General features: G+C 35.2%; 2 protein-coding genes across 3 annotated transcripts; one reads left to right on the top strand and one right to left on the bottom strand.

Annotated features, from left to right (window-relative positions):
- Positions 1-34105: 34105 nt before the first annotated feature.
- On the bottom strand, positions 34106-135450 carry Ptpa (Phosphotyrosyl phosphatase activator). 2 transcript variants are annotated; one of them, XM_089087004.1, is made up of 7 exons: positions 135330-135450; positions 105527-105730; positions 77014-77231; positions 73593-73717; positions 37560-37660; positions 35986-36093; positions 34106-34255 (listed from the first exon to the last, which is right to left on the bottom strand). In XM_089087004.1, exons 1-7 carry the CDS (start codon positions 135396-135398, stop codon positions 34160-34162), a joined length of 921 nt encoding a protein of 306 aa, XP_088943130.1. In that variant the 5' UTR covers positions 135399-135450; the 3' UTR covers positions 34106-34159. The 2 variants fall into 2 exon arrangements, with proteins under 2 accessions (XP_088943130.1, XP_088943131.1); XM_089087005.1 differs by having other exon boundaries at positions 135260-135384.
- Positions 52433-71970, top strand: LOC148954254 (uncharacterized). Its single transcript, XM_089087203.1, has 3 exons — positions 52433-52615; positions 53568-53738; positions 71842-71970. The coding sequence occupies exons 1-3, from the start codon at positions 52433-52435 to the stop codon at positions 71968-71970; spliced, it is 483 nt and encodes a 160-aa protein (XP_088943329.1).
- Positions 135451-144179: the final 8729 nt, after the last annotated feature.

Below are 144179 nucleotides of genomic sequence, written 5' to 3'. Positions count from 1 at the left end.
TAACATACCTGATTCTAAAATTAAACCTTCAAAGGGCTGCTCCAAACCGGTATCCTCAGGAGTTACACAAAATTCCTCAGAATTCGCAACCTGAACAGTATATAACTTGGTTTCCTTTCTCACTAAATTGGTGTGAAAGTGTTCAAGGGTTGACACCGAAATTCCAGCGAGAACCAAAACCATACACCGAGGATTATTAGGGCAGTTCCAACAGGACAAAATATTCCAAATCCTTGGATTGTCAGTTTGGTCTAAAGAAACACTATGGTGGGTGTGCAGAATGACCCTCCCACTACTCCTTAAAAAAATTTTACAATTTAAACTGGATATCACTTGAAAACAAATTATGGTAAAATAGTAGGGGGAAAGCCTGGATTCAAGCAACAATCCCCGTGGTCAAGATCTGCAAAACTAAGTCTAGAATAATTCGTTATCGCCACAGTAAATATGGTATGAAAGTGCAAACGGCGATTACAAAATTTAGTCCTGTTACCAATGGGAACATACGCTGGGTATTTGGCAATAAGCATATCCAAACAGTGACTGTCAGGAGGTCGAATTTCACAGGAAGAGGAATACCATAAAATAAGACATTCAACTTTCTCAGTGCTAATTGTGTCATGGATATGTAAAATAACAGACCCTTCTAAAGTTTTAAATAAAATACACTTGTATTCTGCCATATTCAGATATAACTAAAAGACATAAAACCATTTTAGAAATGGTTGGAACCCTGTTTGTTTAGCTGACCCTATTTACAAGAGGGATATTGCTTAAGGAAACAGAAATACATAGCCAAATAGCTTTCAAGGATATTGGTCAAATTTTCCCAGTTAACGGTATACATCAGGTAATATGGTATGTTAATCTGGAAAGCCTCAGATCTGATTTGGACGAGCAAAATTTGATCATTTCCAATATCGAAAATATTAAAATTATGGAACAAATAGTCAAAAAGGACTTAGAAAAGGGAAAAAAGAATTTCACGGAACTCAGAGAAATACATGAACTAAAGGAATACGTAATAGATAAGTGTAAACTATTACATTTTGAATTGAGTGAAGGAAATGGAATTCTCAAGATACTAGAATCATTAATGACGGATAATACAAAACGAAACAAATGAAGTCCATTACCACTCTTGGGGCAAACGATAGGAACAGTAACTGGACTAGCAACTGAAGAAGATGTAGGAAAAATTCTTAATGAAGTCGATTATTTGACGGCAAAAAAAGAAAAATTAATACATATTTCGGATCGATCTATGTCATTAATGAGTGACCTTGACAGAGAATTAAAAATGGAAAGAAACAAAAGTTTAGAAATTTTGGGAAAGACTTCCAAACGTATTATCGAGTATATATCCAGAGAGAATAATGAGATAAACTTTCAAAAATTACAGATAAACAAGGAAGTGACAAAAAGCTCAATTCAAATAAAAAAACTAGTAAAGAAAATAGAAACAGTAATCCTTTCTATTCTTCAAGCAGAAAATAAAAGTTTCCCATTTATTTTTAAGAATCCTGCAGACATGCTCAAAACAAATTTCGAAATTGAGAGTTCACTACCAATAGGCTATAGAATAACGGTTAATTATAGACGTTACGGGTTACTAGAACTCTGTAAATGGACTAGCTGCAATGTGGCGAACCAAGAATTGAAATTGTTAGTTATTTGTGAGTTCTCTATATCAAATAAACAAGATGAGTTGAGAATGTACGAAATGTTCAGCATCCCATTCCCAGTGTTAAACACTTCGTTTTTCTTTCAAATTGAAAATGAGTTTAAATTTTTTGGGTTGAGTAAAGATCAAACTAGATATTTGTTAGAAGATTACAATATAGAAAAGGAATGTGACTTAAAGGGTGTGCCACTATTATGCAACCACAAATTTCTTATTAGAAACACACAAATGAATTCCTGCCGTTTAGCAAACTACATGGAAAATAGCGCATTAATTAACAAAATGTGTGCAACCAAAATTATAAAGGAAAATAAAATCTTAATTCAAAGAATTGGAAGGGCACAATATATCATCACATCTCCTTTCAAAGAAGAGATAAGAATATATTTCGAATGCAAAACAGAGAAAAACAATAAATTCACGTATATAAAGGAAAGCTCAATAGTGGAATTGCCAGAAGAATGTTCTCTAACAGCAGAAATGTTAAAGATAAACGGGATGTATAGAGGACACATTACAAAGGAAATGACGCCTTCAACTATATCTACAATAAGCCTAAAAGGGAACCACTCCCTAGCTGGGATAAATAAGGACTGGGATAATGAATTCAAAGATTTAATCTCTATATATTTTCAGAACCACTCTAACACGAAGATTGGCCAAGATGAACTGAGGAAAATGCGTCTATACTTACGAGAAGACAGAGGAAAGAAAATAGCTAATCATTGGACATTTACTTTCAATATTTTTAATCTATTTATTTCTTTAGCACGTCTAGTTTCTATAGGAATAATATTAAAAAATTAAGACAACTATGGGTAGACTATAGGAAACAAAAGTTTCAAGGCTTTCACGTAACAGTGGAACAAGAGGAAATCGAATTAAATTGATTCCTAGCAAATTCATGGTTTACTTTAAGAAAACAATAACTGTACTAAGAATTTAAGTGTAGGAGGTTGTGAGAAAGCCTTATTATGACCTAACTAAATGACCTAACTATGCAAAATATTATGTAAAAATAGCAAATCCTTGTTATACAAAATATTATGTAAAAATAGCAAAGCCTTACAAAGCCTTGTTATCTTTGTGTAAGGAAAACAAATTTGAAGTTGCGAAATCTGACTTGAGCAAGAGTACCCTTGACTCAACAAGGTCCATAAAATGCAAATAAACCAGTCTGTTTCAAAATCAGATTTCAACGACTAAAATATCACGTGACAATATCACATGATAAAAATTACATCAAAACAGGGTTTTTTTTTAACATAATGAAAGCGGTAGCCGCCAATTTTGAACAATGGACTATTATTGGCCTAAGTACAAAAAAGGGGATTGTATAAAAAATTGGTCTGTAGCCAATGGGAGACAGAATAACAAAATAAGACAAAGCATAAAATAATGATTCTGAGACACAAAAGGGGTAGTATTTTTTGAAACTAAGAATGAGTGTTTTCATTATAATTAGGATAAAGCTACCACTGTCTGTCTAAATTTCCCTATGAGAATAAAAATTGAGATAAGTAATAAACTTCTGAGAGATTTCTGTAACCTGGACTAGATTAGGCCAAGTGCTAAATAAATTTAATACTTATATAGGAGACATAAACTGGTGCTGGAGTCAAAGCACGACATTTTATTATATTTGGTGATTTGGGTTTATAATTCAGTTAGAGTATATAAAGACTCAGGCACTCTAGACAAAGTACAGCATTCTTAAGGATTAAAATAGAAATAAAGTTAGTTTCGTACCAGAAACTTGTGAATAACCCAAAGTTTAAGTACAAGATAAACCCCTTGACCTTAAAGAATAAATTAGAGCTTTGTCTCCTCCTTCCAGCTTAGTGACCTTTGGAACCTATCTAGCGTTTATTAAAATCTTATATATAAGAAGATTGGAACTAGAGGACAATGCAATATTCCTCCCCTGGTGTATTCTCTGACGTTTATACGAAAGGGGGACTCTATTCCTCTTTTTAGCCACCATTACATTTCTCAACCCGAGATAGTATTACATGGAGGCGGCCCTGATGTTTTACAGTTAGGCTAGAAAAGAAAGGGGAATTAAATCGTCAGATTAAGAATTTCAACCTCTTCCGTCCAAATAGATTCAATTTTCTATAGCAAAGTTCGAGTTTATCAAAGTTCCAAAGAGCATTAATCTCTTTTTCAAGATATAAACATAAGAACTTGGTTTAGTTTATACAAAATAATTTGAGATGTAATACAAAGGTTATTCATAGTTTCCGAGAAACAGTAATTTGATGCAAAGAAATTTAATTACCTTGGTACCCAAGTCTTGTCTAGTTATTCAAGAGTAACTCTTTCAATTAGAAGTATTCAGTAGCGCTAAACTAAAATAATCCCCTTTTTTGGTGGATCACCTGTAGACCAGAAGGACAAACATCCCCATAACAAGATTAGCTAACCCTGAAGAGAGCTATTTGGAAGGGTTAATAGAATTATAACATTTTCCCTTTTTTATTATATTTTATAATAAATATCAGTTGTCACTTTATTCTGAGTAGCGATCTTACCAAACGCCTCAGTTATAACATGCCACCAAAGTTTAGCCCTGATAAGTAGGGGCAACCTTACAATGTCAAATTGGGATGTTCACCTGAAAAACAAGCTTTTCTGCTTGTCGCGTAGTGCCACCAGTAAATGATGGAGGCCCTATGTTTACTTTAATGCTTGCTCTGTCGAACGTAAAAATCTGATCTGTTCTCGTAAAATTCATGAAAGGCACAAGTCTTTTCAAATAGAGTACCTCATATTTGTCTTGCTCCTGTTAAACTATCTTCTCAATTGAGTAGGTTAGGATTTTCCCTATTTTTCCTTCTAAGACAAGAACATAGTCACCAGCTTTCGCTTTTTCATAGTCAATGTCTCCCACAATATCTTCATGCATGCTTTCATCATCTGAGTCACTTATATGGATTTCTTCTTCCTTTTCATCCTGACTACTCTCTACTCAGGGCCTTTATCCCTATTTTCTTGCTAATTTTTGCCTTGTTTATTTTCACTTTTTTCTTTCCCTTAGTCCATGCTTTTCATTCAGCGAAGTCTTTCATCAGTTGATTTTAAACAGGTATGTCAGTGGCTATAAGGCTCTTGGTCCTTTTGCGGCAGGTAATATTTCATCTGACACTGGCTTTAGGGTTAAGAAAAATCTTTTCAAGGGAGGTATTTGGGCATACGCCTGTATGCCTGTTTCTTCTCGTAATTCTAAAGATGCACTAGAAGATGTGCTTGGCTTAGAGAGATCATTTCTTTCATGAGGATTAATGCTCTTAGTGGCCTGTTCTGCACGATCAGAGACATAGGAACTCAAGAATTCGTCATCCGTAAAAATATCACGGTTGAAGGGATAGACTCCAAAAACACTGAGGCCAGACTGAATATTCTGCGGCGTGAAACGCTGTGAAAAAGCAGTGCCAAACAGTTCTGTAATATTACCTATCTCGATGAGCTGACCAGGATATTTAAGCATCCATGCATCGGCAGCTACTGATTCCGGGCTTATATTGCTCGAATGGTTGTCCATAAAAGACCTACAGTGTTTATGAGGGATATAAAGCGTTATTTATAAACCGTAAGTCCTTGTGAGCGATTTAAAGCGTTAATATGTCATACAAAGGTTTTTGAAGTGACCTAAACTAACCTGAAGTGCTATAAAAGACCTAAGCGCTTATAAAAGCGTTTATCCGAAGCGTTTATAAAAGATATAAAGGGTTTAAAAGTGATTTAAAGCGTAGTAAAAGACTTGAAGTGCTTACATAAAGCGCTATAAAAGACCTAAATTGCTTATCAGTAACTAATGCTTTTATAAGTGATATGAAAGGTTTATAAGAGTTTATAAAGGAGTTTATAAGTGATATAAAGGGTTTAGAAGTTACCTAAACCGTTATAAAAGACCTAAAGAGTTTATGAGGGATCTAAAGCATTATTTATAAGTCGTAAATCCTTATGAGTGATTTAAAGCGTTTAAATGTTATACAAGGGTTTTTGAAGTAACCTTAAGTAACCCGAAGTGTTATAAAAGACCTAAAGTGCTTATGACCGATCTAAAGAGTTTATAAAAGATGAAAAGGTTTAGAATTGACGTAAAGCGTTAATAAGGACCTAAAGAGCTTATGAGCAAACTAAAGCATATATAAGTGATATAAAGGGTTTAGAAGTGACCTAAAGTAACCTAGAGTGTTATTAAAGCCATAAAGTACTTATGACCGATCTTATGCGTTTATAAGAGAAATACAGGGCTTAGAATTGACATAAAACGTTATGAAGGAACTAAAGTGCTTATGAGCCATCTAAAGCGTTGATAAAAGATGCAAAGGGTTTAGCAGTGACCTAGAGCTGAAACAGACCCTAGGTGCTTATGAGTGATCAAAAGCGTTTATAAGTGATATGAAGTGTTTAAAAATGATATAAAGGGTTTTGAAGTGACCTAAAGCGTTATAAAAGACTTCAAGATTTTATGAGTGATTTAAATCGTTTATAAGTAATGTAAAAGACTTTTAAAGGAAATGTAAAGGATAAAGCATTATAAAAGATGTATTGTGTTTAAGAGCGATTTATAGTGTTCATAAGTGATATAAAGGGCTTAGAAGTCACCTGAAGCGTTATAAAACCTTGAAATTGCTTATGAGTAATCTAAAGCGTTTATAAGTGATATAAAGGGTTTGGAAGTGATCTAAAGCGTTATAGAAAACCTCTATTACTTAAGCGATCTAAAGCGTTTATAAGTGATATAAAGAGTTTAGAAGTGACCTAGTGATATGAGTGATCAGAGGCGTTTATAAGTGATATATCCTATAAGTAATATACCCTAAACGCTATAAGGCGTTTATAAGGTTTAGAAAAGACTTAAATTGTTATACAAGACCTAAAGTGCTTAAGAGAGATATAAAAGACCTAATGTGCTTATGAGAGATCTAAAGCACTTATAAGTGATATATAAAGGATTGCATGTGACCTAAACGCTATAAAAGACTGAATGTGCTAGTAAAAGATCAAAAGCGATTATAAGTCCCTTAAAGGGTTTTAAAATGACCTAAAGCGTTAAAAAGAGCTAAAGTGGTTATCAGCGATCTAAAGCAATTACAAGTGATTTAAAGGATTTCGAAGTGACCTTAAGCGTTATAAGATACTTATAAGGCTTATGAGAGATCTAAGGCGTTTATAAGTGATATAAAGGGTTTAGAAGTGATCTAAACCGTTATAAATGACCTGCAGTGTTTATGAGAGATATAAAGCGTTATTTTTAAACCGTCAAAAGTCCTTATGAGCGATATAAGCGTTTATAGGTTATACAAAGGTTTTGGAAGTGATCTAAAGTAACTTGAAGTGTTATAAAAGACTTAAAGTGCTTATGACCGATCTAAAGAGTTTATAAAAGATAAAAAGGTTTAGAATTGACTTATAGCTTTAATAAAGAACTAAAGAGCTTATGAGCAAACTAAAGCATGTATAAGTGACATAAAGGGTTTAGAAGTGATCTAAAGTAACCTAGAGTGTTATTAAAGCCATAAAAAGCTTATGACCGATCTTAAGCGTTTATATGAGAAACAAAGGGTTTAGAATTGACATATACAAAGGGTTTAGCAGTGACCTAAAGAGCTTAAACAGACCTTAAGTGCTTATGAATGATCTAAAGCGTTTATAAGTGAAATAAAGTGTTTATAAGTGATATAAAGGGTTTTGAAATGAGCTAAAGCGTTATAAAAGACCTAAAGAATTTATGAGCGATCTAAATCGTTTACAATTAATGTAAAAGACTTTTAAAGGAATGTAAAGGACTAAGCGCTATAAAAGATGTATTGTGTTTAAGAGTGATTTATAGTGTTCATAAGTGACAAAAAGGGCTTAGAAGTCACCTGAAGCGTTATAAAACCTTTAAATTGCTTATGAGCAATCTAAAGCGTTTATAAGTGATATAAAGGGCTTAGAAATGACCTGAAATGTTATAAAACGTCTAAATTACTTAAGGACCTAAAGTGCTTATGAGCCATCTAAAGCGTTGATAAAAGATACAAAGGGTTTAGCAGTGACCTAGAGCTGAAACAGACGTTAAAAGTGATATAAAGGGTTTAGAAGTGACCTAGAGTAACTTGAAGTGTTATAAAAGACCTAAATTGCTAACGTACGATATAAAGCGTTTATAAAAGATACAAAAGATTTAGAATTAAAGCGTCATAAGGGTTTAGGTTTGTAAGCGTCATTAAAGGGCTTACAAGCAATCCAAAGCGTTTATAAAAGATATAAAGGGTTTAAAAGTGATTTAAAGCGTAGTAAAAGGCTTGAAGTGTTTATGAGCCATCTAAAGCGTTTATAAGTGATATAAAGGGATTATGAGTTATATAAAGGGTTTTGAAGTGACCTAAGGTGTTATAAAAGACCTAAAGATTTTATAAGTGATTTAAACCGTTTATAAGTAATGAAAAGTAATTAGAATTGACCTATATCTTTATAAGAGACTTAAAATTCTTATGAGAATCCTAAAGCGTTTATAGGTTATACAACGGGAAAAGCAGTGACTTAAAGCATCTCTAAGCAATATCAAGGGTTTACAAGTGAGCTAATGTGCTATACAGACCTAAAGAACTTATGAGTCATCTAAAGGACTTATAAGTGTTTTAAAGGGTTTAGAAGTGACCTAAAGTGTTATAAAAGACCTAAAGTGCTTATAAGGTATCTAAAACGCTTATAAGGGATATAAAGGGTTTAGGAGTGACTTAAAGCGTTATAAAAGACCTAAGATGCTTATGAGTGTTCCAAAGCGTGTATAAGGGATATTAAGGGTTGGGAAATGACATAAAAATTTATAAAAGACATAAAACGTTTATGAGCGATCTAAATTGTTAATAAGTTATATTAACATAACAAAGTTATGTTAATATTGTTTATAAGTGATATAAAGGGATTAAAAGTGACCTAAACCCTATAAAAAACGTATAGTGTTTACGAGCGATCTAAAGCGTTATTTATAGACCGTAAATCCTCATGAGCGATTTAAAGTCTTTTATATGTGATACAAAGTGTTTTGAAGTGACCTAAAATAACCTAAAGTGTTATAAAAGACCTAATGCGCTTATGACTGATCTAAAGCGCTTATAAAAGATACAAAGGTTTAGAATTGACTTAGAGCGTTAATAAAGACCAAAGGTGCTTATGAGCAAACTAAAGCGTTTATAAGTGATATTAAGGGTTAAGAAGTGACAGAAAGCGTTAATAAGCGTTTATAAAATATACAAAAGGTTTAGCAGTGACCTGATTATCTATAACAGACTTAAAGCGCTTATGAGTGATCTAAAGGATTAATAAGTGATATAAAGTGATAACTTAAAAGGGGTACCATAAAATTTAACTTAAAAGGGGTGCCATTTTATGCAACCACAATTTTCTTATTAGAAAAACAGATGAATTCCTGCCGTTTAGCAAACTACATGGAAAATAGCGCATTAATTAACAAAGTGTGTGCAACCAAAATTATAAAGGAAAATAAAATCTTCATTCAAAAAATTGGAAAGGCACAATATATCATCACATCTCCTTTCAAAGAAGAAATAAGAATATATTTTGAATACAAAACAGAGAAAAACAGTAAATTCACGTATATAAAGGGAAGCTCAATAGTGGAATTGCTAGAAGAATGTTCTCTAACTACAGAAATGTTAAAGATAAACGGGATGTATAGAGGACACATTACAAAGGAAATGACGCCTTCAAACATATCTACAATAAGCCTAAAAGGGAACCTCTCCCTAGCTGGGATAAATAATGACTGGGATAATGAATTCAAAGATTTAATCTCTATATATTTTAGAACCACTCTAACACGAAGATTGGCCAAGATGAACTGAGGAAAATGCATGTTTACTTACGAGAAGACAGAGGGAAGAAAATAGCTAATCATTGGACATTTACTTAATGTGAAAAGATTCAGAAGAGCTTTTAAAATAATGATATTGCTGGTGCAGATTGGTTTACGTCCTTCCTGATAAGAAACCCAAGCATATTTACCCGTTCTCCTCAGGCTACGAGCTTTGCTTCGACAACAGCATTCAATCAATTCCTTCCAAATTTCAACCCATTTTATCAGGCTTGCTCGAGGAATGTTGAGTTTCCTTGATGTTTCCTTCTTGGAAATACCTCTTCGAATCATTAATAAAGCTTATTCAATTGTCTGCCCGTCTGTTACGCCCCTGGTTGACTTTCTTAGGTAAGTTCTTGCCATCCAAAACATAATTATCTATTATAATCTAGATTTAGAATAGATTTTGCTGCTATTGGGGCATCATGGACACCACTGTCCCAATTAGAAGTGACTTAAAAGTTTAATAAATGACCTGCAGCGTTTATGAGCGATCTAAAGCGTTATTTATAAACCGCAAGTCGTTATGAGCGATCTAAAATATTTACAAGTGATACAAAGGGTTTAGAAGTGACCTAAAGTAACCTCAAGTGTTTAAAACACCTAAAATGCTTATAACCGATCTAAAGCGTTTATAAAAGATACAAGGATTTAGAATTGACCTAAAGCGTTAATAAAGACTTAAAGGGCTTATGAGTAGTCTGAAGCGTTTAAAAGTGATATAAAGAAACTAGAAGTAAGCTAAAGTAACATAAAGTGTTATAAAAGACATAAAGTATGACCGATATTAAGCGTTTATAAAAGATACAAAGGGTTTAGAATTGACCTAAAGCGTTATTAAGGACCTAAAGTGCTTATGAGCCATCTAAAGTGTTTATGAAAGGGTTTAGAAGTGACCTAAAGAGCTATAACAGACTTACAACAGACCTAAAGTGCTTATGAGTAATCTAAAGCGTTTATATGTGACATAAATTGATTATAAGTGATATAAAGGGTTTTGAAGTGACATAAAGCGTTATAAAAGACCTAAAGAACTTATGAACGATCTAAATGAGCGATCGTCTGCCTGTCTCTTACGTCCCTGGTTGACTTTCTTAGGTAGGTTCTTGTCATCCATAACATAGTTATCTATTATAATCTAGATTTAGAGTAGATTTTGCTGCTATCGGGGCATTATGGACACCCCTGTCCATATTAGAAGTGACCTGCAGCTTGATAAATGACCTATAGCGTTTATGAGCGATCTAAAGCGTTATTTATAAACCGTAAGTCCTTATGAGCGATCTTAAACGTTTATAAGTGCCCTAAAGCGCTATAACAGACCTAAAGGGCTTATGAGTGATCTAAAGCATGTATATGTGATAAAAAGGGATTATAAGTGATATAGGGGGCTATAAAAGACCCAAAGAACTTATGAGCGATCTAAGTCGTTTATAAGTAATGTAAAGGACTTAGAAGTGACCTAAAGCGGTATAAAAGACCTTAAGTGCTTATGAGTGTTCTAAAGCATTTATTGGTGATACAAAAGTACTAGAAGTGACCTAAAGCGTTTGTAAGTGATATAAACGGCTTTGAAGTAACATAATGCGCTACAAAGACCTAAAAAGCTTATGAGCAATCTGAAGCATTTATAAGTGTTTTACAGGGTTTAGAAGTGACCTTAAGTGTCATAATAGACCTAAAGTGCTTATGAGTGATCTAAAGCGTTTATAAGGGATATAAAGGGTTTTGGAGTGATCTAAAGTGTTATAAAAGACCTAAGGTGGTTATAAGTGATCCAAAGCGTTTGTAAGTGATATTAAGGGTATAATAATGACTTAAAGCGTAATAAAAGACCTAAAAGTCTTATGAGTGATCTAAATTAATTATAAGTTATATAGTGTTTAGCAAAGGGCTAAAGCGTTGCAAAAAACCTGAAGTGCTTATGAGTTATCTAAAGCGTTTGTAAGTGATATAAAGGGTTTAGAAGTGATCTAAAGAGTAATAAAAGACCTATTGTGTTTATGAGCGTTCTTATTTATAGTGTTCATAAGTGATATAAAGGGCTTAGAAGTTACCTAAGGTGATCTAAAGTATTATAAAAGACCTGAGGTGCTTATGCGCGATCAAAAGCGTTTATAAAAGATACAAAGGGTTCTGAATAAAAGACTTGAAGTGCCCTCCATGGCGTGCCATCTAAAGCGTTTATAAGTTATACAGAGGGCTTGAAGTGACCTAAAGTGTTTAAAAGATCTAAAGTGTTTATAACCGATCTAAGGCGTTTATAAAAGATACAAAGGCTTAGAATTAACCTAAAGCGTTAACAAAGACCTAAATTGCTTATGAGGAGTCTAAAGCGCTTATAAGTGATATTCAGGAATTAGAAGTGCCCTAAAGTAACATAGAGTGTTATAAAAGATCTAAAGTGTTTATGACCGACCGAAAGCATTTATAAAAGATACGAAGGATTTCGAATTGACCTAAAGCGTTATAAAGGACCTAAGAAGCTTATGAGCCACCTAAAGCGTTTATAACTTTCAAGCCCTTTGTAATGCGAAGGACTTGTGAAGGAAATGTAAAGGACTAAGCGCTATAAAAGACTTTTTGTGTTTATGAGCAATTTATAGTGTTTGTAAGTAATATAAAGGGCTTAGAAGTTACCTAAAGCATAATAAAAGACATGAAGTGCTTATGAAGTGACCTAAGTAACCTAGAGTGTTATTAAAGCCATAAAGTACTTATGACCGATCTTAAGCGTTTATAAAAGAAACAAAGGGCTTAGAATTGACATAAAACGTTATTAAGGACCTAAAGTGCTTATGAGCCATCTAAAGCGTTGATAAAAGATACAAAGGATTTAGCAGTGACCTAGAGCTGAAACAGACCCTAGGTGCTTATGAGTGATCTAAAGCGTTTATAAGTGATATGAAGCGTTTATAAATGATGTTAAGTGTTATGAAGTGACCTAAAGCGTTATAAAAGACTTCAAGATTTTATGAGTGATCTAAATCGTTTACAAGTAATGTAAAACACTTTTAAAGGAAATGTAAAGGACTAAGCATTATAAAAGATGTATTGTGTTTAAGAGCGATTTAGTGTTCATAAGTGATATAAAGGGCTTAGAAGTCACCTGAAGCGTTATAAAACCTCGAAATTGCTTATGAGCAATCTTAAGCGTTTATAAGTGATATAAAGGGCTTAGAAGTGACCTAAAGCGTTATAAAAGACCTAAAGCGTTTATAAGTGATATCAAGGGTAAAGATTTTAGTTTATTTAGTAAAGACTTAGATTGTTATAAAAGACCAAAAGACCTATAAGTGATATTAAGGGTATAAAAGTGACCTACAGCGTAACAACAGATTTGAAGTACCATCTAAAGCGTTAATAAGTGATACATGGGGTTTAGAAGCGACCTAGATTGTTGAAAAGACCTAAAGTACTAATGAGCCATCTAAAGCGTTCACGAGTTATTCAAAGGGTCTAAAAGTGACATAATGAATTATCATTTATGAATTATCTAAATCGTTTTAGTGATATAAAGGATTTAGAAGTGACCTTAAGCGTTATAAGATACTTCAAAAGCTTATGAAAGATCTAATGCGTTTATAAGCGATATAAAGGGTTTAGAAGTGACCTAAACCTTGATAAAAGACCTACAGTGTTTATGAGCAATCTAAAGCGTTATTTATAAACCATAAATCCTTTTGAGCGATCTAAAGCGTTTATAAGTGATACAAAGGGTTTAGAAGTGACCTAAAGTAACCTACAGTGTTATAAAAGACCTAAAGTGCTTATGACCGATCTAAGGCGTTTATAAAAGATACAAGAGGCATAGAATTAACCTAAACCGTTATTAAAGACCTAAAGTGCCTGTGAGCAATCTAAAGCGTTATAAGTAATATAAAGAATTTAGAAGTGACCTAAAGTAACTTAAAGCGTTATAAAAATCCCAAGTGCTTATCACCTATGCAGGAATCGGACAGGTCGGTTCGTTTCAAATTATAGGCTCTGTCCTATTTTTATAGGATTTCCCAGGCCCAAATATAGGCCAAATATAGGATTCGGAAGTCCTCGGGATCAGATCTGTGGTAGATGGCGTGGGATGCCTGGTCACATAAATTCGTCATTTCCCGAGTTTTTGCATTCATTTATTTATTTTTTTTTATTTCAAATACAAACTGTACAAATAGTAAAAAACAGAAAAAAATCAGATACACATACTTTGCCAACGATTGACTGATACAGGTAAAATATTTGGAATCACTCTTGCTGCTTCTTGGGCATTAATTTCGATATGAGGTCAGTTTTTCTCTTTGCAAGAGACTGCTCCATTCTCGCAGATTCCACCATCTACTCTCTTTCACTTGTTCTGGACTTCACAGCTCCTTCGAGCAAAGAAACAGCTAAGGCAATGTCTATGGAACTCTTGGACTCGGCAGCCTTCTTCATTCTGCCGGTCGCTTCCTGAAGTAGAGTATCTGCTACTGTTCTCTTTTCTTGCTCTGATGCTCTAAGTTTTGTCCTTTTGCTTTCCAGGTCTTCTATTTCTATCTTTTTTTCGTGGACCTCCTTCAACTTCCTCTTGCTGTCCTCTTCGAAAGCTGCTTTCTCCTTCTCGGGTAGCTCTTCTTTTTTCTTTTCATCCAGATATTGTTGATACCGAGACCGTGCGGGACGTGCAAAATTCAACAGCTCTTTTGTAATAACAAACCGTTCTGGTTTTCCTCCATAAAGCCTCAACGTGTCATATACCATGATTCTCGCATCCAGAACGCGTTCAGACATCAAGGCCTGGTCTTCACCGAGAATCCTACCAGAACGCGAGAACCCACGCTCAACATCTGCGCTGCCATGCGACAACGTCAGCACCGCTTTGATAAGCTTGGTAAGTTCCGGGTACTTGCTGTCCCCGCGCTCATTCACCAGTCCAAATATGATCAATCCGAATAATGTCCTCGCAGGGTCTAGTTTCCGTTCGCAAAAGCAGCCACTCAGCCTGGGCGACGTCTGAGCTTACACCAATCGCAATCTCGCGTGCCACAGCCGCTATGTTTGCAATACTTCTTGAATCATTCATGTTGATCGGACTCAAACAGCGTAAAGCCTCTAGAAAACTATCCTTTTCCAGAGGACATTTGTTCAAAATATGGCGAATACCCGCAATAAAATGTTTTCGCACATTGACATAGAAAATGGCCTTGTCTTTCCGTGTTGCTTTCTCACCGAAAGCTCGTTCCACATTTTCTGAAACTATGGGCTGTTCTGCAAATTTTTCAGCAAGGTTCAACATTTCTGGTGAGAAATTTTCAGTCTCGGTTTCGAAATCTGGAGTACAGACCCGTCCGCAAAGCGTCACAACTAGTCTTTTGATCTCTGAGTGCAGAACATGAATAAGAGGCTCTTCTTTCTTGAACAGTTGGGTGAAACTCATGAACAGTTCTGCTGAAGCTAGAACAAACTCGAGTTGGGCCTTCATCGTCGCACTTTTGATATAAGCCACAAGCTTCAGAAATTTGGGAGTGGACAGAAGATTCTTCAGATTTTCTCTCTCGTCACGAAGTTCAGGAAGTACTCTAAGATTGCTGACCACTGCTGTATGATTCTAGCGAGGGCACGTCCGATCGTCAGCCAGCGGCTTGGGACATGCTTCATGAAAGCATTCTCTGGCACTCCCACTTTCTTTTGGCACTTTCAATAGTCTTCACAACGTGCAGGCCAGCCGTCAAAAAATGAATGAACAAGAACAACAAAGTCAGAACTTTCTTCTCCGAACACCTGAAGACCTTTCAAGAAAGCGTTATGAATTATATGGATGCTGCAAGTACCAATATTCAACATTCCCTTTCCCGTCACTTTCTTTATTTTGGCATTGAACTTGTTCCAAACACTTTTGTTGACGTTTGGTCCGTCACTTCCAAGCGTGATCAGTTTTTCAAGTGGCAGCTGATTCTGCTCAATGGCTGACATAATCTTCCTATATAGGTCATCACTTGTCGCGTGGCCCATAAAACTTGTGAATAAATGTCTCCTCTGGATTTCGTTTCTGTAAGAGGACCACTATCGAACACGTATCTGTAACTCTTTCATACCAGCGTTGTTGGTTGTCTCGTCATATACTAGTACAAAATATGACTGAATGTCCTTCAAAAGCATTTGCTTACAGTAAGGATGCAGCGCATCGGTGATCAGATACGTGAGTTTCTTCGCACATAGGGACATTCCGTCGGGGATCTTACCAGGGAACATTGCATGGAAGGTTGCGACAATATGGTCAGAAGAGTTAGCAGACATGTAACTCCGTACCGTCTGAAGTGCCCATATTAACTCAGATTTATAAGCGGCATCACACTCACAAAACATGTTTGTACCAACTAATGGTTTATCCTTGGTTGTTTCATTAACTCGAGATTTTCCGGTCAGGTGAAGCTGTAGTGGATGTAGTTGAGCACTAACTGCGGCATTTTATTCTGCAGATCGCACATATTGGTTTAGCTGAGCAACCCCAGCTGTGCAACCAAGATTTTTCAAGCAGAGTTCGCAAAAGAACGAGTACTGGTTGTTCCCAGTCTTACACTATTCGCCAATCTTTCTACCGCTGCAATCCGTCTTAGCAAGCCATGAACTATTGAACTTGGTAGGCCCAATACCTAATTACCAAGCATCACCTGCAAAATTGCATCCCTCGATTAAAAGGCCATAAAAAGAAAAATGTGGATACGTCCGAAACTGGGCCGTATTCAAATCAGCTTTTTATAGCGTTCAGCCAGGAAACGCATAAGTCACAAGAACTCACAGTCTCATTAAGCAGAGACTGCTAGCCTATACACTGATCTTCGCTCATTTCGGACAGGCCCAACATGACAAACAACAAAAAATAGGCTTCTAAGTCAACACAACAGCATAGCCCAGGCAGAAGCAGCTTACTAATCCCAACCCAAAGCATTAGTTTAAGTTCAAACAGCTCAACAGTTGTAATCAATTATCGATCTACACCGAAAGACAGCACAGTCTACAAGCAGAGTCAAAAGCAAAAAAAAGCAAATCTTGGCTTACTTAACGAGCAGTGAAAATTACAAATCATGAGCAATGTTCTTGGTGCTCTTCAGCCGAAAATATAGGAATTTATTGGAATTTATAGGCGAGTCCAAACCCTGCCTATGTAACGCGTTTATAAAAAGAAAACAAAGGGTTTAGAATTGACCGAAAGCGTTATTAAAGACCTAAAGTGCTAATAAGCCATCTAAAGCGTTTATAAGTGATACAAAGGGTTTAGAAGTGACCTAAAGCGCTATAAAAAGGACTAAAGTGTTTATGAGTGATCTAAAGCGTTTATAAGTGATATAAAGGGATTATTAGTGATATAAAGTGATAATAATAGCGATCTAAAGTGTTATAAAAGACCTAAAGTGTTTATGAGCGATCTAAAGCGTTTATAAAAGATACAAAGGGTTTAGAACTGACCTAATGCGTTATCAAAGACCTGAAGTGCTTATGAGCAATCTAAAGCGTTTGTTAGTGATATAAAGGGTTTAAAAGTGACCTAAAGCGGTATAAAAGACTTGATGTGCTTATGAGCCATCTAAAGCGTTTTATAAGTGATACAAAGGGTTTAGAAGTGACCTAAAGTGCTATAAAAGACTTAAATTGCTTATGAGTGATCTAATGCGTTTATAAGTGATATGAAGGGTTTAGAAGTGACCTAAACCCGTGATTTAGGTCAAGGGTTGATTTAATGCGCTATAAAGACCTAGAAAGCTTATGAGTGATATAAAACATTTATAAGTGTTTCAAAGGGTTTAGAAGTGACCTAAAGTGTTACAAAAGACCTAAAGTGCTTATGAGCGATCTAAAGCGTTTATAAGTGATATAAAGGGTTTAGTCAAGACTTAAATTGTTATCGAAGACCTAAAGCGCTTACGAGTTATCTAAACCGTTTATAAGTGAAGTAAAGGGTTTAGAAGTGACCTAAAGCTTTATATAAGTTCTAAAGTGCTTATGAGCGATCTAAAGCGTTCATAAGTGATATAAAAAGTTTAGAATTAACCTAAAGCGTTATAAAAGACCTAAAGTCCTAAAGTTATAAAAAGTGCACAGTGCAATAAACCAACTTAGTCAAATGAGATTTAATGGAGCGTAATATATATATAAAAAAATTAAAAAAATCACAGATTTTGCAAGTTGTAACTTTTTGGAGCTTCTTCAATTGAGAGTAGATCGCCGAATAAAATGTGTTGAACAACTGGAAACTTGGCTAAAACCTAAAAAAGAAGGAACATTTACATAAAAACTTCAACGTTTTATGCATATCGCTAATGGATACCAAAAATAGTGTTTTACAGATCTTAAACCACGCCCATCCCCCAAAAAATCTTGCATATCTGTGTATTTAAACGGCTAATTAACACCAAATCCTGTATTTGGAAGAAGAGTTCCTTATCCCTTAGTGTACCAAACTGAAAGGGGAGGTGTATCATAAGTAGGTTCCAAGACCACACAAACTGTACATGACTCACGAAAAACCGAAGAAGGAAAGCATTGACAAAACAAAACGACAATACTTTTCAACTAGTGAATAATAGAAAAAAAAACAGATTTTTCAGCGAAGACCTTCGCTAAGTCATCTCCAGTGCTCATTCACCTGCTCCCCGTAAACTTAATTCTAAAACGACACCACATTTAGCGAAGGTGGTCACTGGCTGGAAATATTGTTTGGTCTTTTGCTTTTTCGTTTTATTCTGTAGTTGTCATCCTCCCTGATCCATCACTGGGCATATTAAAACATGTAAGGGTCAAATTTCTCTCTGACCCAGCCTCATCATTCAAGAACCTGGGCTACGATACATTTCGGTTTGAAGGTTATACCTGGATTTTGCAGTTTTCTTCAATTTTCTGTATTAATGCTAAATTTTTCCTCAATCGATTCATTTTTTATGTTTTTTACACTGACCCAATAAAAAATAATTTAGATTATAAGTTTTTTTTTTTTTTTTCGAATCGCATAATATATATAAATCAAAAAAAGACTATTGTATTTTTAAAAATATAGAAAAAATATTTAAGCACAAATAAAATGATTATTAAAACAAATAAAACACAATGAAACTAAGTATAAACTGATCCGTATTTTGAGAGAGGTTAAGCATGTGTTTGATTTCATAAACTAATTATTAAGAGTAAACATTTGATAATTGCTAAATGTGACAGACTGCTGAAATTTTGGACTAATGCTAGATTTTAGTTCAACTATTTCAATGTTTATGCTGGTTATTTTGACTCAAGAGAAAGTAATATAACACTTCTAGATTTTCCGCCACAACCTCTTCTAAGCATTTATCTAAGGTCCCGGAAATTTGAAAAAATACGGCTATTGAAGCACAAATCATCTTATCGCAGAAACAGTAACATTCAATACTAAGTATATGCTCATTTCTCTTCCATGATTATGGACAGAAGAAAACCCTAGACTCGGAATGAGTAAATAACCAGGGAATCAAGGTCGTATCCACGATTTATGTTCTTTTTTGGGGGGGAGGGGGGGGTACGAAAAACACTATAAAAATACATTAAAAATTTGTTAATATGCATTTTTTCTACGTTTTTACGAGTCAGACAATTTTTTTTTGGGGGGGGGGGGGGAAATCCCCCTGGACACGGCATCGATGAGAACCTTTCCCAAATTACAAGTCTAATAGATAAATCTCAGTAGTGATTCTGAAATACTGTAATTTTTTCGATCAATTCTCCCCTGAAATTCTAAATTTACCTAAATTTCTGGGCGTTTTTTTCTCAAATTGTCTATCTTTTTTTATTATTGACCCCCCCCCCCCCCCAAAAAAAAAAATCTGCATGCGTGCCTGATGACCACCAAGAGCAGGCAAATCTCTTTTTTTAGTTTACGAAAGGATTTGAAAGAACAAGAAAAAAAGAGTCATAAGATACAATTTTCAAACACAAATAACCCTTTAGATATATCGACTCTTTACCTCGGCTTTGTACATCTTAATTAAACCTTGGTTAACCTTGGACCATGTAGGAACGCCACTGATATTCCACAGTTGGTTTGAATGCTCTGCAAAAACACCTTTCTTGACCTTGAAGTAAGAATTCATTTTTAGAATATACAATCACTGAGATCAAACTCTAATACAGCATGGAAAAATAACAGTATTGACACGCTGAACTGTGAAAACAAATAAGCAAAACTAATCAGTTTAATTTGACACCGCATTTCGTTCGTATACTTTCAAACATTAACAATCTGTTGATTCACAAACACAACTACGCCTTCAAAGGAATGCTACACCATCTTAAGCATCTTAAGTTTGGTGGTACATATCTTTGACATTTCTTGCTAATTTTTCACCCGCGTTTTATTTTATAAATTTGACATCCATTGCTACCAAAAACTGCATCTGGAGGTCTTTTTCACATAAAACCAATTTTCCGAATTTCCTATTCAAGATGTATATTAAGATATTACATATTAACAATCAGATTTGCTTTTCGCTGTCTTTGGTATTATGAAAGTGTTGTTATCTACTAATATACTAGCGGAAAAGCGGACAAAGGAATCTTCCAGGAGGTTGTTAATTTCCTGGTAATGGATTTCAACCGTAATTACCCAACTTGCCAAAGCGAAAAAGAAAAAGCATGCATGTATCCATGAATCCCAAGGACTTGGAGGCAGAAGAAGCAAAATATCTATTCACTCAAAACATTTTTTAAAGTTAGTTCATTTCAGTTGACGCACTTTTTTTTACAGAGGCGAAAGTGACTATATATGTTATTTTCTTGTGTTTGTCAGGCTTTAATACATCAATTAAGCTTTAAAATATATAAACATTATATATATTTGGATACAAGACATTTTGCAGAGCCTTGTCATTCATGACAAGGAATGGCAAGTAAAGAGTAACTTCTATTAAGGGCTTGCGCTACCGTAAAGGATAACCCTATCTCGTCCATTATAACGTTTTTTACTGTGCGTGCCCAAATATGTAGAATTGACTGGGCAGTCTTTCTATAGTTCCTAAAGATTGAATAGGAGATCTGAATAAATGACAGAAAATTAAAAGCTAATACTTTCCCGGAAATCTTAGAAAAAACATTTAATTTCACCCTTTTTAGGCCAGAAATAGATATGCTCAATTTTCTAAAAATTTTCTAGCAAACTTGCTAGGAAAACACAAAACATTAGCTCAAAGGAACGCTAAAATTGACGAGCTCACAGGTAAAAGAGACACAGAATTTCAGTCTTTTCAATCAAATTTCATACTCAGATTTTCAATATCTCTCGATGATGACTAGTCCCCTGGAAGAATTCACTAAGAAGTCCTTTGTCTTTGTGACGGTCAGCCGACAAGACAGGGCGGCTGAGGCTCGCAGAATGATTTTAAGGTTCCGAGTCACCTAAATAGAAGGTGAAAATCAAAGAACATTTCACTATAGGTTGAAAGAAGCAATACGAATAAATACGTTAATGAATTACAAATATCTCCTACTACCTCATAATACTACAACCATTAAACTACCCCAAACACCTTTAATGCATAAATACCTCAAGTATGTACTTAACGCAGCCGAGAAACATATAATCCTTAGCGCACTCTAAGACTACATCTTCATTGACAAAAGACTTGGGCCTAATTCGTTCGTTATCTGAAATAAAAGAATAATCATACAGAATACTCACAGAATAATGCACAATTATTTAGTTGGAGAATAAGTTTAATATCACTGTATGTGCAAAGTGTATATTCAAAAGTGGAGATAAAACTGATGAAAATATAAGTATGTAGTTCCAACTGGGAAATTCTTTTACACAGTGTATAGTTCATAAAGGCACGCGCCCAAGATTTTTATTTTTATTTTTTGAGGCAACAATAAAAAAAGCAAATTGTATTTGAAAATTTGAATAAGAAATTCCCAGAAATTCGTAAAATTTTAGAATTAAGGGGAGGGGGAGGGCTGCGTGCGTCCGTGACTACATATACATAAAACATATTCAAATTAAAAATTTTATACATTTGAATTGAAATAGGGAACACTACTTCCATATAAAAACATTCATTCTTAAATTAAAATGCTCAAATCCTAAAAAAAAGGAAAAATTCCCCATATCCCATTTCCAACAAAAGGAAGAGAATAACTCTGGATTTTGTCCATCTACTTGTAAAGATCAATAGGCTACAGAGGAAGTTTAAACAAAAATGCCGTTTTTTTCTTCTTTTTCTTAAGAAATTTCCTTTTCTTCAGAATTTAATAATAACCCCAAAATATTCAAAAAAAAATTGATCGGTAGATATATAAAAAGATAATTGGACAACACCAGACAATTAAGTAGAACGCCATCCTTACTTAGGATTGTGGGGCAATGATCTGTCTTTTGGAAGGTTGAAAGAATAGATTAATAATAAGTTTTGCAGAATAGGAAGGTAAGTCTTTTAAGTAAGATTAGGATACTAAAAACTACGGCGATGATAGGATCAAGATATACTAGATATTTCTCCGATCCTTACTGTATCAAACAGTAAGCTGTTTAATTATAAGTTATATAAAGTGTTTAGCAAAGGGCTAAAGCGTTGCAAAAAACCTGAAGTGCTTATGAGTTATCTAAAGCGTTTGTAAGTGATATAAAGGGTTTAGAAGTGATCTAAAGAGTAATAAAAGACCTATTGTGTTTATGAGCGTTCTTATTTATAGTGTTCATAAGTGATATAAAGGGCTTAGAAGTTACCTATGGTGATCTAAAGTATTATAAAGGACCTGAGGTGCTTATGCGCGATCAAAAGCGTTTATAAAAGATACAAAGGGTTCTGAATAAAAGACTTGAAGTGCCCTCCATGGCGTGCCATCTAAAGCGTTTATAAGTTATACAGAGGGCTTGAAGTGACCTAAAGTGTTTAAAAGATCTAAAGTGTTTATAACCGATCTAAGGCGTTTATAAAAGATACAAAGGCTTAGAATTAACCTAAAGCGTTAACAAAGACCTAAATTGCTTATGAGGAGTCTAAAGCGCTTATAAGTGATATTCAGGAATTAGAAGTGCCCTAAAGTAACATAGTGTTATAAAAGATCTAAAGTGTTTATGACCGACCGAAAGCGTTTATAAAAGATACGAAGGATTTCGAATTGACCTAAAGCGTTATAAAGGACCTAAGAAGCTTATGAGCCACCTAAAGCGTTTATAACTTTCAAGCCCTTTGTAATGCGAAGGACTTGTAGAGGAAATGTAAAGGACTAAGCGCTATAAAAGACTTTTTGTGTTTATGAGCAATTTATAGTGTTTGTAAGTAATATAAAGGGCTTAGAAGTTACCTAAAGCACAATAAAAGACATGAAGTGCTTATGAGCCATCTAAAGCGTTTATGAGTTATTCAAAGGTTTAGAAGTGACCTAAAGTGCTGTAAAAGAGAAGTGCTTATGACCTACCTAAAGCGTTTATAAAAGATACAAAGGGTCTAGAATTGACTTAAAGCGTTATTAAAGACCTAAAGTGCTTACAAGCTAAGTGGTACGAAGGGTTTAGAATTAACCTAAAGCTCTATAAAAGACCTAAAGTGCTTATGAGTGATCTAAAGCGTTCATAAGTGACATAAAGGGATTATAAGTGATATAAAGGGTTTTGAAGTTACCTAAAGCGTTAGAAAACACCTAAAAATTTTTGAGTGCTCTAAATCGTCTATGAGCAATGTAAAGGACTGTAAAGGAAAGCATTTATAAGGGATATAAAGGTTTTTGAAGTGACCTAAAGTAATCCGAATGTTATAAGAGACCTAAAGTGCTCTTGACCAACCTAAAGAGTTTATAAAAGATAAAAAGGTTTAGAATTGACTTAGAGCCTTAATAATGACCTAAAGAGCTTATGAGCAAACTAAAGGATTTATAAGTGACATAAAAGGCTTAGAAGTGACCTAAAGTGTTATAAAAGAACTAAAATACTTATGACTGATCTAAAGCATCTATAAAGGACGTTATGGGTTTTGAAGTGACCTAAAGCGTTATAAAAGACTTAAGATGCTTATGAGTGATCTAAAGCGTTTATAAGTGATATTAAATGTTTGGAAATGAAATTAAAAGTTATAAAAGACCTAAAACGTTTATGAGTGATCTAAATTGTTTATAAGTTATATGAAGTGTGTAGAAAAGACCTAAAACGTTGTGAAAAAAAAAACAGAAGTGCTTATAAGTGATCCAAGCCCGTTTATAAGTGATATTAAAGGCTTATAAGTGACCTAAAGCATTATAAAAGGCCTAAAGCGTTGTCAAAAACACGGGTTTACAAGTGATCTAAAGTGTCATAAAAGACCTTAAGTGCTTATTAGAGATCTAAGGTGTTTATAAGGTATATAAAGGGCGTTGGAGTGACCTAAAGCGTCACTCCAAAACTTACCTAAACTCAACCTAAAGTGCTCTAAAAGAGAAAAAGTGATCTAAAGCGTTTATAAGTTCTAAAATGGGTTTAGAATTGACCTAACGTAACCTAAAGTGTTATAAAACACCTAAAGTGCTTATGACCGATCTAAAGCGTTCATAAGAGATCCAAAAGGTTTAGAGTTGACCTAAAGCGATATCAAAGTGCTTATGACCCATCAAAAGCGTTAATAAGTGATATAAAGGGTATAGAAGTGACCTAAAGTAACTTAAAGTGTTATAAAAGACCTAAAGTGCTAATGACCTATCTAAAGTGTTTATAAAAGATACAAAGGGTTTAGAATTGATCTAAAGCGTTATTAAAGGTCTAAAGTGTTTATAAGCCATCTAAAGTGTTTGTAAGAGCTATAACGAACCTAAAGTGCTTATGAGTGATCTAAGGCTTTTATAAGTGATATAAAGGGATTATAATTGATGGAAAGGGTTTTGAAAAAATTTAAAGAGTTATAAAAGACCTAAAGTAAGTATAAGTGATCTATTGCGTCTATAGCGTCTAGTGATCTATAGTGATATAACGATCTAAGTGACATAAAGATCTTATTACCGATCTAAAGCGTTCATAACCGATATAAAGGGTTTAAAAGTGACCTAAACCATTATAAAAGACCCACGGTATTTATGAGCGATCTAAAGCGTTATTTATAAACCCTAAGTCCTTATGAGTGATTTAAAGCGTTTCTATATGATAGAAAGTGTTTAGAGGTGACCTAAAGTAACCTAAAGTGTTATAAAAGACCTAAAGTGCTTATGACCGATCTAAAGCGCTTATAAAAGATATAAAGGCTTAGAATTGACTTAAAGCGTTAATAAAGACAAAAAGTGCTTATGAAAAAACTAGAGGGTTTATAAGTGATATGAAGGGTTTAGAATGACCTAAAGTAACCTAGAGTGTTATAAAAGACATAAAGTGCTTAGCGTTATAAAGCGTTACAGGACTAAGCGTTATAAAAGATGTATTGTGTTTAAGAGCGATTTACAGTGACCTAAATCGTTATAAAAGACCTATAGAGTTTATAAGGGAGTTTATAAGTGATATAAAGGGTTTAGAAGTGACCTATACCGTTATAAAAGACCTAAAGAGTTTATAAGGGATCTAAAACATTATTTATAAGTCGTAAATACTTATGAGTGATTTAAAGCGTTTATATGTTATACAAAGGTTTTTGAAGTGACCTTAAGTAATCCGAAGTGTTATAAAAGACCTAAAGTGCTTATGACCGATCTAAAGAGTTTATAAAAGATGAAAAGGTTTAGAATTGACGTAAAGCGTTAATAAGGACCTAAAGAGCTTATGAGCAAACTAAAGCATATATAAGTGATATAAAGGGTTTAGAAGTGACCTAAAGTAACCTAGAGTGTTATTAAAGCCATAAAGTACTTATGACCGATCTTAAGCGTTTATAAAAGAAACAAAGGGCTTAGAATTGACATAAAACGTTATTAAGGACCTAAAGTGCTTATGAGCCATCTAAAGCGTTGATAAAAGATACAAAGGATTTAGCAGTGACCTAGAGCTGAAACAGACCCTAGGTGCTTATGAGTGATCTGCTTATGAGTGATCTCATAAGTGATCTTATGAGTGAGTAAAGCGTTTATAAGTGATATGAAGTGTTTATAAATGATATAAAGGGTTTTGAAGTGACCTAAAGCGTTATAAAAGACTTCAAGATTTTATGAGTGATCTAAATCGTTTACAAGTAATGTAAAACACTTTTAAAGGAAATGTAAAGGACTAAGCATTATAAAAGATGTATTGTGTTTAAGAGCGATTTAGTGTTCATAAGTGATATAAAGGGCTTAGAAGTCACCTGAAGCGTTATAAAACCTCGAAATTGCTTATGAGCAATCTAAAGCGTTTATAAGTGATATAAAGGGTTTAGAAGTGACCTAAAGTGTTATAGAAAACCTATATTACTTATGAGCAATCTAAAGCGTTTATAAGTGATATAAAGGGTTTAGAATGACCTAAAGTGTTATAAAAGATCTAAAGCGTTTATAAGTGATATCAAGGGTAAAGATTTTAGTTTATTTAGTAAAGACTTAGATTGTTATAAAAGACCAAAAGACCTATAAGTGATATTAAGGGTATAAAAGTGACCTAAAGCGTAACAACAGATTTGAAGTACCATCTAAAGCGTTAATAAGTGATACATGGGGTTTAGAAGCGACATAGATTGTTGAAAAGACCTAAAGTACTAATGAGCCATCTAAAGCGTTCACGAGTTATTCAAAGGGTCTAGAAGTGACATAAAATGCTATAAAAACCGCTTATAAGAGATATGAGTAATCCGAGGCGTTTATAAGTGATATATCCTATAAGGGATATACCTATAAATGCTATAAAAACCTCTTATAAGTGATATGAGTGATCTGAGGCGTTTATAAGTGATATACCCTAAACCCTATAAGGCGTTTATAGGGTTTAGAAAAGACTTAAATTGTTATACAAGACCTAAATTGCATAGGAGAGATATAAAAGACTTAATGTGCTTATGAGAGATCTAAGGCACTTATAAGTGATATATAAAGGATTACATGTAACCTAAACGCTATAAAAGACTGAATGTGCTAGTAAAAGATCAAAAGCGATTATAAGTCTCATAAAGGGTTTTAAAATGACCTAAAGCGTTAAAAAGACCTAAAGTGGTTATCAGCGATCTAAAGCAATTATAAGTGATTTAAAGGATTTAGAAGTGACCTTAAGCGTTAGAAGATACTTATAAGGCTTATGACAGATCTAAGGCGTTTATAAGTGAAATAAAGGGTTTAGTAGTGATCTAAACCGGTGTAAAAGACCGGCAGTGTTTATGAGAGATATAAAGCGTTATTTATAAACCGTCAAAAGTCCTTATGAGCGATATAAAGCGTTTATAGGTTATACAAAGGTTTTTGAAGTGACCTAAAGTAACTTGAAGTGTTATAAAATACCTACAGTGCTTATGACCGATCTAAAGAGTTTATAAGAGATAAAAAGGTTTAGAATGGAATTATAGCTTTAATAAAGAACTAAAGAGCTTATGATCAGACTAAAGCATATAGAAGTGATATAAAGGGTTTAGAAGTGATCTAAAGTAACCTAGAGTGTTATTAAAGCCATAAAGTGCTTATGACCGATCTTAAGCGTTTATAAAAGAAACAAAGGGTTTAGAATTGACATAAAACGTTATTAAGGACCTAAAGTGCTTATGAGCAATCTAAAGCGTTTATAAAATATAAAAGGGTTTAGCAGTGACCTAAAGAGCTTAAACAAACCTTAAGTGCTTATGAATGATCTAAAGCGTTTATAGAAATAAAGTGTTTATAAGTGATATAAAGGGTTTAAAGTGAGCTAAAACGTTATAAATGACCTAAAGAACTTATGAGCGATCTAAATCGTTTACAAGTAACGTAAAAGACTTTTAAAGGAAATGTAAAGGACTAAGCGCTATAAAATATGTATTGTGTTTAAGAGCGATTTATAGTGTTCATCAGTGATAAAAAGGGCTTAAAAGTCACCTGAAGCGTTATAAAACGTCTAAATTGCTTATGAGCAATCTAAAGCGTTTATAAGTGATTTAAAGGGCTTAGAAGTGACCTGAAACGTTATAAAACACCTAAATTACTTACGAGCGATCTAAACCGTTTATAAGTGATATAAAGGGTTTAGAAGTGACCTAAAGTAACATGAAGTGTTATATAAGAATTAAATTGCTCATGCCTGAGCTCAAGCGTTTATAAAAGATAGAAAAGGTTTAGAATTGACCTAAAGCATTATTAAAGTGCTTATGAGCAATTTAAAGCGTTTATAAAAAATATAAAGGGTTTAAAAGTGATTTAAAACGTAGTAAACGACTACGTTTTAAAGACGTTTAAAAGACTTAAAAGTTTAAAAAGTTAAACAATGGGCTTAGAAGTGACCTAAAGTGTTAAAAAAGACCTAAAGTGCTTACGACCGATCTAAAGCATTTATAAAAGAAACAAAAGGTTTAGAATTGACCTAGAGCGTTATTAAATGCCTAATGTGCCTATAAACCATCCAAATTGTTTATAAGTGATACACAGGGTTTAGAAGTGACCTCAAGCGCTTTAACAGACCTAGAGTGCTTATGAGTGATCCAAAGCGTTTATAAGTGATATAACCTGAAGTGTTATAAAAGATCTAAATTGCTTATGATCGATCTAAAGCGTTTATAAAAGACTTAAAGGGTTTAAAAGTGATTTAAAGTGTAGCAAAAGACATGAAGTGCTTATGAGCCATCTAAAGCATTTATGAGTTATTCAAAGGGGTTTAGAAGTGACCTAAAAAGCTATAAAAGACCTCCTAAAGAACCTGTGAGTGATCTAAATCATTTATAAGCAATGTAAAAGAATTTTAAAGGAAATGTAAAGGACTAAGCGTTATAAAGACGCATTGTGTTTAAGAGCGATTTATAGTGTTCATAAGTGATATAAAGGGCTTAAAAGTGACCTGAAGCGTTATAAAACAACTAAATTACTTGTGAGCGATCTAAAGCGTTTATAAGTGATATAAAGGGTTTAGAAGTGACCTAGAATAACTTGAAGTGTTATAAAAGACCTAAATTGCTGACGTACGATATAAAGCGTTTATACAAGATACAAAAGATTTAGAATTGACCTAAAGCATCATTATAGTGCTTACGAGCAATCCAAGGCGTTTATAAAAGATATAAAGGGTTTAAAAGTGATTTAAAGCGTAGTAAAAGGCTTGAAGTGTTTATGAGCCATCTAAAGCGTTTATAAGTGATATAAAGGGATTATGAGTTATATAAAGGGTTTTGAAGTGACCTAAGGCTTTATAAAAGACCTAAAGATTTTATAAGTGATTTAAACCGTTTATAAGTAATGAAAAGTAATTAGAAGTGACCTAAAGCTTTATAAAAGACTTAAAGTTCTTATGAGTATTCTAAAGCGTTTATAGGTTATACAAAGGGAAAAGAAGTGACTTAAAGCGTTTGTAAGCAATATCAAGGGTTTACAAGACCTAAGGAACTTATGAGCCATCTAAAGGATTTATAAGAGTTTTAAAGGGTTTAGAAGTGACCTAGAGTGTTATAAAAGACCTAAAGTGCTTATGAGTTATCTGAAACGTTTAAAAGTGATATAAAGGGTTTTGGATTGTCTTAAAGCGTTATAAAAGACCTAAGATGCTTATGAGTGTTCCAAAGCGTTTATAAGTGATATTAAGGGTTGGGAAATGACCTAAAAATTTATAAAAGACCTAAAACGTTTATGAGGGATCTAAATTGTTAATAAATTATGTGAAGTGTTTATAAAACACCTAAAGCGTTGTAAAAAAAAAACAAAAAAAAACCAGAAGTGCTTGTTTGTAAGTTATTTAAAGGATTTAGAAGTGACCTAAAGTGTTATAAGAGACCTAAAGTTTTTATGATAGGTCTAAAGCGTTTATAACTGATAATAAGGGTTTAGAAGTGACTTAAACCATTTTAAAAGACCTAAAATGTTTATGAACAATCTAAATTGTTTATAAGTTATATAAAGGGTTTAGAAAAGACCTAAAACGTTGTAAAAAACCTGAAGTTTTTATGAATTATCTAAAGCGTTTTAGTGATATAAAGGATTTAGAAGTGACCTTAAGCGTTATAAGATACTTCAAAAGCTTATGAAAGATCTAAGGCGTTTATAAGCGATATAAAGGGTTTAGAAGTGACCTAAACCTTGATAAAAGACCTACAGTGTTTATGAGCAATCTAAAGCGTTATTTATAAACCATAAATCCTTTTGAGCGATCTAAAGCGTTTATAAGTGAAACAAAGGGTTTAAAAGTGACCTAAAGTAACCTACAGTGTTATAAAAGACCTAAAGTGCTTATGACCGATCTAAGGCGTTTATAAAAGATACAAGAGGCATAGAATTAACCTAAACCGTTATTAAAGACCTAAAGTGCCTGTGAGCAATCTAAAGCGTTATAAGTGATATAAAGAATTTAGAAGTGACCTAAAGTAACTTAAAGCGTTATAAAAATCCCAAGTGCTTATCACCTATGCAGGAATCGGACAGGTCGGTTCGTTTCAAATTATAGGCTCTGTCCTATTTTTATAGGATTTCCCAGGCCCAAATATAGGCCAAATATAGGATTCGGAAGTCCTCGGGATCAGATCTGTGGTAGATGGCGTGGGATGCCTGGTCACATAAATTCGTCATTTCCCGAGTTTTTGCATTCATTTATTTATTTTTTTATTTCAAATACAAAGTGTACAAATAGTAAAAAACAGAAAAAAATCAGATACACATACTTTGCCAACGATTGACTGATACAGGTAAAATATTTGGAATCACTCTTGCTGCTTCTTGGGCATTAATTTCGATATGAGGTCAGTTTTTCTCTTTGCAAGAGACTGCTCCATTCTCGCAGATCCCACCATCTGCTCTCTTTCACTTGTTCTGGACTTCACAGCTCCTTCGAGCAAGGAAACAGTTAGGGAAATGTTTATGGAACTCTTGGACTCGGTAGCCTTCTTCATTCTGTCGGTCGCTTCCTGAAGTAGAGTATCTGCTACTGTTCTCTTTTCTTGCTCTGATGCTCTAAGTTTTGTCCTTTTGCTTTCCAGGTCTTCTATTTCTTTCTTTTTGTCGTGGACCTCCTTCAAGTTTCGCTTGCTGTCCTCTTCGAAAGCTGCTTTCTCCTTCTCGGGTAGCTCTTCTTTTTTCTTTTCATCCAGATATTGTTGATACCGAGACCGTACAGAACGTCCAAAATTCTACAGCTCTTGTAATAACAAACCGTTCTGGTTTTCCTCCATAAAGCCTCAACGTGTCATATACCATGAGTCTCGCATCCAGAGCGCGTTCAGATATCAAGGCCGGGTCTTCACCGAGAATCCTACCAGAACGCGAGAACCCACGCTCAACATCTGCGCTGCCATGCGCCAACGTCAGCACCGCTTTGATAAGCTTGGCAAGTTCCGGGTACTTGCTGTCCCCACGCTCATTCACCAGTCCAAATATGATCAATCCGAATAATGTCCTCGCAGGGTCTAGTTTCCGTTCGCAAAAGCAGCCACTCAGCCTGGGCGACGTCTGAGCTTACACCAATCGCAATCTCGCGTGCCACAGCCGCTATGTCTGCAATGCTTCTTGAATCCTTCATGTTGATCGGACTCAAACAGCGTAAAGCCTCTAGAAAACAATCCTTTTCCAGAGGACATTTGTTCAAAATATGGCGAATACCCGCAATAAAATGTTTTCGCACATTGACATAGAAAATGGCCTTGTCTTTCAGTGTTGCTTTCTCACCGAAAGCTCGTTCCACATTTTCTGAAACTATGGGCTTTTCTGCAAATTTTTCAGCAAGGTTCAACATTTCTGGTGAGAAATTTTCAGTCTCGGTTTCGAAATCTGGAGTACAGACCCGTCCGCAAAGCGTCACAACTAGTCTTTTGATCTCTGAGTGCAGAACATGAATAAGAGGCTCTTCTTTCTTGAACAGTTGGGTGAAACTCATGAACAGTTCTGCTGAAGCTAGAACAAACTCGAGTTGGGCCTTCATCGTCGCACTTTTGATATAAGCCACAAGCTTCAGAAATTTGGGAGTGGACAGAAGATTCTTCAGATTTTCTCTCTCGTCACGAAGTTCAGGAAGTACTCTAAGATTGCTGACCACTGCTGTATGATTCTAGCGAGGGCACGTCCGATCGTCAGCCAGCGGCTTGGGACATGCTTCATGAAAGCATTCTCTGGCACTCCCACTTTCTTTTGGCACTTTCAATAGTCTTCACAACGTGCAGGCCAGCCGTCAAAAAATGAATGAACAAGAACAACAAAGTCAGAACTTTCTTCTCCGAACACCTGAAGACCTGTCAAGAAAGCATTATGAATTATATGGATCCTGCAAGTACCAATGTTCAACATTCCCTTTCCCGTCACTTTCTTTTTTCGGCATTGAACTTGTTCCAAGCTCTTTTGTTGACGTTTGGTCCGTCACTTCCAAGCGTGATCAGTTTTTCAAGTGGCAGCTGATTCTGCTCAATGGCTGACATAATCTTCCTATATAGGTCATCACTTGTCGCGTGGCCCATAAAACTTGTGAATAAATGTCTGCTCTGGATTTCGTTTCCGTAAGAGGACCACTATCGAACACGTATCTGTAACTCTTTCATACCAGCGTTGTTGGTTGTCTCGTCATATACTAGTACAAAATATAACTAAATGTCCTTCACAAGCATTTGCTTACAGTAAGGATGCAGCGCATCGGTGATCAGATACGTGAGTTTCTTCGCACATAGGGACATTCCGTCGGGGATCTTACCGGGGAACATCGTATGGAAGGTTGCGACAATATGGTCTGAAGAGTTAGCAGACATGGAACTCTGTACTATCTGAAGTGCCCATATTAACTCAGATTTATAAGCGGCATCACGCTCACAAAACATGTTTGTACCAACTAATGGTTTATCCTTGGTTGTTTCATCAACTCGAGATTGTCTGGTCAGGTGAAGCTGTAGTGGATGTAGTTGAGCAGTAACTGCGGCTTTTTATTCTGCAGATCGCACATATTGGTTTAGCTGAGCAACCCCAGCTGTGCAACCAAGATTTGTCAAGCAGAGTTTGCAAAAGAACGAGTACTGGTCGTTCCCAGTCTTACACTATTCGCCAATCTTTCTACCACTGCAATCCGTCTTAGCAAGCCATGAACTATTGAACTTGGTAGGCCCCATACTTAACTACCAAGCATCACCTGCAAAATTGCATCCCTCGATTAAAAGGCCATAAAAAGAAAAATGTGGATACGTCCGAAACTGGGCCGTATTCAAATCAGCTTTTTATAGCGTTCAGCCAGGAAACGCATAAGTCACAAGAACTCACAGTCTCATTAAGCAGAGACTGCTAGCCTATACACTGATCTTCGCTCATTTCGGACAGGCCCAACATGACAAACAACAAAAAATAGGCTTCTAAGTCAACACAACAGCATAGCCCAGGCAGAAGCAGCTTACTAATCCCAACCCAAAGCATTAGTTTAAGTTCAAACATCTCAACAGTTGTAATCAATTATCGATCTACACCGAAAGACAGCACAGTCTACAAGCAGAGTCAAAAGCAAAAAAAAGCAAATCTTGGCTTACTTAACGAGCAGTGAAAATTACAAATCATGAGCAATGTTCTTGGTGCTCTTCAGCCGAAAATATAGGAATTTATTGGAATTTATAGGCGAGTCCAAACCCTGCCTATGTAACGCGTTTATAAAAAGAAAACAAAGGGTTTAGAATTGACCGAAAGCGTTATTAAAGACCTAAAGTGCTAATAAGCCATCTAAAGCGTTTATAAGTGATACAAAGGGTTTAGAAGTGACCTAAAGCGCTAAAACAGGACTAAAGTGTTTATGAGTGATCTAAAGCGTTTATAAGTGATATAAAGGGATTATAAGTTATATAAAGTGATAATAATAGCGATCTAAAGTGTTATAAAAGACCTAAAGTGTTTATGAGCGATCTAAAGCGTTTATAAAAGATACAAAGGGTTTAGAACTGACCTAATGCGTTATCAAAGACCTAAACTGCTTATGAGCAATCTATAGCGTTTATAAGTGATATAAAGGGTTTAAAAGTGACCTAAAGCGGTATAAAAGACTTGATGTGCTTATGAGCCATCTAAAACGTTTATGAGTGACACAAAGGGTTTAGAAGTGATCTAAAGTGCTATAACAGACCTAAAGTTCTTATGAGTTATCTAATGCGTTTATAAGTGATATGAAGGGTTTAGAAGTGACCTAAACCCGTGATTTAGGTCAAGGGTTGATTTAATGCGCTATAAAGACCTAGAAAGCTTATGAGTGATATAAAACATTTATAAGTGTTTCAAAGGGTTTAGGAGTGACCTAAAGTGTTACAAAAGACCTAAAGTGCTTATGAGCGATCTAAAGCGTTTATAAGTGATATAAAGGGTTTAGTCAAGACTTAAATTGTTATCGAAGACCTAAAGCGCTTACGAGTTATCTAAACCGTTTATAAGTGAAGTAAAGGGTTTAGAAGTGACCTAAAGCTTTATATAAGTTCTAAAGTGCTTATGAACGATCTAAAGCGTTTATAAATGATACAAACGGTTTAGAAGTGACGTAAAGCGTTATAAAAGTCCTAAAGTCCTAAAGTTAGAAAAAGTGCACAGTGCAATAAACCAACTTAGTCAAATGAGATTTAATGGAGCGTAATATATATATAAAAAAATTAAAAAAATCACAGATTTTGCAAGTTGTAACTTTTTGGAGCTTCTTCAATTGAGAGTAGATCGCCGAATAAAATGTGTTGAACAACTGGAAACTTGGCTAAAACCTAAAAAAGAAGGAACATTTACATAAAAGCTTCAACGTTTTATGCATATCGCTAATGGATACCAAAAATAGTGTTTTACAGATCTTAAACCACGCCCATCCCCCAAAAAATCTTGCATATCTGTGTATTTAAACGGCTAATTAACACCAAATCCTGTATTTGGAAGAAGAGTTCCTTATCCCTTAGTGTACCAAACTGAAAGGGGAGGTGTATCATAAGTAGGTTCCAAGACCACACAAACTTTACATGACTCACGAAAAACCGAAGAAGGAAAGCATTGACAAAAAAAAACGACAATACTTTTCAACTAGTGAATAATAGAAAAAAAACAGATTTTTCAGCGAAGACCTTCGCTAAGTCATCTCCAGTGCTCATTCACCTGCTCCCCGTAAACTTAATTCTAAAACGACACCACATTTAGCGAAGGTGGTCACTGGCTGGAAATATTGTTTGGTCTTTTGCTTTTTCGTTTTATTCTGTAGTTGTCATCCTCCCTGATCCATCACTGGGCATATTAAAACATGTAAGGGTCAAATTTCTCTCTGACCCAGCCTCATCATTCAAGAACCTGGGCTACGATACATTTCGGTTTGAAGGTTATACCTGGATTTTGCAGTTTTCTTCAATTTTCTGTATTAATGCTAAATTTTTCCTCAATCGATTCATTTTTTATTTTTTTTACACTGACCCAATAAAAAATAATACCATGATTATAAGTTTTTTTTTTTTTTTTCGAATCGCATAATATATATAAATCAATAAAAGACTATTGAATTTTTAAAAATATAGAAAAAATATTTAAGCACAAATAAAATGATTATTAAAACAAATAAAACACAATGAAACTAAGTATAAACTGATCCGTATTTTGAGAGAGGTTAAGCATGTGTTTGATTTCATAAACTAATTATTAAGAGTAAACATTTGATAATTGCTAAATGTGACAGACTGCTGAAATTTTGGACTAATGCTAGATTTTAGTTCAACTATTTCAATGTTTATGCTGGTTATTTTGACTCAAGAGAAAGTAATATAACACTTCTAGATTTTCCGCCACAACCTCTTCTAAGCATTTATCTAAGGTCCCGGAAATTTGAAAAAATACAGCTATTGAAGCACAAATCATCTTATCGCAGAAACAGTAACATTCAATACTAAGTATATGCTCATTTCTCTTCCATGATTATGGACAGAAGAAAACCCTAGACTCGGAATGAGTAAATAACCAGGGAATCAAGGTCGTATCCACGATTTATGTTCTTTTTTTGGGGGGAGGGGGGGGGGTACGAAAAACACTATAAAAATACATTAAAAATTTGTTAATACGCATTTTTTCTACGTTTTTACGAGTCAGACAATTTTTTTTTTTGGGGGGGGGGGGAAATCCCCCTGGACACGGCATCGATGAGAACCTTTCCCGAATTTCAAGTCTAATAGATAAATCTCAGTAGTGATTCTGAAATACTGTAATTTTTTCGATCAATTCTCCCCTGAAATTCTAAATTTACCTAAATTTCTGGGCGTTTTTTTCTCAAATTGTCTATCTTTTTTTTTTTATTGGCCCCCCCCCCCCCCCCAAAAAAAAAAATCTGCATGCGTGCCTGATGACCACCAAGAGCAGGCAAATCTCTTTTTTTAGTTTACGAAAGGATTTGAAAGAACAAGAAAAAAAGAGTCATAAGATACAATTTTCAAACACAAATAACCCTTTAGATATATCGACTCTTTACCTCGGCTTTGTACATCTTAATTAAACCTTGGTTAACCTTGGACCATGTAGGAACGCCACTGATATTCCACAGTTGGTTTGAATGCTCTGCAAAAACACCTTTCTTGACCTTGAAGTAAGAATTCATTTTTAGAATATACAATCACTGAGATCAAACTCTAATACAGCATGGAAAAATAACAGTATTGACACGCTGAACTGTGAAAACAAATAAGCAAAACTAATCAGTTTAATTTGACACCGCATTTCGTTCGTATACTTTCAAACATTAACAATCTGTTGATTCACAAACACAACTACGCCTTCAAAGGAATGCTACACCATCTTAAGCATCTTAAGTTTGGTGGTACATATTTTTGACATTTCTTGCTAATTTTTCACCCGCGTTTTATTTTATAAATTTGACATCCATTGCTACCAAAAACTGCATCTGGAGGTCTTTTTCACATAAAACCAATTTTCCGAATTTCCTATTCAAGATGTATATTAAGATATTACATATTAACAATCAGATTTGCTTTTCGCTGTCTTTGGTATTATGAAAGTGTTGTTATCTACTAATATACTAGCGGAAAAGCGGACAAAGGAATCTTCCAGGAGGTTGTTAATTTCCTGGTAATGGATTTCAACCGTAATTACCCAACTTGCCAAAGCGAAAAAGAAAAAGCATGCATGTATCCATGAATCCCAAGGACTTGGAGGCAGAAGAAGCAAAATATCTATTCACTCAAAACATTTTTTAAAGTTAGTTCATTTCAGTTGACGCACTTTTTTTTACAGAGGCGAAAGTGACTATATATGTTATTTTCTTGTGTTTGTCAGGCTTTAATACCTCAATTAAGCTTTAAAATATATAAACATTATATATATTTGGATACAAGACATTTTGCAGAGCCTTGTCATTCATGACAAGGAATGGCAAGTAAAGAGTAACTTCTATTAAGGGCTTGCGCTACCGTAAAGGATAACCCTATCTCGTCCATTATAACGTTTTTTACTGTGCGTGCCCAAATATGTAGAATTGACTGGGCAGTCTTTCTATAGTTCCTAAAGATTGAATAGGAGATCTGAATAAATGACAGAAAATTAAAAGCTAATACTTTCCCGGAAATCTTAGAAAAAACATTTAATTTCACCCTTTTTGGGCCAGAAATAGATATGCTCAATTTTCTAAAAATTTTCTAGCAAACTTGCTAGGAAAACACAAAACATTAGCTCAAAGGAACGCTAAAATTGACGAGCTCACAGGTAAAAGAGACACAGAATTTCAGTCTTTTCAATCAAATTTCATACTCAGATTTTCAATATCTCTCGATGATGACTAGTCCCCTGGAAGAATTCACTAAGAAGTCCTTTGTCTTTGTGACGGTCAGCCGACAAGACAGGGCGGCTGAGGCTCGCAGAATGATTTTAAGGTTCCGAGTCACCTAAATAGAAGGTGAAAATCAAAGAACATTTCACTATAGGTTGAAAGAAGCAATACGAATAAATATGTTAATGAATTACAAATATCTCCTACTACCTCATAATACTACAACCATTAAACTACCCCAAACACCTTTAATGCATAAATACCTCAAGTATGTACTTAACGCAGCCGAGAAACATATAATCCTTAGCGCACTCTAAGACTACATCTTCATTGACAAAAGACTTGGGCCTAATTCGTTCGTTATCTGAAATAAAAGAATAATCATACAGAATACTCACAGAATAATGCACAATTATTTAGTTGGAGAATAAGTTTAATATCACTGTATGTGCAAAGTGTATATTCAAAAGTGGAGATAAAACTGATGAAAATATAAGTATGTAGTTCCAACTGGGAAATTCTTTTACACAGTGTATAGTTCATAAAGGCACGCGCCCAAGATTTTTATTTTTTGAGGCAAAAATAAAAAAAGCAAATTGTATTTGAAAATTTGAATAAGAAATTCCCAGAAATTCGGAAAATTTTAGAATTAAGGGGAGGGGGAGGGCTGCGTGCGTCCGTGACTACATATACATAAAACATATTCAAATTAAAAATTTTATACATTTGAATTGAAATAGGGAACACTACTTCCATATAAAAACATTCATTCTTAAATTAAAATGCTCAAATCCTAAAAAAAAGGAAAAATTCCCCATATCCCATTTCCAACAAAAGGAAGAGAATAACTCTGGATTTTGTCCATCTACTTGTAAAGATCAATAGGCTACAGAGGAAGTTTAAACAAAAATGCCGTTTTTTTCTTCTTTTTCTTAAGAAATTTCCTTTTCTTCAGAATTTAATAATAACCCCAAAATATTCAAAAAAAAATTGATCGGTAGATCTATAAAACGATAATTGGACAACACCAGACAATTAAGTAGAACGCCATCCTTACTTAGGATTGTGGGGCAATGATCTGTCTTTTGGAAGGTTGAAAGAATAGATTAATAATAAGTTTTGCAGAATAGGAAGGTAAGTCTTTTAAGTAAGATTAGGATACTAAAAACTACGGCGATGATAGGATCAAGATATACTAGATATTTCTCCGATCCTTACTGTATCAAACAGTAAGCTGTGTAAAAAAAAATGATTGGATTCTCTTTGCACATCTATAGTGATAAAAAGACTTTGATGCCTAAGACACACTTCACATATGAGCAATAACACATAGCCAAATATTGTGCTTTTTGGCCACCCAATTAGAAGCAGGCCGTCCCCAAATAATTTGGGAAGAGTTTTAAGAGTGGATTTAAAGGAAATTGCAATTTCACTGGAAAAAGCGAAGAGTGAAGCTTTGAACAGATTGATATGGAGGAGTATATGTGGCTGCGTTTGCCTTAGGTTGCTTGGTGCTACAATTAGTTGTTAGTATTAGCAGCAGTCGACGTGCCCTTTGTATGGAAACTGTTGCTTCGTTTTATTTTTAATAAGAATTTCCTTGATGATGGTCATGTAGGCTATGCTTTGAGCTAAGTTCATATCAGAGGCAATATGCTGCTTTATTGATACAGTCTTTGCTCAAGTAATGTTAACAGTTTTCATCCTTGTTGTACCAATATTTTTAGATTGTCTCTTCTTTACAATCCTACATTTCATGGTCTATGGGATCTTGGAGTCATGTCAAACAATCCACTACGTTTTAAAAATAAGTTCATGGGTGCCCATCAGCTGAATTCCAGGGGGGCAAACCTCGTCTAATTGGCACTTTTAATGCTATATAATGGAAATCTCAGAGCAAAAATATAAAAATAAGGCAGCATCATTCAGCCAGGGGCCCCCCAGCCCCTCCCTCTTATGGGCGCACATGAACAAGTTACCTTGCTATCCTAGCGAACCTCAGAAAAGATTGAATATTCATTTTCATCTGCTTAATCATCCCCGTATGGTTTCCTGGGATTCTGTGTATTGACTCTAGGCCAATTCCCCCCGTAAAATTCCTTCCCCCAGACAGTTCCCCAGACACTCAGCCCCCCCCCCCCGCAGACAATTCTCCCACGGACAATCCCACCAGAGACAATAAATACCATGAAATTCCCCAACCCGTAAAAATGAGTAGCCAAAGAGAAAGTTTGACAAATATAAAGAAGGAAGAAAAGAAAATATTTAAGAATATTCAACCTATATTCCAAAATGAAGGTAAAATATATGGTGCATAATATCCTAAACTATTTATTTTTATTTTGTTAACTCCTTTTTATTTCTTTTAATTCCATTTTAATTTTTTTTTTGGGGGGGGGGGGTTGATTTATCGCAGCAGGGTAAGATAAAGGTTATAGAAAGTAATTTGGAAATATGAAACTAGTGGCAAGGTTGGCTAGTAGAAAGGTTGATACCATTTTATCCCTTGCAATCAAGAACTGGTCCACTAGACGAACATCAGAAAGTTTTCACGTTTGAAGTGAAGTATCATTAAGGGATCTTTTTTTAGAAATAACATATATATATATATATATATATATATATATATATATATATATATATATATATATATATATATATATATATATATATATATATATATATATATATATATACATATATATATATATATATATATATATATATATATATATATATATATATATATATATATATATATATATATATATATATATATATATATATATATATATATATATATATATATATATATATATATATATATATATATATATATATATATATATATATATATATATATATATATATATATATATAAAAAAAATATATATATATATATATAAATATATATATATATATATATATATATATATATATATATAATATATATATATATATATATATATATATATATATATATATATATATATATATATATATATATATATATATATATAATAATATTTACTAATATATATAAACACATGTTAAATTATACAAGATGGCGAATCACTCCGTACAGCTAAAGCAAAAGGCATTGAACACGAAATTATTACACACAACCAAGAAACCCAGAAGATATGTTTTGCGTTCTTTAATCTAGAATACAGAACTACATTAGAAAAATTTCTAGAACCATTCTATTTTTTTTTTACGCTTGAATTGCGCAAAAAAAAACAGCTTAAAAATATTCTCGTTCAAAAACTATGGTAATCGAAAAAGTACGATGACTATTGCTACTACTTCAAACAACTCACTGGAGCACCGAGCCGCCTGAGGCCAACACAGCTACATACGCCACTACTCTGCTCAAGTCTGTTCAAAGCTTCACTCTTTACCCACGGGATAAAACCATATTTTTTGTTCAGCTTGTTCTTTGACATATAGTCAGCCAAATGAGTACCTTAAGGCTAAAACTATCTGTACACAATGCCTCTGGAAAACATCTGAAACATCTTCCATAGCCTTCCGAAGCGCCCACGTTAAAGAACCAAACATGACCGCTGTTATTGCCATAGCTAGTATTGTTCTTCCTCTTCTTCTATTTCACAGCAGGCGGGCTTTTCAGTATATACTATTTAACCCTTTTCCTTTTGCTTCACTCTGTGGGCTACAGAGCTACTGGCTTGACTGCCTATTATTTATTAGATATTCTCGGATATCTTTGAGTAAATCTTTCGACTCAAGGAGTTCGAATATAAGGTGATAGATGTTAATTTCTATGCTCTGTGTGCAGGTATAGATAACTAGGTTCCTGGCTGATACGGAGTTTTTGTGGTGCTTGAAGCATTTTAAAGGTTTAAAATAGAAGCTGTGTTGTGCAGACATCAGCACATTACATTCCAATAGGCAGTGGTCAGTTGCTTTGTTATTTATTATACAATGACTGCAGAGGGGGGACAGGGGAACTGAACCACTTGAATTAGGAAACTGGTACAAGAATGCAAGAAAGTTTAGTCCATTTGTTCCAGAACGAATTCTATGATAAATTTTCGAAAAATACTTATTGGGAAAGGGTGAAAGGATTATTCTTATTAAACGTAATATCTGATATTCTCCATTGGTAAATATCCTAATGGGGATTGGTCTCCCACTTGGCTGGACAATGTTTATAGCATCTTTTGCTATTTCATCAACCTGATGATTGCCAATTATACCAGAGTGGCTAGGGATATACTGAAGATAAGTTCTTATGCCACTTGAAGCAAGATTATCTATAATACTAAGACAATGATAAGTGTCAATGTCCAACTTATACTGAGGAGCTGAGCCCAGCAACTCAAGGCTTGATAAAGAGTCGGAATAAACTATAATATTATTTGAATTAGCAATCAAAGGTTGGTTTTCCATAAGGTGTTCTAATGCCATGCTTATGGCATTTACCGCAGCAGACATTATAGATACATTATAATGCAATCTCTCACCCATTGCAATTTTCAGGTGAGGAAGGAAAGCACCACTTGCTACCTTCTCATTCATTTTGGACACATCAACAAATATTTGAAGGTGGTTTTTATAAGTAATTGTATTAAGTTCAGGAAATTTTTTCTGGACAAAAGCAATGGGGGTTAAATCTTTATTCCACCTTGAGAAATCAGTATTTATTATGGGAATTGACCAATTCCATGGAGGGGATTGGGGGAAAGTACGTGCAATAGATTTTGCGGGTACAGGGAACTTCTTCTGAATATTGGCATACTCATCTGCAAAGCCTCTATACATGGCTGGATTTCTTAGGGTGTGTGAGCTATTTGATTCAATTTTTGTAAGATGTTTCGTCAAGAGAAAGCTACGTCTCTCCCTTATTGATGTTAATCCACTCTCCACAAGCAGAAACTTGGTGCTTGTGGGTTTCCTAAGACCAAATATGAGACGTATTATATCATTTTGTATTGTCTCAATTTTTTGCATCTGGGTCTTTGCAAATGCACCATAGACGATGAGCCCATAGTCAATATGGGGTCTGATGTGTGATTTATAAAACTGGAGTAAGGTTTTCTCCTTACATCCCCAGGGTGTGGAAAGAAGTCTTTTTAGTATACTTGTTTTTCTATAGCATTTTTTTTATTGTGTTTGAAATGTGGAGGTAGAAATTGAGTTTTTGGTCGAGCATGAGACCTAGGTAATTAATATGATTATCTTCTGGAATAGTTGTTCCATTTAGAGTTAGTCTTGCATTAACATGATTTCGCTTGCGGTGAAATTGGATTATTTTTGACTTAGTAGGTGCAATGGGTCAATCTAAATGTTGAGAGATTTTTTCAAATTGGAAAAGTGACTTTTGGAGCTTTGACTGTGCTATCTCAAAGGTGTTGCCAGATGACCATAGCACCAGATCGTCAGCATATTGTAGATTCGTGTGGGGGAGGTTCATGTCCCAGAGATATAGGGCAAAGAGGAGGCAGTTGAGGACTCCTCCCTGAGGAAGGCCTTTGGTTATTGTCTTTTGGGGGGAAGAGGCTGAACCTAAACAAACAATAAAACTTCGCAATTCTATGAAAGATTTTATAAAAGATACTAGCTTGGGGGGTAGTCGAAGGTTTGCAAGTTTGTTTAAAAGGATTTGGTGGTTCACATTGTTATATGCCTCTTCAAAATCTAGGAAAGCTGTAACTAGGACATTTTTTTTTTAGAATGATTCATTTATTGCCTTTGTTAACAATTTGAAAGCATCTGTTGAGGATTGGTGTTTCCTGAAACCAGTTTGAGTGTGAGGGATCATATTATTATTTTCTACAAACCAGAGGAGTCGGTAATATATCATTTTCTCCATCATTTTCCCTATCACAGGAGTAATCATTATAGGCCTATAAGACTCAGGGTTGTTTTTGGGTTTATTTTTCTTTAGGATTGGTAGGAGGGACGAACATTTCAATATATTGGGGAACATAGAAGAAGCCCAAGCATGATTATAACAATTTAAAAGTTCCTGTTTGTATGAAGGGGTGAGATTCTTTATCCATGTAGGGTGTATATTGTCATAGCTGCCGCTAGTCTTGGTCCTAATATGATGTATTGCATTATTCATTTCCTGGATTGAAAATGGATTGGTTATATACTCGGATCCTGGGCGTGGTTGGTATATTGGGTTCATAGGAATTGGGTACATTTTGCTACAATTATTTGATGTTACCTTATTAACAAAAAGAGTAGCAAATAGCTTAGCTTTTTCATTATCATTGTCATAGTGGGTATTATTATGTGTCAGCTCATACAGGAGTGGGTTGGGGGAAGTCTTTTTCCCACAGATGCTGTTTATGACTTTATGTATAATTGGCTCATGTGTTTCTCTGGAGAGATTATTTGCAAAATTATTCCAGTAGTTATATTTAGCATTTGTTATAGTCATTTTTAGACTAGATTCTGCATGTAATTTTTTTAAATATGTAGTAGGTGATGGTTTTTTTTTATAAATGTTCTCCTAGCTGCCTTTTTTGTTCTCCATTTATTTTGGCACTCATTTGTCCACCACGCTTTGGGAATGTCATTAGGGAAGGTTTTCTTGGGTGTTGTCCTGGGGATAGAATAATTAGCTGTATTTATTAGTAAAGATGCCAAAACTTCAGCATGTGTGTCAACTGTTGTGTTTGAAATGCATGAATTTTGGGTGAAACTTGTAATTTCATCATTTAGCTTATTTTGGAACTTACGCCAATTTGCTTTAGTGTTGATATATTTGGAGGTATGTGATAGGGTTTCAGCAGGTTCGTTTAGGAAGCAAACTATGGCAAAGTGGTAAGTACATAGACTATCAATTTTATTTATATAAATTTTATTCAAAATATTTAATGACACAATTTGTAGGTCAATTGTAGAGAAGCTGCCACTTTTGGGGTTGAAATATGTATTCAGGTTTGGAGAGGTAGCAACAGCTAATTCAATATTATTTGAAGTCATACGCTTAATGAACTTACCAGCTTTATTTGCTGGTTTATTCCCCCACAAAGGGCTGTGGGCATTGAAGTCTCCACAAATAATGATATTTTTTAACATATTAGAATTATATAGCTGAAGAAATCCATGGCATCTGTAGTTTGGCCATTAGGGTTATAAAAGCTTATTGTGTAAGTTTTTGTATTATTCAGCCAAACACTGATACCAATTGCATCAACATCATTTACAAAATCTGGAAAGTTGATGCCACAGAATTTTATATTATTTTTAACTATTAAAGCTACTCCACCTCCTTTTCTCTCTGATGATCTATCCTATCTCAGGATAGTATATCCCAGAGACTTAATTTGTTGATTTTGGGTTAAATGAGTTTCCTGGAGGCAAGCAATATTGATGGATTTATTATCCATAAAAGATATTAGTTCATTTAGCGTATTTTCTGTGAGTGATCTTACGTTCCACTGGAGTATTGATATGTGTTGTGTTGTTGATTTATTTTTCATATGAATGTGTATCAATGTTCAGCTTTGTTAATAGTAAAGCAAGATCTTTTTTTTCTTGAATGAGCATATCATCAGGGATGTAGATTTTTGCCAATTCTGCAATGATTTTTGATTTCTGTATTTGATGTATATTCATGGCCTGAACTGCATTACAGTTTAGAATGAATAAGCATATATTTGGGGATTGCATATTTAGTTCTGCATCCTGTTTGTCAGTTAAGAGATTAATTCCTGGTAGTGTTTCTGGTTTGTTTCTTCTTGGGAGGGGGGGGGCAGGCTGACCTCATATCACTGGACAAGGACGCTTGTTGACTTGGTGATTCTTTCTGATAGGGATGTGAGCTAGGGGGCTTAGCGGGTGGTGTTTTATAAGGGGTACTTGATGCCTTGGGCGCGTTTGACTTGGGGGTTTTGGTTGGTTTCATTAGGGGCTTTATTTGGTATGTTTGGGCAGCATTTGCTTCCATAGCTGCAAAGGGGTATGGAAGGGCCTTCTCTGTTGCTTTTTGTAGTGTTAGTGCTCTTTTCTTATATGCAGGGCATAGTGATTTATTGGTAGATTCATGTGGGCCTTTACAATTGATACATATGGGCTGAGGGTTGTTGCAACTTGTTAACTCTTTAAGGTAGAATGCTTTACAATTACTACAGGTTAGGAGAATTTCATTGCATTTATTTGTTGTGTGTCCCAATTTGGTACACTTCCGGCACTGGATGGGCTTTGACTTGTATTCCTTGTGTGGTTTGATTTGCCCAAATAGGAATAACTTTTCTGGGATATTAATTTTTTTCTTCAGTGTAAATAAGAAGGATCTACTTGTTTTTAGGCCATTAGAGTTAGGTTTACCAAGTTGGGTAACATCTTCAAATGGGATTGTGCTGCCTTTCTTTTGACTCCTGCTGAGAGCCCTTCTTTTCACTCCTGAATGAGTATTTCTGGGGGAACATTATAAACTACTATTTTTGTTGGGGATTGTTTTGGGTTCCATTTAAATGCATTAATTAGGATATTCAGAAGGGATTTTAGATTAATTATTGTGTCTGCTGATTTCTGATCTTGGACAGCTATTAGCAGAGATCCATCACGGTGAATATGAGAGAACATTGAAGAGAGAACATTGAGAGAGAGAGAACACTAAGAGAGAACATTGATTTTAGCAGTTTGAAAATTGCAACTCTTATTGCAGTAATATTTTTTATTTCAATGGGGGTATTAGGACAAATTTTAAGGTAAATTCCTAGGTTTTGGGAGGGAGGATCTTGGGCGGGGAGAGGGGAACTGCCTTTGATTTGGGAGATTTTTTTCCTTTTTTTAGAGCTTCTAGAAAGGACCTCTTGAAACCCATTATCATCATTTATAGTGACATTAGCCCCTACACTGATCATTGTCCTATTCTCAGAATTGGAGCTATCATGTGAACTTTGTGATAATGAGCTTGACCAGCCAAGAATCAATTTCACTGGTATTTGGGGTGGGATCTGGGGGGACTTTTTTTTGAGGAGTTCTATGCATTGCCTAATGGAATAAGCTTTAAACTAAAACAAGAAAGGATATTACTATGATAACAGACTGTCTGCACTCTACTGTGGGGAAAACTTCACCATCCACAAAAGAAACACAACAGTATGGCCGTGAGGAGGATTTTGAGCACGATTGGTTCGGTACAACTACTGATAAATCGAGATAATAATCCACAAGAAATTTATTTGTAAATTTCTTAAAATGTTGCTGTTGTTGATTCTATATTGCTGCTGTTGCTCTTGTTGATTCTGCTGTTGTATTCTAGTCTTGCTTCACAGACTATCTTCCTATTCTTCCAGCTTTTTTTCACAGTGAAAAAGGTCCTGGGCCTTGGCTATTCTACTTTACATCTCAACTGCATCCATTATTTTTACTAATAATTCTACCCAGGTAAGTGAGGCTAGTGAGGCTAGGTAAGTAAGTATCCACTTGATCGACGTTCTCGTTAGCCTACCTAAAATCATCTCTTCAAATTTATTTTTAGTCTAAGCGATCTAGTCTTCGTAACAAATATTTTCATAGCTATTTTTGCACTTTGCTCTCAAAACCTCCAAAAGTTCATTCATTTTGCTAACATTTTTATTTAGAACACTGAAATCATCTGCATGTTAAAAGTGTACAAAGGCAAAGGCTCTTATTGTAAAAATACAATGAAGTAACAATTCTGTAATTGTAATCTTTGGTTCAAAATTTTGTTAATGCGGTGCTAGTTTCAAAAGAGAGGATAAGCTACACTCAGAGCCGTTCCAAGGGTTGGTGGTGCCAGGGGTAAAATTAAAGTCCGCCACGCTAACCTAACCTAAATCAACTTAATTTGAAAGCAGTTAACTTAACATAATCTAGCTTGAAAATTCAGTTATGCTTCCATCTACAACTAAAATTTAAAAGATGGTAGCACTTGAGGTAGTGAAAACATGTCGCCATCTAGATTTTTAAAAGTAAAACTCATTGATTGTATCATGTTTTCATAATGTTCGATAAGAAATGAGTGACATTTTTTAAGATCGATTATCTGATTCCTCAGGATGTATTATTGTTTTGTAGGAATTATTTTGTTCTACAAGAACTATTTTTTTTATATAATAATAATTTGTGATTGCTTAGGATGCATTTTTGTTCTGCAAGAATTATTTTTTTGTTTTATAAGAAGTATATTATAAGAAGAATTTGTGATCTTCTAGGATGTATTTTTGTTTTGTAACAAGTATTTTGTATTTCCTAAGAAAAGTTTGTGATTGCTAGGATGTATTTTCGTTTTGCAAGAATGATTTTTCGTTTCGTAAGAAGTATTTTGTATTTTCTAATAAGAATTTGTGATTTCTTAGGATGTATTTTTGTTTTGTAAGAATTATTCTTTGCTTTGTAAGAAGTATTTTTTTTTTTAAGAAGAATTCTGGTTTTTAGGATGTATTTTTATTTTGTAAGAATTATTTTTTGTTTCACATGAAGTATTTTGTATGATATAAGAAGAATTTGTGATTTCTCATGATGTATTTTTGTTTTGTAAGAATATATTTCTTTGCTTTGTAAGAAGTATTTTTGCTTTGTAACAAGTATTTTGTATTTTGTAAGACAAATCTCTGATTTTTTAGGATGTATTTTATATTTTGTAAGAACCATTTGTCATTGTTTAGGATATATTTTCGTCTTATAAGAATTATTATTGCTTCGTAAGAAGTATTTTGTAGGATGTAAGGAGAATTTGTTATTTCTTAGGATGTACTTTTGTTTTGTATGAATTATTTTTTTTGCTTTTTAAGAAGTATTTTGTATGATGTAAGAAGAATTTGTGATTTCTTGGGCTGTATTTTCGGTTTGTAAGAATTATTTTTGCTTCGTAATAAGATTTGGTGATTTCATTGGGATGTATTTTCGTTTTTAAGAATTATTTTTTGTTTTGTAAGAAGTATTTGTATTTTCTAAGAAGAATTTGTGATAAATTTGGATTTTTGTTTTGTAAGAAGTATGTTTTGTTTTGTAACAAGTATTTTGTGTTTTGTAACAACATTTTCTGATTCTTTAGGATGTATTTTTGTTTTGTAAAAATTATTTTTTTAATTGTAAGAAGTATTTCCTATTTTGTAAGAAGAATTTGTGATATTTTGGGATATACTTTTGTTTTGTAAGAATTTTCTGTTTCGTAAGAAGTATTTTGTAGGCGAAAGAAGAATTTGTGATTTCTTAGGTTATATTTTTGTTTTCTATGAATTATGGATGTATTCTTGTTTTGTAAGAATTATTGGTTTTGTTTTGTAAGAAGTAATTTGTAAGAAGAATTTGTGATCTTTTGGGATGTATTTTTGCTTTGTAAGAAATATGGTTTGTTTGTAATAAGTATTTTATGTTTTGTCAGAACAATTTATGATTTTTTAGGATTTATTTTGTATTTTGTAATAACTGCTTGTGATTGTTTAGGATGTATTTCGTTTTGTGAGAATTATTTTTGCTTTGTAAGAAAAATTTGGGATTTCTTGGGAAGTATTTTCGTTTTGTAAGAATTATTATGCTTCGTAAAGATATTTTGTGATTTCTTAGGATGTATTTTTGTTTTGTAAGAATTTTTTCTCTGTAAGAAGTATTTTGTATGATGTAAGAAAAATTTGTGACTTATTAGGATGTATTTTCTGTTTTGTAAAAATTTTTTGTTTCGTAAGAAGTATTTTGTATAACGTAAGACGAATTTTGTATTTGGTAAGAACAATAATTTTAAACATTTTGTACTTTATATGAATTATTTCTCTTTTGTAAGCGGTGTCGTTGTCCGTCGCTGTGCCACTCTGCTTTTGAGGTTGAACTCATGCCTTGGCTCTATTGAACTCCAGGATAATAATGAAGAATATATTAAAAAAGGGAAAATAATCTCTTAAAATTCTCAAACCTCGGGCCATAGGCCCTAGAAAATAGTCAATGTATGAAACAGATGTTAAAATATGGTAAATAGTCGCTTCAAATCCTCAAGTGCTAGCATATCCTTATTCGAAATTGCCCGCCTTGGTGTTTGTGAAAACTATATTGACGTGCCACTCTGGTCTCGAGGTTGAATGTTTTCATGCCTTGGATCTATTAAATCCTAGGAAAAAAAAGGCAAAATACTAAAATAATATTAAAATAGGGAAAATGATCTGTTAAAACCCTCAATCTTCGGCCAACAGGCCATAATAAATATTAAAAATATGAAATAAATGTTAAAATATGGTAAATAATCGCTTAAAACCCTCAAAAGCTAGTATGTCCTTAGTCAAAATGGCCCTCAGACATGTGTGAAAACAATATCGCAGTGCCACTCTGGTCTCCAGGTTGAATGATTTCATGCCTTGGAACTAGAGATTGAATGTTTTCATGCATTGGATCTATTAAACACTGGGAAAACAATGAAAAACATGAAAAAAATATTAAAATATAGATAAAAAATTCTCAAACCTCGGCCCAAAAGACCTAGAAAATATTAAAAATATGAAACAAATGTCTAAATATGGTAAATAATTTCTTAAATCCCCAAATGCCAGTAGGTCCTTCGTCAAAATTGTCCCCTGTGTATTTGTGAAAACGATATTGTTGTGCCATTCCGCTCTTGAGGTTGAATGTTTTCATGCCTTGGATCTATTAAACCCCATGAAACTAATGAGAAATATTAACTATATCAAAATATAGAAAATAATCTCTTAAAGCTCTCAACCCTCGGCCCATATGCCGAAGAAAATATTCAATATATGAAACAAATGTTAAAATATCGAAAATAATTGCTTAAAATCTTCAAATGCTAATATGTCCTTTGTCGAAATGGCCCTCAGATGTGTGTGAAAACGGTATCGCAGTGCCACTCTGCCCTCGAGGATTAATTTATTATGCCTTGGATCTATTAAACCACAGGAAAATAATGAAAAAAAAATATTAAAATACGGAAAATAATATCTTAAAATTCTCAAACCTCAGTAGAAAGGCCTCAGGAGGTACAAACAGGGCTCCTTATATGGGCATAGAATACTGACAGGGCTCCAAATAAGGGCATAGCCTTCCTAGGGAGAAAGATTGCGTAATCGGTCAATGACCTCTTTTTCCAAGGTCGATTTATTTGATGTTTCTATGTGTAATAACTCCGGAACGAAGGTTGCACATACGCATTGAATTCTAAAGGGAGCAATGTTTTTGATCTAGGACTCGAGGGGGAAGTGAATTTCCGGGAACTTGATTGCATAATCGATCGCGAGTGTCATGGCGTCCCGAAATAGTATTTGTTATTGTTGCTCTAGGCAATGCTATGAGTTTCCCGGAGACAGTTAGATCACGTGTTTCCCTTTCAGCCAATCAGCGAGTCGGATACATCCTCCTTCTCAGCCAATCAGAGGGCTGGTTACATATGATTTCCCCGTTACATAACAATTCACCCTTGAGATTTCTTATATAACGGGCATGCAATGTGATTAAATTATCAGAAAGTATTGTGACACAATGGATAGAACACACGAAATTATTGATGAACTTGAAGCCTTGGCAACTTCAATTTACCATGTAAGTTCTGTTTTCATTATTTTTATTTTCAAAATAAAATTGTTTTCCGTGGTCACCCTCTACTATATTCGAGTAAACCCCCCCCCCATACAATACAAACATCAGTTTACAATCAATGGAAAACATAAAATATTTTCTTTTACCCTCAAACCCCCCCCCACCATTGTTTTACAATCAAATTCTCCCAAAAAGAAATAATTATCCTTCCTTCTATATTTCCAGCTAAAGCGATCACTGACTTCTGTCAATTTTTAATAAAAATACCGCTCTGGTTTTGACATAATGCTCCAGCGCGAGGCCTAAAATTAGCTGTCACCCTTTTTAAAGCACTTCCTGTAAAAGGTTTCTCAGATCAAAATGAGATGTTTTTCTCCTGTCAAAATTAAAACAGTTTCATGCAGACAATTAAGCTATGCCTATGCAACCTGTATAGAAGTAGAGAAACAAGTTATTTTCGAATTAGGGTCTAACAATATCCCCTCCCTCCCCCATTGTCTTACAACCCCAAATTCTCGCAAAAAGAAATACCATTTTGATAAATTCCTTCCCTCTATATTTCCAGCTAAATCCCCCCCCCCCACCACGCTAATAAAAAAAACACTTTGCAATGAAAAAGAAAATATATTCTTTTAACAACGAAATCGAAACACCGCAAAAAGAAATACATTTTCTCAAATTTATTCTTTCTCTGTGACACCCGTCGCTATTAAGCCGCTAACTTGACAATACATTTCCGCAAGCATTTAATTACTTTGTCACCCTTTTTCCGGTTTTGTTTACAAACGCGGTCAAGTCAATGGAACTATTCTTCTGTCAAATTAAACAGTTTTAAGCAAAAAGAGATTGCAATTTATTAAGCGCAGGCATATACAATCTCTTTTTGGAGAACCGGTGAAATCTCGTTATTTTCAAATTAAGATCTAACAATATATTTAGGACATTGGCGAAAGGGGGAGGGGGCCATGCCTCAATTCTATCGCCATCATTTTAAAATGAAAACAAACTATTTCTTCGCATGAAAAGTAAGAGGGGTGATTCGTTGTGTAGATATGTATACCCTTTGACAAGAAAACTAATGTGTAAATATATACGTTGCGTCTATAGGCATGTTTTTAATTTTTTTTCAGGCTTTCTTTCGATAAAGTTTCTTTTATATTCCCGGGAGGGGAGCGTGAATCCAGGATTTTTTGCTGGGGGGGGGGGTTAGCACTTTTAATAGTGACAAAATAGAAAAGATAATTGTTTCTTACCTTAATTGCTTCTTCATCATTTAGTGATTTTAGCTATAACATTGAATAAAGGGATAGTAAGATATGGCTTTCGCTTGAATAAAACACATGAGAGGGTAGACTTAGGGTGGGTTAATTTTCCTAAATTTAGGGGGAGAGAATATGGGTTTTTTGCTTTACTAAAATGCGATACTTTTCTAAACAAAATTGTAGTTAATAACTTTCTTTCTGTAAAAAAGGGGCAAATTATTTAGATACTAATTTTTTCTCTTCTTTTTAAGGCAAATTATGAAGAATGCGTGCCCCCTCCTTCCAAGAAAGCCAGAGAGGGCGAGGCACCCCCATCAGTGCCAGCCCCAATGCAGCCTGGCAGAAAGTTAAAGAGAGAGTGGGCGGCTAACTACAATGCCGAAGCTATGCACGATCGTGAAATAGCCGGCCCAGTCGCGCAAGAACATAGCGCCGCCGCCCCGTCCACCTTCAATCATACGTTGCCTGGGCCTTCAAGAGCTGCCCCACTTATGCAAGGTCAGGAAGTGGCCCTCCAGCATGCACTACCTGGTCCTTCGGATGCCCAAGTGCAGCCGGGATATGCAAATGTAAGCATTTTTTCATACCTTTCTATTTCTTCTAATGTTTTTTTAGTCTTTTCTTTTTCACTATTTTTCAACACTGTAAAAGTTTGTCTCAGAGATATTAAAAAAAATGTTATTTTCTCTATAATCCCACACCCACTGTTTTAAATTTCTCTGCTCCCCCCCCCCCCTCCCTCGGAGATATCTAAATATAATGTAATTTTTTGCATGTCAAAGAAACCGCTCTTTTCTAATCTTTGCTATCGCTTCGATATCTCATAAGTGAATATTTTTAGGTACCTTTGAAACTCCGTGAATGCTATTCTTCACATAGTTTTAAGAGAGATTATTCCTTTATCTATTGTACATATTGACGTTCTAATTTGCACTGAAAATAGCTTACAAACCCTTGCCAATATTTTAGTGATGGGGAAACATTGTTGGCAATATACTGAGTTAACGGTTTACAGCATTTAATTGTACTGTTTCCTTGTCTGAAGTTCAGGCTTGGAAATCGGAACACTAGCGCGGTGGCCTACAATAATTGTGAGCTAATGAGGAGTTCACCAAACATGTAGAATGGAATTAGAGAGAAACTTGGACTTATGTAGTCTAACAATATGGTTTTTGGCGAACATTGTGTAAACGGCTGGGAGCCGCGGAGCCCGGAATGCGCCGATGGGTCCGGGGTGTGCTGTGGGGCAAGGTTAGGGACGTGCCGGGGGATGCGACATGGGTCAGGGAATGGTCAAAGGTATGTACCACGAGTCCGGGGAGCGCTGAGGGGAAGCGCGGAAAAAAAAAAATTTTTTTTAACACTGAAAATAAACGAATAAATTGTTGCCTTCTATGTCATATCTTAGATTATCTTCAGTTTAATTAACCAAATTTTATTAAGCAATAATAATCCAAATTTTAAAAGCAGTAGGGGATGATTTGAACACTTTGAAAATAAGCTATTTTTTTTCATTTATAGATTGGGCGAGCATTGGTCCCATATTCGCCGTCCAGTGAAGAAGGGGAAGAAGAGGAGGCACACGTGGAGTCCCCCAACAATTCACTATGGGATGATTTACATCAAATTCCAGATAATATTGACGAGTTTATAGGTGATTTTTTAAATGTTGATTATAGCGCAGTTGAGCTGGTAGACTTGAGTCCAAACACATTGAAATTTTTATATGATTTTACCCGGGAATTAACAGGTACCCCTCCAACCTCCGAGCCCCTCACGACTCCACTTCGAACAACTGAAGTGGAGCATGCGCCAGTTTTTTTTGAACAAGTGGGGGGAGGGGGTAATATCCAAGAGGGGGAGGGGGATACAACTCTCCCAGACTTTCAGCTGTCCAACAGAATTTTAAATAATATAGTTGTTTTCACTGCAACGTTTGGGGATCCCTTTAATACACTTATGGGGGAAAATTTGTTTATGACCCTGTAGAGATTGTACACAACTATGTAGACAAAATTCGTGCACTTCTGGAGAACCAGATTCAGTTGTGGGGAGGTAGGGATTCAATTAAGGTTTCCATTGTTTTAAAGGTTTTTTATTTGAATGAGTGAAAAAGTGAAGTTTACTATCATTTTATACATTCCGAGATGCGTTTGGTTTATTCAAATTTAGAAAATTTTGAGGGAGTTTTCATAGATTGGATGGATCAGATTATAACGCATCTCGAGAACTTTAATGAAAATGGTAGTGGATCTATAGTTCTTTTTGTTGAAAATTTAAGCGTTAATATTTGTAAAATTAAGAAAGATTTTATTTTAAGAGGGGGGCATTGGGGCACGGGTACAGTTTTAAATTATAATCCAGATCTAGAAGGTTGGCATCGTGTCCAGCAGATTTGTTTTGAAACAGATCATATGTGTTTCAGATATGCTTTCCTCATATCAGAATTTGAGCCTCTAGCGCGGGACGCTACCAAGATGAATTTGGACAATTGGGCTATACATGGGAAGGAAGGGTCCGATTTCCCAGTTGTAGATTTTTCATGTTTAGAGGGGAAATACCCAGTAACGCTTCGAGCCATTGATATTTTTGAAAGGGCTAATGCTCATTTAAATATTGGCGTTACTGTGGTACAGTATGAAACAGAATTTGAAGATGGGGTTCGCTCTAAAAAGAAGGGGGTGGTATTCCCTGTAAGGGGCCCCTCAGTTGATTTGGTTAAACACTGGGTTTGGTTGATTTACACGCCACCTAGTGAACCGAACACAATCGGTCATTTTAACCCTATCACTGACATTAGTAGAGTTCTGGGGGAGGGTAAGAATAAGGGGTACGTTTCTACTGTCCAACATGCCTCTCTAGATTTTGGACTGAACTAAAGTTACAAGATCATATGAGGCATTGTAGCCGTCACGGCTACCAGACAGTGGAAACGGTTTCAGGGGATAGGGCCATTCTACGTTTTAAAAATTTCCAAAACACCCTTCTCCAGTGCAACAAAATATCTTTGGATTGTGAAGCTAAGCTGGTGGAGGTGAATGACCCCCAATATCCAAACCGAGTCAAAGAACATCTGGCTATTGCAGTGTCCTACGCCCACGTGCAAAGAGATAGTTCTAACACCATGCGGTTGTTAGAAATAGTTGAAACATTGGATGAGCGGGAGTGCATGGTCAAGGCACTGACTAAACTGATTGGTACGGCTAATGGTGCTATTTCTCGTTTGAGAAATACGCATTATGCAATGGTGCTGTCTGCAGAGGATCGTCTCGCGATTAAAAATCAAAAAATATGTGGGGGTGGTAAGGGGGAGTTTGTAGAGGAGAATACGGGGACTAAAGGGAAAAGAGGGGGGAGGGGGAAAGTTAGAGATCATAATCACTTGTGGCAGGAAATATCCTCGGGGGGGAGTAATTTTAGAGGGGTGGCGCAGCAATCGTGTAATTTAAATGTTATCCAGCAGTTTTTTATCCCTTTTTTTATTCATAACTCCAATTATGACTTAAAATTTATTTTACCTGCACTGGCACGTATGCATGGGGAGGGAGGGAGAGTAAATTGTCTAATGGTAAATAGTTTTTTTACCTACAACATAATTCCCAAATCAGCCCAGAAGTTATTGCTTCTCGAACTGAAATGGCAGGCACTGAATAATGGGCGTATGTGCTGGAATAAAATCAGGTTTTTATATTCTTTTCGTTTTTTCACCAAGACATTGAGTCAATTGATTAAAGTGCAAAAAAAGCGACAAGTTTGACAGCTTTCCCTTGCTTAAACAGCACTTTCCAGACAGTGAAATGTATGACCTGTTGACCTGCAAAGGTATATACGCATACGACTATTACTGTTCTGGCGCACGCTTAAGTGAGGAGAAACTACCTCCAATTGAAGCCTTTTACAATTCACTGACCAACAGTGAATGCACAGCCACGGTGTATGAGTTTGCCAAGAAGGTGTGGTCCAAGGGGGATTGTAAAAATGGGTGGGATTATTGTAGACTGTACTTGGCCAGTGACGTTCTTACTCTGTTGGATATAGTCTGTAAGAATACAGACCAGATCTATTCAGAGTTCGGGTTAGATATAGGCTAATATTTTTCTACACCCCATTTAGTGTTGTATTTAATTTAAAAAATTAGCAGGGAGTAAATAGGCCTAATCACCGACGTTGATCAGCACATTTTTGTAGCGCGTTCATGGAGGGTTGGGTATGTTTTTCATGGGGACCGCGTCTTATCAACCGATCCGAGCGGACAAAGCACCGGTGCAAAGTCAAATGCAGTGTTCTTGGACATGAACTCATTGTACCCCTCGGCAATGTCCCACTACTCCTTGCCGTGTGTGAACTATCAATGGCTTGAGAATCCTTGTGAGTTCCCCGACATTACCACCGTCGAGGACAATGGGCCACAAGGATGGTTCTTTGAAGTTGATGGTCACATTCCGCTAGCGCTTCACGACTCAGTCAAAGATTTTGTTTTTACCTGTATCAAACGGTCGATGAGCAGGGGCTCGCTAAGCCCCTACAATCGATCATTGATTGAAGATATGGGGATGCATTGGACTCTCTCTAAAGAGAAACTGATTGCTGATCTGGGCCCTAAAGAGAATATCGTTGTTCACCATGTGCTTTTGCACTGGATGGTGAGCAACGGCTTCAAGATCACCGAAATATACAGGGTCCTGCAGTTCAATCAGCGACCTTACTTAAAAATGTTTATCGATACTTTTGTCGACAAATGTTCTAAGGCAAACTCCAAGGTGGAGAAGGAAATGTACAAGCTCATTCTAAATTCAGCGTTTGGCAAAATGTGTGAAAGCGTACGTAACAGATCTCACTGCGACGTCGTGACTGACCCTCTAGAGTGTGCACGAATTATTGCCGACCCCAATTTTACATCGTTCACGAGCATAGAGACTGGCATGGTTCTTCTACACAGGCGAAAGCGAAATGTGGTACTGAACAAGAATATAGCAGGCGGCAGTTCAGTACTAGAAATTTCAAAAAAGCTCATGTTGTCGTTCTTTTACAATGTGTGCAAGGTGCAATGGCCACGGGAGGGGGAGGTTCAAGTTTACTATGGTGATACAGATTCTCTGCTGTTAAAGGTAAATGGGACTGAAGATTTATTGGGTGATTTGCAAAATGGGGTGCATATCAGCTCACGGATGGATTTCACCAACTGGAATCCATCACTCTACCCCGAGCTGTTGAAACATAAAGCCCCCAACCAATTATTAAAATTAAAATCTGAGACGGGGAGTAATTTCATATCCAGGGGGATGTTCCTAGGTCCCAAAGTTTTTTGTGTTGACACTCATAGTGGAGTCGAAAAGAAGGCGTGTAAAGGGGTGCCTATACATTTTGCAAAGAGCAATTTTAACATGAGCGTGTACAGAGACTGTGTAGAAAGTAGCCTAGTGCCAAGAACACAAGTGCTTGCAATTCGCTCTCTACAGTATAGAAATTATACTGTGGGAGTGGAAAAGAATGCAATGTCGTGTATATCCGACAAGGTCTATGTGCTCGAGAATGGTGTGACTGTTCTACCTCAAGGTCACTACCGTATTTCAGACCGAGTTGAATGCATTGACTATCGTAATCAACTTGGTCTGGATAAATTAACCTAATCTGACTAACCACCACTCAACCTGTTCATAAATTAACCTAACCACCACTAACTCAACCTCCACTAACCCATAGCAGTGACGACAACTATTTTTTTTCCACCGCCGCTCCCGGGGGGTGGGGGGGTCCCGGCCCGTGGTCATCCCGGGAATTGGGGGGTCCCCGCCCGCGGCCGGCCGGCCTTCGGCCCCGCGGCCCCCGGGGGGTGGGGGGATCCCACACCTTTAAATTCATAACGTTCAACTGTGCTACTAGTTCTCATGTGTGTATTTTGTTGTACAAAAAGTGTAGTATAGAAAAGTGTTTGTTGTTTTTTTTTTGTATAGAAAAGTGTTTAAGTTGCTGGACAAAAAGTGTTGTTGTTGTACATAAAGTGTTGTACAAAAAAGTGCTGCTGATGGACAATAAGTGCTTATTTATAAAGTGTTATCATTGTTCATGTTGAACAAATAGAGTTTTCATTTTGACCATGAAATTTTCTCACGTTGAACAAGTGTTATTATTTTTATCGTTGTTCATGTTGAACAAATGTTTTCATGCAGTGTCGAAATAAATGCTGCCATGAAATATTGTTTTTGTTGTTCTTGAATAGACGTGGAAATTACAGCTTAGTCATTGAATACATCTGATTTACAGTTAGTTATAGTCCGGCTGTTGTCAGCAACATTCATAAATTTAAAATGACCTTCAGATCATGTCTGTTTGGTCCCTCAATGTCAGGGAAAACAATGCTTTTACCTAAAATAATTCAAAATTGCGATAAAATGTTTTTGGAAAAACCGAAAAAAATCTACTATTGCTATAGTATTTGGCAGGAGTCCTATGATCAAATAGAAGCTATTGACACAACCATACCAAGACAATTCATACGAGGACTTGATGTTTTCAATAGTATTGAATCAAACTCGTGGTTGATTATAGATGATTTGGCTGAATCCATTGAACAGTTCTCACAGGAAATGCTACAACTGCTCACCGTTCGCTCCCATCATGAACGCATTTCCGTTACTCTGGTTCTACACAATCTGTTTCATCAGAGCAAATGTATGCGAACCCTTGCATTGAATTGCAACGTCTATATTATCTATCGAGTCGTTCGGGATTCGATCTCGCGCAGAGATATCCAAAATCCGATAAAACCCCGCACTCCCAAAATTATGTTTTACGCGGAAACTAAGGTGCCTATCAAGCCCAAAGGTTACATTTTTTTTGATCTTAATAAGAGCACGCCCGAGGATCTACGTGTAGTCACCGACATTTTCAACAATGAAATTACAGTATATCTTCCGGTGAACAGTAGAAAAGACTATTAGTTGCCATTATGACACTGAATAAACTACACGAAAAACGGCATCTGTTTTTCGTTTTAAGCACTTCAAAACCAGTGCTTAGGAAGGGTATACTCAAACATGGGGTTGACAATGATTTTATTAATCTAATATCTGAACTTTGTTTAAATTTAACTGAGGGCAATGTTCAACTGCCAGAAGTTTTTAGACAACAGACAAAGAAACATCTTTCAACTGTACGCGCCTTGGCTTTTAAAAAAAAGGTAAAAAAATTTAAAAGAAAACGACTCCTTCAAGCAGGCGGTAGCTTCTTCACACTTTTACTGCCGATAATTGCAGGACTTGTAAACAGTTTTCTCTAGTGAGAATGGCAAAACCCTATAAATTGACACCATTTGAACTTGTCCTCTCACCCATCGAACATTTTGAAGACAATCTAAGCAAATTCATTAACGATGAGAATATTGCCGATGACAAAAAACTGCTTTTACTTCAAGATGCATTGCGACGTGTGGACAAACATAAACCATATCGTGAGAGACCCACCGCCACTGATCCCTCTAAACATGAAACAACTCAAGATTCTGCAGTGCAATCAAAGGAGAAGGATTTTAATTCGATTGTATTTAAAATTTGAGATCTAGTGCAGTTGAACTATCGATAACAGAGGAAAAGAGTATTATCCTATCAAATGTTTAAAACCGGTGATTAAGTTCAAGTCAATAGTTCATGAAATTAAACTAGAGTTCAAGGGAAAAGTTAGAATCTAGTTTATTTAATGTGTGATATGGTAACGAATCGTAAGTGACTTAGATCCTTTGACGATAATCTATACACCTGTCTGTGTGTATCAAATTTTCCCAAAAGTCTTATTGGCAATAAGCAAATTCTAAAGAAACTAAGAGAAAATAGTCCTCCAACAACACCATTTAAAAAAGAAGAAGATTCAATATTTGAAGATACTAGCAGCGTCACTGATTTTACAACACCTGTGGCTGCTAGTCAAAAGCGAGGACGAATTGATTCGCCCACCAGTGTGCAAAAGGGGAGTGGACATTACACTACGTGTTGGCGCTCAAAATGGATGAAGTTTTGAAAGGTGTCTATGAAAATATTGGCGAAGTGGGAAGTTTAAGTTCCCCCAAAACGCTTTCCAAAGCTGTCTCCGGCACCACCACATTGAAAAATGCAAAAGAGTATCTAGAAAATGAACCGAGTTACACACTACATCGGAATCACAGGCTTCGCAGTAAACAATATCGACAAACTAAAGCCTTTTTCCCTCTGCATATAATGCAAATGGATCTTTTAACTTTAGACGCAGTTCAACGGCGTCACAATGCCCCCTACAAATATATTCTAGTGGCAATCAGTATCTTTAGTCGCTATGCCTATTCCATTCCACTGCGGCCAAAGAGAGGTATCGAAGTTGCTCGGGGATTTGAAAGTATTCTAGAACAGGAGTCGTATAGAAAAATTTAATCGGATCGCGGTATTGAATTTGTTAATCCACATGTGCAAAAGGTTCTTTTGAAATATAATACAACACTTTATCATAGTTACAGTCCGATAAAGGCTGCATTGGCTGAACGATTAATAAGAACGATTCGTCTATTAATTTCAAGATATTGAACATTGAAAAATACATCGGCTTTTATTCATGATTTAGATAAAATCATGCAGATATATAACCATCGACCCCATCGATCTCTGTCCAACTGTACACCAACGGATGTTCATTATAGTGAAAATACATTTGATGCTTTTCTAAAGCAATAGTCCAAGGGTGAAAAAGAGAAAAAGAAAAAGAAATTCAATGTTGGTGATACTGTTCGAATTAATAGAACCACCAATATTTTTGAAAAGGGGAATTTTTTATGGAGCACCGAACTTTTTAAAGTGTCCAAAATCCTGTACACCATACCCATAACTTATCGACTGCGAGACACCAAAGATGATGATATTCTCGGTTGTTTTTATGAATATGAACTGAAAAAAGATAGAAACACTACTGAAATTTATCAAATTGAAAAGATATTAAAGAGTCGTACACTCCAGGGTAAGAAACAGTTGATTGTTCGCTGGCTAGGATACAACTCAGATTTTTATTCTTGGGTCAGTTCTGAAGATATTAACAATGACCAATTATTTCTATTTGACTTTCATGTCCAATGTTTCTGATCCTCTCTACACCGACTTGAATAGAACAAGTGATTTTTGGACGAAACTCTCCCCCACCATCAAATTCGACGGAAAGTATGAAGTGGCTCTTGTAGACTGTATTCTCAAAAATACCTATGACATCCTGAGAAAGTATCGTAAATATGAAATAAAAATTAGACCCTATTATTGGCCGCAACCACCAGGTGATCAAGAACAAATTCAAAAAATCAATTGGTTGGATTATCCATATATTGAATTACCCTATGAGGAACTCACCTGTATGAATGATTTATGTCGTACTATCAATAAAAGAATTTCCGCTCGTAAAAAAGGTGCTTTTCATTTCAACTATTCAAAGGAGGAGGGCAAGATCTAAATTAGTTCACCTATTGCCAGTGAAAAGGTTATTCTCAATGATAATCTAAAGTATTTTATTGTCTTTAAGCTCAATATAATCAATGGTAAAAGTGCGGAAAACTCTAATTTCATTTTCGCCGACTATCCACCTGCCTTCTCCACGTACACCTGTATATTTCTCTATGCTTCATTTGTGGAAACATCTCGAGTTGGTAATTCAAATGTTCCCCTCCTACGAGTTATTTAACGAAAAACCAATCAAGAAAATATTCATCACTAAAATATAAACCATCTTCAGTATATTCCCTTAAACACTTAAAATTTTGAAATCTGTCAGTTAACAATAAGAAACGAATTGTGTGTTCCAATATCAATTTAAAAACGTTTGGCTGTGATTAAATGCCATTTTCGTCCCATCGTTCAAAAACAAGATGTCTGATAGAAAAGTGGTTATCATTTGTCCCGATAGTGAATGCTATGTTAATACTCTTGGTAAGAAAGCACAGGGTGACAAATATGTTTGTTGTAACGGCCGCTCGTCAAGGTTCGTCGCTAATCTTGGTCGCTGGTTATCGAAGCTGTTTTGCTCGCTGCATCCACTGGCCAGAAAACAACACGTCCCACCTGTAACAAACTTTACGGACTGGCCGTTATACTATTAGGTCTCTGGCATGGATTTTTAAAAGATTGCTTCAGAAAATCATAAGTCCAATGCGTGAACCCTTTGCGAGATACTAAAACAAAAGGGTAATGAATTAAAAAGGTTAAGAAACACCGCATCACTCATCAGTCTCTACTCAGGACGGAAACATAAGACATCCCTTTTGTCAAAGAAAAGAAGGGAAAAGCCGACACGTAGTGTAACCAAAAGCCCCAGGAAGAAAATTGTCAGATCGAAACTAGATTTCTTCTCCTAAAATGTCCTACCTACCACATAAGGGTTCTCAACCTTCAATCACCACCTCATTGAATCTATTCAATGCCGAAAATGTCGATGTGAGTGTCAAGCATGGATACTATGAACAATTTTATCCACAACAACCCCTCTCCGACAATATCCACTTTCAAATTTATTCCAATGAAGACTAATTCATAGATTTATCGTCCACATTTATAGATTTGCAAATGAAAGTCCGGAAATCCGATAATACAATACCAATTCGGGGCGATGGGTTATCCTATGAAAATTGTATATTACATAATCTATTTCGTGAAATCAGTGTCTACATCAATGGCACGCTGGTGAGCACAAACAACAATTTTACAATATTACTAATACTGATAATACAGATGCACTTAAAAATGTTACAACTAGTGAATTACATCTAGTCTGAAAAATAGATCATGAAATATTTAATATACCCCAATGGAAACTGCCCAATGTTAAATCGGATATAAAATTAACGCGTCCAAACTACAATATCATATTAAGGAAGTAAATTGCAGGCAATCATACTACGAGTCTCTCACTCAACACGGAACTACTTGATGTACATAAACAACAGGTCAAGAGCTCTGTTGCATTGGCCGTGGAAGAACTGAGAACGAATGGTAACACTATTAAACTACTTGTTCCTCATACAATCACCAATCACCGTCATATTGCAATGGGCTCACGCACCTTCACCGATTCATCCTTTATCAATGGCGAAATCCCCTCGAAATTGGCTTCGGCCTTTGTAAAAAGCGCCAGTGCAATAGGATCATGGACTGAATGCCCACATAAATTCGAGATGTTTGTACTTTCATCTCTTGTGCGCAAAGTAAACGGCATCCCACTCTACAATCTATCTTTTGATAGATCCTATAGAACGTTGTACGAGTTGACCATGCAAACCCTAGATCATGATTCACAACTATTTGAAAATGGTATAACCGAAGATATGTTTGCTAAAACACATGGTATCATTGTACTGGATTTGTCGGGTACACAGGATATGAGTATAGTACGTACGGGGAGTGTGCGTTTAGAGTGTACATTTACCGACCCATTGGCTGAGAGTATTGCCCTAATCTCACTAAACCAATATGAGACCTATTGGGAAATCACTCCCGAAGGCAGTGTTCTACTAGACTTGGCGCCATGAACACCAGTCAAATAATCAATGTATTTAATATGGACCCCTATATGTCCTAGTACAAATCCTATTGTCTGCCCTCGGACTATCTTGGAAAAATTCAAAAGTGTCAACAATACCTTGATTATTGTTAATAGCAGTCCGTCGACTGTGCTGACGGGTCATTGGCTGTGCATCTTTCAAACAATGAAGACGATTGAATTTTTTGATCCTCTTGGTCTACCCTATACATTCTACACGCCTCAAATCAGCAACTATATTGAGAGCAGTGGGAAAACTATTATTCAAAATCGGAAGAGGGTGCAGGATCTAACGACTAAAAGCTGTGGCTTCCATCCACTACTATATTTTGTGTTCCGATGTTGCGGTTATACCTACAATCAGTTTCTACACATTTATGGTGACAATATACGTCTGAACGACTTTCTAGTGGAAAACATCCTCTCAGACTTATATAGTATTGGTTTCAGTGACCTAAGAATAAGGAACTTTGAAAATATTTGTGAATTTGTTTATTATTAAAATGTATATATACAACAATATCTTTAAATCTTCACTTTTAGATTTCTTTATCTTCGGTGTATAGGCAACTGTCGTGAACCACTAATGCTGGTAAATCATTTGGATTCACTGTATATTGATCTTGATTGACTGCAAAGTCAGGGTCACATTTTCTACAGTACAATGTAACTTCACTCTTGTCATATTTCTTTGTATAGTCAATTATACTATTTGCATTCATATTATAAAATTCAAGAGTTTTAATCTGTCTATTTGAAGCAATATCACGTACAGTGTTTTCAAGTGGTGAATCACATTCCGTCACAGCCAAATAAAAATCACTTGGTTTATAGTCATAGTAGGTGGTGTCATCACAACGATGTCGTAGAAACCAGATTGTCTTGTTACCCCAACAGTTGAATCGTAGACCAGATTCCTCTTCCCAGAATAATTTAAATCCGCGACGATACCAATCGCGTAGAAATAAACTGAAATCACGTTTGGGATTCTTTCCAATCATAGCGGGGTAAGTATTCTCCCACAGATCACATTTATCATAGTGACAATTGGAGCACAGGTGCCCTCTAGGATGAGAGTCACACACCTCTTCAAGACATGAATTACATCCTTTAATTTGTACTGCATAGCCTCTATGTAATTTACAAGTATTACATAATTTACAATTTTCAATATAGTAATAAATAATTGTAAGATTCTCAAATTTATTCAAACTGCCAAGTGTTTACATTAACAATGTAAATATATATAACATTTTTAGTTTTCATTTTTAAACTCACTCACAGCTAAAACGAAACTGATCGTCTTCGTTCGATAAATTCAATGAGAGGGACATGGGGGAGCGAGGAGTAACACTCTAGCGTTACCTCTTTCGAATGATGGGCGAGCCATCTACATTGAATCCATTGGCAATGTTTTCAAAAGTATATCCACAATATTATTCTGCCTTGTTCCAATTAATATATCAATAAATTGAGTATAAGCATTTGAATCACATTTTAAAAGTTTCATACAATAGTCCAATGGAGGAGAATCACTCCTCATTATATTGTCAAGTGTTCCCTGACAGGAGAATATCCTGCGTTTAAGAGATAACTCGAGAAAATCATCATCCAAAATCAAATGTTTTTCCACAAACACTAGATTTGATCTAATTCTCCCTTTCTCAAATTTATTCATTTTTCAGTCCTTTCAGTCTGACTGCTGACTCTAGACTGAGCATGATTCACTAGCTCTACCAGAAAAGAAAGGGGACATTTTTGATTTCGAAACAATTTTATTGAATAATTACAATAGCATTAATAATACAGGGCATGTACAATTAGCGATACAGTTTATTGCCTTCGATGTGTTTCACTAATGCACTTAAAGCACATTGAAGTCTATTCACATGGGCTATATTAACTTTTGCGGCTAAACATAATTGATCCTCCATTTTAAATTTGCTCAAGGATATCACATATCTTGCATATACTGCATCCCATTCCAGACAAAGACGTGATCCTTTCGTGGTTTCCACCGCAATGTTTGGTGCTCTTGTACTATTATCATCAACTTTACTATCAACTTCTAATAGGGTAAACAGTCCACTCATCGCCATCACAAATATATATCCAAATGAGTAAAGTCAAAACTGTTCTTCTTCTCACTCCTTTGAATTCTATTCACAGACTAATAAAACTTTAGCAAAAATCCTTTCCTTATATTCCCTCCGCCGCTAATATGCAAACAAGCCCTCTGATTGGCTGAGAAGGAAACACGTGATCTAACTGTTTCCGGGAAACTCATAGCATTGCCTAGAGCAACAACAACAAATACTATTTCTGGACACCATGACATTCGCGATCGATTACGCAATCAAGTTCTCGGAAATTCACTTCCCCCTCGAGTCCTAGATCAATAACATTGTTCCCGTTAGAATTCAATGCGCATGTGCAACCTTCGCCCCGGAGTTTTTACACATAGAAACATCAATTAAATCGACCTTGGAAAAAGAGGTCATTGACCGATTACGCAATCTTTCTCCCTAGGGAGGCTATGCCCTTATTTGGAGCCCTGTCAGTATTCTATGCCCATATAAGGAGCCCTGTTTGTACCTCCTGAGGCCTTTCTACTAACCTCGGCCCATAATACCTGGAAAATATTATAAATATGAAACAAATTTTAAAATATGGTAAATAATTGCTTAAAATCCTCAAGTACTAGCATACCTTAGTCAAAATTACCCCCTAGATGTTTGTGAAAACGATATTGGTGTTTCGCTCTGATCTTGAGATTGAATGTTTTCATGCTATGGATCTATTAAACCCCACGAAAAATCTTAAAAATATGAAAAAAATATTAAAATATAGAAAATAATATCTTAAAACTCTCAAACCTCGGCCCACCGAGCCCTAGACAATATTAAATATATGACACAAATTTTAAAATATGGTAAATAATTGCTTAAAATCCTCAAGTGCTAGCATATCCTTATTAAAAATTGCCCCCTAGTTGTTTGTGAAAACGATATTGATGTTCCATTCTGCTCTCGAGGTTGAATTTTTTCATGTCCTTGATCAATATCGATTAAGATAAAAATAATAAAATAATGATGAATAATGGGGAAAACAATGAAAAATGGAAAAAATATTAAAATATGGAAAATAATACCTTAAAACCCTCCGACCATGACCAAATGCCCATGAAAATTTTAAATACATGAAACAAATGTTAAAATATAAAAAAAAAATCGCCTAAAACCCTCAAATGCTAGTATGTCCTTAGTGGAAATGGCCCTCAGATGTGTGTGAAAACGGTATTGCAGTGCCACTCTGGTCTCAAGGTTGAATTTTTTCATGTCCTGGATATATTAAATCCCGTGAAAATAGTGAAAAACATGAAAAAATGTTAAAATATGGGAAATAACATCTTAAAATTCTCAAACCTCGGCCCAAAAGCCCATAAAAATATTAAAAATATGAAACAAATGTTAAAATATCGAGGATAATCGGTTAAAACTCTAAAACATTGGCCCATAAATACAAGAAAATATTAAATAAATGAAACAAATGTTACGTTTGCGGTATTTCTAATTGCTTTTTCAGTGATTTCATAGTTTTATAATTTTTTTCATCAATAAATTCTGTATTTACAAAAATCATTGTCTTTTTAGATGTCATGTTCCAGGGGGGGGGGGGATCTTCAATGTGTAATCGCACAATAATTACACGTAATTACACAATTAAGCGTCTTGCAGACCCCTCTCGTTCTTATTGCTTAAAAAACATGCTAAAAGCAATACGCGGTATACTTTGGTTGAACTGATTAAAGTATTACTTGACAAGGAATCCATAGAAAATTTCTACAGAAAAATTTTACCCTCTACACGTCAATTATTGCAAATGTAGGAAACACATAACTGTCAGTTTAGCATGCATGAAAAATGGGACTCTCCTTGCGTGCAAATGCTATTTCTTGGAAAGTACTCGTCAAGAGAGAATATCAGAAATACCCTACTAGTCCAGTCATCAAGGGTGTCGTTCCATTGGAGGGAAATGGTCCATTCGAATCCTAATGTAGAATATAATCATTAGAATATAATGGACCTCTGAGAAATACGTATTGAAAGAAGATGAAATCTCGAAAAGTATTATGTAACATCCCGCGGGTTTGTCCTCCTCAGTGAAAAGTGGGAGGGGGGGGGGAGTCCCCCACGTACTCTGAAGAGACAGTTCACGTGAGAATGCGTCATCCGTAAACACCCCTCATTGCATAAGAATTAAAGAAAAAAAAGCCTTGACAGAAAAAAAAACGTCTTGAAAGAAAAAAAAACTCCTTGAGCGTCTCGATGAAAAATATCTGAAAGAAAAATTTCTTAAGAAACGTCTTGAAACGTCTTACAAAACGTCTTGAAACCTCAAAGAAAAATGTCATAAGAAACGTCTTGAAACGCCATGAAATGTCTTAAAAAAAATTTGAAACGTCTTAAAGAAAAATTTCTTAAGAAACGCCTTGAAATGTCTTAAAGAAAAATGTCCTAAGAAACGTCTTGAAATCTCTTAATAAAATTTCTCTGTCTGGTGCTGTATTACGTAACACTCACGTGTGCGCTGTCATTACGTAACATTTGCGCTGTCGTCAAGTTAGTCCTAATAAATCTACGAACGATAGCATTACCCTCAACTCCAAATATTTTGGTTAAATTCCTCTATTGCATAACGCCTACTCAGACACACATTACTCTCAACCTCAACTACATAGCAACCGAATGTAAACCTTGTCTTAACGCCTGACCATTTAAAACAGGGGTCCCTTTAAAGTGCAAGGGTAAGATAAGATAGGATTTATTGCTGAAAAACGGCTATCACAAGCCCAAAAGGGCCGAATTCGCACTTTAGCGTCAAATAAAGCAAAAAAAAAGAACAACAAAAACAAACAACCCAAAACAACAGGAAATTATAAAAGGGTCAATGTCAAATACGTAAAAATGTTAAAAAAAAAACTCATAAAATTAGAAGGCCAATGTCAAGTCAGAAAAAATGCCAAAAAAAACGAAAACTCGTAAAATTAACAAGGGGATAAAGTAAAATTAAGTTAGTTGGTGACTAACAAACATAAATATAAAACCTCAAACTTTGCAAAATGGGCATTAAAATTAATAACTATGAGGTAAAGAGTGAGTGAGGGGGGGGGGGGCAGCGGAGATTCACTGATTGAAAATGTCAAATATATAAGGGATAAAATATGTTATACATATTTCAGTGAAAACTATTATTCGGGAAGGGGGATTTTTTTTTACACATAACGCGGGAGACGGGGTCGAAGGGGTGAATATTGACCAGGGAAAAGGTAAGTTGTTTGAGGGTTATGAAGGGCATTGTTAGCAAAACGCAAGGTAGTTTTTGCTCTCCTTTCATTAAGGGTGACAAGATTAGCTCTCCTAAGAAGGGAAATGTAAGGTACTTTACCCTCATTGAAGATAATTCTTAGGCAACTTTTTTGGACTGCCTCTATTCTGTCCGACAATTCAATGGAAATGCCAGGATGCCAAACAGGACAGGCGTACTCAAGGGTTGGGCGTACAAATGACAGGAAAATCCTCAAACAGTGCGATTTAGGGCGTTTAAATTTCTGAAGGAGTTTAAGGAGGGAAAATACGGCATTTGCACGTTTTAAGATGTCATTAATATGACAATCCCATTTTAAATCGCTTGAGATGATAACGCTCAGTATTTTCATGCTGGTGACGAACATTTAAGGGGGGATTAGAAAGGATAAATCAGAGGGAGTTACAAGGAAATTAATAGTAAAACCAGTTGACTTTAAAGGGTTGACATTCATATCATCAGCAAGAGCTTCGGCTGATATCGATTCTAAGATGCCCAATGGGCTGGTTTTTAAATTTCTGAAACATGTCTGTATGACAGTTAGATCATCAACGAATTTCCATCTATCCGGAAAATAAACACCAAGGTTGTTTATCATTGTAAGAAATAAAATTGAACCTAAGACGGTTCCTTGGGGCACACCATTACAAATTGGAAGGGGATCAGAATATACATTCAGGTATTTCACGACTTGCGTTCTGTTAGAGAGGAAAGACGCAATTATTCTAATTAAGTAAAGGTCAACTTGAAAGTCATTAGATAGCTTTTCTAATAGTATATTGTGGTTGATTAAATCAAAAGCTTTTTGCAAGTCAACAGCGATAACATTGAGCCAGGTATTGGGTTTTTCGAGTGTGTTACATACTGTGTCCATAAGGTGAACAAGATAGTGGGTAGTAGATGTAGAGCGTAGGTTTCCGAATTGTCTTTGGTCAACATTTGGGATTATCTTAACTTTCAACCACTCAGCTAAAAAGCTTTCATATAAATTCGAAAAAACTGGAGTAAGAGTAATGGGACGGATACCATCAAAATCTTGATTGTTACCTTTCTTTTTTACGGGAGCAATAAAACCTAATTTCCAACAATTCGGGAATTTTCCAGTAGAGGTAATTTCATTAAAAAGTAAGGACAAGACTCTGAGAGATTGTCGGCAAAGGCTTTAATTAGTACAATAGGGATGTCTAGTGGACATGTACTACACTTTTTAATGTTCTTAATTTTTGCCTCCACATCCGAGGGCAAAATAACAGGAAAATTGAGAGAGCACAAATCATAAGGAGTGACAAAAGAAAGGGGAGGGAGGGAAGACACATGGGTGTGTCTTCCCAAATGTAAATATTGATGTAACACCTACTGGCCGGCTGTATAGGGATGAATTTAAAACTACGGGTAGGGATGACTTTGAGACAAGGCATGTCTTAAGAAAAGGGCATCACTTTAAAATCCTGGGAGGTCATGACTTTAAAGTGCCTACCCCCATACTACTAACACCTTGTGACAGCGTAGTGGATAAGGCCGTGGCTCTTGATTAAGAGTTTTATCGTTCAATCCTGGCTGTCGCAAGCATGGAAGTTTATGGAAAATATATATATTTTTTTTTCGTTTCTTCTGTTCAAATCCATTGTTATCTCTTTTTCTGTCTTTTACTCTTTTAATTTTGCAAAATTTTCTTTCTTTTTACGGACTCTAGACATATTCTATCATGTAAACAAATAAAATACAAGTTTTTGTCCGCCACAATTTTAACTTGTCAATTTTGCTTTCTGCGTATTTGGCCACACATGTAAGACGCAAATGTGTCAAAAACGCTGAAGAGCCTTGTTTCACAGAAATGACAAGATTTTCAAATGTGTTTTTAAGCTGGCGTTTATTCTTTATATGTGTTAAAAGGTAGAAGAGTCATATGGTTATGTGATTATAACTTTTTTAAATATTTTTTCACTTTCTGTTTTGTTTAATTTTGCAGAAAGAGGAAATGATATATTATTTACTTTCTGTAAGTTTTATATTTAGACCATAGTAGAAGGAACAGATAAAAGGTATTCTTTAGAGTGAACATATTAAAATAAAATTGTATCACTGAAATCGCCAAAGTCAATTGTGCTTTGCCATGTTTTTTAATGTCATTTCCTAAAACTAACGAAAATTGTATTATCCTTTGGGGGGTCTGACGGGCTAGCTTATCCGACGGGAAATAAATATTAAAACCAAAGAGTATTGAGTATATCATGATCCAACTTTACACCAAATATCCCAAGTTTCTTGCAAAAAATAAATAAATAAGCCTTAATTCCTAGTGCCTCATTTGTGTTTGCGCAGACAAGTTTCCAAAAATTGACCACGCCTGTTACTAATCATCTTTTCACTTTAGAAACCTAATCTGATCTATCTTGTAATGGGCTGATGAAGGGAAAAGGCGAGAAACCACGCGCCTCTTTCTATTCGTGCATGGAGTCTTACTCTTTTTTATAAGGAGCAATTATTAATAAATGAGGAAATTATGGTCAGATTGTTTCTACTCGTCATGCCTCACATAAAAAGGTCAAATTATGATCTGGTCCCCAAAAGTTTAGCTATTCCATTAGATCTTTCATTATAAGAGTTTACTGTGAAGGAACTAATCTAGTTTCTTTAAAGTTCAAAAACCTTTCTGAGAATGTCCTAATGACAAGAATTTAAAGATTTTCCCCTTACCACAAAGGTCAAAGGGGGTCCCCATTTCAAAAGACACAACTATGAACACTATCTCCAGCTTCCCACACCAGAATTAATTTAAATGAGTTTATTGGGTTACTGATTACAAATTCAAGCATAATATTGAAACATAGAGATCCAAAAAAAAAAAGTAAAGTATAAGTTTAACGAATGGTGATTATTTCACATCTTTCAGAAAATTATAACTGAACTACAAGTAATTTTCGTGTTTTATGACAATTGCCCCTTGGACTGCGTGGGTAATGTCCAGACATATACTGCAGTTAATACTCCAGATAATACCTATTCATTAACAATTCTTTAGAATAACACTAACCTTATGGAAAATATATATTACACACAAGTAAAAGCCTTTGGTATTGTCTTGGCCGGAACAAGTAGAGAACGAACTTTGTTGTCATCGCTGTTACCCAAGACACCCTTTAAAGTATATATTGTTCCAATATAGCACAAAACCCACCATCAAAAACTTAAACGCAACATAATTTCAACAAATGAGGACAATCATGCAACAATGACCATCATTAGCAAACGAGAAAAGAACTAAATCAAAACCATAAAAATTTATCACAATTAAGGGATAGAATAGAAGAGAATCAAATCAAACAAGTCTTTCATTGGCAACATGACTGCCAAGATATCCTATGGTGGCGCTATGGATTGATCTCTACTTGGTAACACGGTGTCCAAGGATACATCTCAGCTGCCGTGAGGTTGGTAGACACGCTTGCTACCTGTCCCAGTAAAAAATACACGGAAACAGAAACCTCAAAAGCTTTCGTTGCTCTATGCGCCATTAAGTACGCTGGAAGATCCTTGTCATTTATTTTTTTTTTTTTATGCTGAAAAACGATAGTTTTGTCACCTTTGGATATCAGCCCCCTGTATTTAGGGTTGATACTTTGACTCAAAAATTTCATAGTTTTATAACACTAAATTACCTGATTTGATTTCTGGGCAGCTCATAACGTTCTTTGTTTGTTATATGCTTGAATATTTTCATGCATATAATAACCTGTTATGGCAGCCTATGCATCAAATTCTCCATTTAAAAAAGGAGAGTCTAGTCTTGCAACACCCACCTAAGTTGTCTTCAGGAGGGGCGGGGAAGGGCTCAAAGGGGCACGTGTCCTTTCCCCTAGGCACGTGTCCTCTCCCATAGCCCCCCCCCTAAAATAAAAAGTTCCACTAATTACATGAGCAGAGGGGCAAAATATACTGATGGGGATGCTCAAATTTCATTTGTGCCCCCCCCCCCCCAAATATGAATTCTTGACCCACCATGCCTTGACCCATAAGTTCTACAAAGAGGGTTGCCGACCCGTAACGGCTGTTTATTCCAAAACTATGTATCTGCACTTTTTCCAAAATTTTAGAAGAGAGCGGACAATTTTGCGTGAAGGCCGGACTTCCCGTTCATCAAAAAAGTAAAATAAAGAAGCTTTTCATTTGCGTAGACCTATAATAAGTTTGATGTGAGTAGATCCACTTGTTTCCGATAGTTTGACCACATTCTCACGAAAATAGACTTCTCTGTATTTCCTAAAACAGTGTTTCTGAGTCAGAAACACTGTTTTGATTTAAATATGTTGGGAGAAACAACAGATACACTGAAAAGTTGCATTCCCAATCCATGTAATCACAAGAGATAGAGTAGCTCCGTATATACCAGTCGATTCAAAGCGAAAAGTAATCTAAGAATTCATCCCTAGCTCGAAATGGGAAAAATGCGCAGATGCACTTTTTTTGGAGTTCGACAGGTGATTTTCAGAAGACCCAAGCCCGCCACAGCAGAATAATACGTTGACTTTAGGTGCGAAATTATTTTACTTTTTTTGGGTGGGAGGGAAAGGGCAGGATAGTGTTGCATTAAAACAGTGAATCTCGCTTCTGTAGATAGACAAAATATTTTAATCTAAGACATACCCATCAACTGGGAACTTCCAAAAATAAATGGAACAAACTGAAAATCATCCAGACTCCAAACACCATGACTGCCAGCCGGTTCCATTCTGTAAGTTATTTGGAGACGACGGACTAAATCCATGTAACTGAAAATAAAATATGGAAGTTCAGAGAGAGAGGGAGAGGTGAGATTGATAAAGGAAGAGAAAGAGAGCGGGGAATAGAGAGAGGGAGAGGGAGAGAGAGAGAGAGGGGGGGGGGGTGTTTCTAACGACTATTTTTCTTTGTGAAATCATCAAACTCTTCTTCGGTAAATGTTTATTCTTTGTCGTTGTGTAACTCCAGTCTTTAGGACAGACATATTTTGTGAGGGGGGCTTGCCTCCAAGAATATACGTTTCAGATCTAACTTTTCTGGGACAAAAAAGGTGGGTTTGATCAATCTTGTAAGGCCCCCTAACGCCGCTCTAAGCGTGCAGGTATGATGGTTCATAATCTAGGCGTTTAACTTTCAATATTTTTCAAAAATTAGTGCCAAAGCACTTGATTGGCGTCTAACCACATTATAACTAAGATTAGAATATTGGAAGTCATATTGATGACAAAGGTCGAGTATGGCTCTGAATTGATTTTTTTTTTTTTTTATATATATTCTTAGGTATTCTTTTGACTGACCGTACACCAAACCATAGACTATACGGATAATAAGGTTTGATATCAATTTTCTTGGGCTACAACAAAAGAAAGCTTAAGATGATTTGGCTATGTTTTTGCATGAAGGATGATACATAACCGAAAATCATCCTTTTCGGCCATCTACTTGGCCAAACGACAAGCAGATTGTCCCCCAATGGGTTGGGGAGAGGTCATAAGAAATTGGAACTTCACGAGTGGAAGTAGAGAATAGAATTTTAAATAGATTGGGATGTAGGAGTTGCCTAGGCAACTGCGTTGGCCTCAAGCGGCTTCGTGCTGCAATGAGTTGTTAATAGTAGTAACCAACATTCATAATGACATTCACTAAAAAAAGATCATTACCACATAACAAATGACAGGAAAAACTTTTTTATCATCAAACACGAAATGTTTTTTTAGAAGACAGAATTTTACGGTTCTGGGCTGACCCCCCCCCCCCTCTCCCGTGAAAGTACCCCTGGTAATTTCAGTCTAACGGACAATTCCGCCAAAAACCCTCGCCCCCCCCCCCCCGCAGACAATTACCCCTCCCCCTCGGGAAATTCTTCCCATATTTGAAATTGAGTAGCCGAATGGAAAATATGACAAACAAAAAGAAAGAAAGATGAGATCTTGGAATTATCTATCTATATTTTAAATATAAGTAGAATATATGATGTGGAATATCCTATGGGATTTCTTTTTATACTTTTATTTCTTTCAATTCTCTTTTTTGTGTCTTTGGGGTTGGGGGTTGAATTATCATAGCAGAGTAATATTAAGGTTAAGGAAAATGATTTAGATGTATGAAATTACTGACAATTGTGGAAAGGGTGCCCTACGATAGAAGTGCACAGAGATACCGACTGGGACTGAGAATTATGAGTAATTACTTCCGTGGACTTGTTCTGGCCCCGGTATATGTAGTATGTGATGCCAGTTCACCCTTTGCGATCAAGAACGCGCCCACTAGGCGTACATCAGAAGGTTTTACCGTCTAATGTACCTTTAGGCCGCGAAGGGGCTATTCCTCCTCGTTCTTTACGCTAAAGTTTTTTTTATTACTTTAAAAAGTAGATTTGTGGTAGAGTCAAACTTTAGCTTTAAGAGCGAGGTGTTGAGGAGGGGAAATCCCCTTTCATATACGGAATAACTTCTGTTCGTTTTAAGTTTTAATGTCGCTCCTTAGTTTCAGTTACAAAAAACGTTTTTTTTTCTGATCGTTTTTTAAATAATGCCAGTGAACCTGGCTCACCTCTACAGAAAAATTCCTTATCCTAACGGATATATCACCTAGACGATTCAATCATGGGGAAAATTTACCACGGACAATTACCCTTAACATCTCCAGGCGTAAAACTGAGTAGGCAAAGAGAAAGTAAGACATAAGAAGAATTTTGTATAGGAATTCTGGTAAATTCCCGCAGTGTATAGTTTCTCCTGAAAAATTCAACCCCTAAAAAATACTATATGTAAACAATAGACAAATTCTATAATAAGACCTCTCCCCAGGGGCTGTGGGGGGTCATGTTATCTCCAAAGGTGTAGTTATTCGGCCTTTCAACTATGTTGAACAAAATGGCTATCTCAAAATTTTGATCAAACGATTTTGAGAAACAAATGGGCATGGGAGGGGGCCTAGTTGCCCTCCAATCTTTTTGTCACTCAAAAAGGGCACTAGAACTTTTAGTTTCTGTTTGAATGAGCCCTCTCCAGACATTTTAGGACGGTTGATACGATCACTCCTGGAGAAAAAAAAAAAAAAAAATACATCCGTGATCTTTTTTCAGGGGAAAAAAATACAAAAACCCACATTTTTGCAGACAGGAGCTTGAAGCCTCACAATAGGGTTCTCTAATACGCTGAATCTGATGGTGTGATTTTCACTAAGATTCTTTGACTTTTAGGGGTGTTTTCTCCCTTTTTTCGAAAATCAAACAAATATTTTCATGTTCTTATACTTTGATGGGTAAGACTTCATGAAACTTATATATTTGGAATCAGCATAACAAGTCAATTGTTTTGATAAATCTATTGGTATGAAAATACCTTTTTTTAGAGTTTCGGTTACAATTGAGCCAGGTCGCTCTTTAGCCTACTTACAGTTCGTTATCACGAACTGTTTGATTTAATATAAATAACATGGAGTCGAATTCCAAGATAGAACCAAGCAAATTTAGAAGGCACAGAACTCTCTATTTCAAACAAGTAAGCAAACTGTTGCATTTAACCTTTTTCTCACCCTGCTATGGTAACTCAGCCCCAACCCCCTTAATAACACGAAAAATAGAACTAAAAGAAACATAAATATAAAAAAATTACCTACTATGGTATTCTACACCAAAAATTGTACCAATGAATGAGTGTGTTTTATTGCCCACTTTAAAGACAAAAAAACAATATTTAAATTTTCTACCAATATTTTGGAAAAGAGGTAGAATATTCCAAAGTCTCTTCTTTTCTTCATTCTTTTTATTTGTCTTACTTTTTTGGATGCTCCATTCTACATGTGGGAGGGGGAGAGGAGAATTTCCTAGAGGGTAATTAGTCTGCAGGGGAACTTCCCAGGGAAAATTGGCCGTGGGAAAGAATTTTCCGCGGGGTGGAGAGAGTCCGGGGGAATCAGACGGACATCAATAGGCCAAGTACATATAAAATGTAAATTTTCCAGTAGATGATTAGTGCTTTAAATACAAAATGAATTTTCTTTTCATGGATTTGTTCACATTGGGCTCCAAACCGCTCCTGCAGCATAAAATGGAACTTACCTATTAAACACTTTCAGTACAACAGCAGTTAGGTCTTCAGCTAAAAATGCTTCAATTTTGAAAAGACAACATAAAAACATTAAAAATGCCATCTCATGACCACTTCCATAATCAATCCTAGTTGAGTTACCAAAAGATTCATTAATATAGGCTCGTATTTCGGGAATGTAGGGATGAAATTTTTCAGGTAATGCTTCCTTTAACAAGGATTGTGCTTCCTAAATGCAAAAGAAAAATAAATTACATTATGATTTATAACTGTAAAAACTCTATTATAAATGCTTATGACATTTGGTTACATAATAAAAAAAGAAAAACACATAAATGGAACACATGCCTGAAAAGCAATATGCAATGTATATCCCAGGATATCCAAGAGCCTAAACAACACAAGTATATAAGTCCAAATGGGATAAGAATGGCATAAATTTATTCATTGATAATCCAATGAATCATCTTATGTAGCACTGCTATGCACGTAACTCAACCCCTATTTAACTTATCCTGCGTGCAAATCCACCTTCGTGCAGTTCGACCCCCGTTTAACTCAACCCCCACTCAAATCAGCCCCATTCGGTAAGGAACAGCAATCATGATATTTGGAAAGAGCTTAAAATAAGAAATCTAATGGTACACTTTCTATTTTATTAGGATATTTTCATTAGATGTGGTCAATGACTAACAATTTATCCCCCTTCAACCAAACGTAACTTAACCTAACCTGCTGCAAGGTTTGAATTGAATTGGGGTTGAGTTAAATGAGGATTGAAATTACACGGGTGTTGAGTTAAATGAGGGTTAGTTTTGATTGTCATGATGGTTGAGTTGAATGGGTTTAATTGAAAAAATATAATTAAATGTGTTAATACTAAAAACCGAGATAGAAATTATGGATCTTTGGCTTCAAATCTTTAGATTCTTTTAGAAGTCATTTAAATTAGATTAGAATAAGGCTAAGTGGAGGAATAACTTTTGGCAAATTCCAAGAATAATCACACTAACAGACATTAAGGAGTAGGAACTCCACCCTCCTTCTCTAAAAGAGGTACAGCTGGCGTCATATGAGAAATTATAGCCCAAAAACACGATTTTCGACCCGTCTGTCCTTTTCCATTGAAAAAGTATGCTGATGACCCCAAGACATTACGCTTTCCAAGCCCTTATTGTGCAGTTTCAGAAAATCCTAGACAAGCTCCGCAAAAGATGTAATTTATCTAAGGAACCATACTTATTGGAAGACATTCATCAAAAATATTTAATTTTATACAAAGGTTTATCTTTTATATGTCATAATTATTTACAGTATAGTTATTAACTTATTTATTTACAATAATCTAAGTTGCAGGAGATCGTACAGACAAAACGGACAGAAAGTAGAGACTTTAGGGACTTTTGGGGTTGAAAACATGGACCATTCAGAGGCCAATTTTTTATGTCAATAGTTAAAATTACCACCAATAAGCACCAGCTTAACTTCGGTTACGTTTACTGTAGCTTATCCTACACTGTCCGTCATCCAAACAAATGAGGAACATTTTTGTCTCTAAAGTTTAAAGAATACAGAAAAGCGTCTCTTGTGATAAATATAACGCTGACAATCAGGCATATTGTCGTAGGAGCAGCAGTGCTAGGCAACAGCCAACAGTTTCAGCCAGACAAAACCACTACCATGTCTACACAAAACAACTGTAATAAAAAACATTTTGTGGGATACCAGACATCTTTCACTTATTTAGCTTACTTCGTATAGATCTTTAGATGAATTTAGGTATTATATAGATCTGGCAAAGGTTTAGCTGGATTGAAACTGATGACTAACTTAAACAACTTTGTGCATTGACTTCAACATAGCTAATTAAAATAAAATACGATTAAAGGGAGAATATCACACAAAAAAGCACAGCAATATTTAAGTTATTTTTTCAGGAGCATTTTGAACAAGTTCAAGAACCGCTCCGGCTTTCTTTCTTAAACAGTCAAGTCAACCATCCAAAAAGCTGCCTTAAAATATTTGTCCTTTTCATGTTGAAGTTTTAGAGCATCAAACATGGCCTTTGCTACCTATTTCCCAACTAAATCCTTTGACCTTAGAGCGTTATCTTGTCTCTTGATTGCTTTTTCTTAAAGAATGTCTGAAACAATCTCCTGTACAGAGAGCTGTTCTTTCTATCTACGAGCCTCTTTTCAATGCACGACACTCTTCCTCCCACCACTTCCTCTCTTCTTCTTTCATCTCTTCAGTTTTCTTGGCAGCTAAGCTTTTAAGATATTTCCTATATTCCAATCAGGCAGACCTTGAATAGGAAATAATTTGAGAAGAGGTGGAAAGCATTCAACTTGCCCACTGTACAGCTTCAGCGTGTCTTTGACGGTTAGGTTGGCATCAAGAGGTCTTTCAGCATCAATGTCTGATGTTGGCTAAGCGCATTTTTATGCTGGGAAAACTGCAGTTGTACATTTGCAGTTCCATGTGTAATGATGAGAGTAACGTGTGTAACGTTGGTCAAATGAGGGTAGCTCCCATCCCCGTTATATGTAAGGAGATGGGTCCAATAGTTGTCAACTCGTTAATTGCATAGTTCCTTAGGCTCATCTTCCAACTAGATAAAACACCACTTATCTTGTAACCTGTCACCGTGAGAACTAAGTCGCACAGCTAGCACCATTTCAACAGTCAGAGGATCTTTTCTCAAAATAAGAAATGAGGAATTGCATGTGAAACAGCACATCTCCCTTCCATGTAGATGAAAGTCTTACTGTCAGACGTTTAGCACCAGCGATAAAATGTTCACAGATGCCCTAACAGGAACTTAACCTTCGCCATTTAGTTCCCATCTTCCAGAGCTGCTCGTATCTTTTCGCTGCATTTTACACTTTCAAGAGCCAAAAATATATCTTTATCATGATGATCTATTACTGCTGGGTTAACAACCTCCCTCTAAAAATGCTCAACTTCAAGCAGAAGAAATAACAAAGGTAACAAGGTGTCAAAGCTTGAAAGCTAAAGTATACACTAGAGGCTAATCTTTCGAGAAAAAGGCTCTGAAAGCCTAATGTGGTTCAGCGCTAAAGACGACAAAGTTCAGTTTGGCGATGAGAGTTATTTGCAAAGAATGTATTTTTCCTAAAGACAAAATCAATAAAATAGGTTCGCATGACTTTCCACTATCCAATCACTCTTTCTGCTGCTTCTATGGGGGTCAAGAGATGCATCAAGTGATCTTTTATTCACTGGGTTGAGCCGCACATCAAGAACTTGGGCTGCAGTACGGACTTCAGTTCTGAACTGGCTCAAAACTTCATATCTAGAGGGCTATCCATAAAGAACAAAATGCAGTCCAATGAACATGTCTGCAATATCGTCATTGAGAACCTGTAGATTTTCATCAATCATTGAAAGACAAAGGCTTCGAAAGGAAATTACTGAAAGCGGTGATAAAAGAAAATGGGATATCTAAAGGGCAGGCGCCCAGGATTCACAAATAGTAAATCCCAGCCGTGTTTCAGGGAATACCCTTACAAAAGATATATTATTAGGCCTATAGCAAGTTGATAGCACTCAAAATTCTCTCTTCGATGCAACAACTAGGTTTTCAATATAATAATTGCCTGATCTATAACATATTAATTCACATACCAATGTTTGCACCCAAATAGGCCTTTCTCAAATCTGAATAATCCAGATTTTTTTTTTCTAGCCTACCCTAATTACCCACCCTACAATGCAAGATAAAAACGTTTCATAGGCTGCCAGGAGTTAAAATAAAAACCTCGTGACCAGAAAACATGTATCAATTAATTATAAATAGCCGAATCAAAAGAAACTACCATCTAAGCAACTGCAAACCGAAAAGGTAAAGTGTTGGCTAGCTGACACAGTGATAATAAGGTCTTAAGAAACATTTTCAGAAAATAGGGACTAGTGTGACTCTATAAGGTCCATCAGAAAGTTTAGAAACCAATCTGCAAGACCTGAAACTGTTTAAATAGGCAACTTTGTACAAATTAATGCTATAAAAAAATTGGTCCTTAATCTGTAAAAAATTATTTGAGCCAATGATAGCAAGGGCACCGGCAGAAAATTTTTCAGGGGGGGGGGCAAACGCCAAAATATCAGTGGTGGTTGGGCGACAGGGGGTATATTTCAGGATTTTCTTTTTTCGTAGGAATGAGTTTATTTTTAAATATTGTTAAGAAAAAGCTCTCAAATAAAAAGAGCAATTAAATTGCATGCAAAATGAAACACAATATAGGAAATTTTAAACCGCAAGGATTCCTGGCAAAAGGATACATTTGTTTAATGAATAATATATTTAATTATTATGCATTTAATTTTAAAAAAAATCAAACTCAAATCAAAATTACAGAAAGATTGCTTCCATAGATTGTAACAGATGTAGACTTGTCTTTATGCAATTTCCTACGCCTTAGAATAGTTTACAGAAGTAGTAGAGATTAGACCTCGGCGCCAAGCCGGCACATCGACCGAACGCCGCCAACAAGAGGCTGAATTTTCCCTGAATTTTCGGGGATTTCCCCGAAAATCTATGTGTCACTCCGAAAAAAATTTGGTTCCCCGAATCCCCGAAAATGAACCAGTCACGGTACCACCCCCTAGTGATTTATCACTAGTGACTATCCCTGCCAAATATTACTTTGTATACCATAATTCTTCACTACTCTCTTGTTCGTTAATTTTCGTCTCTTGTTTACGTTGCATATAAACCACAGATACAATGGCAATATATACGGTTCTTCATACGTTGACAAAAATATCGTCTTTATGAAATTAAGTAAAAAAAAGTTTTTTTTTAACTGAAAGCAAGGAGCGACATTAATACTGAAAGCGAACAGCAATTATTCCGTATATGAAAGGGGCTGTCCCCTCCTCAACGCCTCGATTTTTACGCTAAAGTTTTTTATTGTTTTAAAAAGTAGAGTGGTGAAAAAGAGTCAAACTTTAGCGCAAAGAGTGAGGTGTTGAGGAGGGGATAGCAATTTTCATATACGGAATAATTGCTGCTAGTTTTAAGTTTCAATGTCACTCCTTACTTTCAGTTTAAAAAAAATTTTTTTAATTTAATTTTTGAGCAATTGTCAGCTAATGCGGGTTCAAATTTGGCTCGCTGTACATGAAAAATTAGAACACGGTGTGTGTATTAGTCTTGTCGAATTTATTCCGGGCATGAAGAGTTGTCCTTTTCTTAATACCATCTTCTTTACATTTAAACTGTTAGCTCTTTAAAAAGCTTCATATCCTAATTAAACGGCTCCTGTGTTTCAATTTTAGTAAACAGTCAAATTTTAGTGTGAAGAAGAAGGTATTGAGGAGGGGGCAACCCTTCATATTTTAAATACTTTATGCTCGTGTTTAAGATAATGCCGGTAAATAAGAGTATCCACTTACAAAATATACCCCGCCGTTGCACGGAAGACTCCTTCGCGGAATTCGACGCCACGTACAGTACACCCCCCCCCTCCGTCAAATTCCCTCCAAACAGTTCCTTCCTCGCTGAGAATCCCGCCCTCTCTGTAAAATGGCTTGTGGATGATTCACTCTGAAAAATTCTCCTTAGTATTTTTTCATTGGAAAAAACTTTAATCTATAGTCGGTTTCATAAATGTCGGTTTCATAGTCGGTTTCATAATCTATAGTCGGTTTAATCTATAGTCGGTTTCATAATCACTCCATAAATGCACCCTTCCGTCGAAATTATTACTCAGAAAACAAAACGTGCGGATAAAAGCCCTCGGATAATTCCCCCGGAACATCTCCACAAATTAAATTTGGCAAAGAGAATGTAAGACAATTAAAACGAATTTCGTATAGTAATTCTGTCAAAACTCCCTCAGTGTAACATTTCCCCTAGAATATTCACTCATCAGAAATTTCCCTCCCAAAGGAAGATTCTCCCCTTAGAAATTCACCACAAGCACACCCCCCCAAAAACAAAAAAATGGCTGTATACTAGTAGAAAGGCCCCAATTGATCCCGTACCCACACCAAATATGGGCATAGAGTCCCTAGGGAGAACACGTGGTTAATGGGGTCAATGACCTCTTTTTCCAAGGTCGATTTATTTGGTGTTTTGGCCAAGTGCACGCTCGAGGCGAATGTCAAGGTGACCAGAAATAGGAAACAGCATTTGTGGTTGTTGTTGTTTTGGGCAAGTGCACGCTCGAGGCAAATGTTATGAGTTTCCAGGAATAGAAAACAGTTAGATCCCATGTTTCTTTCTCATCCAATCAGAGGGCTTGCTTACATATGAGTAGCGGAGTTAATATAAGGAAAGCATTTTTGCAATAGTTTTATTAGTTTGTGAATAAAATTCAAAGGAGTGAGAAGAAGAACAGTTTTGACTTTACTCATTTGGATATATATATTTGCGTGTTGATGACGAGTGGACTGTTTACCCTATTAGAAGTTGATAGTGGAGTTGATGGTAATAATACAAGAGCACCAAACATTGCGGTGGAATTCACGAGAGGATCGCGGCTTTGTCTGGAATGGGATGAAGTATATGCAAGATATGTGATATCCTTGAGCAAATTTAAAATGGAGGATCAATTATGTTTCGCTGCAAAAGTTGATATAGCTACTTTCTTAATGTCCCTCCTAAACCCATTTTCCAACTTGAAGTACTTATCTTTTTCACCCACAACTATACTTTACAGCTTTTTGGAAACCTCAACACCAATAAATATTTGTCAAAGACCATTTCAGAACAATTTACTTTCTTAATTTCTCTCCTGAACCCATTTTGCAACTTGAAGTACTTATCTTTTTCACCCACAACTATACTATACAGATTTTTGGGTACCTCAACACCAAGAAATACTTTTCAATGACCATTTCAGAGCAATTTACTATCTTAATGTCCCTTCTAAACCCTTTTTTCAACTTGAAGTACTTATTTACTTCACCCACAACTATCCTTTACAGCTTTTTGGATACGTCTACACCAAAAAATCCTGTTCAAAGTCATTTTCAGAGACACTTCCAATCTTAATGTCCTTCCTAACCCCATTTTCCAGCTTGAAGTACTTATCTTTTCCACCCACAACTATACTTTAAAGCTCTTTAGATTCCTCAACACCAATAAATACTTTCCAATTAAATGTTCAGAGCAAGTTACTTTCTTTATGTCCCTCCTAAACTCATTTTCCGACTTGAAGTACATATCTTCTTAACCCACAGCTAACATTTACAGCTTTTTGGATACCTCAAAACCAAGACAAACTTTTCATAGACCTTTTTAGAGCAAGTTACTTTCTTAATGTCCCTCTTAAACCCATTTTCCAACTTGAAGTACTTACCTTTTTCACCCACAACCATAGTTTACAGCTTTTTGGATACCTCAACACTAAGAAATACTTTTCAAAGCATATTTCACAGCAAGTTACTTTCTTAATGTCCCTCCTAAACCCATTTTCAAACTTGAATTACTTATCTTTTTCTCCCACAACCATACATTACAGCTTTTTGGATACCTCAACACCAAGAAATACTTTTCAAAGACCATTTCAGAGCAAGTTATTTTCTTAATGTTCCTCCTAAACCCATTTTCCAACTTTAAGTACTTAACTTTTTCACCCACAACTATACTTTACAGCTTCTTGGATACCTCAACACCAAGAAATACATTTCAAAGACCATTTCAGAGCAAGTTACTTTCTTAATTTCCCTCCTCAACCCATTTTCCAGCTTGAAGTACTTCTTTCTTTCACCCACAACTAAACTTTGCATCTTTTAGGATCTCTCAACACCAAGAAATAGTTTTCAAAGACAAGTTCAGAGCAAATTACCATCTAACTGTCACTCCTAAACCAATTTTACATCTTGAAATACTGATCTTTTGCACCGACAACTATCCTTTACAGCTTTTTGGATACCTCAACACCAAGAAATACTTTTCACAGACCATTTCAGAGCGCGTTCCTTTCTTAATGTCTCTTCCAAACCCATTTTCCAACATGAAGTACTTTTCTATTTCACACACAACTATACTTAACAGCATTTGGTATACTTCAACACCAAGAAATACTTTTCAAATACAATTTCAGATCAAGATAATTTCTTAATGTATCTTCTAAGCCCATTTTCCACCTTGCGCTACGTTACATTTTAACCAACTCCGTGACTTTCAAATTTTTTGGATACCTCATCACCAAGTAATCCTGTTCAAAAACCAGTTCAGAGCACGTTACTTTTCTTAATGTCCCTCCTAAACCCATTTTCCAACTTGAAGTACTTATCTTTTTCACTCACAACTATAATTTACAGATTTCTGGATAGCTCAAAAACTAGAAATACTTTTCAAATACAATTCAGAGAAGGTTGCTTTATTAATATCCCTCCTAAACCCATTTTCTAGCTTGAAGTCCAAATATTTTTCACCTACGACTATACTTTACAGCATTTTGGATACATCATCATCAAGAAATAATTTTAAAAGACAATTTAAGAGCAACTTATTATCTTTATGTCCCTCCTAAACCCATTTTCTAACTTGAAGTACTTAAAATTTTCACCATAATATTAAAATTTAATCTTTTTGTATGAATCTAAACCGTGATATAATATACAAAGACCATTAAATTGCAATAAACTTACAAAAAGAACACCCTACGACCATGGTCAAATAAGATTGACTTTTCAATTTAACCCAAAACTCTAACTTCAAGCTTTTTGGAAAAAACATATCAAAGAACTACAATTAAAATAAAAATTTGGTAAACTTTACTTCCAAAATGTCCAACACTAGCTCAATTTCCAAATAGAAGTACTTATCTTTTTCACCCACAACAATACTTTACAGCTTTTTGGATACCTCAACACCAAGAAATACTTTTCAAAGACCATTTCAGAGCAAGTTACTTTCTTAATGTCCCTCCTAAACCCATTTTCCAACTTGAAGTACTTTAATTTTTCACCCACAACTTTACTTTACAGCTTTTTGGATACCTCAACACCAAGAAATACTTTTCAAAGACCATTTCAGAGCAAGTTACTTTCTTAATTTCCCTGCTAAACCCATTTTCCAACTTGAAGTACTTATGTTTTTCACCCACAACTATACTTTACATCTTTTTGGATACCTCAACTCCAAGGTATACTTTTCAAAGACCATTTCAGAGCAAGTTACTTTCTTAATTTCCCTCCTAAAACCATTTTACAACTTGAAGTACTTATCTTTTTCACTCAAAAATATACTTTACGGCTTTTTTTATAACTAACTAACAATAAATAACTTTCATTGAACATGTTAGAGAATGGTACATTAATTAGGACATTCCCTAACCCATTTTCCAACTTGAAGTACTTATGTTTTTCAACCAAAACGATACTTTACACCTTTTTTGATACCTAAACACCCATAAATACTTTTCAATCACCCATTCAGATTAATTTATTTTCTCAATATCCCTCCTAAACCCATTTTCAAGCTTGGGGTACTTACCTTTTTCAACCAAAACTAAAGTGTACATCATTTGTGATACATAGATACAAATAAATACTTTGAAAACACGATTATAGAACGAAATACTTTCTTAATGAGCCCCTTAAAATCATTTTCCAACTTTAAAGAATTATGATTTACCCACAACTTAACGCTAAACCTTATATTATCCTTCAACGCAAAGAACTACTTTTCAGAGAAAATTTCAGAGCACCTTCCTTTCTTTATTCCCCTCCTCAACCATTTTTCCAACTTGAAGTACTTATCTTTTTCACCCACAACTATACTTTACAGCTTTTCGGATATCTCAACACCAAGAAATACTTTTCAAAGACCATTTCAGAGCAAGTTACTTTCTTAATGTCCCTCCTAAACACATTTTTCAACTTGAAGTACTTATCTTTTTCACCAACAACTATACTTTACAGGTTTTCGGATACCACAACACAAACACATACTTTTCAATGACCATTTCAGAGAAAGTTAATTTATTTATGTCCCTACTAAACCCATTTTATAACTTGAACTACTTATCTCTTTCACTCCAATCTATACTTTACAGCTTCTTGGATACCTCAACACCTAGAAATACTTTTCAAAAGACATGTCAGAGAACGTTAATTTATAAATGTCCCTCATAAAAAATAGTTCAATCATTTAGTAATTATCCAATTAAAAAAACAAAAAACTAATCATATATTTGTATACCTATTAACCATGACAAACAGTTCAATGAACATTTCAGACAAAGATACTTTCTAAAAGTCACTTATAAACCCATTTTCCAACTTGAAGTACTTATCTTTTTTACCCACCACTAGACTTTACAGCTTTTTGGATACCCCGCACCCCAGAGATAATTTTAATTAACTATTTCAGAGAAATCTTCACTCATAATATCTATCCTAAAACCATTTTCAAGTTTTATGTACTTAACTTTTCCTCCCTAAACCATACTGTCCTGCTTTTTGGATACCTCAACTCCACGAAATACTACTAATATACCATTTCCGATCTAGTTCTTGTCAGACTGTGCCTACTAACCCCATTTTCCGACTTGAAATACTTACCTTTTTCACCCACTACTATACTTTAGAGCTTTTTGGATACTTCAAGCCCAGGACATACTTTTCAATGACCATTTCAGAGCAAGTTACTGTCTTAATGTACCACCTAAAACCATTTTCCAACATGTTTGTATGATCATTTACACCCACTACTAGTGTGAAGATATTTATGGATACCCCAACACAAAGAAATACATTTCAAAGACAATTTAAGAGAACGTTTATTTATTCTAGTACCAAATAAACCCATTTTACAACTTGAAGTACTTTTCTTTTTAACCCACAACTATACATTAATGCTTAGATTTTACATCAAAAAATCTAAATACTGTTCAATGAACCTTTCACATCAAGTTCTTTTCTTAATGTCCCTCCTAAACTAATGTTACAACGTGAAGTACGTAACATTTTCACCCACAACTATACTTTACAGATTTTTGGTTACCTAAAAACCAAGAAATACTTTTCAAAGACCATTTCAGAGCAAGTTACTTTCTTAATATCCCTCCTAAACTAATTTTTCAACTTGAAGTACTTAAATTTTTCAACCAAAACAATAATTTACAGCTTTTTGTATACCTCAACACCAAGAAATACTTTTCAAAGACCATTTCAAAGAAAGTTCCTTTCTTAATGTCCCCACTAAGCCCATTTTCAAACTTGAAGTAATTCTCTTTGTTAACCAACGCGAGACATTAAGCCTTAGTTGATACCAAAACACCAATAGATTATTTTCAAATACCAATTAAGAAAACTTTACTATCCATATGTCACTGCCCAATTCATTTTAAAACTTGAAGTACTTATGTTTTTCACCCACAACTATACTTTACAGCTTTTTTGTTACCTCAACACCTAGACATTCATTTTTACGACCATGACATTGGAAGTTACTTTCTTAATGTCCCTCCTAAACCCATTTTCCAACTTGAAAGACATATATTTGACACCTACAAGTCTACTTGATAGCGTTATGCATTCTTTATCATCACGACACCCTTTTCAAAGACCCTTTCTGAGAAAGTTACTTTGTTAATGTTCCTCCTAAACCCATTTTCCAACTTGAAGTACATATCTTTTTCACCCACAACCATACTATACAGCTGTTTGGATACATCAACACCAAGAAATACTTTTAAAAGACCATTTCAGAGCAAGTTAATTTCTTAATGTCCCTCCTAAACCCATTTTCTAACTTGAAGTACTTATCTTTTTCACCCACAACTATACTTTACATATTTTTGGATACCTAAACAAAAAGAAATAATTTTCAAAGACCATTTCAGAGCAAGTTTCATTCTCAATGTCCCTCCTAAACCAATTTTCCAACTTGAAGTACATATCTTTTTCACCCACAACCATACTTTACGGCTTTTTGGATACCTCAACACCAAGAAATACTTTTCAAAGGCCATTTCAGAGCAAGTTACTTTCATAATGTCCCTCCTAAACCCATTTTCCAACTTGAAGTACTTATCTTTTTCACCCACAACTAGACTTTACATCATTGTGGATACCTCAACACCCACAAATACTTTTCAAAGACCATTTCAGAGCAAGTTACTTCCTTAATGTACCTCCTATCCCCATTTTCCAACTTGAAATACTTATCTTTTTCACCCAGAACTAAACTTTATAGCTTTTTGGATAAATCACCACCAAGAAATAATTTTCAATTACAATTTCAGAGCAAGTTAATTTATTAATATACATCATAAACCCATTTTACAACTTGAAGTAATTATCTTTTTCACCCACCACTATACTTTACAGCTTTTTTGATACCTAAAAACCAAGAAATACTTTTCAAAGACCATTTGAGAGCAAGTTATTTTCTTACTATCTCTCATAAGCCCCTTTTCCAGCTTGTAGTACTTACATTTTTCAACCACAACTATACTTTAAAGCTTTTTGGATAACTCAACAACAAGAAATACTTTTCAAAGAACATTTCAGAGCAAGTTACATTCTTAATGTCCCTCCTAAACCCATTTTCCAATTTGAAGTACTTATCTTTTTCACCCACAACTATACTTTACAGCTTTTTGGATCTCTCAACACCAACAAATACTTTTCAAAGACCCTTTCAGAGCAAGTTACTTTCTTAATTTCCCTCCCAAACCCATTTTCCAACTTGAAATACTTATCTTTTTCACCCACAACCATACTTTACAGCTTGAAGTATTACCAAGAAATACTTTTCAAAGACCTTTTCAGTGCAAGCTACTTTCTTAATGTCCCTCCTAAACCCATTTTCCAACTTGAAGTACTTATCTTTTTCAACCACAACTATCCTTTACATAGTTTAGGATGCCTCAACACCCTTAAACAATTTCCAAAGACATTTTTAGATCAAGTTAATTTCCCACTTTACAAACTAAGTTTATTTTCAACCTTTAATTAATATTATTTTGCCACCCCAAAAAACCATATCAGGTGTTTTGATAAATAAACACCAAGACACACATTTAAAATACAATTTCACAGCAAGTTACTTTCTTAATATCTCTCCTAAACCTATTTTTCAAGTTGGAGAACTTACCTTTTTCACCCACAACTATACTTTACAGCTTTTTGGATATCTCAACACCAAGAAATACTTTTCAAAGACCATTTCAGAGTAAAAGTTCTTTTCCAAATTTTTCATAGAAGATAGGAAAAGCTACACTTTGATCGTGAATATTCAAGTTCTATTCTGAATTTTACCAAAGAACACAATTCATTTCTAATTTCTCCAGAGAAAATAAAAAGCTTCCATCTCAGTTTTAAGTTCACCAAGACATAACAAAATTTAAAGTTCAGCTCTAAATTTTTCCATAGAAGACAGGAAAAGTTATACTTTGTGATTATTTTCCATGAAGATAAAAAGTTTCACTTTAATTCTAAATTTTCTTAAATTTAGTTCTGACTTCTCAGAGATGAAAAAATTTTAAGTTCTGTTCCAAATTTTTCATAGAAGATAGGAAAAGTTATACTTTGATTGTGAATATTCTTCATGGAGATTTGGAGCTCCACTTTAATTCTGAGTTTTCTCGAAGAAGTGAAAAGTACAAGATCTCTTCTGAATTTTCTTAGAGAAGAGAAAAAAAGTTAGCTCAATTCTGAAATTTACCAATGAAAATGAAAAAGCTTCCATTTCAGTTCCTAATTTCTCAAAGACATAAAAAATTTAAAGTTCAATTCTAAATATTTCCATAGAAGATAGGAATGGCTATACTATAATTGTAATTATTTTCCATGAAGATAAAAAGTTTCACTTTATTTCTAATTTTTCTTAAATTCAGTTCATTCATCTAACCACCAAAAACAATAGGTTAGGTTAGGTAATAATTAGAAACATTTCTCCATGTTTAAGTTAGGTTAGCTTAGCTTATCATGAGCGCTCATGATAAGTTAACCTAACCTAACCTAACTTAAACATGGAGAAATGTTTCTAATTATTTATTAATATTTATTTATGCCTAGCCTAACCTATAGTTTTTGGTGGTTAGATGAATGAACTGAATTTAAGAAAAATTTAAAATAAAGTGAAACTTTTTATCTTCATGTAAAATAATTACAATTATAGTATAGCCATTCCTATCTTCTACGGAAAAATTTAGAATTGAACTTTAAATGTTTTATGTCTTTGAGAAATTAGGAACTGAAATAGAAGCTTTTTCATTTTCATTGGTAAATTTCAGAATTGAGCTAACTTTTTTTCTCTTCTCTAAGAAAATTCAGAAGAGATCTTGTACTTTTCACTTCTTCGAAAAAACTCAGAATTAAAGTGGAGCTCCATATCTTCATGAAGAATATTCACAATCACAGTAAAGCTTGTCCTATCTTCTATGGAACATTTGGAACAGAACTTGAAATGTTTTCATCTCTGAGAAAAGTCAGAACTAAATTTAAGAAAATTTAGAATTAAAGTGAAACTTTTTATCTTCATGGAAAATAATCACAAAGTATAACTTTTCCTGTCTTCTATGGAAAAATTTAGAGCTGAACTTTAAATTTTGTTATGTCTTGGTGAACTTAAAACTGAGATGGAAGCTTTTTATTTTCTCTGGAGAAATTAGAAATGAATTGTGTTCTTTGGTAAAATTCAGAATAGAACTTGAATATTCACGATCAAAGTGTAGCTTTTCCTATCTTCTATGAAAAATTTGGAAAAGAACTTTTACTCTGAAATGGTCTTTGAAAAGTATTTCTTGGTGTTGAGATATCCAAAAAGCTGTAAAGTATAGTTGTGGGTGAAAAAGATAAGTTCTTCAAGTTGGAAAATGGGTTTAGGAGGGACATTAAGAAAGTAACTTGCTCTGAAATGGTCTTTGAAAAGTATTTCTAGGTGTAGAGGTATCCAAAGAGATGTAAAGTATAGTTGTGGGTGAAAAAGATAAGTACTTCATGTTGGAAACTGGGTTTAGGAGGGACATTTAGAAAGTAACTTGCTCTGAAATTGTCTTTGAAAATTTTTTCTTGTTGTTGATTTATCGAAAAAGCTGTAGTGTATAGTTTTGGGTGAAAAAGATAAGTACTTCAAGTTGGAAAATGGGTTTAGGAGGGACAATAAGAAAGTAGCTTGCTCTGAAATGGTCTTTGAAAAGTATTTCTTGGTAATACTTAAAGCTGTACAGTATATTTGTTTGTGAAATATTAAGGTTCTTGAAGTTAGAAAAGGGGTTTAGAAGGATCATTAAGAATTTAACTTGCTCTGAACTAGTCTCTTAATAATATTTATTGGCGTTCAGGTAACAAAAAGGCTGTAAATTATGGTTGTGGGTGAAAAAGATAAGTAATTCAAGTTGGAAAATGGGTTTAGGAGGGACATTAAGAAAGTAACTTGCTCTGAAATGGTCATTGAAAAGTATTTCTTGGTGTTGAGGTACCCAAAAAGCTGTAAACTATAGTTGTGGGTGAAAAAGATAAGTACTTGAAGTTGGAAAAAGGGTTTAGGAGGGAGAATAAGAAAGTAACTTGCTCTAAAATGGTCATTGAAAAGTATTTCTTGGTGTTGAGGTATCCATAAAGCTGTAACGTATAGTTGTGAGTGAAAAAGATGAGTACTTCAAGTTGTAAATTGGGTTTAGGAGGGACATTGAGAAAGTAACTTGCTCTGAAATGGTCTTTGAAAAGTATTTCTTTGTGTTGAGGTATCCAAAAAGCTGTAAAGTATGGTTGTGGGTGAAAATGATATGTACTTCAAGTTGGAAAATGGGTTTAGGAGGGACATTGAGAAAGTAACTTGCTCTGAAATGATCTTTGAAAAGTATTTCTTGGTGTTGAGGGAACCAAAAAGCTGTAAAGTATAGTTGTGGGTGAAAAAGATAAGTACTTCAAATTGGAAAATGGGTTTAGGAGGGACATTAAGAATGTAACTTGCTCTGAAAAGGTCTTTGAAAAGTATTTCTTGGTGTTGAGGTATCCAAAAAGCTTTAAAGTCTAGTTGTGGGGGAAAGAGATAAGTACCTCAAATTTGAAAATGGGTTTAGGAGGGATATTAAGAAAGTAACTTGCTCTGAAATGTTCTTTGAAAAGTATTTCTTGGTGTTTAGGTATCAAAAAAGATTTAAAGTATAGGTGTGGGTGAAAAAGATAATTACTTAATTTTTTAAATTTGGTTTAGGATTGTCATTTAGAATGTAACTTGCTCAGAAATGGTCTTTGAAAAGTATTGCTTGGTCTTGAGTATTCAGAAAAGCTTAAATGTAATATTTGTGTGTGAAAAAAAAAAGTACTTCAAGTTGGAAAAGGTGGTTAGGAGTGAAATAAAGAAAGTAACTTGCTCTGAAAGGGACTTTGAAATGTATGTCTTGGTGTTGAGGTATCCAATAAGCTGTAAAGTATAGTTGTGGGTGAAAAAGATAAGTACTTCAAGTTGGAAAATGGGTTTAGGAGGGACATTAAGAAAGTAGCTTGCTCTGAAATGGTGTTTGAAAAGTATTTCTTGTTTTTGAGGTATCAAAAAAGCTGTAAAGTATGGTTGTGGGTGAAAAAGATATGTACTTCAAGGTGGAAAATGTGCTTAGGGTGGACAGTAAGAAATTAAGGAGCTCTGAAATGGTCGATGAAAAGTATTTCTTGGTCTTGTGGCATCAAAAAAGCTCTAACGCATTGTTGTTTGAGAAAAAAATAAGTACGTAAAGTTGGAGAATGGGTTTAGATGGGACATTCAGAATGTAACTTGCTCTGAAAGGGTCTTTGAAAAGTATTTATTGGTGTTGAGGTATCCAAAAAGCTGTAAAGTAGAGTTGTGGGTGAAAAAGATAAGTACTTCAAGTTGGAAAATGGGTTTAGGAGTGAAATTAAAAAAATATCCTTCGCTGATATGGACTTTGAAAAGTATTTCTTGGTGTTGAGGTATCCAAAAAGATGTAAAGTATACTTGTGGTTGTAAATGATAAGTACTTCAAGTTGGAAAATTGATTTAGAATGAACATTAAGAAAGGAACTTGCTCTGACATGGTCTTTGAAAAGTATTTCTTGGTGGTTAGGAATCAAAACAGCTGTAATGTATAGTTTTGTTTGAAGATGTTATGTACTTAAAGATGGAAATTGAGCGGAGATGGGAGCTAAATTATTATACGTTATAATAAAGTGTATTTTTATTTTTTATATATTTTGTTTTTATACAAATTATATTATATGTCTGTGTGTTTCTTTTAATTTTTTGTCATTCTATTTTGAATAGTGGGTTAGGAGAGACATAAAGGATGTATCTTGATATTAAATGGTCTTAGAAAAGTATTTCCTGGTTTTGAGTTATCAAAAAAACTGTAAAGTATAGATTTGGGTGAAAAAAATAAGTACTTCAAGATGGAACATTGGTGTAGGAGCGATATTTAGAAAGTATCTTGCTCTCTAATTTACAATGAAAAGTATTTATATGAGTGTAGGAATAACACAAGAAGTACATTCTCGATCTTGATGAAAATCATACAAGAATCACGTAGTAAAATGGGTGTAGAAGGTACATTAAGAAGATAAATTGCTCTGAAATGGTAATTGAAAAGTATTTCTTGGTGTTGAGGTATCCAAAAAGCTGTAAAGTATGGTTGTGGGAGAAAAAGATAATTACTTCAAGTTGTAAATTGGGTTTAGCAAGGACATTAAGAAACTAACTTGCTCTGAAATTGTTTTTGAAAAGTATTTCTTTGGGATGATGTATACAATAATCTGTATAGTTTAGTTGTGTATAAAATAGATAAGTACTTCAAGTTGGAAAATGGGTTTATAAGGGATATTAAGAAAGTAACTGGGTCTAAAAGGTTCCTTTAAAAGTATTTCTATGTTTTGAGATATCAGAAATGATGAAGATTATTGTTGTTGTTGTATATGATAAGAACGACAAGATTTTAAATGTGGAAATTAGGGACATTAAGAAAGGAACTTTCTCTGAAATGTCTTTTGAAAATTATTTCTTGGTGTTGAGGTATCCACAAAAATGTAAAGTATAGTTGTGGGTGAAAAAGATAAGTACTTCAAGTTGGAAAATGGGTTTAGGAGGGATATAAAGAAAATAACTTGCTCTGAAATGGTCTTTGAAAATTATTTCTTGGTGTTGCGGTATCCAAAAAGCTGTAAAGTATTGTTGTGGGTGAAAAAGATAAGTATTTCAAGTTGGAAAATGAGTTTAGGAGGGACATTAATAAAGTAACTTGCTCTGAAATGGTCTTTGAAAAGTATGTCTTGGTGTTGACGTATCCGAAAAGCTGTAAAGTATAGTTGTGGGTGAAAAAGATAAGTAATTCAATTTGGAAAATTGGTTTAGGAGTGGCATAAAGAAACGATCTTGCTCTGTTTTGTTATTTTATAAGTAGTTAATTGCTGTAGGGTATCCTATAAGCTGTCGCGTAACCTTTTGGATGAAACATAAGTGTGTTAAGTTCGAAAAAGAGTGTAAAGGGGTCATTAAGAATGTCACTCGCTTTGAAATGTTGTTTGAAATGTGTTCCTCTGTGTTTATGTATTAAAAAAACTGTAATGTAGTGCTTTGGGTGAAAATGGTAAGTATTTCAAGTTATAAAATGGGCTCGGGTTGTACATTATGACTTTAAAGGGCTTGGCAATGGTATTTAAAAAGTATTTCTTGGTTTCTAGATATCCAAAGAGCTGTCAATTATTGTTGGTGGTGAAATAGATTAGTACTTTTCACTGAAATGTTCTTTTAAAATTATGTCTATGTGCGCAGGCATCCAAAAATATGTAAAGAATTGTTGTGGGTCATCTAGATATGTACTTCCAGTTGGAAAATGGCTGTACGAGGGGCATTAAGAAAGTAACTTGCACTGAAATGGTCTTTGAAAAGTATTTCTTGTTGTTGAGGTATCCAAAAATCTGTAAAGTATAGTTGTGGGTGAAAAAGATAAGTACTTCAAGTTGGAAAATGGGTTTAGGTGGGAGATTAAGAAAGTAACTTGCTCTGAAATGGTCTTTGAAAAGTATTCCTTGGTGTTGAGGTATCGAAGAAGCTGTAAAGTATAGTTGTGGGTGAAAAATTAAAGTACTTCAAGTTGGAAAATGGGTTTAGGAGGGACATTAAGAAAGTAACTTGCTCTGAAATTGTCTTTGATATTTATGCATTGGTGTTGAGGTATACAAATAGTTGTAATGTATGGTTGGGGGTTAAAAAGATAAGTACCTCAAGTTGGAAAATGGGGTTATAAGGGACAATAAGTAAGAAACGTGCTCTGAAATCGGCGTTAAAAAGTGTGTCTTATTGTTGAGGTATACACAAAGCTGTGAGGTGTAGTTGTGGGTGAAAAATATAAGTACTTCAAGTTTGAAAATGGGTTTAGGAAGGACATTAAGAAACTAACTTGCTCTGAAATGTTCATTGAAAAGTATTTCTTGGTGTTGAGGTATCCAAAAAGCTGTAAAGTATAGTTGTGGGTGAAAAAGATACGTACTGCAAGTTGGAAAATGGGTTTAGGAGGGACATTAAGAAATTAACTTGCTCTGAAATGTTCTTTTAAAAGTTTTTATTGGTGTTGAGGTATCCAAAAAGCTGTAAAGTATAGTCGTGGGTGACACACATATGTTTTTCAAGTTTGAAAATGGGTTTAGGAGGTAACTTAAGAAAGGAACTTGCACTGAAATAGTCTTTGAAAAGTATTTCTTGGTGTTGGGGTATCAAAAAAGCTGTAAAGTATAGTTGTGGGTGGAAATGATAAGTACTTCAAGTCGGACAATAGGGTTAGGAGGACCATTAAGAAAGCAACTTGCTCTGAAATGGTCTTTGAAAAGTATTTCTTGGTGTTGAGGTATCCAAAAACCTGTAAAGTATAGTTGTGGGTGAAAAAGATAAGTACTTCAAGTTGGAAAATGGGTTTAGGAGAGACAATAGGAAAGGGTCGTTAACAGATAAGTTCTTTGAAATTCAGTTCATGCGATTTATTTAAACGAAAAGCTGGGGTGTAGTGTTGTATGTGAAAAAGATAAGTACTTCAGGTTGTAAAATGGGTTAAGGACAGACCTCCGGAACGTAACGATCTTAGAAATGGTCTGTGAAAAGTATTTCTTGGTGTTTAGGTATCCAAAAAGCTGTAAAGTATAGTTGTAGGTGAAAAAGATAAGTACTTCAAGTTGGAAAATGGGTTTAGGAGGGAGATTAAGAAAGTAACTTGCTCTGAAATGGTCTAAGAAAAGTATTTATTGGTGTTTAGATATCCAAAAAGCTGTAAAGTAGAGTCTTTTGAGAAAAAGATAAGTTCTTCAAGTTGGAAAATAGGTTTAGGAGGGACAATAAGAAAGTAAGTTGCTTTGAAATTGTCTTTGAAAAGTATTTCTTGGCGTTGAGGTATCCGAAAAGTTGAAAAGCATAGTTGTGGGGTGAAAACTATACGTACTTCAATTTGGAATTTTGGTTTAGGAGGGACATTAAGAAATTAGGTTGCTCCGAAATTGTCTTTGGAAAGTATTTCTTGGTGTTGAGGTATCCAAAAAGCTGAAAAGCATAGTTGTGGGTGAAAAAGATATGTAAATTCAAGTTGGAAATTGGGCTTGGGAGGGACATTAAGAAAGTAACTTGCTCTGAAATGGTCTTTGAAAAGTATTTCTTGGTGTTGAGGTATCCAAAAAGCTGTAAAGTATGGTTGTGGGTGAAAAAGATAAGTACTTCAAGTTGAAAAATGGGTTTAAGAGGGACATTAAGAAAGTAACTTGCTCTGAAATGGTCTTTGAAAAGTATTTCTTGGTGTTGAGGTATCCAAATGTCTGTTAATGATCGGGTTGGGTTAAATATATATGTCCTTAAAGTCGGAAATTGAGATGAGGAGGGAACGATATAAATAAACTATCACTAAACAGTACTTTCGAACGTATTTATGGTAGTTGATGAAACAAAATTGCTGTCATGTATAGTTGTTGTTGAATTAGATAATTACTTCAAGTTGTAAAATGGGTTTAGGAGGGACATTAAGAAAGTAACTTGCTCTGAAATGGTCTTTGAAAAGTATTTCTTGGTGTTGAGGTAACCAAATAGCTGTAAAGTATAGTTGTGGGCGAAGAAAATAAGTACTTCATGTTGGAAAATGGGTTTAGGAGGAATATTAAGAAAGGAACTTGCTCTGAAATGGTCTTTGAAAAGTATTTCTTGGTGTTGAGGTAACCAAAAAGCTGTAAAGTATAGTTGTGGGTGAAAAAGATAAGTACTTCAAGTTGGAAAATGGGTTTAGGAGGGACATTAAGAAAGTAACTTTCTCTGAAATGGGCTTTGAAAAGTATTTCTTGGTGTTGAGGTATCCAAAAAGCTGTAAAGTATAGTTGTGGATGAAAAAGATAAGAACTTCAAGTTGGAAAATGGTTTTAGAAGGGTCATTAAGAAAGTAGCTATATCAACTTTTGCAGTGAAACATAATTAATCCTTCATTTTAAATTTGTTCAATGATACCAGATGCCTTGCATATACTTTGTTCCATTCCAGAAAATGCTGTGATCCTTTGGTAATTTCCACCACAATGTTGTTTGTTCATTTATCATTACCTTCAGGTTCAATATCAATTTCTAAGAGGGTAAAAATTCCACTCATCATCAACACGAAAATATATAGATCCAAATGAGTAAAGTCAAACTGTTCTGCTCACTCCTTTGAATTCTATTCACAGACTAATAAAACTATGGCAAAAATCCTTTCCTCATATTCCCTCCACCACTAATATGTAAGCAAGCCTCTGATTGGCTGAGAAGGAAACACGTGATCTAACTGTTTCCTATTTCTGGACACCTTGACATTCGCCTCGAGCATGCACTTGCCCAAAACAACAACAACATCAAATACTGTTTCCTATTTTTGGACACCTTGACATTCGCCTCGAACATGCACTTGGCCAAAACAACAAATAAATCGACCTGGGAAAAAGAGGTCATTGACCCCATTAACCACGTGTTCTCCCTAGGGACTCTATGCCCATATATGGTGTGGGTACGGGATCAATAGGGGCCTTTCTACTTATACTTCCCAATAACAAATACCATATGTAAACAAAGGGTAAAGTTCAAAACTTGCAGCCTTTCCGACTATACTGGCTATCTCAAAATTATACTGGCTATACTGGCTATCTATTTCTGACTATCTCAAAATTTTAACCAGGTGACTTTGGGGGGAAAATGAGCGTGAGAGGGGGCCTAGTTGCCCTCCAATTTTTAGGTCATTTAAAAGGGACACTATAAATTTTGATTTCCGTTTGAGTGTGACATCTTGTCATAATTTAGGATCACTGCGTCGGGACGATAATCTCAGGAAAAAAAAAACAAATAAGCACACAATCGTGATGTTTCTTCTGGCAGAAAAAAAATTACAAAATTCCACATTTTTGCATATAGGAGCTTTAAATCTCTACAGAAGGGTTATCTGATACGCTGAATTTGATGGTGTGATTTTCATTAAGATTCTGTGACTTTAGGGGCTGTTTTCCCCCTTTTTCGAAAATAAGGCAAATGTTCTCAGGATCGTAGCTTTTGATGGGTAACACTAAACTTGATGAAATTTCTATATTTGAAATCGGCTTAAAAATTTAATTATTTTGTATCTATTGGTATCAAAATTGGTATCCAATTTTTTAGAGTTTCGGTTACTATTGAGCCGGATCACTCCTTACTCAAAGTTTGTTACATCAAATTGTTTGATGAGATTAAACAATTTTGAATGCAATTTCCAAATTTCTATAAGATTTTTACATCATTCGTAGTCAAGAATTTTATTTTTAAGTTGAACAGAACGCATAAACTATTGATAGCCAACAGATTATTGCGGCAGCTGAATCGTAAGTTTGTAGAAATTTGTTGTTTTTTTTACTATTTTTAGATACATTTTCTTAATGTTTAATATCCAATTATTGAACGCCTGATAGATTGAAGAAAATACAGTCTTCTTTCTGAAAAATTTCACCCCTCCCCCTTCCCTCCCAAAAAAATCCTTCTATTGAGATAAAATTTAGCTATAGACTATGTATAAGGTTGGGGAATTGAAGATTGAAACAGAATTGACCCCAAAAATATGATTTACAAAAAAAACAATATGTTATTGCATATAGAGGGGGGGGGGGGCTGTGGGGATATCATTTTTAAATCATAATACCTCATTTTTTTTTATTTTTTTTTGAAAGCAGGGATGCCAAAAAGCTAATTATTTTTTTCATTTAAAGCGGAGACGAAAGAAAATGATATCAAATTCCCTGGGAAACCATAGAAATATTTTTATAGACCCAGGGTCCCCCATTGGGACTTTTTCATTGTCTTGGGTATTATTGGATTTCTCATAGGCTACTGGCCTATTTTGCCTTTTGTGTGTGCTCCCTTTTAATTAGATTCCTCGGATCTTATTGAATGCCACGGCGAATCTATTATTTAATTTATTATGCAAGGGTTTTGAAACGCCACAGCCATTTCGTTTCTATCAGATTTCTACTTCTCTTTATGAGTAACGAAGAAGACCAGCGTCCAGCCAGCGACTTGCGAAGTTTTAAACTCACGAATAGGACCGAATCTTTTGTAAATTCAAGCTGGGATTTGAGAAAGACTAATGAAAACATTAATGTTTGCGATCAACATTGATCGTGATCGCACCGACGGCGCGCCGCCGACATCTTACCGGCGGCGGCGCGAAAGAATCATCGGCGATGCGCCGGCGGTGCGGCAGAGGTGCGCCACTGCTGCTATTTTTGACCCCGCCGCCGCCGGTCTTCCTTTATCGGCGCGACACCGGGGTCTAGTAGAGATACTCAAAAATCATCAACATAACATCTTTCATAACAGGACAATTCTCCCACTCGAACTTAAATCCCTTATATATTCAAACATTAACAACAAAATAGAATAGCGAAAGAAAAACAAAATTTAAAGTTACTATTTAGCTGTCGAATCTTTTTTTTCTCTTTCTTTTTATTGTCTTATTCGATTAAATAAAATGGACAGGTTCAAAACTATTTTCGTCACAAGAGAATCTTATCAAATAGTTTGTGATAAAAAAAACTGGAATCAAAAAGTAACTTGGATCAACATTCACCAAGACTAAAAATGGAATTCTCATGACAATTTCTACACCGGCAGTATTGGCTTTTTATATTGATTCTAAATATATAAAATTCTTTCAGTTTATTGTTACCCACCCAAAACCAAAAATCTGATAAAATTTGCCAGATTTCTTAAAAAAAAAACCTCCCTCCCCCCAAAAAAAGCAGGCCATCTTATTGAAAATCTCTTTATTATATACATCATATCAGAGAACCCTACCGTAGAGGTTTCAAGCTCCAATCTTTAAAATACGGAATTTCGCATTTTTTTTTCAGAAGAAACTTTGTTGATGCATGTTTATTTGTTTTGTTTTTTCCCAAGGGTGATTGTATCAAACTGAAGGTCCTAGATAATTGGGAGGGAACTCACTCAAACGTGAATTTTAAGCTCTTTTAAGTGACCATACAGATTGGACCAGGGGAAAGTCTTGGTTTTCTTGCTATTTTAGGGCACCAAAAATATGACTTTACCCTGAAGATGATGAATTTGCAATCAATTTAAAATTCTGAGAAGCTAATTGATTTAAAGAGTATCAATAATTATATTTTAGGCTTACCAGTTGTAAAAGAAGTAATACCACACGGTGGCAGAACTGGATTCAAACAAGTTGATTGGCTTTATTTGTAATGATATTAGGCTACGTTTGGCGATCTGTAACTGCGTATCAGCTACAATGAGGGGGGGGGTGAGTCATTGTTTAGGTGGGGGTAGGGTAGATTCCTAAAAAAGTACATTTTAATGGAAAAACTGCTTACTCCTCACAAGGCTTCAGATAAATGTTGAAAGATGTAGGGGGAGTAGTAATTAATTAAATTGTTTGGCTATGCAGATAAAATGTTACATTCTGATTTCTACCAGCACAGAGGTGGAAAAGGCAAGGCAGGTCATCATCAGTCCCGCCAGGAAATTTCTTTGGGGTGGTAAATACTGTAAGGAACTTAGTTTGTAGCAATTTTAAATAACGCTATTTTCTTTTTCTATTTATATAAAGTATTTCAATGTATTTAAACAAATGTATGTAATGTATTTTTGATAAAAAAAAAAAAATCCTATTGTAGAGTCTGTGATTGCTTCAGTTATGTAGAAGATCAGAAGTCTCACAGAATTTCCATCCATACAAACAAATATACTCCTTTTCATCCAACAGAAATTCTTTAGTAGTAGTATTAACAAGGACTTTTTACCAAAATTACTATTCATCGCCAATTTTTTTAAGTATATTAAAATTTTATCCAAAATTGAAATTGCAAATTTAAACGTAGGACGGTACTAATCGATGTACAATTATTGATTTACAGATTTTAAAAGCAATTGACCAGGGATTTAAGGGACAGGTACCTCAAAGTGTATCTTCATTAGGCCTGAGTATGATATGGAAAACAATCAGAAATTAAATAAAAAAAGAGCTTTTCAACTGAAAGCAAGAAACAGATTTGAAACCTATTTGAAAAGATTATTCTTTATATGAAGCGGGCTGTCTCTTCCTTACTCTTTACTGTGAAGTTTGGCTTTTTTCCAAATTTTTAAAAGAAATTTGCAACTGGAAAGATAAGATTTTTCAAAGCACTAAAAATACTTTTGTTTAAATGAGCAAGGTGTTGAGAAGGGGGCAGTCCCCCTTATATACACAGTAATTTGTATTTGTTTTAAGTTTTAAACTTGCTTCTTACTTTAGTTGAAAAACCTTTTTCTATTTGTTTAATTACATTTCATGAAACTGTAAAGTTTTATGAATACAGTACTTTTGGTAACGCAGAAAAAACGATCAACATTTCAATGATCTCTGTTTGGATTGATGGGTAATCAAACAGTTCGTGGTAAGTACGGTGAGACCCGACCTAATAGTAACGGAAACTCTAAAAAACTGAATTTTGATACCAATTGATGTATCAAAATAATTGGCTTATTATGCTGATTCCAAATATTTAGGTTTCATTAAGTTTAATTTTACCCGTCAAAAGCTACGAGCCTGAGAAAATGTATCTGATTTTTTAAAAAAGGTGGAAAGACCCCCTCAAAGTCATAGAATTTTAATGAAAATCACAACATCAGATTCAGCATATCAACGAGCCCTACTGTAGAGGTTTCAAGCTCATATCTGCAAAAATGTGGAATTTTGTAATTTTTGCCAGAAGAAAGATCACGGATCCGTGTTTATTTGTTTGTTTTTCCCCGGGATGATCTTATCGACCCCGTGGGCCTTGGCAGTTGAGAGAGTGTTCACTTTAAAGGAAATAAAAGGTTACGGTGCCCTTTTTCAGTGGTCAAAGAAATTGTAGTGCATCTAGGTATCCTCCTACGCCATCTTTTCTCCAAAGTCGTTTAACGGAAATTTTGAGCTGCTTTTTTCTTCAATCCAGTTTCAGGGACCGATCGTCATGCCTTTAGATATCAAAGGACCCCTTTGAGCCCCTGGAAAAAGGTTGTCAAGCCATAAAATTTACTCATTGTTTTATTTGTTACTGGGGATATGCATACATTTTTCGGGTGGGGAGGGGAGGAAGAATTTTCTGCTGGGAGGATTTTACATGGAGAAAATGTTCCATTGAAAGAGAAGTTTCCAGGGGGGGGGGACTTTTCAGGGAAATTTTATACTTGGTGAATTTGCCAGAAATCCTATATGAAATTTCTTTATATGTCTTGCTTTCTCTTTACCGATTCAATTTTAGGCGTGGAGATGTTAAGGGTAATTGTCCGAGGTAAATTTTCGCCAGGATTGAATTGCTCAGAGAATATTTCTGTGGGAAGGGTTTCCATGGAGGTGGAGCCAGGTATCCTGGCGTTATTAAAAAAACGATCAGAAAATAAAATTAAAAAAAACAAGTTTTTCCAGCTCAATATGAGGGGCAGCATTAAGACTTAAAACGTCCAAAAACTATCACTTGAATGAGGGAGGTTTCACCCTTCTTGGCTTCTCGATCCTTGTGCCAAAGTTCAAATTTTGTCCTAATTATTTAAAAACAACTCCTGAGACACAAGGCTCGTTTAATTAGAACAATAAGTAACTTATTGTAACTTTAAAGTGCCGAAAAACGGTAGCGTGAAGAGCGAGGTATTGAAAAGGGGGGACCCCCCTCATATACGTAATAATTTCTGTTTGTTTTAAGTTTTAATACTGCTCCTGCCTTTCAGTTGAAAAAACTTCGTTTTTTTATTTAATGAAGCTTACAGACAAACATTTTTCTAAAGGCAATGAAAAAAGTACGTCAATTAAAGTAAAAGTATATAACAATGGAAAAAGTAATTAATTAAACAAATTACACAAAACAATAGTCTACTTACAAAAACTAAGATATAAACTCCCTGCATTCAGTTTCTGTTGAGCAATGCTGAACCGTTGGATGGACATTTTTTTACAATATCAACAGTTTTGAACTTGGTTATCAAACACCAAAATATTTAATGCCTTTAGACTCAATTATTTTTTAAAAGTACTGCATTATCAAAGTAGTTTGTTCAAAGTAAAACATTAAAACTAAGATTAAGAAAATCAATACAAATTTTTAATTTAATATTTCAAAATTAATTTTGAATACCAAAAACCAACATATTTGACACCTTTATACCTCATAACCGTAAAAAATTAAATATTTTTCAAAGCGACAACTAGAATAGTACAGTTACTCCTGGAAAAATAAATAAGTGATAATAAAACACAAAAAACGCATCCGTTCAGTGGGAAGTTACAAAAATTCCCAGCATTACGTTCACGGGCAACATTTCTCATTATAGCTGCTTCATATATCAGTTCATGGGTACTCTGGCAATGCAAGCAAAAGTTAACGGCATATTTTTACCAAAATTGCCCCTTATTAAGTTGTTTTCCCTGTGTATTATTTAATTATACGAACGTTCTTGTGTACTAATAACTGCACTAATCACTAATAAACAAATACATATTTAGGATCACCATAAAAAAACTGATTCTTTGATTGAATGATATCAATAGTTAGGCTCTTACACTTTCGTTATAGGGTCAAAATCTATTGGTAGGCAGTCACAAATGGGGCAATACACACTTTTTCCATGGTTTTTCCATATTCTCTGTGGTTATTCCATATGAAGAATGACAGATTGCCGAAGATTGTTCTTTTCGACCAACCGTCTGGGGATAAACGGAAACCAGGTCGTCCCCGTATGGGGTGGGAGGACGTCATAAAGAAAGATTTAAAGAAAATTGGAATTTCGTGGGAAGGTGTAAAAAGGGAGGCTTTGAATAGATTGGGATGGAGGAGGAGCGTGCGTAGCTGTGTTGGCCTCAGGCGGCTTGGTGCTGCGGTGAGTTGTTAGTAGTAGTAGTAGTGTTTTTCATATTCTGCTTTTTTTCTTTTGGTTTCCTTACAATTACTTCATAGTCCCAAATCTCCGGGGGGCATGGCCCCCCTGCCCCTCCACCTCTGCCGGCGCCCATGAATGATAGTAAAAAAAAGAAAACATTGAGGATGTGAAAGAACAAAGCCATTGTTTTAAAGTCAGTAAATAAATACTCACATTTGCAACTTTTTCCATCCAAATTCTAAAAGCTTTATTTCCAAATCTTTGGGGCTGGTCTATTGGAGGCGTCTCATCAACAAACACATTTAATCTGTCAAGAAGTTTCAATATTCCATTTGTAATATCACTAGTATGGCACTCAGTCTTATTTGGTTTGTTCTTCACTGCTTCATTAAGGGACAATATAAGCCCTACATAATCCTAAGAAAAAGAAGAAATATAAATAAAGGTTACTTTGGCTAAAAACAAAAATTCAAGAGAAATAACTCAAACTAAAAATAATCAACTTAGCCGAATTAGGATCTATCCCTGACTTTATATGATCTTCTTTGTTTTTTTCCTTCTTTCTTTATGTCTTCTTTTCTTTCTTCGTCCTCTTTTGCAAAACCATATAATGAACTAAATTTGGCTTAGATAGCTTCAGGCTCAGAAACTTATAAGATATTTCCTTGAAGATACACTATTCAACCTGATTAATCATTCAATTTTCCCAATTATAAGTAAGTCGAGAATCGTTATACCTAAAGCAAGCGAATTTCAAATTACCCCACGTATTTTGCACACAAATATGCTAATAATACCTATTAACTATTGATTTTTTTCGCATGAAAAATTCTTGATAATGAAAATCTAAATAGTTGAAAATCTGAATATCTAATTTCATGAAAATTATCATAAAAGGGTAGATATATCTATTGAATATAACTATAAGGCCTGATCAGCCCTGTGAGGTATTACCCCCTTATCCCCCCATTATTCCTCATGTACGCAATACCAAATAAAATAGGAACAACGTTGCAACGGTAACAGGAGGAAATGAGGTTAGTAGCTGGTTTTGTATTGAATTGGGATTAAGCAGAGTTGCATTTGATCACCATTTACAGGAATCATTTTGATCAACTCTGTCCTAAAGAACACAGCAAAGGTGGTGGAAAAGTAAAACTCTCCTAGGCTTAGACTATGCTGATGATCTGAGTGTCCTAGATGAAAAAATTAGCAAAATGAACGATTTTTTGGAGATTTTTAGAGTTTAGGGTACAAAAAAGGTTTGAAAATTAATATTAAGAAGACTAAGTTGCTTGTACTGGGAATAAGTGAAGGTGAATATACGATCTTGGGTAGCGAGAAGATTGATCAACTGGATAGCTTTACTTGCCTGGGTAATACTATTAGTAAAGATGGGTATATGCAGTGAAGACGCTAAAAGTAGAATAGCTAAGGCCCAGGTCAAGTATGGTTCTGAAAGGAAGGCAATTTGAAAGATGGAGGAGGATCTGTTAAATATTTTCCAGGGGAATCATCTATGGATTCTTTAGGGTACCTGTAAGACTAGCTGTACTTAAAAAATAAGCCGGGCAAAAATTCTGGTTCCATATTACTTTTTAGGGCTATAATGAGATAAAGACTGAGATGGCTAGAACAGGTTCTGAAGATGAGGGATAACAGATTCCCAAAGATTGTCGTTTTCAGCCAACCATTTAGGGCCAAATGAAAAGTTCATTCCCAAATTAGCTGGAAGAAGTTCATAAGAAAGGATGGAAAGGAAACTGGTACTTCTTGGGAGGGAGTGAAGAGGAAGCTTTGAATAGATTGGGATGGAGGACCATGGACACCTGCATTGGCCACAGACAACTTGGTACTGCAGTGGGTTGTTAGCAGTAGCAGCTGTCGTAATACATCAATAATTATTAATTAGGGCATCTGGATGATTTGCACAGCTTCTTCTAATTGAGCTCAATTTATTTTTATTAAGTAACAAAAATACAGCGGATACATGAAAATAGGTTCTAGGATCACAGTTGCTCTAAATGACATTCAAAAAACGAAGACTGCAAAGAAAGAAGAAACAAGAAGAAAAATCAACATCAAGGATAAAAAATAAAATAAAGTAGATATTTCTTCAATAGGTAGGAATATGTTGTACCTTGAACCCATACTGATTGCAGCATCTGTGAGTATTGCAGCACAAGTCCAATTTTAGTTCACTCACTGGCCACCAGGCATAGTGGTAGGCTGTTTGCTTGATAAAAGATTCACACTACCATTTATGAAGAAACAATTAAGAAAATCAACACCCAAGAGTAAATTTTACTCTGTTATTATGTTGTATTCCAATCATTTATGTTAAGAGATTTTCTTATACTAGTAAACACGTTTTATGAAGCATACTATTAGCAATGCTTACATGTCCCATAATACAATTGAAGCTTAATTTCAACTGAACTGTAAGGATGAAAAACCAAATTGTTAAGGTGTGTACCTTGAGCCTCAGTAAAGTTTTGCAGCTTGAACTGTTTTCACTTGCGAAATATTTTATGTTCATATATTTAAATGTAACTGGTCTGAAATCGATTTTAAATTATATGTACTTAATAACTTATCTGTTTGTTACAAGGCATCCTAGATTTATGTTGATTTGCACCATAGTGTATATTAATCAAAACGTAATTATAATTAGACCCCGGCGCAGCGCCGATGAGGGAATACCGGCGGCGGCGGGGCAAAAAACAGCACGCCGCGCCGCCGGTAAGCCGCCGGCGGCGCGGCGCCGGTAAGATGTCGGCGGCGCGCCGCCGGCGCGATCAAAGTTGACTGCAAACATTAATGTTTTAATCAGCCTTTCTCAAATCACAGCTTAAATTTACAACAGATTCAAGCCTATTCATGAGTTCAAAAATTCACAAGTCGCTGGCTGGAAATTGGTCTTCTTCGTTATTCATCAAGAGAAGTAGAAATCTGGTAGAAACGAAATGGCTGTGGCGTTTCAGAACCCTTGCATAATACGAGTAGTTGAAGTGTCTAATGGCTATGTATTCTTAACATAAATAATTATCAAAATTAGTAGTTTTTTTACATCGAGCATCGCTGCATACAAGACTTCAAATACCGTATCACAAAATTCGTCAGTTATCTGGGTAAAAACTTTGAATATAACTTTGAACTTAGAAGCTTAATTTTTTCATAATGCCCTTTGCCTATATCTGTTTTGTCACATTTAAAATAGTTGATTAGTCACAATAGTTGTTTAGTCACATTTAAAATAGTGATATTGATTGTTTTTTTTTGTTGCTCTTTTGGATTCCTAAGAAGTCTTCTTGTATTAAAAACTGGTTTTAATTACAATTTAAAAAAAATGCATTTTAAAGTTTTTTTTGGCTTCTTTATGGAAAATATGTCATGTAGGCTAAGGCTGAACTGCTACCTTATTATCACTTTTGGCTGCTCTTTTGGATATTATTCATTTTTTCTTTTGGGGATTCATTCCAAAGTATAAACTGATAAATAACTAATATCAGTCAAATTATAAACTGTATCTAAAAGGAGTAAATTTATCAAATTGAAAAATACATGATGAACACTTCACATGAGAACAGTTCAATTACAATGACACAAAAAACACTTAATAGTTTATTCGCTATGAAGAAAAATGAAGTGCCAGCTATTTTCTTAGGTAAAAAATGAAAAGCTCAACCGTTTTAGGTGTAATTAAATGAAATAATATGCAGACTGAAGTAGCTCCAGGAAGATGTTGAAATGTTCATCCTAGTTCGTCACTTTTAATCCAAGCAAAATGTTAGGACACTTAGTATCAGTTATTGAGTTTAAGCTTTGATTTCCAAATGCTTACAAGAATTACCAAATTTAAGAAAGTCGCAACAATAAGTCACCTGTGGTCAAAATACTTAGACTCCTCTTTGATCCCCATCCAGGCTCAAAGCTTCTGCTATGGTCATTTCCATGGAAATCTCCAACGAGTTTCTTTTTAAAATAGCTTTCAAGCGTAGTTAGGGGTATTTAGACTTTTTTGCTTTTCTTCAAAGCTTTGAAAAAAGTGTTATAATATTCCAAATGTTACATTTGCGTATATTTTTGGTAATCATTTGTGGGGTGATCGAATTTTCTAAACAACTGTAGATACGTAAGAACGTTGCAACATCTAGTACCCTGAGGTCATAAGACTGTCAAAGACTCCTCCTTGAACCACCCAAATTGAAATCTTTTATTATGACCTGGCCTTTTAATGTAACTTGGGCACTGGACCAAGGGCGCCATTGTTACTCGAGCGCAACGTTAGATAGCGTTAGACAACGCAACGAGGTGGGGATGTCGACATCGCTTTCGTCACACCAATTCGTTTTAGTGTGAATCTGCCTGGTACATATGAATGAATGTTTTCAAAGTAAACCCGTTTCATCAATAGGAAAAAAAAACCGGATTGGACGCATATGTCCCTTTCCCTTTGGACGATAAAACCATACAAGTGCTGTATCAAGTATAACTCACGAAAATCTTGTTAATTTTGTCAACTTTTCAACTTTTTGGCATCCCTGCTTTCAATAGAAAAAATCAAGGTACTATCACTTAAATATAATAACTCCCTATGCCCCCTTTCTGGATACCATCTTGATAGGATACCGTCTCTGCTTTAAATAAAAAAAAATAACTTATTGGCACTCCTGCTTGAAAAAACATCGAGGTATTATCATTTAAATATGATAGCTCAATACCCCCTCCCCCCCTCTGAATACCACCTTGATAGGATGCCGTCTCTGCTTTAAATTAAAAAAAAAATGAACTTTTTGGGATCCCTGTTTTCAATAAATAAAATTTCGAGGTATTATCATTTAAATATAATACCTCCCTGCCCCCTCCCCCCCTCTGGATACCACCTTGATAGGATACCGTCTCAGCTTTCATTAGAAAAATAATTTACTGAATATTTAACAAGGTCACTATTTGGTTCAAACAATTATGCAAATCTATGCGAAAAATAGGAGTTATAACTGAAAAAAAATTGATTTTAGGAGTAAGTTTGTAAACTGAAAGCAACAAAATTGTAGAAACTATTCAGATTTAAAACAAATCATTGGCAAGCAGAGCCTTTAATATGCCGTTACATTTAATAAGATACAAAGAATCGAATTAAACGGAAACACACACAATAGCCAATTAAGGCCAGTAGACTATGAGAAATCGTAAAATACCCAAGACGATGAACAAGTCCTAATGGGGGACCCTGGGTCTATCAAAATATTTCAATGGTTTCCCAGGGAATTTAATATCATTTTCTTCTGTCTCCACTTTAAATAAAAAAAATAATTATCTTTTTGGCATCCATGCTTTCAATAAAAAAATATATGAGGTATTATCATTTAAAAACGATTGCCCCCTATACCCTCCCCTATAGGCAATAATTTACAATTTATTTATGAATCATGTTTTTGGGGTAACTACCGTTTCAATCTTTAATTCCCCAACCTTTTACATAGCTTAGTCTATAGCTAAATTTTGTCTCAACCGAAGGCTGTTTTTTGGGGGGGGAGGGGGAGAAAAAAGGTCCAGAAAGAAGATTGTATTTTCTATCAGGCGTTCAATAATTGAGTATTAAACATTAAGAAAATCTTATCTAAAAACAGCAAAAAAAAAAATCTTAAACTTACAATTCAGCTGTAGAAACAATCTGTCGGCTGTCAATTTCAAAATCCAACAAAAGGCTGAAGCTGCACAGTAGTGAATGCGTTCTATAATTCTATTCAACTTGAAAATAAAAATCTTGACTACGAATGATGTAAGAAGTAGCGATTGGGAAATTGCATTCGAAATGATTTAAACTCATTTCATAAAGACGATACTTTTTTAGTCAACATATAAAAAACTGTGTATATTGGAATATTTGCAATAGCATATTGCATCTGTCTGGTTTTGATTCAAAGTAACAAAAGAGACGAAAATTAATGAACAAGAGAGCAGTGCAGAATTATGGTATACAAAGTAATATTTGGCAGGGAAAGTCACTGGTGATAAATCACTAGGGGGTGGCACCGTGATTGCGTGATTTTCGAGGAACCAAATTTTTGTTCGGGGTGACGCATAGATTTTCGGGGAAACACCCGAAAATTCGGGGATAGTGCAAGCTCTGCTTGATCTCTAATCAGGAAAATCGAAATACTAAACCACACGAGAAGGAAAAGCTCCGACTTTGCGGTTGACGCAATAAAGAATTGCCGTAAAAATAATTTAAAGTCGACCGAACGCCGCCGCCTCTGCCGGCGGCGGCATGCCTGCGGCGCGCCGGCGCGGCGCCGGGGTCTAATTATAATGTTATAGGCTATTTAATGTCACCTAGGCTAAATCACCATCTTGATTATTTATTACTAGTTAGTCCTAAGAATATTTTTTTTCAAATACCTAGAAGCAAAACTTGAGTGAAAAGAGCACCACTACATAAGAAGACCTTAAAAGAACTTTGGAAGCAGTCATTGAGAAAGAGAATACTGCTTATGATGCTGCAAAGGAATTGAATGTAGATAAGGCTACCCTTCCCAGACAAATCAACAAACTCAAGGCTAGTGGCCTTCCTAATTATGAATATGCTCATAACAACAACATAAACAATGTTTTTGGTAATTCAGAAGTAACAGTTCTTATGAATTACATTCTGAAAGCATCTCATTTGAACAAGTAATGGGCCAATTACATTTATTATTTATTTAAGTAAAAGTACCCAGTACTCCAGGAAATTTTTAGTCAAGTATAAGTATCAAGTGTTCCTCCAAAATTCTACTTAAGTAATAAGTTCGTTTTTTTAAGTACTTTAGCCCTGTAGAACCGACTGACGGAGATACTAGTGACTCAGATGAATTTTACTTACAGTTACAGGAGCAATTAGTCAGGGTCAACGGCAAAAATATTATGTTTTTACTAGGAGATTTCAACGCCCAGGTCGCTAGCAATAGGGATAGATGGTATCCTAGCCTAGGTAAATTTGGTGTACGAAAAGAATATAGTAATGGATCCAGACTTTTGCAATTTTGTAGATATAACAATCTAGTTCTAACCAACACGGTGTTTGATCATAAAATGGCTCATAAGTTAACATGGTATTCACGTGATGGTAAGAAAACCTTATTGATTACGTTATAGTAAACCGAAGACTGGCAGGATCAATACAAGATACTAGGGTATATAGGAGTGCTGTTATTGATGTTAAAAGTAAAAATTACCATCTGGTAGTGTCAAGGGTTAATTTAAAGCTCAAATTTCGAAAGGGTAGCTACCTCCCGGGAATTAATGATGTTGGTAGACTCCAGGATGAGAATTTGAGAGAAACTTTCCAGGAACAGTTCAATACTAATCTTCAGAGTTTAAAATTTGATAATGTGGAAGATGGTTGGAATAATTTTAGAAAAATAATTTGTAAAGTTGCTTAAGGTGTTGTAGGGAAGAAAGCTAGGACTGCAGCTAAGAATATTAGTGAAAAATCTTTATGTTTAATAGAAAGGAGAAAGGACTTGTACAAGAATTATCTGAGTGATGGATCACATGAAAACAAAAGGTAAGTGGAGAAAGCACTAAAATATGAACTAAGGAGGTGTGAAGTGGAGGCCATGGATAAAATTGCCGAGGATCTGAAAGATGCAGCTAGACGGCATAATAGTATGCACTGGCATGTCAATAAATTGAGAGGGAGTAGTTAATCCGGACTTAGCCCAGTTAAAAATGGGAATTGGGCCATAATTAGCGATAAGGAAAGAATTAAAGAGAGATGGGCAGAACATTTTGAGAATTTGCTAAACCGAGATAGACTTGCAGGTAAAGATATAGAGGATAATTAAAAAGTTTGTGATACCTTGGATGTGAAGGAAGATTTGTTCTGTGAGGAAGAATCAACGACAGTACTAAAGGGATTAAAAAATAATAAGGCTCCAGGTGCTGATAGGGTAGTAAACGAGTTGCTTAAATATGGTGGCTCTGAGGTTAGAAATAAGTTACTGAACATTATGAATATGATTTTTGAAAAAGGGGAAGTACCAAATGATTTAAGGAAAACCTTAATTAAGATAAGAGTAAGTGTGGTAATTATTGAGGCATTAGTCTGGTCTCTGTAGGTAGCAAATTACTTAGTAATATGATACTTTTTAGACTGAGAGATGCCATATATAAAGTTTTAAGAGAAGAACAGTGCGGCTTAAGAAAAGGTAAAGAATGCATCGACCAAATTTTCCCTTTTAGGTTAATAATTGAGAAGTGCTTGAGTTGTCAAACACCTTTGGTCCTTAGTTTTATAGATTATGAGATAGCGTTCGATTCTGTTGATAAAAGAGCTTTAGCAAAGGTTTTATCCTTGTATGGTGTACCAGACAAATACATTAAAGTGATTAGTTCTATGCACGAGAATAACACTGCTGCGGTTACGGTAGGAAATGAGGTTAGCAGCTGGATTCTTATTAAATCAGGAGTTAAACAGGGTTGCGTTCCATCTCCCTTTATATGGATTAATTTTATGGACTTTGTATTAAGGAGCACAGGAAAGGCATTGGGAGACCACGGAGTCAAATGGGAAAGTAAAATTCTCCTGGACTTACATTATGCAGATGATTTAAGCATCTTACATGAAAGTGTTAGCGAAATGAACGAACTTTTAAAAGTTTTGCGAGCTCAGGGGGCTAGAATAGGCTTGAAAATTCATGTTAAGAAGACTAAGTTACTAAGGATAGGAATAGGAGAGGATGAAAAGGTGACGTTGGATAATGAAAAGATTGATCAGGTGGGCAGCTTCACTTGCCTTGGTAATATTATTAGTTAAGATGGTGGGAGCAGTGAAGATGCCAAAAGTAGAATAGCCAAGGCTCAGGTTTTTTTTTTCACAATTAAAAAAAGTTCGGAAGAATAGGAAGATAAGTCTGCAAACCAAGATTAGAATATTAGAAGCTACAGAGATGACAGTAGTCAAATATGGCTCTGAAGCATGGGTGCTTCAAAAAGCGGATGAATATTTGCTTGATGTTTTCCAGAGAATTTGCCTACGGATTGTTATGGGTAACCGGCTGACTGATCGTATTTCAAACAATAGGCTGTACGAAAAATGTGGTTCAATACTGCTCTCTAGGGCTATAATGAAAGAAAGGTTGAGATGGCTAGGGCACATTGTGCGGATGAAGGACGATAGATTGCTGAAGATTTTTCTCTTTCGACCAACCGTCTAGGGCTAAACGGAAAGCAAGTCGTCCTCGTCTGGGGTCGGAAGATGTCAAAGAGAAGGATTCTAAGGGATTTGAAACTTCTTGAGACGGTATAATAAGGGAGACTCTGAATAGATCGAGATGGAAGAGGGGCGACTGTGGCTGGGTTAGTCTCAGGTTGCTAGTTGTTGCGGTACGTTGTTGGCAGTAGTAGTAGTAGAGGTTTTACTTATAATCCACAAGTCACCACTATAGTATCTACTTGATTTCCTGGTAGGTACTGACAAGCCAGGTAAACAGTAAGGAATACGACTTGCAATTATCTCAGAGTTGACTACCAGAAAGCTTCCATGCTGATTATTGTTATAAGAACTCTATGGCAAAGGTACCATACAGTCTATGATCATACTATGTTCTAGTTTTCAGAAGTAAAGTGCTTGTCCTCATATATCTGATTCTGAACCCTTTCGGAAAGGTACCTAGCCAAAAAAAAAATAGAAACTGCTTTCTTCTTTGATTACCTGATGCAAAAACTCTTAGATAATGACAATATAATTTATTTAAAATATCTGAATACTAGATAGTAAAACCAATGTCAAACATAATATTCATCCCTTAATGCAACATAACAATTTAATTGGATTTATTGCTTGCTCCATTCCATAGTAGCTTTTCAAACATAGCATCTTGAAGCAAGTTCTGTTTTGGGGTAAAAATTCCTCCACTACCCAGAAAGTCACTCCACAGATGCAGACAAAGTAATTGTGCTCTTAAATTTCCTAAAGACTTTCATTACTACTGGGCAGTGGCGCACTCAGAAAATAATTCGGGCGGGGGGGGGCTGATCAGGGGTCCCTGGGCCAACCAGCAGGAAACTTTTTTTTAAATTCTTTAGAAAAACTGGTATTTTAAGGCATTACTTTGAGTTTATTTTAGCTTTTTGAATACAAGTTTTGAGTAGAAGTTTAGGGATGAATGATAAAACCTAGCAGATTAAATAAGATTTTAGGTTTTATTCTGACACAATCTTTTTATATCACCTGTCTTACAAAACAAAATTGAACCTTCTTTGGGTCTTCGTCAGTATTGATAATACACTTTCTTTGTCAACTGGAATTTCCCTGTGGATATTGAGGTTGACTAAGCCATTTAGCCTACTCTCACACATCATTTTTTTTTTTTTGTAACACTCTCAGTTTTGCCAAAATAGTCTGTCAAAAGTAGTTTCATAGTGAAACATAAGAGTTGAGACTAAACACTTGCACTTGTAACCTCTAGCAGTATTAAAAACTCCTAACAATTTTTTTTTACACTAATGCAAACAAAGTGCATGAGCCAAACTCTGACACATACCTTAGATGACGAGTGGGCAAGGCTTGTTGCTGGCTGCACGTAGTTGGGGTTGGACTTTGGAAGGGGAAAACCGGTTTTGTTCCATCCGCCACCACAAAAAAACAAAGCAAATGCATGCAAGAAATTTTCCTTTGCAGTTTGGACTCTATGAAATACGTTTTATTTATTTTTTAGTGCATTTCTTAGAAATATGAATGCAGCTATTTATTTCGTAGTTGCAGTGAAATGTAACTGCCCAAAACCAGTATTTAGTATGCAATGTGTCCACTATTGGCGCATTTAAAAACATAATGTAATTTTTTTCTTGAGGGGGGGGCTACAGCCCCTTTAGCCAACCCCCATTCACCCCGTGAGTGCGCGCCTGCTATTGGGTAGTCTTTAGCATGATTAGTTATTTTTGCCTATCAGCCACATGTGAAAGAGCCTCCACCTTCCTGTATTTTCATTACATTCATGATTCTCTGAATTGTTTCCAGTAGTTTTTTTTCACTAATATCAAAGTGTTAATCACCAGAAAAGTAGCTAGCTTTTCAGATTAAACTCACCTTGAGATGTTTGTGAAAATTTTCTGTGGCCCTTCAGTACCTTGCTTGGGCAATTTTTACACACAGCCGAAATCACCCTATCTGGATCTATTTTTACGTTAATCTAAAAATAAAAATGTCCATTCAAAATGAAAGACAATTCAGCATACTCCATGCTTCCCTTGTTTAAAATTCTGCTACTGGGCGCTATTTCAGAAAAGTAGAATTCCTTGTTAAACGATTCAAAAGTGTTGCAGTGAGGGTCCTTCCAATAAAGTTGGTATTGAAATTGAACACTGGTCTTAAAGTACTTGAGTACTAAAGTACCCTCAAGTACTTCTAGTTTCTATTGAAGTATAAATATTAAGTATTCTCAGAATCTTTAACTTAAGTAAAGTACAAGTACTGCGATTATTTACTTAAATAATTATTTAAGTACTCTTTACTTAAGTAATTCCCGACACTGGTTTAAATTATGAAAATATAAAAGCATTAGTATATCAGTTCCTAAAATAAAACAGAAAAAATTATGACACTTCATGGGACACCAAAAAATAGCTGAAAAAAAAAATGGCTGAGAACCTTCCACTATTGACATCAAAGAATAATGTCTCTCAGAAAGCCAGAAACTACAAGTTCAGCTCATTCTAAAGCTTTCAATAAAGCAAGCTTGGCAATCCTTGCAAACTTGAAGAAATCAATAGAAAAAATTCCTGATATTACCCCATTCCAAATTTGGAACTGTGATGAAACAGATAATTTAAAGCTCATATACTGTCTAGAATACTTGATATTAAAGACTTAAAGCAAGTTGGAATTATGAAAAGCAGAGAAAGAGGCACTAACGTTACAACAATTGTTGCTATTAATGTAGGGGGAGGGTTTCTACTTCCAATGTTAATTTTTTCATGGTTGAACTTCAGGGACCATATGTTAAAAGGATCAATTGGAGATGTCACACCAACTGGGTGGGCCAATGAAGACTTGTTTTCTGAATTTCTGCAGCACTTTGTCAAATACCCCAATGCCAGTCCAACAAATCAAATGACATTGTAAATAGAAAATAATGAAAGCCATATTTGCATCAATGCAATACAACTAGCCAAAGAAAATGGGGTGACTTGTAATGTTTCATCCACACACAATTCATAAGATGGAAACTTTTGATAGAGGTATTTTCAGACCATTTATGACCTTCTACAACATGGCCAAAAACAACTGGATGAGCACTCCTAAACATATTGGGACACCCACAACAATTTATGACAGCAACGACAATAATCCACATTGGCCTTTCATCCACACAATATGACCACAGGGTTCAGAAAATCAGGACTATATTCACTAAATTGCTATATTTCCCAATCATGAGTTCCACCTTCTTTGTTACAGATTGCCCTATGAATGATATAGGAAGTGAATCAATGTTAGTTCCAAATGAACATCTTGGACAAAGTCCTGGGACACTGATCCCATCTAACAGACTTCTTTGTTAGACCCTCAACAACAAACAATGTAGTCAGTCCATCTCTTTCTCTTACAAATAGGCTTATTGTGCCTCAGAGACATCCAACCTTATCCCAAGGCTTTATCCAGAGAGCAAAATTGCAAGGGAAGACCAAAAGGGATATATCTAATTTTGACTAGCACTATAAAAAAAAAATCAAACTGAAGCACAGAAGTTTGGGAAATCTTCAAAAGGTACAAAGAAACTAGCCAAGTCTGAATTTATCAGTAAGAAGTTAGCATACCAGATCTCATCAGAATCAGATATTGACAAAACAAATAATTTATGTGAAGACAAAAATCTTTCTACAGAATTTATCCTTTAGAGTGGATTTGTCAAATATTAAGGTAGAATAAGCTAGATTTTAATTAAAATAGTTATATTTCTCATAGATTAAACTAAAGTGGTTTTATTATTATTATTTATTTATTATTTTAAACAAAACAGAGTAAGCCATATTGATAGAAAATTTATCTAAACAGTAACAACAATTTATGTTTTGTAATCTAAGTAAGCAAATCTGTGTCAGTATAAAGTTATCATAACCCAAAACATTGGTAATGACACAAGATTGACTTTTATTGAAATTCCATATCAGATTGATAATGGGTTCAAAATACAAAATGCCATGTGCAAGGTAAAACACTCGTGATGTATCTTGAACCAAGTTCGATTTTATTTTCCATGATAAATATTTTAAACTAATAATTATTTTAGAAGCTGAAAAAAATGTATATTATTTACAAACGTATGAAATATTTTAAAAACTAATATCAAAATAATGGCATGAGCCCAATTGAAATAAAAGACAAAAAATAGCATATCCTTAGATTGCTCCTAGCTGCAATTTAAGGTAATAAGTTAACCTTAAATTACCATAAATTGCAGCTAGGAGCAATCTAAAAATTTTCCTTCAAAATTCCTTCAAAAAAGGCTGCTCTTCTTATCCTTATAATCAGAACCTGGCAACATATAGTATCTTCTGGTTTGCCTTGCTACTTAACTATGAGTAAATTCGAAGCCATAGCAGGATGTGAGCATTCTAGATATTGAGGCAATTGACCTATGTTGTCTTAGCCTCAACTGAATTTGGTGAGTCCACCAATAATAACAATAATAGAAGTCCCATAGCAGCTTATATTGCAAAAATATTTAGGTAAACTTGCAACAAAAACTCCCATCCGCCTAGCACAAGCAAGAAAAATAAAGCCTCAGGAATGAACAGTGTTGAGTTTGAGTTTTAGAAACATGATGGTTGCAAAGTTAGAGATAAATCACTGAAGGTACTGAATATTATTTTCGGAAAGAGGGAAGAACAAGTAATTTTAGGAAAACCTTAATTAAGCCCTTTTACAAACAAAGTGATAAAAGTGAGTTAATTTGTTTTTTACATAATATATTATCTAATCTAGGTCTTTCTGTAAACTTTCTAGTTTCTAGGGGACTTTCAAATTTTTCCCCAGTTGGGGCTGAGTTGTTGGCTTGTTTTATACACAATAAATTATCCAGGCTAGATATTTCTTCGTTTTCAAATTTTCTAGTTTCATCTGTTATAATTTGTTGTTTTAATGCTATATTTGAAGCCACTTCCTCCTCTTTCTCAAATTTACATTCAGAGGTATTAGCTTGATCACTGTAGAATACAAATTATAATGAACCACAGCATGATGAAATTATTAGATTAAGAGGGGATGTAGATAACATTTTAAGAGAACAACAGTGTGGTTGAGGAAAGGGAGAAGATAAATCAACCAAATTTTCCCTCTAGATTTAATACTGAGAAGCTTCTGAATCATTAGACCCTTTTAGTCCTCAGTTTTATAGATTACAAACAGACTCTTGATTCAGCTACTTATAAAAGGTTTAGCAAAGGTACTATCATTGTATTGCATATGCAGCAAGTGCATTAAAGTGATTATGGCTAAATGTGAGAATAATTTTCTTGTAAGTTAAGTAAGAAAAAAAAGTTAGCAGTTGGTCTGGTGTTGAATCAGAAGTTAAGGAGGGGTTAACTTTTAAAATAACAAAGAAGACCAGAACAGCAATAGTATAAAATGCAACATAATTGTTAAGATTAAGGGCACATTTGTAGGAAATCCTGAAAAATTTAGAAATACTAATTTAAACCAGTAGTAAACAGTTACTTATTTCAATCCTAAAAGTGCATTGCTTCCCATTACCCCCCACTTTTCTTGTGCGTCAATTGTGCAGTAGATCAATTTTCAAAGTTTTATTTTAACAATACAAAGACTACAAAAACGTCCTCAAAGGTCAGTGGAACCAAATTACCCTTATATGGGTCCCAGGGCACACTGGAATAAAGGGTAACGAGACGGCAGATGAAGAAGCTAAGGCTATTGTCCAGAACCTTTCATCCCAATATCTCAGAACTGCTGGAAGGCAGTAGTGAGGAGTTGGAGCAGTAAGAAAGCAGATCAAAATTGGCATAGGAAGGTGGGATGTAAGGAAACAAATAATTACTCCCAAAGTTTGACCTCATCCTGACTAAACATTTTCTACAACTGAAAAAGTCTAAGACAAGAATGGTTATAGAAGCCATAACAGCAATTGGAAATTTTGGGAAACGTCTTTCCCAAATAGGGATAGCTGGATCCCAATTATGCCAAAAGTGCAAGATGGCCAATGTGGAAACAAGAAGGCATCTAATAGGAGAATGTACAGCTAGGATTAAACACTGGCTTGAGATATTTCATGATGTTATTGTTAAGCCAGAGGACACAGTAAGGGTAGGAGAAGCATAACAGCTGGTAAAATATATGGTAAAGGTGAGGAGGCCAAATCCACCATTGGTCTTCCCAATCACCAATGGAGCATTGGTCATTAATGTTCTGGATCCATTCCTGAGTGTTTTATTCATATAACTGAACTGCTTTCTAAAATAAAAAAAAGCCCTGGTAAATTTGCTGTGGTTGATTTTGTCTAGAAAGAACATACTAATAAAATAAGAACAATACCATTAGACTTTTTATTTTATGCTTCTTTCCAAATATCATGGCCAATTTCATTAAAATATATGCTCCCTTCCCTAATGCAGCCCTAATAATGTTTCTCTGTTGCTCTACCTTGTGATAGCCTAGCCTATGTCATGTCTTTTTTCTTAACCAGTTTTTTACATTCTTGATCTGCTGAAAAACTTTCAACAAAGAGATTTCAATACATTTATAGGACAAAAATATTAACCAAGTGATTCTGGAAGCTTGGGTTTTGAGTTGTTTTTTGGGGGGGGGGGGGGTGTATAAAGAATGAACCAACAAAATTATTCAGTGTGTCAACAAATGCTGACACACAAGCTAAATTAAACTAAAAACACAAGCAAAATTCCAAGGTGTGAGCACTGCACACCAACACCTTGGAACTCTTTTGAGGGGAAGGAGGAGTCCCCCCTTAGCTGTACGACTACCCAGAGCTATATCTATGACCATCAAGGGGGGTCAATTGTCAAAAAATTGACCATGGTATTTTGAAAATGCATAAAATAAGGAGTAAATTTGCAGTTTCCAACATAATTTAGTTACAATGAAAGTGAATATAAGCAATCACTTGATACCTTTTCTTATGCTCTTTCATAATTCAATAGGCTAGTTGTTTCTGGGGGAAATTCCATTTTGAGCCCTTAATGGGGCCCCAAAAAGTAAAACAGTCCATAGTAGCCAAAATTTAAAAATATGTTTAAAAAAACTTGTTTGTATAAAAAATAAGGTAATTATATAAAAAATATGGTAATTTTTATTTTCCTTAGTCTTACAGTGAAATGTTATTTTGAAATCAAATTTGTAGGAATTTCTAAAAAAAAAGAGGCTGAAACCCCTTGAAAATGACATCACACAACTTTTTAAAACTAAAAAGTTCTAGCTCTTTTTTTTAAATTTCTTCAAGTTTATTTTCAACAGTAAATAACAACTCTTAAGACTAATGACAATAATAATTACCATTCCTGAATCAGTTATAAATCACTATTTTGTTCACTAGCCAGTTTTTTTTTTTCAAAAACATATTTTTGAAATTTGGTTACTATGAGCTGTTGCAGCCTTTTAAGGGTGCAAAATGTAATTTTCCCTAGAAGTAATTATTGAGTTGTGAAAGAGCATAAAAAAGGTGGTATACATCTTGATTAACAGAGTATTCAGGTAGCTAAGAAACAAACTTATCTCTACAATCAGAATTTCATCCTTTTCAATTGGAACTGAATACAGATATGATATTTGTTTCAATTGCAAATTCAATTTAATCCCTTTACAGACCCCCAAAGATGATACCTTTTTGCTTTTATTTTGATTACAACTTATATCAGTTACAGTCAGAGCCCCTGGAAATTTTTTACATTATTTGCATACTTTACATCACATTCTACCCTCATATTGCTGGTTAACGCTATGTTGACAAGGTGGATGCAGAGGCAATCTAACTGCCTATAGGCAATTAGCTAATGCAACCAAAGCACACCACTGTTTTGCTTCAAGCCAGTCATTATATGAGTTTTACAATGAGATGTTTTGCTTTAAACTGGAAGTGTTGGGCAATAATTTGATTAAAGAATATATTGATGTTTTCACTTTCTATATTTGTTATATTGATTTTGGTATCACGGACCATTTTTTTTTTTTTTTTTTTGCTCAAATTTTTAACTATTTGTTTTTCCAAAATTCAATGGCAAAAACTGCAATTAAAGAGTAAACGAGCTTCAATGGCTATTTTGCCTATTCAAAATCAGCTGCATTTCAATGTCTTCCCCTGAGAATTGTTTGTGGCTTTGATTGATTAAACAAAAAAAGCAGGTTTTTCAACCAAAAGTAAGAATCAACATTAAAACTTAAACAAACAGAAATTATTAAATATACAAGGAGGATGCCCCCTCCACAATACCTCACTCTTCATACCAACGTTATTTAGAATGTTCAACAAGCTTCTTATTCTAATTTAACAAACCTTGTCTTTCACTTGTTGTTTGTAAAAGATTGGGATGCAAAGTCATACTTTGGTGTAAAGAGCAAAGTATTTAAGAGGGCATCCCACACATCCCACCACTGAGCATTCCCCCAGAGAAATTTTGCCTCCCCCCCCCCAAAAAAAAACGCTTTTCTTTTTTAAATTAAATAAAAAAAATCTTTTTAACTGAAAGTAAGGAACAACACTAAAACTTAAAACAAACAGAAATTATTCTGTATATGAAAAGGGTTGTTCCCTCCTCAACACCATGCTCTTTACACTAAAGTTTGACTCTTTGTCACAACTCTACTTTTTGAAACAATAAAAAAATTAGTGTAAAGAGCAAGGCCCTTTCATATATAGAATAATTTCTGTTTGTTTTAAGCTTCAATGTTGCTCCTTAATTCAGTTAAAAAAGCAGTTGTTTTTTTATTTAATTTCTGAACGTTTTTCAACTAATGCATGTTCAAATTCGGCTCACTGTACATGAAAATTTAAAACAAAATTTGCATATTAATTTTCAAAGATTTATTCTGTATATGAAGAATTGCCCCCTCTTTATTGCCTTGCTCTTTACACTAAAGCTGTTAGCACTGTCAAAAAGCTTCCTATTCTAATTTAATGGCCCCTGTGTTCCAGTAAATGCTCTTAAAAAATTGGGACAAACAGTCAAATTTTAGCATAAAGAGCAAGGTATTAGGAAGGGGGCAACCCTCCCCCTCACAGGAAATTCCTCTGTTGAAATTTTCGTCAAACATGAAGTAAACCTTCCCCCCATCAAATTCCCTCCCAATAGTTCCATCCTTGCTGAGAATCCCCCTCCTTGTAAAATTGCTTGTAGACAATCCAGCCTGAAAAATTCTGCTTAGCTTTCTTTCATTTGAATAAGACTTTAATCTCTAATTGGTTTCTCAATCACTCCAGAAATGCCCCCTTCTGTGGAAATTATTTCCCAGAAATCAAAACATGTGGAAAATAGCCCCTGGATAATTCTGCCAGAACATCTCCACATGAAAAATTAGGAGAAACTGTAATACTTCCAGGCTGACACTGATGTTTTCAATAATTTAGTATTTATTGTTAAAATATTTATAATATTCAATACTAACACTACTAACAGCTCATCAAAGCACCAAGCTGCCAGAGGCCAACACAGCTATATGTGCTCCTCCTCCATCCCAATCTATTTAAAGCCTCCCTCTTTACACCCTCCCAGGAAGTTCCCATTTCCTTTAATCTTTCTTTATGATATCCTCCCATCCCAACCACAGACAACCTACTTTTTGTTTAGCCCTTGACAGTTGGCCAAAAGGACAACCTTTGGCAATCTGTCATCCTTCATCCACAGAACATGTCCTAGCCATCTCAACCTTTCTCTCATTATAGTCCTAGAAAGTGGGATTGAACCACACTTTTTGTACAGCCTAATGTTTGAAATACAGTCAGTCAGGTACCCAGAATATGGTCAGTCAACTGGATACCCAGGCCAGTAATAACCACTGTCATCACTGTAGCTCCTAATATTTTAACCATTGTTTGCAGACTTATCTTGCTATTCTCCTAAACTTTTTTTTAACTGTGAAAAAAAACACATGAGCCTTGGATATTCTACTTTGAACATCTTCACTGATCCCACTGTCTACTAATAATCTTACTAAGGTAAGTGAAGCTGTTCACCTGATTAAATCTTTTTGTTACTCAGCATCACCTTTTCATTTTCACTTATTCCTAGCCTTAGTGACTTAGTCTTCTTAACACTTATTTTTAGCCTATTCTAGCACCCTGAATTTGCAAAACCTTGAAAAGTTTTGCCCACATTTTCTTCTAGGATGCTTAAATGCCATTTGGGCTTGTGATAGCCATTTTTCAGCAATAGATCTTATCTAATCCTACCTAAGTCCAGGAGATTTTTTCTTCTCCATTTGATTCCATGGTCTCCCATTGCCTTTCCTGTGCTTCTTAAGACAAAATCCATCAAAATGATCTGCATAAAGATACCATACAAGGATAAAACTTTTACTAAAGCTCTTCTATCAACAGAATTGAATGCTTGCTCATAATCTATAAAACTGAAGACTAAAGATGTTTGATAACTCAGTCAAGGCCATATCCAAGGGGTAGACGGGTTTGACCCCCCCCCAAAATGTTTGTCTGACTTGTAAAAACATAACAAAAACGGATGTAAACAAATTTGTATGTGTTTTTTGTTTTTTTGTGTAGACCCCCCCCCCAAAAAAAAACAACTTTGAGTAAACCTCACCCCCCCCCCCAGAAAAAAATAAACTTTGAGTAACCCCCCCCCCCCCAAAAAAAAAAAAAAATCCTGGGTACAGCCTTGAACTCAGTCACTTCTAAATTATTAACCTAAGAGTCAAAATCTGGTCAACACATCCTCTACCTTTTCTAAAACCACACTGTTCTTCTTTTAAAACTTTGTCTGTAGCATCTCTCAGTCTAAAAAGTATCATATTACCAAGTAATTTGGTACCTAAAGAGACCAGACTAATGCCTTTATAATTACCACTCACTCTTATCACCTTTCTTATACAGTGGTTTAATTAAGGCTTTCCTAAAATTGCTACGTACTTCCCTTTTTTCAAGTCATATTTATAATCTTCAGTAACTTATTTCTAACCTCAGAGCTTCCATATTTAAGAAACTCATTTACCACACTATCAATGCCAGGAACCTTATCGTTTTTTAATCTTTTTAGTACAGTCACTGATTCTTTCTCATAAAGCAAATCTTCCTTCACATCCAAGGTATCACAAACTGTTTCATTTTCTTCTATATCTTTTCCTGCACTCTATTTTGGTTTAGCACATTCTCAAAATGTACTGTCCATCTCTATTTAACTCTTTCCATATCACTAATTGTTGCCTTGTTCCTGTCTTTAACTGGGACAAGTCCAGATTGACTACTCCCTCACAATTTATTAACACTCCAGTACAATATTGTACTAATATGCTGTCTAGCTGCAGCTTCCAGATCCTAGGCAATTTTATCCATGGCCTCCACTTCACATCACCTTAGTTCAAATTTTAATGCTTTCTCCACTTTCTTTACATTCCTTTTGTTTTTATATGAACTATCGCTCAGATATTTCTTGTACAAACCCCTTCTCCTCTCTATTAAACATAAGGCTTTTTCACTAATATTCCTAGCTACAGTCCTAACTTTCTTTCCTAAGACACAATCAGCAACTTCAAAATTTTTTCTTAAAATTATTCCATCCATCTTCCACATTGTCAAATATTAAACTCTCGAGTTTAGTATTCAACTGTTCCTGAAAAGTTTCTCTCGAATTCTCCTCCTTAGAGTCTACTAGCATCATAACTTCCTGGGAGGTAGTTACCCTTCCAAAATCTCAACTTTAAATTAACCCTAGACACTACCAGATAGTTATCTTTACTTTTGGCATCAATAACAGCACTCCTATTTACCCTAGTATCTTGTATTGATCTTGCCAGTCTTTGGTTTACAATAACATAATCAATAAGGTTTGCTGTCTTACCATCATGTGAATAGCATATTAACTTATGGGTCATTTTATTACCAAACACCATATTGGTTATAACTAGACTGTCATACCTACAAAATTCAAACAGTTTGTAGCCATTTTTGTTTTCTTTTCCTACACCGAATTTACCTTGGCTAGGATACCCATCTATCCCCATTTCTACCAGCCTGGGTGTTAAAATCTCCTAATAAAAACACGATACTTCTACCTGGGACCCTGTTTATTTGCTCCTGTAACTGTGAGTAAAATTCATTTGAGTCACTAGTACCTCTGTTAGTTGGCTCTACAGGGCCTTATACTACTATAACTGATGCCAAGGCTGTACCCAGGATTTCTTTTGTGGGGGGGGGGGGTACAAAAAGAAAACCTCAAAAAACACATTAAAAAAATTTATATCCATTTTTGTTATGTTTTTACAAGTCAGACAAACATTTTGGGGGGGGGCGCAAACCCCCCAAACCCCCCTTGGTACAGGCTTGACTCATACCCTGAACTCCTTAGTCATAAAATGAGCAATTGCCATCTATCCCTATTTCTACTGACCTGGTCCTTAAAACCCCCTAATAAAAACAACATAGTTCAACCTGGGACCCTGTCTATTTGCTCCTGTAACTGTAAGTAAAATTCATCTGAGTCACTAGTATCTCTCAATTGGCTCTACAGGGGCATATACTACTATAACTGATCCTTGAACTTTTTAGTCATTAAATGGGCAATTAGTATTCTTATTATTATACCTTCCCAGCCTAAACAAGACTTAGCAGCTTCCTTATTCATCATGAGCCCTACTCCTTGTCTATGTACCACATCCTTCCTGCCTGAATAAGCAAATTCTATATCACCTAATGTCATGCTTCCTACACCTGGGATATGAGTCTCTGAAACTCCTAATAAGTCCAGTTCAGATCATCTGAATTTGTCAGTAAAAATGTTGATATAATAGTTAATTTTTAACAACAAAACACTCCAAGTTCCAATTTTCATGTTGTTAAATCATTGAAATTATTTTAGTCTCAGTAAAAGCAAGAGTCCCATATACCAGTGCAGGAACCAACACATCTTCCCAAGTCTACACAAAAGTGGTCAGCTTAGAGCCAGCTTAGAGCCAGACAGCAAGAAGTCTCTGGAACCTCCAGTATGAATGGAGGCCTTGTGCAATCCTGGGCCCATTCTTTGTCACAACATAGTTTTCAGCACTTGGTCATGCTCTTCTATCAACAAGAGTCAAAATCCTGCACAGACAGTCTCAAGCCTATTACCTCCAACTTATTTCATTTTCATGCCTACAAATATTATGCAACTACAGGGAGGCAACCCATAGTGGATAAATTAGCTAGGAAGAGATTTTTAAGCCCAAAACAGACCAAGCCCAGAAGAATTATCCATTAATCAGAATCCTGTGTGAATTATGTGTTGTTTATTTCAATACAGTAACCCTTTTATGAAATTAAATAGAATAAAACAATTCAACTAAAAGTAAGGACCTACATTAAAACATGTTAACAAAATGTTTCCATAGATTAGGGCCCCTCTCTTTACACTAAAGTTTGACCTTTTTCCCAATTCTTTAAGAAAGACTTCATAACTTTAAGAAAGACTTCAAATTTAATTGGAATAAAAAGCTTTGTCAAAGCAATAATGTTAGTTTAATGAGCAGGGGATTTAGGAGGGTGCACTCCCACTCATATATGGGCTATTTTTTGTCTTTTTCAATATTGTTCTGTACTTTAAGTTGAAAATAAATTTATTTTAAAAATTTTAATTTCCAATGTTAATCAGATCATGCTGGAAAATCCAGCTCCCTCAAGGTGGTTTCAGGCACCATCCTGTCTCCTCACTTTGCACTCACTAGCTCTTTCATAACAGGTGATAGGAAATTAAAAAAAATTATATTATTCTTATTAAATGGCCATTGTGTTACAGGAGTTTTTATTAAGGAGTTGGGATAAAAAGTCAAAACTTTAGCATAAAGAGTAAGTTCTTGAGGAGCGGGCAACCTCTTTCATATACATAATAAGTTTGGTCTGTTTAAGTTTTGATGTTGCTCCTTACTTTCAACTGGATAATTTTATTTTTATTTAATTTATTATTGCTTTTAAATAACACCAGAAAATCTGGCTCCCTCTCCATGAAACATTCTTTTATCCACATAAAAATTCCACCATGGAAAGGTGTTTACATATAAAAAGAACCCCCCCCCCCACTCTCCAGGGAAATTCCCCCAAGACATTTCCATTCTAGCTAAAAATTCCACCCAGAAAATTTCTTTCAGATGATCTCAGGTGAAAAATTTTCTGTATGGGGCTATTTTCTGTGGGGGTAATTTCAGCACATAGGGGGGGTATTTACCAGGGAGGTTAACACTGGCCACCAAAAAAGGACCAGCAAAGATAAAAAAAAGAATGCTAATATATAAAGATGCATGAAACAAGGCATGATTGATGCTGATGAAAACCAAAAAAGAACAGAAATGTCTAACAATAAGAAAAAAGGGGTTAGCCTACAACTAATCAAGTGAAGAATAGAAGATGAAAATCAGGATTGTTTGTCATTAAAACTAAATGTAATTAAAATCTAACCTGTATTAGGCTGGACTCTTATTACCTGGATAGGGTTGGGGTAGCTTAAATACATTTGGTTTGCTTTTTCTGTGCAAGAGGGGGGAGGGTCAATTATTTTTGCTTTTCCTTTTAAAAAAATATTGTTTCTATTTTTTTTTGTTTTTTTTTTTATCCCTTCTTGCATTGTTCTTGTTGTTCCATTCTTCTGGTTTGGTATTGCTTTTGTTTTTATTCTTTTTTGTACTAATATAAATTAATAAATAAATTTTAAAAACAAGTACAGCTTAAATTGAATATGCAAATCAAGCTTAAAACAGACAAATTCCTTAACTGTAAAAATCTAAAGCCTACTGCACCATTGGCACTACACTGAAAGCAAAAAATGAAAATAAATATTACACTATTCAAATTTTACTTATTCAATTTTATTTATTATAAAAAAAAGTTACTTTTTCAGTTTTATTTATTTAATTAGATTTAAACCTTTAGCCTTCTTATAGTATATTAAATGCTAAATGCATTCAATATCTTGCGGCAATTAAATGTTTCTTCTTGTACTATCATAGGCAGCACAATAGTGCTGCCTAAGTAAAGAATGATGTTGCCACAATAAAATATAAGGTAAATTTCTAGGTAGCACTATAATTTAGCTTGCATGAAAGTGAAAACATCATTTGATGCCTTTTTTATGCTCTTTCATAATTCAATAACTGTTTCTATTGCAAATTGCATCTTGAGCCCTTAAAGGGGCCCCCAAGGTATTTTATATGAATTATAAAAAGCATCAAATGATGTTTTCACTTTCATCCTAGCTAAATTATATGGCCCACTGCAGATTTACCATGAACTTTACCCCTGCCCCCCCCCCCCTATTGTGTAAATATATACCCTAAATTGTCAACAGCATAGTTTCAAATTACAAAATTCAGCACTATTTTTGTTGACAGCATTTGAAAAACTTGAAATGGTAGGACAACAGTTTATATTTTGAGTTGCCTAATAAATGAGATTTGAATTGTCATAAATAAGTATTTTTGGAATATATTACTCTTGAACAACCTATTTATAAACTAGTGATGTTTTTAAGCACTTTTCAATAGCTTAACTAGTGCTGATAGACTAATCTTTTCTTCAAGAAGCAAACATCTTGTGGGGTTACAAAAATAAAATACCTTTGGGGCCCCTTTAAGGGCTCAAGAAGAAATTTTCAACAGAAACAATTATTGAATTATGAAAGAACATAAAAAAAGGCATCAAATGATGTTTACACTTTCATCCTAGCTAAATTATAGTGTCACCTAGAAATTTACCAAATATTATATTCAGATGCATACTGGTAGGCTACATATATTTTAGCCCACTATGCCACTGCAGGTGGGTGTGGTTCTAATAGACAACAAGCTGAACATGATTGATGAAACCAAGTTCTATCCAGGTTTTTAGCCTAATGGTAAAATGGTTCCTGACTATAACTGATATACCTGTGTCAGTATCTATCTTGCTAAAACCAATTTCCCTGTAAATCCAATCAAATTGAATTTGAAATAGAAACAAATGTCATATTTGGATTCTGGATGAAATTGTGATTGTAGAGGTAACTTTTTTGGTAAAATTCTACTTTAGTTACTTTTGGCTATCTTGGAAAGGGGTTGGGTTAGGAAAATAAAACTTTCAGGAATAGGTCTACAGGCTAAGGTATGCCCCGGTAAGGTATTTTGAAGTACATATCTCCACTCCTCCCCCCTCTATATACTGCAACTTATTGCACAGTGCTAGTGGTTTTGTCTCACATTATCGTATTACATTACTAACACAATAATAATTCACTACAGCATTTAACCTTGTTTACTAAAATATATTAAAAAATTCCATTTCCATTTAATAGTCATCCCTTTAACTTATTTACTATCTAGCTGACATTGCTTATGGAACCCTGTTTGTGATGTCACAACTTTGCTTATCATAGCCACTTTAAGGGTGGCATGCAGGTGCCAGGGGGTAGAAGACAACTTGATAAGCCATTTAAACTTTATTAATTAGGGAAAGGATTTGACAAGAGATAGACGAGTAAAAAAATCCAAATCGTTTTTAGAGGACAAATTATGTTATGAGAAGATGCTTTTATTTTTATAGGCCCATGTGCTCATGAAGTTTCTATTGAGTTTATTGAAACACTAGCACAGACTTCCTGTAGTTACAGACTCTCCATAAAACATTTAAAGGTGCAAAGATGCACCTTAGCCAGGGGGGAAGTTGTGCTTGGGGTGGATTTCTAAGGGGGAGAATCTTCCTTTGAGAGTGAAATTTCTGATGAGTGAATATTCTGGGGAAATGTTACACTGGGGGTATTGATGGAATTACTATACGAAATTCTTTTCAATTGTTTTACATTCTCTTTGCCAATTTTTTTACATGGAGATGTTCCGGGGGCTTTTTTCCGTGCGTTTTGTTTTCTGGGAAATAATTTCCACAGAAGGGGGCATTTCAGGAGTGACCAAGAAACTAATATATAGATTAAAATCTTATTCCAGTGAAAAAATGCTAGGAAGAATTTTTCAGGATGAATTGTCCACAAGCAATTTTACAGAGAGGGAGGATTCTCAGCAAGGAAATAATTGTCTGGCAGGAATTTAACAGGGGGAGGTGCACTTTACATTGGATGAAATTTCCACAGAAGAGTTCTGTGAGGAGGGGTATATTTCATAGAGGGTGAACCAGATTTAGCAGCATTATTTGAAGAACGAAAAGAAATTATGCCATATATGAAGGGTTGCCCCTCCTCAATACCTTATTCTTTACACTAAAGTTTGACTGTTTACTGTCATGCATACTCCCACCATTTACCCATGCAGCCCCAGCCATTTAAAAATTGGCCTCTCAATTACTTGAACTACCTGTCTTGGCTTTTCTCTGTCTACAATTAGCCCTGTCTTGATGCAACCTACTGCAAAATACTTGATAACTTCAATTCAAAATTTCTAAAGTAGAATTTTGGAAATTTTTTGAGTTTGGGGGGAAGGGGATTTCAAAAACATCTTCTGATAACATAATTTGTCCTCTAAAGTTGATTCTGATGTTTGTAGCGCTCTATGTCTTAGTGATTTAGAAATATTTAAAAAATGTTCCAAAGTAAAATTTTGAAAATTTTGAGTTAGGGGGACAGGGGGATTTCAAAAATCTCTTCTCATAACATAATCTGTCCTCTGAAGTCAATTCTGATATTTGTAGCACTCTATCAATTAGTGCTTTAGAAATATTTAAAAAGCTTCTAAAGTAGAATTTTAGAAAATGTTGAGTTTTGGGGGAAGGGGGATTTCAAATACATATTCCCAAAACATAATTTGTCCTGTAATGTCGAATCTGATATTTGAAACGCTCTATATTTTAGGGTTTTAGAAATCTTTGAAAAGATTCTAAATAAGAATTTTTGAGAATTCTTAGTTTGGAGTGGGGATTGAAAACAAATCTTCCCATGACATAACTTGTCCTCTAAAGTCAATGCTGATGTTTGTAGTGCTTTAGAGATATTTAAAAAGCTTCTAAAGTAGAATTTTAGAAAATTTTGAGTTTGTGGTGAAGAGGGATTTCAAAAACATCTTCCCATAACATAATTTGTCCTCTAAAGTCTGATATTTGTAGCGCTCTGTGTCTTACCTAGACCCCAGCACCACTCCAACACATCACCCAAATGCTGCCAATGAGAGGCTCGGCTGACTGCCACTGAAGTGTCACAACATTGCCAGCATGCCACCGTCAGAAGAGGCAGCAGTGTTTGGTTGACTTTGAATTAATTTTGTGGCAATTCTTTATTGCATCAACTTCAAAGTCAAAGCTTTTCTTTTCTTGTGTGGTTAAGTATTTTGATTGTCCTGATTAGAAATCAAGCAGGGCTTACACTATTCCTGAATTTTTGTGGTATTTCCCCAAAAATCTACATGCCACCCCAAAAAAATTTGGTTCCCCAAAAATCATCCAATCATGTTGCCACCCCTAGTGATTAATCACTAGTGACTATCCCTGCCAAAAATTACTTTGTATACCATAATTATTCACTACTCTCTTGTACATTAATTTTCATCTCTTGTGTTACTTTGCATATAAACCAGACAGATATAATTGCAATATACATGGTTCTTCATATGTTGACAAAGGTATTGTCTTTATGAGATTAAGTAATAAAAACAGATTTTTTTTTAACTGAAAGTAAGGAGCAACATTAAAACTTAAAACAAACAGCAATTCTTCCAGATATGAAAGGGACTGTCCCCTCCTCCATGCCCTGCTCTTTACATTACTTTAGCAGAAAAAGCTAGGAGTTGAGGAGGGGACAGACCTTTTCATATACGGAATAATTATTGTTTGTTTTAAGTTTTAACATCACTCCTTACTTTCAGTTAATAAAACTTGTTTTTTATTTAATTTCTGAATGTTTTTCAACTAATGCTGGTTTGATTTTGGCTCACAGTGCATGAAAAATTAAAACACAAGTGATGTGTTAGTTTTGGCAGATTTATTCCAGATATGAAGGGTTGCCCCTCCACAATACCTCACTCTTTATGCTAAAGCTGTCAGCACTTTTAAAAAAGCTTCCTATTATAATTAAAACACCCCAGTGTTTAAATTTCAGTAAACAGTCAAACTTTAGCATAAATAATACGGTATCGCGGAGGGAGCAACCCTTCATATATGGCATAATTTCTGTTTGTTTTTCAAATAATGCTGCTAAATCTGTCTCACCCTCTATGAAATATACTCCTCCCCCTCATGGAACTCCTCTGTGGAAATTTCATCCAAGATAAAGGGCACCTCCCCCTGTCAAATTCCGTCCAGACAATTCTTTCCTTGCTGAGAATCCCCCCTCTCTGTAAAATTACTTGTGGACAATTCATCCTGAAAAATTCTTCTTAGCATTTTTTCACTGGAATAAGATTTCAATCTATATATTGGTTTCTTGGTCACTCCAGAAATGCCCCCTTCTGTGGAAATTATTTCCCAGAAAAAAAAAATGCATGGAAAAAAGCCCCCAGAACATCTCCATCTAAAAAATTTGGCAAAGAGAATGTAAAACAATTAAAAAGAATTTTGTATTGTAATTCTGTCAATACCCCCAGTTTAACATTTCCCCCAGAATATTCACTCATCATAAATTTCCCTCCCAAAGGAAGATTCTCCCCTTAGAAATCCATCCCAAGCACAACTTCCCCCCTGGCTAAGGTGTATCTTTGCACTTTTAAACATTTTATGGAGAGTCCATAACTACAGGAAGTCCATGCTATTGTTTCAATAAACTCAACAGAAACTTTATGAGCACATGGGCCTATAAAAATACAGGAAGTCTATGCTAGTGTTTCAATAAATTCAACAGAAACTTTATGAGCACATGGGCCTATAAAAATAAAAACATCTTCTCATAACATAATTTGTCCTCTAAAAACAATTTGGATTTTTTTACTGGTCTATCTCTTGTCAAATCCTTTCTCTAATTAATAAAGTTTAAATGGCTTATTGAGTTGTCTTCTACCCCCTGGCACCTGCATGCTACCCTTAAAGGGGTTATGATAAGCAAAGGGTAAAGTTCTATGAAATCATATTATTGAGTTAGGAATAAAGTGAATAAACAATTTATTGCCTTTTTTTATGCTGTTTACAAATTTAATAAGCTTTTCTATAGGAAATTAATTTAAGCCCCCCCCCCCCCTATATTGGCGAAACCAAAACAAACCCTGAATTGGCATATAGGGGGGGGGGCTAAAATTCATTTCCAATAGAAATGATTATTATATTTGTAATCAGCATAAAAAAAGGCATTGAATGGTGCATTCACTTTAGGCTAGTCATAACTCAATAATATGATTTTGTAGAACTTTACCAAGCAAAGTTGTGACATCACAAACAGGGTTCCATAAGCAATGTCAACTAGATAGTAAATAAGTTAAAAGGGATGACTATTACATGGTAATAGGATTTTGGAATATATTTTAGTAAAAGGTTAAAAGCTGAAGTTGTGCAAGGTAAGCAGTGATTTATAGCCTAATTATGATAGTAATATAGGATGAAATGTGAGCTAAAACAACCAGTAATTTGCAATAATTTGCATTATATAGAGGGGGAGGAGTGGAGGTAGGTACTTCAAAGTACCTTCCTGGGACAAACCTTAGCCTGGCATGTAGACCCATCTCTCAAAGTTTCATTTTCCTAACCCAACCCCTTTCCAACATAGGCAAAAGTAACTAAAGTAGAATTTTACCACCATTTTTCTTAGCAATCTGAATACTCTGTTAATCAACATATTTACCAAAAAGGCATCAATTTCACTTTCATCTTAGCAAAAAGGTATTGAAAGCCGCCAATTTACCAAATAGGCTATGTAAACCAAAGCCAAATTGACCAAATCTAGAATTATGTCTTCCTTTGGAAGAGCTTACACAATAAGCCTGCGATTTCTCCCATTTTGATACATCTGAAATGGTGAATATTTTCCTTTCTGGTATCATTTTATGCCTAATTTATTCTAGTTCTTTTGTGAAATAACAAAACCGCTTTTTTTTGTTTTTCAGACCAGTGTTTTTCCTTGTGCATACTTCAAACAAGAGAAGGAAAAGTAAAAAACAAGTGGATTGGAAGTAGATGTGGTTAAAAAAACAGCAGCTAGATGAAATTTTTTTTGTTAAGGAAACAAAATTAACGAAACCACAAAAGACTCGTACTGGCTTATGCCCGTGCCATATTATAGTCACACTTGTCGATAAAATCAAAATTATGCACGACTACATCGCCAATTGCTTTCGCCGTTCGTAATTTCTCGAGTTGAACATTGTTCAACTTTCAAACATAAAAAACTTGACTGACCAAGCAGAGTCAAGGTTTAAGGCATAATTTTTAAAACTAGAAAAGATGAAAAATTAGAACAGCAGTTTTTCTCTCTGGGAGAGGAGTCTGACAAAGTTAAGAAGACTTAGTATTAACAGAGAACAGTTGGACACAAATTTTTTCTTCTTCTTCTTTTATTTAACAGCAGGCGGGCTTTTCAGTAAAACTATTTAGCCCTTTTCCTTTTGCTTCACTCTGTGGGCTACAGAGCAACTGGCTTGATTGCCTCATATTTATTAGATATATTCAGATATCTTTCAGCAGATCTTTCGACTCTAGGAGTTCAAATATAAGTTGATAGATGTCGGTTTCTATGCTCTGTGTGCAGGAAGAGTTGGCTAGGCTCTTGGCTGATAGTGGGATTTTGTGGTGTTTGAAGTATTTTAACAGTTTACAAAGCAAGGTATGTTGTGCAGACGTCAGCATATTACATTCAAATAGGCAGTGGTCAATTGTTTCATTATTCATATTACAATGCCTGCAAAGAGGGGACAGGGGAATTGAACCACTTGAATTAGAAAGCTTATATGAGAATGGAACGAAATTAAGTCCATTTGTTCCAGAACGAATTCTATGATAAATTTTAGAAAGATACTTATTGGGAAAGGGGGAAAGGATAGGATTAATCTTATTAAAATTAATATCTGATAGCCTCCATCGGTAAATATCTCTAATTGGGATTGGTCTCCCACTTGGCTGGTCAATATTTATAGCATTTTTTGCTATTTCATCAACCGGATGATTACCACTTATGCCAGAGTGGCTAGGAATGTTGTTGTTGCAGATTATTGTTGGTGCAGACTCTTTAAACTAATTTCTATGCAATTTTAATTTTTTGCTTTTTAAAAACAAGTGTGACGCTAAAATCAAGAAAATTGCCTTGCCATTCATGACATTTAGCTTTCTTTATTGATAGATGTGACTATGATATGGCACGGGCATTAAACTCCCACAGATAATAGGATCCTACTATCCTGGAGGTAGAAACTAACTCAACATTTAATAATTGCTTTTAACAGTTGAGTCTTGTTCTTGTCTGGATTACTATTGCTGAAGACAAACCAAACAAGCTGCACAAAATATGAACTTTCTTCTGTCCAACAAGATGAATTCCAATTCTAAAATATGTACGAGGTTAAATGGACTATTATATAGTCGTTTCACCCTTTTAACTTCAAATAATATCTTCAAACAGTCCATCTTTGTCTTTTGAAAAACAGCACCTGGAAATAAAACTAAACTCCATTTGGCATGAGGTTCTCACTCAGTCACTGAGAAAAGGTTCCCACTATATGTAAGTCTTGTTTTTAATGGCGGTGAGAAATTCTGAACTGAGATTTTGAATTAAGTACCGCGCTTTTGACAACTAATAATGAACCGTAAAAAGGAGGTAGGAGGTTGGAGTTTATATGCCATAATTTCTGAAACAACAAAGAACATTTTTCATATTGATTCTTAACGTGCAAAAGGTATTAATTTTAAACTAACTCATCAAAATCTATTTGTGCACGAAAATTAGCCCACGAAATGAGCTCCTTTCCTTCAAAAATTGCTCTAAAATTTTAGTTTTCATTTAATGAGTCGTGTTTAAGGGGATGGTAACCCTCTAAAACACTCCTCCCCTTTTAAATGAGGATATTTTTCACATTTTAATGTGAAAAATATCGCACTATTAGCCCTTCGCACTTTTAGCCCTCCTCACATTTTGGGGAATCCCAGTTATCCTATTAAAAACAAACAAAATATCGAAAAAACCAGTCAAATGAAAGTAAAGCGTAACATCTAAAAAATTAAAGCGACCAGATATTATTCCGAATGGTGAGGGGGATGCTCTGATTGAATAGGAGTACAAAACCCATCGAATGGGAATACGGAATGGATTAAAACATGTTTACGTTTGTTTTAAGTTTTAATATCATTGAAACAGTTCATTTAAAAAAACTTAATGTTTTGTTTAATTTCCGATCGTATACCAAATCATATCAAGGCCTCTTTAAAATATGATTAAATAAAAAAAACAAGTTTTTTAAACTGAAAGTAAGGAGCGACATTAAAACTTAAAACGAACAGAAATTATTCCGTACATGAAAGGGGCTGTCCCCTCCTCAACGCCTCGCTCTTTATTCCGTATATGAAAGAGGCTGTCCCCTCCTCAACGCCTCGCTCTTTACGCTAAAGTTTGACTGTCTCACAATTTTTTTTTTAAAACAATAAAAAACTTTAGCGTAAAGAGCGTGGCGTTGAGGAGGGGACAGCCCCTTTCATATACGGAATAAAGAGTGAGGCGTTGAGGAGGGGACAGCCCCTTTCATGTACGGAATAATTTCTGTTAGTTTTAAGTTTTAATGTCGCTCCTTACTTTCAGTTTAAAAAACTTGTTTTTTTTATTTAATTTCTGATCGTTTTTTAGTTAATGCAGCTTTTATTTGCATAAAAATTTTACTTTTCTTTTGCTAAATGAATGTCTTTACAAATTAACTTACGTAACTAACTTCTATATTCGTATATTTTTCTTCTGGCAAAAATTCAAAGTTGCAGATTTTTGCAGATATGAGCTTGAAACCTATGTAATAGGGTTTTCTGATACGCTGAATCTGACGTTGTGATTTTCATTAAAATTCTTCCACTTGTAGGGGATGTTTCCCCTCTTTAAAAAATCGAGTAAATTTCCTCAGGCTTGTTGCCTTTGATGAGTAATACTAAACTTAATAAAATTTATATATTTAGAATCAGCATTATAAACACATTCTTTTGATACATTTATTGACATCAAAATTCCGTTTTTAAAAGTTTCGATTACTATTGAGCCGTATCGCTTGTTTTTTTATTGTTTTTTTTATTACGTATATGTTATTACGTATATGAGGGGGTTCTGCCCTTAGTCAATACCAAGCTCTTTACGTTATAAGTTAAAAAAATTTGATTCACAAACCCCTGAATCACAAAGGCCGTTTAATTAGAATAGATAGCTCTTTTGAAAGCACTAAAAAAAACTGTAGCTTAAAGAGCGAGGTATTGACTTGGAGGAGAACCCCCTCACATACGTTATAATTTCTGTTCGTTTTAAGTTCTAATATTCCTTCTTACATTTCAGTTGAAAAAACTTGGTTTTTTTTTATTTAATTTCTGATCGTTTTTTAAATAATGCTTGGAAATCCGGCGCCCCCTTCATAGAAATGTCCCTTACCTCAAAGAAGCATCCTCCACGGAAATATTCTCCAGAGTAATTCCAGCCTCGAGCCCACACGACAGTCAAAATAATTAGGTACATTTTTTGTATAAGTCACAAGAACAATTCCATACTGCTTGCAAGTCCGGCACCCCCTTCTGTTCGCGTTTCCGTCACCCCGGACCACTGCATTACTAACCCGCGCCTCCACCATATCCCCCGACCCATCCTTCCTCCCACTAGCAGAAAAAAAAACCTCCTGAAAACTTCTGTATGCTTCCGAATAACCAATACTATATGTTAACATTGGGTAAAGTTCATATCTTTTAGCCCTCCCTCTGGGTACTTCGGGGATTAAGTCATCCCAAAAGACATATTTATCATATTTTCGACCATGCTGAACAAAATGGCTATCTCAAAATTTTGAGCGGGTGACTTTGGTAAAAAAAATAAGCGTGGGAGGGGCCTAGTTACCCTACATTTTTTTTTTTAAATTAAAAAGGGAAATTTAAAATTTATGTTCCTGGACAAGGAGCCATCCCAATTTTTTCTATGCCACCGTTTGCGTACCGATCCACCCTGGGTAAAAAAAAAAAAAAAAAAAAACAAACAAATAAACACGCATCCGTGATCTTTCTTATGGCAAAAAATGGAAAATTCCACACTTTTGTAGATGGGAGCTTGAAACCTCTACAATAGGGTTATCTGATATGCTGAATATGATGGTGTGATTTTCATTAAGGTTCTATAACTTTTAGGGGGTCTTTCCCCCTTTTTTTGAAAATCAGCCAAATTTTCTCAGGCGCGTAACTTTTGATGTGTAGCTCTAAACTTGATGAAAGTTATATATTTGAAATCAGCATTGAAATCTGATTCTTTTGATATATCTATTGGCATCAAAAACCCGTTTTCTAGAGTTTCGGTTACCATTGAGCCGGGTCGCTCCTTACTTACAGTTCGTTACCACGAACTGTTTGATGGGTGTCATAAGTTTCATAAATCCCGTAATCATTGCTTTTAAACTATGTATATTACTGCTAGTAAATTGATTAGTAGCGTAAAATTTTGCGTTTGGATTAACGCAATTATTCTGCCACTTAATTTCTCTTCTGTACCAATAAGTGACTAAAGCGGCGTTCACAAGCGTGTCTAGCTTGAATCCCATGTCTAGACACGTGTCTAGCCAGAATTCAATGTCTAGACAACGACCATTCCCAAGTAAAATTCGACGCTTAGCTAGACACGCTAGACAAGACGCTTGGCCAAACATTGAGTTCTAGAGGCTAGAGCTCAATTCAATTGCTTTAAGCAGCGTTCACAAGCGTGTTTAGCTAGAGTCCCATGTCTAGACACGTGTCTAGCCAGAATTCAATGTTTAGACAACGACCATTCCCAAGTAAAATTCGACGCTTAGCTAGACACGCTAGACAAGACGCTTGGCAAAATATTGACTTCTAGACGCTAGAGCTCAATGTCTAGGATTTTCGATTACAGGCAATCAGAGTGTGTAAAGTTCCACTATTCTCATCATCTATGTTAATATTTTTAAACTGAAATTTAATTTTTGTTTCCTCATTAAGGGTTTTTTTTTCATTTTAGGCAAATATGCAACACCAGACAGAAAAGTGAAGCACACTAAGGCAATTGTTACGATCATCTCATACATTACCTTGTGACAATAAAAATAGGGATTACAATTTTGAAATTTTTGTCCGTATAAGCTCTCTTGATTGGCTAGAAATGACAATTTGAAACTAAAATTTGTAGTTTTAGCTAAGCACCGAATTTTACTTGTGAATGGTTGTTGCCTAGACGTTGAATTCTGGCTAGACACGTGTCTAGAAATGGGATTCTAGCTAGACAAGCTTGTGAACGCTGCTTAAAGCAATCGAATTCATATAAAAACAAAAAAAAATTGCTGAATATTAGCTAGGATGACAAGTGAGGTCAATTTGCAAATGAAATAACATAATTTTGAAAGTATTTCCACTTTCTTTGTAAATACTACTACTACTACTATTACTAACAACTCACCGCAGCACCAAGCCGCCTGAGGCCAACACAGCTACGCACGCTCCTCCTCCACCCCAATCTATTCAAAGTCTCCCTTTTTACACCCGTCCATGAAGTTCCCATTTCCTTTAAATCTTTCTTTATGACGTCCTCCCACCCCAGACGGGGACGACCTGCTTTCCGTTTAGCCCTAGATGGTTGGCCGAAAAAAACAATCTTCGGCAATCTGTCATCCTTCATCCGAACAACGTGCCCTAACCACCTCCAGGAAAAAATGGGTGGCGGGTAGCCATTGCGCAAAAAGCTACTGTGGAGAAATTGGCGCCCGGGATTATTAATCAAAGCCAGGGTTCCAGCGCAAAAATCAGAACTCCCTCACACATCGGTATAGTTAAAGGGATTCCCGAGTCTCTTAGTGCTGAGGATTTACAAAGATTAATAGCCGGCTGTGAGAAAGCCGAACAATGTGGGAAGTCACGAACCTTCAAGCTATATTTTTCAAGTAGAGATACTTTTGATACCGCCGCTCAAATGACAATTAAAATTGACTTCGAGCGTTTCAAAATACAAGAATTTATTTTTCTCCCGAAATGTTGTTTTAATTGTGATGAAATCGGCCACATGTCGACACAGTGCAAAAATACCAAGAAATGCGGCCGTTTCGCCCAAAATTACCACGGCGCGACGAAAGAAATCCCGCGCCAGAACCCAATCTGCTGTTTGAATTGCCAGAGCCCCAAACACACGTGCTACCATGCTAACTGCCCTTGAACAAGACTTTGAAGCCAAAAATCCAATCTGTTCGAAATGGTTGAGCCCTATATTAAAAAGAGCGTCTTGTCATGGAACGTAAATGGTAGTCTCAGTACAAAAATCACCGCGGTGGAACAACTTTGCCTTACTAAAGAAATCATATGCTTACAGGAACATTTTCTCTCTGCCAATAATATGAAACTACTGGATATAGCGCCATCACATGTGCTCCACATTGTAGCCGCTAAAAGGCTCAGAAAACGAGGCCGCCCCTCAGGTGGACTTGCTACAATAATAGATAGAACAACTAACTCCGAACTGTCTGCAAAATCTGAGCATTTCCTTGCAGTTAAAATTGGTGATACTGTCATTGTTAATGTATATCTGCCAACAGACTATAGAGACAAAAGTTCTGAAGCGAAGTCTGTTCTAGCATGCAGAAAATTGGGTAAATGTTTGAGTAAAATCAGAACCTCGCACCTCCATTGGGTTCTGTTGGGGGACTTTAATTGTGACCTATTGAAAAGTGAAAATCCACGTACGGCTCTGCTTCTTAGCCTGATTCCAAATGAAAGTGCTCTCTTACCAAAATCTGCTGATTTCACATATATACACCCCTCAGGATCAGTGTCTAACCTGCATCATGTACTTGTTTCTGGTAGTATTGCCAGTCGTGCAGTAAGTGTAAGCGTACTTAATGATTTTGTAGTATCTGACCATTTGCTGTTGTCTTTCAGTATTATGGCTCCATTTAACCGTGCACGGGTAATCCAAGATTCTAAGTGGCGTATTGTGGTAGAATGGAATAAGATTGATATACTCAGTACCAGCATTGTATTGATAATATTCTCGCGAAGATAAAATTACCATTTGAGCTTCTGCGGAATTCGGTTCCGTCTTCAATTAATGAAAATCGTATTAAGTTAAATATATATGCGTCACTTATTTCACATGCTTTATTACAAGCAGAAAAGCAGTTTGTCCCTTACACTAAAATACGAGTTAGATCCCAAGAGAAGGGCTGGTCACAGAATTCTTTACTTGTTGAGGCTTTTAATAGGGCCAAATTCTGGCTAAGTATCTGGATAGATTGCGACCGTTCCACAACTGGTATCGTAAACCAGATCCGTTTATCCACCAAACGCCGTTTTTCAAAAGAGCTAGATAAACATAGAGTTACTTTTCGTTCCAATTTTTCTGAATTTTTTTTTAATAACCCAGGACTTTTGTGGAAAAATTTAACACATAAACTAAAACAAAAGCCAAACCAGTCATTTAATATCCCTCCCGAACTATGGGAACAACATTTCTCCAGAGAGTTTTCAGAACCTGACCCACTAATAGAAAATCCCTCCAAAGTTACACTCGAAAAGATACTTTCGATAGGGGACAAATCAATGTTTACTGTATCAGTTTTGGATGCTTATAATATACTTCATAAAATTAAGAAACCTTTTTCAAGAGGTACAGATCACGATTGTGCCAAACACCTCCTATATATAACCCCTTTTCTTTTTTCCTACCTTGCCCTACTTTTACAAATGGTGTTTACAAAAGAAATAGTTCCTGCCTCGTTTTCAACTGGCCGTCTTACTCCTGTAAACCCCTAAATGAGTGCTCATCATATCGGCCAATAACGGTAGCTACAACTTTTTGTAAAAATTTTGAGAAGATGATAATGCCTGAGCTGGTTCATAAATGATATATGCCCCCGCACCAATTTGGGTTCCAGAAAGGAATAGGGTGCGCTCATGCACTGACGGAACTGTCGTCGGTCTTGATTGATGCTGATAAATCTGGAGAGCCGCTAATTCTAGGGAGCCATGATGTCAGTCGTGCTTTTGAATCGATAATTCACGCGCATATCCTCACTGAATTGTATAAAGGCGGGGTCAGTACCTGTATTATTCGTGCTTTGTATGATATGTATAATCATTTAAATGTCATTGTTAATCTGCCTCATGGAATAATTACAAACATAACCATACTTGTTCGTCACGGAGTAAGGCAAGGCACCCTTACATCCCCAGTTGCGTTTCACAACTGTCTCACAGTCTCAAGAAGTTTATTCCTGTATTCTAGAAGGAATAGATGTGTCTCTTATTGCTTATGCGGATGATGTCTTTAACCCCAGCCGAACGGTACTGGCGTTTGAGAAAAATTTTTCCATTTTGAGTCGAGAGTATACAAAAATAAATCTTAAATTTAACGCTGAAAATTCAGAAGTCGTACTATTCAACTCGGACCCAGTTCCCGAAGGATTTAATATTGATCTTAATGAAGTACTGGTTGCTTCTAAATTTCAAATGAATTATCTTGGCCTCCCAATCAGTAACTCCCTTAAAGCAACTAAAAAGCTTCTCATTCACCATTTCCAGTGCCGGACGTCCCATGCCTACGACGGCATAGTTTCCAATAAACCTCGTTTTAGTCGCCAGCTGCTAGCTAAATTATATAACTCATATGCACT

The sequence above is a fragment of the Artemia sp. Qi Xiang Cuo genome, chromosome 3 (genome assembly GCF_049724085.1).
Source record: "Artemia sp. Qi Xiang Cuo chromosome 3, ASM4972408v1, whole genome shotgun sequence".
Classification (NCBI taxonomy): Eukaryota; Metazoa; Arthropoda; class Branchiopoda; order Anostraca; family Artemiidae; genus Artemia; species Artemia sp. Qi Xiang Cuo.
Note: the sequence above shows the minus strand (reverse complement) of the source record. Positions and strands in the feature narration are given on the sequence as shown.

Bases quoted from the DNA above. Each gene is read 5' to 3' on its own strand.
- LOC148954254 (XM_089087203.1), top strand. From the start codon at position 52,433: ATGCACGATCGTGAAATAGCCGGCCCAGTCGCGCAAGAACATAGCGCC. The intron at 52,616-53,567 runs GTAAGCATTTTT...TTTCATTTATAG, and splicing joins TGCAGCCGGGATATGCAAAT to ATTGGGCGAGCATTGGTCCC. The intron at 53,739-71,841 runs GTAGACTTGAGT...CACATCTTTCAG, and splicing joins ATTATAGCGCAGTTGAGCTG to AAAATTATAACTGAACTACA.
- Ptpa (XM_089087004.1), bottom strand. From the start codon at position 135,398: ATGATACCAGAAAGGAAAATATTCACCATTTCAGATGTATCAAAATGG. The intron at 105,731-135,329 runs GTAAGCTCTTCC...TCTTTTTCTTAG, and splicing joins AGAAATCGCAGGCTTATTGT to GATTATGTAGGGCTTATATT. The intron at 36,094-37,559 runs GTATTTATGCAT...TCTTACTTCAAG, and splicing joins GCGTTAAGTACATACTTGAG to GTCAAGAAAGGTGTTTTTGC.